Below are 129,182 nucleotides of genomic sequence, written 5' to 3'. Positions count from 1 at the left end.
GGTGGCATACAAAGTAAGAGTTGAAAAATATGTATTAGAAGATATTTCTGGTGTGTCTTTTTGCTGGACAACAGCCATTCAATAGGATGAGTTTTATTTTCTAAGATTGTCAATAACAAAGTGCCTGCTGTAGCCAAGGCTGCAAAGAGCAAACAAGGCATTAAAATGCATCAGAAAAGGGAAAATAAATGTAAAAATATTGTAGTGCCATTGTACTAATCACCCTAAATAAGAAACTAAGTGGAAGCTCACCTCCATATGATCTCTTTCATGATACAAGACTGAAAATAAAAAGCAATACACTTAAATACTCATGCAGGCACACATCCATCATAATGAATTTTGGGAATGCATTACCATTAGCAGTTTGCTGAGGCTGACAAGAAAAAGACTATAAATTCTTACTACTCAAAACCTTAGAAGCCTCTGAGTAAATAATTGGGAAAAACTGATGCAAACAGTGGGTTAAGGCATCCATCACCTATTTTGAAAAGGAAGACCAATTTCAAGTGTCAGGTGCTTCAAATTCTCACAGATGTCACTGAACCCAACATACCACGCCAAGTTGGCACAGCACACAGCCCTCACAGATGGTGATGCTGATAGTGCACTGTGAACAGCAGAGATATGCATTGGTCTAGTGCACAGATTAACCTGGAAGCCCCACAGCGCAACGCAGTCGCTTTTTTCTTGGTCATACTCTGTGATCCCTCTAGTCAGTAAGAATAAATGGGTCCTTTTGAGAAGCCTTTTGAGAAGCCTTGCTTTCCAGACCAGGGAAAGGGCTGCCTGTACTGGCCTGGCAAATAGGATGGTCAACAAGGAAAAAGCAAGCTGTAGGCTCTCTTGAAAATCACGATGTAAGAGAGGTCCGGGGCTAAGAGTGGTGTCAAGGGATGGCTCGCAGGCTGGTCTGAGTCTGGGCACAACCTGTGGTGAGGGAGGATGCCAAATCTGCTCATGTGTGGAACTAACAGGCTGCACCCAGTGGCTGTGCAGCATTGCCATAAACTGAGCTAGTGTGTAAAGCTCCTTTTCCACACAAAACTCAAATGTGCTTCACATTGCTGCTCAGCTTTGTGCCCCACAGCCTGTGCACGTTTGCCTTTGGTGCAGAGGGTCCTGCTGCAGTCAGAGCTCCCCACAGGTGAATGTTGTCCTTGTTTATCTCTGCCAAATAACCTCTTCCAGTTCTCTCAGTAATGCTCACAGTTACTCATTGTGTGTGCTGAATGAGCAGCTGAGCTGACAGCTGTGCTCTGAGCAGGCTTGCTGAATTGGGTGTAAAGAGGGGCTCACCTCTAAGTGATGGGCTCAAGAGTCCAGGTCCTGGGGCTGAAGCTCATCAAACCTGGGGGGCTTCCTACTCTGTCACTTGGAACAAACCCTCCACACCATGCACCAAGCTGCAGTCAATAATGCCACTCCTCTTTTGAGAGAGGGCTTTGAAATATCTCCTGATGAGAAAGAACAAGATAATGGAATTAATACAGACAAAAATAAAGCAGGGATTTTCAAAATGTCAGTTGACAAAGATGTCATTTTAGCTGAACAAGAGTTTCCAGCAATGAATGATGTATGTACAGACTCACTGAACCATGAAAGAGAATGGACAGACATTTAAGTGAAGCAAAGATGACTCATTCTTAAACCCACATTTTTACATCAAGGTTCCTCAGAAGGCCAGCCTGCATCGTCTCTTCAGTTCTGCTAAGCAGCCGTAGAAAGGTAGATGAAGGGGAAAATCAGCTAATTATACTAAAAACAAATAATGATGAAAAGGTGAAAACAAGTTGATTGTTTGGTTTTCATACAGTGCTTAGGCCACAACAACCACTCCCTAAACATGAAGCTGAATTACACATTTATCTTTTACTCTGGAGCTTCATCCCTTTTAATTGTGCTGAAGCAGCATTGCGGTCAGCAGTCTCCTCCCAGTCTGCTCCTCTCAGTCTGAGAGCCAGCAAGGAGTTGCTCTTCTCCTCCCTATATAATTGCTTGCCACTGTCCCAGCATCAGCTCTGCACACCTGCTCTGAAAGGGAGTACAATTCAACAGACATTACAGTGCTCCTCTGTTATTAGGATTCTTCCAGTCTCACACTGCCAGCAGGGATCTACATCACACATTTTCCTTCAGGAGCTCTTAATTGTTTGCAGTTTTATCCAACATCTCTCTCTTAATGCAGCCAGAGACCAGCCTCTTTGACTCCCATCTCTTATGCCAGCATCTCCATTTGACTTGATTTACAGTTAGAAATCACAGGCCATTTAGTAATGTCAATCAAAATGATCATTAAAATGGTGCTTAAGGCAGTGCCTACGGAGAGCTCAACAGGACTTTGCCACTCCAGTCATGAAAGAAGCATTTAGGTAGGAGACTGGAAATTATATAATTGTGGTGAGATTTCTAGCATTTGTATAACTGATAAGACCATTAAAAGGTGATGTAGTGGTGGTCGTATCTACAATCATCGTATGTAACACAGCAGTGACGTATGTAGGTGCCACTGGTAATCACGTGAATTAGAGGAAATCACTCCTAATGCAGCAAGCACTATCACTGAGAACATAAGTTAGAAGCTACCAGGATGATTTTCTTTTTCACGGTCATTCAGCAGCAACACCCACCAAAAAACCTAATAAAATCCCATCTTATAGGACAGTCATTGAATGAAAGCCACTTCTCACAGAAACGAAGCTCGAAAATGAAGAAGTCCTTTATTTTTTCCAGACCATCAAAATCAAGTCCTCTGCCAACTCCTTGATGGAGCATGGGCATGATTGACCAATGCTGCTGTTCTCTTTCCCTTGACAGTGCATATCCCTCCACGTATCCCTTGTATGCTTGCTGCAAAATAAGACTTCACAGGCCATCCTCAGGCTTTTGTGTCAATTTATTTCTGATCCTCCTTTGAACTCTCAGAAATGATGGCATGCTTACGATACTTCTACTGAAGAGAATAATGTCGTCTGCATCCTTCAAGACTTGACTGTTGGATCCCAAAACATAATATCTGCAGAGAGAGATTTGAGTGGTCTTTGCAAAAAGTCATGGGCTACAGAAGCTCGGAAAACCCCTTTTTCATTGACCTCATCCTTGTGGATTCTTCCTGCCTTCTCCAGCAGAATGTGAAGAGACTCCTTGCATGATGTTATCACATGCCCTGCCCAAGCCAGAGAGTCCACACCCTGATCTCATCAAGCCAGTGCAGAAGACTTATTGTGTTTTATCTCTCCCTTTGTGTTCCCTGGATCCTGTGCATTCTGCAAACCTGAATACCTCTTTCCCCCATGTAATTCCCCTAGGATAAGATGGGTTTTCCCCTATGATGTATAAGACCCCAAATTTGTTAACCTGGGTTTTTCCCTTATGTCATCCCCTGAAACCCCCTGTTAGTAATAAATTGTAATAGTTACAACCCCCTGTTGAATATGTAGACCCTAAACCCTTTAAATATGAACTTGTAAGTCCAATAAAGCATTCTAGTTTTTCTGCCCCCGCTGGGATCGTTGTAGTTATTGACTCACTACACTTCACCTTATTTTTAATACCGGCTGTCTTATAGCTAGGGGAGCTGAGGCACAGAGCAAGAGCTCAGACATTATGTGCACAACGCACATTTTTGACAGAATCTCAATGCCCTCCTACCTCTCCCTGGAGAGAATTCACACTTCAGCTTGGTGAGGGGGACTTCAGGTAAGAGTCTCCCACACCACGCCCTTTCTGATATCCAAATCTGAGATGGCCTAGCCAGGAAACTCCCCACTTGGATCCAAGTTCTGCAAGGAGGACCATGGGTTGACATGAAGAGTATCTGGAGGTAAGAAGATGACCAGCTAATGTCAACTTCCGATAAAGGATGTTCTTTGCTGGCACAGGTGTTGTCTGTACTAATACACCAGAAAGCAATGATTCCTGTTTGAAGGCGATCAAAAAAGAAGAAATATTCATTCTCTGTGTAAGTGCAGCCCAAATACATGACTGGTCAATGCATCATACTAATCCTTTAGGTTTTGTGCTGGTTTTTCTATTTTTTATTTCAAGTCATCTTCGAAGAGTTGAAGTTTCTCTGGATTTTAGTTTCAAAACGAGTAACAGCATGCATTCAGTTTAACTAGCTCTGTAACTGCATACTGCAAGATTTTTGTGAATTCAGGTGTTGCAAAATAAAACTACTAAGGCCAAAATGTTTATTTCCTTGCTTTTGCTTTTAACAATGATAGCAAGTAATCAAGAATCTATCTGAAAGAATCTGATTTTTTTCCACAGATATAAAACCCTTGTAAAAAGTACTCTCAATGCTGCTAGCAGCCTGTAAGACAACACAGACTGAGTGAAGATTGACATTACTAGATGCACTCTTCTGCTCAAGAAGAGACCAGTGGCATTTAATCAGCATTTTCCGAGAAGGTCCAAGCAGTCACGTTGAGGAAGAAACTTTTGTGGCTGGGACAGTGACTGGAACAAGGAGTGGACATCCCTGCATGAAAAGCATGTTTGTCTTTTTTGCATAGGAACTTTGCACTCCTTAAAATATCTCCATAGAAGTATTGTGGTTTGGGTAGGTAGATGGAAGAGAGAGGCCCTCCCTAACATTTAACCTGTCACCATCACTCCCAAATAGAAAGAGCAGTAGTAACACAGCTAGTAGTAACACGAAAGTATCTTAATAAAAGTGAAGAAAGACCACAACACATCGCTGTACTTGCTCATAGACCAGTAAACTGAAATTTGCCACAAGTAAGACCACGACAACAGACTGACTTGCCTTTTCTGCTATCAAAGCATGTGGGAAAGCTGTAAAAAGCACACATAGAAGGGAAAGAAGGACGGATTTTGCTGTTGCTTATGCCCTTTTTGCTCACTCACAAGCACCAGGAATGGAAAGAAAACAAGGCTGGCTGATTGCAAGGAGCAATGACATTGTCTGCAGGCCCTGCACACAAACAGTGCTGAGAAGCTGCGGAGAACAGGTTTGACTTTGCTATCAAGAAACTTGTTTATGCTTTCTAGAAGAGTGAAACCCATAGCATGAGGTGTCACACAAAACCCTGCAACACTACAGAGAAGGGGCTGAAGAGTTTACAAAAGGAAATAAAAGGGAAGTTTGGATTTTGGCTGTTTTCTCTTCAGTTCTGCTTCACAAGCCCATCCTTGCATAATGCAGGCCAGTACTTGCTTCCTTTCCTCAGAAATATTAGGGAACCTCCAAAATCCCCTATGGGGAGGCTGCTCCTGTCTGCTCCTGCTCTGATTTTTTGCATAAATGCGTATGCCACAACCTCCTCTCCACAGTCACATGGAGTCAATCCATTCATTTCCTCACTACCTTAAGCTCACATCCTCCACACCCAGAGGTCACCCAAGTAGGGTGCCTGTTTTGTGACTACACTGGCAGAATGTTTTGCATTTGACAAGGCAGTTCTATGAAGATGTCCCTGCTCATTGCAGAGGAGTTTGATTAGATGACCTTTCAACATTCCTTCCAACCCAAATACTTCTATAGTTCAATGAAAATCCAAACACCAAAAAGAGCATATTTTTGGTGGCAGCTGCACTGGCTAATGATCAACACCTTTTAACCCCAGACTTTGATATGCATTTTGTTTCAGCTTTAGACTAAAACTATTTTAGAGTAAGCACAGCCTATTTGTCAACATTACCGAAATAAAATATTTCATCATTTCTGCTCTGAATTCTTGTTATAATTTTATTCTGATGGGGGAAATAATTTCAGAAGTCCTCATGTAACCAAAAATGGTAGAAAAACCTCAAGGATTTGTCTTCTTTAACACACTTAAACAGCTTTGATAGAATAAATTCACCACATTGTTCAGTCAGTAGCTCATTCCACAAACCCATAGGAATGTGCTAGATTTTAGGAAAAAAGATAGCATGAGAAGAGAAATTTCAGTAAAGTGATGACCGCTTTTGCTGAAAACTACTGGTCAAAAGCAGGATTTTTTTGCTGTTGGTTTTTTTTGTTTTGTTTTGTTTTTTTTTTAAATCTGCCCTTTGTTCATGACAATTTGCCCAGCAAATAACTTTTGTTGCTTCTATAGCGTAAAAGACTGCAGTATTTTATAGACTATCACAAGAGACTATGTGAACAAAATTTAAGCGATCAAACATCACATCAACATTTATGAAAGGTCAATCTTTAAGTGATAACTATTTAGCAATTTGCATCAGAGACTGAGAAAGCAACGTCAGTACTAGATACCAAAGATTCTGCTGAATTTTAATTTGCATGATTTTTTTTTTTTTAATTCCAGGAATGGGTGTGTACAGAGGCAGAGCAACTATTACTTGTGTCATAAGCAGAAAAAAAAAAGCCCACCTTTTCTCTAAGGTGATTCACAATGAAGACCTCAATCACAATATGATATGACTGAATGCAGCCTGAATTTTCAGGAGGGCACATGCCCAGTTCTTGAAGTTCACACCAGCATAATTCACTGCATATGTAGCGTATGATGTATACGCCTCCAGGTTCCTGGAAAAATGTAAAAAGAGCTCTAGAAATGTCAAAAACTTGTACAGAAATAGCTGCAGAAAAGCTGATACTGCCCAACAACGGAGCAAATAGGTAGCGAGTATCAATGTTAATTTAAGTGACACCTAAAAAAATCTGCCATGTTTTCTAGACCAGAGACCAAAAGATTCCATAAAGTTACTGCTTTGGCAAAAGCAAAACGAAACACAGTGAAAAAAAAAAAGAAATAATATTAATAAAAATCAGTGAGATCCATCACAGCAGAAGCCACACCTGCCTGGTCAGTGAATGGCACACCTATAGGTGAGCGTACTCCAACAAGAGCAGCAGCTGCTGAGGACTCTGTAGGGGAGACCTCATGCAGACCCACAGCCAGACGTGATGTTTGAAGGAAAGTGTTTCTCCTTTGTGACTGCAAATGCTGACAGTCCCACTCAGACAGACCGTGGCTGGGGAGCAGAACATAACTGGCCCCAGCTGTGTTCATGCAGACAGTGGTTGTTTAAGAAAAAAGACATGCTTTATTACCCGCAGCTTAGTAGACGGCCTCCACTGTCTGCACTGGCTTCCTTATCATATTGGGCTGCAGACTTACACCAGGCAGAAGTAGCTCAACCATGTCCCAGCCTATTGACTAGAGCTGATATTCCCAAAAGAGACGGTAGCACCTTTGTCCTTTACTTCTCCCTAATTAAAAAAAAAAAAAAAAAAAAAAAAAAAGCTGTTTTTAAGGTTCTGGTTTCAGCCTTGCCAGGGATCTCAGTCAATTCCACTCTTGCATTTGCTACATAGAAATCAAAACTCTGTCTTCCTTTGTAAAACAAGTAATTTTGCAGATGAAAGCACTACAATGGAAGTTAATATTATTATAGAGACAAAAATCTGAGTATTCATTACTAGATTTCTTGCCTTGTCTCAAGACACCAAGAACCATGCACTGTCTTACTCACAGCACAGAAAGTTTCATCTCCTTCCACAGAAGATGAAAACAACTTCATAATGCATTATTCTAAACACAAGTCTTTGGTTTCGAGCAATTTCTTCCTAACATTTCTCAGTCAATGGGTGATTGTCCTGAATCATGAAGGTTTGCAGATTAAGCCCCTACCCCTTTTCGACTTGCCTGCCTCATTTACTCGAGGTTTTGACATTTGTAATCAGCAGGGAGTTTCACCAATTTGCATGCACGCACTAAAACAGGTAACAGGAAAAAACAGGGTACTTTGCAAGACAGAACAGGAACATTCTTTCCAAGCCAAACCAGCAACACAATTTTGCATCAAAAGGCACACAAGCAATCTCCCAAATTAGAATACACTATAGAGCACTGCCCAAGGCTATTGAACAGAGCTGATGCTTTTAAGTTATTTCATTTGCTGTATTCCAGTTTGCATTGCAGAGTGTGAACTTCAGAATTTTTTTTCGGCGTTATTTTTGCAAACTGAGTCATGGCAAGCAAGCAGCTGAGTCAGCAGTCAAAGCTGAGTCTCTTCTAAAAGAGTTTAAATGCACTGAATTTCAGTTCAACTTTGTACAAAGATAAAGATTTCACCTTAAAGTTTCAGGTGCTGAAGCTCAAAAAGAGATGATTAGATATGCTTTACTTCAAAAGAGGATACAGGGCTAGATGGACCTTAGTCAAACTCAGTGCCATTATTCTTTTATGAAAAAACAGAACTCTGTTAAATGAGAAAACGAAAACAAATACAACAAAAAACGTGAGCTGAGCTCTGTGTCTTTTTAAAGCCCTCAGCCTCTGAGACAAAAGCATCCTTGTGTGCTGCACCAAACCCTTGACAAACTCAGAGAGAGGAGAAAAGTTGGGAACCCCTGAATGTTCTTTCCCCCACCTTGCAGGACAAGTATAACAGCATGGTTGGATTTCCAAAAAAGGTATTCGCTCACCAGAAACCACAGTGAAACCAAACTAGGCATCATCTAACCTTATTATTTTGTGAACAACTGAAAACAGATGATGCATATCAAGGACTGACAGAAACAGCATGGTTTCTACCTTGCATTGCAAGGATAAAATGGAAGACAAGATTATGATAAGCAGCCGGGGAGCAAGTACCAGCAGAACTATGGACATTCCCAGTCTTGTGGTCAGGCAGACTTTTTGTTAGGATTTGGATGTATTTTCCCTGCTTTGCACATCCAGCCAGGGAAGCTGAATCTTTACTCCAGTTCCCCTCCTTTCTTTCATGTAAAAATTCTCCACTTGTAACTAAGAAATCTGAAAACTATAGATCTCAGCATCATTCAGTTTTGCCAGTTTAGTCAGATGCAAGGCCACAGCCTGTAGCTGGAGGTAGCAGAAGGGAAATTATTTTCCTTCCCCTCCCTGCTGCCAACCTGCTTGGGTTTGAAAAAAAAAAGAGAAAAAAAAAAAAAGAGAAAAAACCCAAACCCAAACCAAACCCAACAAACAACCCACTCTTTACCAGACATATTATGCTTTCCCTTCTGTCTTCACTAGACTTTGCATCCAGGTAATGTTTTGTAACACTGAATATTCTTTTTCTGCTTATATCTCCATAGTGCTTAAACATCCCCTGTCTCAGCACTTTGTACGGTACCTAGAGGAATGGAGAAACAATGTTCACACAAATCAGGTCTGCTACTGTAATCTCTTTTCAGTATCTTTGCACAGACTGGGTTTTTCAGAACTAAAAACACCTAAAAAGCCTTCTGGCTGATTTCAGCATAGCTGTCCAAGTTATCTTTATTTCCTAGGATAGGCAAATGAGCTTAATTTTGGGGTAGTAGGGGTATGTGGTCTGTCCCTCTTTTCCCATTAAAAGACATTAAGGGGTGTCAAAAATTTGGCTAACAATAAAACATCAACTGTCTCGGCATCATATAGTTTGAAAATTAGAAATGATCCATAGAAGCAGTAAGTTGGGGTTTTTTTCACCATCTCTGAAGCCTTTGAATCAAAGTCAACAGACCTGAGAGGTTAGATTTGAAAAACTTAAAAAAGGGCTGCTTGTTGCTAGTTGTTTCTGCTGAACTTTCTTCTATTTCAACAGAGCTAGACAGACTCAGTGCTTTAAAGTCAGGTCTGAAAGTGTCTATATTTGGCTACAGTCAAAGACTTGCATTGTTTTAATTTGAGCTTTTGAAGTAGATACTGCTCTGGATCAAAGGACCAAAAGAGCAGCATAGGAAGACACGACAGCAGAAGGCACTGCTCAGACCAAGTTTTGCAGGAAATCATTGTGAGTTCATTATCAGGTTCTTGTGTTCTTCAGCACACCAGATCTACCTATTCATGATTAGTGCAAACCACATCCTAAAATAGAGAGGAAAAAAAGTAAAAAAGCTTGAAAGAAGATATGTGTATGCAGGATTCAGACCCATCTCTCAGAGCCTTAAGTCTTTCAGAAAGCCTTGATGGTACATCAGAGTGTTACAACACCCAGAAATAGAATTTAACATGGAGAAGAAAAGAAAGGAGTGCAAATTTTTCCTCTGTGCTCTTTCTGTCTTATCCCATACATATCTGCTGTGAAAACAGCAACCAACATTTGCAGCAAACAGGAGAAAGGTTACAGTCTGAAGCTCAGCAACAGGCAGGACATGAGGAAGGTTAAGAGTAAGCCATCCATTTCTCTTTCCTCCTCCTCAGTAATTCTGCCTATGATTCAGATGGCCCCTTCACCCATAGCACAGGAACATATCCAGATCCTGAAGCCATGAGAAACAACACACAGCAGTTGACATTCTCCCAAGGCAAGCGCTTTCACAGATTATTCACAGATTTCACAGAAAGTGCTACTGCACAAGTCCACAACCAGGGGAGACTTCTGCCTAAATTTGGAGTAGAGATCCATAAAGAGTGTTCATTCTGTACACCTGATGAAGACTGGTGGAACTTGCAAAACCGAACCTCTGAATGGGATTTGGAAGAAAAGAGACAGCTGGAAGCACAGGCAGGCATTTTTATCCAGTTTGCAAACTAGCAGTGGATTGGAGATTAACTCCATCTCAGACAAACAAAAACACATTGAAGGAAATTTTTTGAATTTCTCTACACATAAAACTTTCCTACTACAAGAGGAAGAATCAGCAAGAGTTAAGAAAAAAACAGGAAACAGAGAAGAAAAATTTCTTAGCTACAGCATCAGAGGCATGACCCTCAATTGTGAGGCATTTGCCCACACTGTGCCCAGATCCATCCTCTGGTCCACAACCACAGAAAAGACTGAACATGCTCAGTTAATATTAGTATAGAAGCATGAGCTCTACAGAAGCACCAAGTTTAATAAAACTAGTGTATATACTTACAATGAAGAAGGAAACTTAACAGGAAAATCCTTTCAGACCGTAGATATTGGCTGCATTTTTCTACTGGATTTGCATTGGTATTCAACAGGTCCGCTCTACTTAACAAAGGCCCATTCTGCTATAGGTTCAAACTCAAATCCCATGTCCATTAAGGGGTCTTTTTTTCCCCCTCTTCTTTCCCCCCACAATTTTTAAAGGCTAAATTTTAGGCATGCAGCTGTAGGCACACCAATCTTATTGCGATGCTTGCACAGCGTCTGCTGTGAACGTGTGCTGGGGAGTCTCACGAGCCAGATTGTGCTTGCCATTACACCTCTGCAGAGTTAGAAGTGGGACCTTCCTAAGACCCTGGCTTGGGAGTTCTATATATATACTTGCCTCCTGAGGGACAGGTGTATGTGCTAAAGCCCAAAACAGGAATTAGTAAATACTTTCCCAATTTCTTGGCCATCAAGACCATATATCCTACTGAAAGGGGACTGCATGACCAAGGGCTTGAAAGAAGATATGTGTATGGTTCTGTGAAACTTCTTGAGGTAACACACAATTTCAAGACTTCCCCCAGAACTGGGGAAGTTCATTACTCCCGTATTTAATAACATAACAAGCAAAAGGGAATATCTTCTGAAAAGGGATTTTTAAACACACATACTTTATTCAGCAAAAGCATAACAAAGATCCCTGTGACATACGTTTCCAACATTTTTCCATTCAGCCCTTGGCATCGAGTTCCAGGATAATCTCTTCCTGCCCAGTTTTGCCTTCTCATTGAAGAACCTTTAAAAGAGACTGTATTCTTTTGTAGCTTCCAGTTCCTTTTGTCACCTGATCTGCCATCTGATTATATCAAAGGGACAAAGTCCATCCAAACAGAGCAGATTCCTTCTCCTTGCCATCCAAACTTAGGGTTTAGTTAAGAGGATGCTTTCTCAGCCTGTAAAATACAGTATCACCTCCTTCAGAGCACACTGCAAACCACAGTATTGTTCTTCTGTAATTGCTATTTTTGAACACCTGACATAGCAACATTATGAACGTAAGGGATAGAGTAGCCTTGCACATAGGTTAAGAAATACAATTCAACTATATAGTGCACACTATTCACCAGGGCATGTTCTTCTCTTTGCTCATTCATCCCAAATAATCACATTTAAAGGCCTTCATTCATGCACAGGCAGGATTACAGTCTAAGCTTACAAACCCCACTCCAGGGTTGAAAAAAAAAAAACAAACAACGTCTGTGCTGAGCCCCTACAGCTAAACTTCACACGCCCCTACAGAATTGCAAGGATCCACATACCCTCCAGATGGCACCAGTATAAAACCTACTTTTTAGAGACTGATTCTGACTAAATACTGGGTTTGCACTGACCACCAAAATCAGAGAATGCTGTGCTCATTACTCAACTGCTGTGTCAACAAAGCACTTGCACATTCCCAAGGAGATGCAGCAGGGAGGATTTGAGGACCAACAGTTTTAGTATTAGAAACATTCCTTCTTCCCAGGCCTTCAGGAGGCAGCTGGCTCCACCACACAGACCATCCCGCTGAACTTCAGCATATGGAATAGTTCATACAACTACACCACAGATACTAGCCAGGGATCTGACAATGATTTCACACCACGCCTTTCAAAAACAAACTGAAACTAGACGCACCAGTGCCTTGCCCACTGGGTCAAGGTGAACCAGGTAACTCCCCACAGCTCCTATTATGCATTTTCCCTCAGTCAGAAGGTTTCATTCTGATTTCACCTCCATCTCGGACGTGGCTGACAGAACCTATCTGAGGATAGGTTAGAAAAACTGACCTGCCTGAGACTGCAAAGGAGCAAATGCCACGCTGTCCCGTTTTGTGTCACATACTCAGTCCCAGCAGGACTGCATGCCAAGGCTAGGAAACACAGGATAAGTCCCAGCCACGTAGTAGCAGCGGTGTGTGGGCACAGTGACCCTGTGTGCAGCACGGGCAGGGTAGAACACCCTGCTACAGCACATACAGACACACCCTTGGGTAAAGCAGCAGTAACTGGGCAAAGGTTCTTCCTAGTAGTGCTATATACTCTGAGGCTCCTTTGTCACAGGGACCTCTCTTCTGCACAGTCAAATACAATCTCTAGCAGTGTTTCATGTAGGTAGACCGCGATTAGGAATCAGGGCCACAACTCTCAGGTCTTTTCTGTACACAGAAGACCACTTCACTGAAAGCAGTAAATAGGCAGGTGTGTCAATGAAGCAGTCTAGAGCCCTACTTGAAAAACTTTAAAACCATTCTTTCCATGTTGTTATTGTTCTTCTTAGATCTAATCAGAGGTGTGTTTGTAATTATTGATACAAAACCTTTTTACTTGCAATACTACACAGTTATGGCAACAAGTGAAGAAGTTTCATGGATACACTACGTTTTCACAAGTACAATGTAAAGCAAAATGCAGTGAAAACCAAAATTCTGCTCTCCTCACAGCACTAACTGCCAGAAAAATAAAAATACTCCTGGTTGAAAAGCACTGAACTGTTGTAGAAATAATACATAAATGTGTCATTCTGCACACAGTTGGAAATAACTTTTCTAATTTTTAATAACTTTAATTAACCTTTTGATTAGTTGTTTTAATTAATCATAGATGCTGTGTTAGGCCTTAAATCATTTTTACCCAGTGTTTAGCAAAAAATTGTTATGAGTTACTTTTGTGAGAACGTAGCTTGGGAAAAGTACTAAAACTTTAGGTTTTGTTAAACTAACTTTGATATGGTTCAGTGAACAAAGCCTGAGAAAGATGTGCTGTTGAAGCTGGGCATCTGGAATGAACTGTAAGGACATTTTGCAGAAACCAGCAGATAAAGAAAAGAATAAACAAATAATTCAGTACACGTGCCGGAAGGTCCCTACCAGAGAAGAACGATACTAAAAAGACTAAAGATGTGGACTTAATTAGCATAGAAAGTGGGAAATTAACAAGCAATAGAAGGTAGAATACTAACTAATGAAAGAGAATTCTGTAATTAAGAACCAATGAATATTAATTTGTTTGTTAAAAATGTATGAATAGGTGAAAAAGTGGTGTATTGGTGTCTGTGCAGAGGCAGGAGTTTTGTCGGCCACATACACTCCCAGTGCTGCAAATAAAGTAATGCCTTGCTTTCTAACAACACTTCGAGCCACAAAACCCATAACTAATTTGCAACTAATTCTGTTTCATTCCTTACCTTCAAAGCCTGGCTCTGAGGTAATTAATTCTTAATAATTAACTGCACACAGAGCATGTTCCAGGGTCTCCATAGGGATGGTGCCACAAAAGAAAAATTGTGTGCAACTGCCATTTTTTAACACTAAAAAGGCAGTTCTGTAATTGCCATTGAACACCAAAAAAGGTAATACTAGAGTCAGTGCAGACCACTTTATTCCAAGAATGAAGTGTGTTTGGTACTGAACACACAGTTCTCAATCATTAGAATTGGCATTTGAGGTGAGAAATTACAAGTACAAGCTCTGTCTCGGGTGAACCACATCAGTCTGCTCTGAAAACCCATCAAACACGTCAAACACGTAGCAGACCTGAAGCAGATACTGAAGCTCCTTTTCACCGCCTTCTTTGGTGACAGTATTGATCCTTATCAGCTGAGAAGAAATAGTCAGGTTTTTGCATTGGTCATCCAAGAAAACAGTGGCACCTTCAGTGTCCACTCAGCCCATCACAGCTACTTCAGTTTGTTTACTTTGTACACATCTTCATAACACAGAAAATAAATAAGATGTCAACAAGAATAACTCCTCATCCGTAGAGACTTTACAACCTCATTTCTTCCTTAGTACTGCTATTAATTCTTCCTCCTCCCTTTTTTCCTTCTCAAACACACAGAGGAAAAATTTAATCTTTAAAGAACCATTTTAATAATGTCAGACAAAAATCAAAGTAAGAAACCACTGATTATGAAAATACTTGATTCCATCATATTCTGTTGTTTAAATATCACCAAGGAGTTTGCATGACTGACATCAGAACCATAGGAATCAAAAAGAACATTCTGTCTGCTCTAGAAAGTCAGCTGTACTGACAGAGTTTGTGCACCTTTGCAAATATCAGGCACTTACAAAGACCATCAGTTTACTGGAACAAAACAGATAACTAAAGAGAAATAAAATTCTTTAACTCAAAACATTCCACTTCCAAGGTGCTGGCCTATAAAAAGCAGGTACTCCATGTCCATTAGGGAAAAAAAAAAAGGAAAATAAACATAAAAAGGATATATTAGAGGAAAAATGGTTCATTTTAAACTTACAAGTTAGTTAGAGGCCAACCAAAACAGCCTAAATTTTTCATATGTCATTGTACTTCTCAATTTACTTTAAGTTTTCAGGGATAGCAGAATAGAAGCAGTAAACTGGCTTTCTAAGAGGGGACAGATGCAGACTACAAGGTCCCTCTCCATTTTACTGCTGTTTGGACCAGGTCCCGTAAGAAACCAACTAAAATTTTCCCAAAGTCACTTGTATAGACATCATAAAAAAAATGAGGTCCACTCAATGCTGGCAGTGAGCCCAATCAGACTAAAGCAATGTTGATACTAACCAGGTGATAAAAGAAGCTAAAAGTGTCTTGTCTATTGGCAGCTCTGAGCTACCAGTCCCACAAGTGAAACCAGTCAGCCAGCAGGGGCTGTGCACCCCTTTTGTAGGCTCCTCTCTAGTTGCAAAACACGGTAAAAAACCAAAAGTGTAAGAAGGTTACTGTAGTGCAAGCAGTGTACATTTTTACTAGACTGATGCAAACATTACCTTCCAGTTGAGTTCAATTTCACAGTCCAAGACAAATGTTAAAGTTGCAGCTTTTATTTTTAGAAAGAACTTCAATATTTACCTCTGAGAGATTTAAAAAAAAAGTCTTTGAAGAATTTAAAAAGTTGCCTCAGCAAAGCAACTTCCCTTTTTTTAAAGACTTGGTGTCAAATCAGTATGATTTGATGGATAGGGAAGTAAAGTGGGGGAAAGACACAGAAACACTCAAATCATTATAGATGGGTCAGCCACATGTCTCTAACGAAGAGCTGGTGGTCATAACTTTCATATTGTAGGGTTGCATTGATATTAGGTTCATCTACAAATTCTATTTCGCACGCCTGAGTGGTGCAAGGAGAACTCTCCAGCTCCAAGACTGTTATGTTGTTTGGCACCGATGAAACAAGTACATTCCTTGGAACATAAAGGGTCAACTGAGGACCACGGGCTGGCCAGTAGCGACCAAGATTAAAGCCATTGATCCAAATTTGCCCCTGTTAAGAGAGAAAGAAAAAAACAACAACATTTTAATAATTCGTCAGAGATCAAATGACAAAATAGCTTTGAGTATAACGCTCCTCATATAGTAATTGAATTTCCTTCATCTTTCAGTTTGATAGAACACAAGGACAGAAAATCTGTTTGAGAAAATGCTAAAGACAGTCAAAAGAATCTAATTCCAAATATGACAATACTTAGGAAAACAATTGCAGGTTCCTCGCACTGAATTTTGCACCAAGTTTAAGATCAAAACAAACCTGAAAATTGTATTTGCTTGAAGCTGATTGTTAAAAGGAGAAAAAACTCACAGAAGAAAAATGCAGATGCTAATTCTGTTGTGGCTCTCTGTACAAGTGTAAGACTACATTACCTTGGTAGTCCTTTTCTGTTTCTATGATTTCATGGAAAAGCTATAGCTTGTCTAGACACATGAAACTCAGATGTCTCATACTTAAGTCAACAAAAGTACTTGTGAAATCACACTGCAAGAAAGTACTGTATTTTGCTGCGGTTACAGACAATCATTAAAATCTTTGGGGGTCTGCTAGTATTAGGTTAAATGAAATTGTGGTTAACTTGGCATAAAATCTCCTTAAATTGCTTTTTATAGTTGAGGTGGTCAGAAGCCCTAGTTCGAAATATTGTCCTAACGTCATTAATACCTTAAGTTCAAAAGATTTAAAAAAATGGGCAAGGAGAAAAAGAAAAAAGTCAAACCAATCATTTATACGCCACAAAACAGACACACCGAAGTGACACAAATGCAGATTTTTCCAAAAGTCTATAAATTGGTGGGATGCAGAATGTTTAGTAAAACTGTAAACTGACTCCTACTGAGTTCAGCTGAGTTTTGCTTATTAAGCAAGATAGAAGGGAGAACATACAACTGATTTGGATAAATAACTTGCTTTTACTCCTTCAAAGTGTCTTTTCACCGTATGTCAAACAAGATTTCAGCCTCAAGAAAAGGGATGGGAACAGATAACTGCATCTGTGTTTTCTCCTTTTGCTTTGGTCTTTGGTCATCAAAATATAGAGGAAAAACAAACTAACTCATAGCATTGATGTGCATTGATAAAAATAATAAAATTGTCTGAATCAATGGAAAGAAAGGACTTTTACTGAATTCAAGTAATTTCTAAAGTTTTCTGGAATAACTGAAATCAGAAAAATATTGTAAAAGGATTTATAGAGGCACAATTGTAACATGGTGAGTATTGCTGTTCAGGCTGTTTCAGAGGTATCTTTCTTGTGTTTCCTTTTTCAAGTATTTATGAAAACAAATTTTATGAAACATGCAAGAGAAGCTTTTAAGGAGTTAGTACATTTGCAAATGCAGTTCAGTTATTTCAGCTCTGTATCCACTTCCGTGGTATAAGATCCTATCTTGCATCGTTCTGCCAAGGTGTTAATAAACTTTGACCTCAAAATTTTTTTCTTTAATCAAGTTTATTCAAACTCTCTACTTTGCTGCTGTAGTAGTTTTAGAAGACAACATAGCATTAATGCCAACTCCACCCCCCCCAAGATTAATTAGTGTACCCACTAAACAGACAGTAGACCTCCTCCTACAGACACTGACAGTAAACCTGTGGGAAGTAGGTGTTTACTGCAGGAATCAACTGCATTATAGTTCAAATGCTGGTGGTATGATCAGACGGGTCTCTGTTCCTGATCTTTATCAGCCACTGGTTGCAAGGCATTTTTGCAGTAAAGCTATAAACTTAAATTTCTCAATTCCAAATTGTCTTTATTAACACTGAAGTTTCTAAACACTGCGCACACTCAGGAATTTGTGTGCCCCAAACCAGCAAATTATGACACTATATACACTATCAATGAAAATGCCTTAGACAAAATAAAAGAGGGAGAAACTGTATCTTCAGTAGCAAGATTTCCCTTAGCAGGGAAAGCAACTACAGCCCACAATTCCACATAAATCAAGAACAGTCCTGACTCCAAATCCTATTTTCTGTTGAGGAAAAAGAAAGGTCCAATAAATCTAACCATACATTCAGCATGTTTGCTCAAGGGCATTGTGATTCTTCAAGGGAAGGTGGAGGGGGTTTTATTACTAGTTAAGGGCTTAAAAACCACTGAAGACAAGCAAGCTACAACAATAGGGCATGACTCTTAAGGCTGCAACCCTTCCTTCCAGGCCGTCCACCATGCTATATTCCTTGCCTTAGTATGCAAAGGGGGGCCTCTGGTGGTCTAGTGGTTAGAGTGCCTGATTCTCACCTCTGCGACCCGGGTTCGCTTCCCGGCCCCCTGGGCAGGTGGAGCTCGTCAGCCTTGGTAGGCAATCCACCTAAGAGAAGGTCACTCTAAACAAACCTACATCCTGGGGACCTCACTGCCACTGTCCAAGCTTTGCTCGGCCCCGGCAGATGAACCTCAGGACTAAAGGGTGGGCTCAGTTCAGCGCACGCTGTGTCTCACCTAAAAAATCCACTGCGCAGGCTGGAAGGGTTAATGACCTTTCCCAAAAATCTTCGCTCGCGAAGACTGGCCATTACATTACAGTATGCAAAGGCAGAACCATCATTAGGACTATAAGTTTCCTTGATAAGTGTTGCTTCCATGGTTTTCCAACACCTCAAATACGTGAGTTTTAACCCCTATTAAGAATCCCTCTCCGCACTTTGGCATCAGCAATTTATATAGTGCTGCTCAAGGAATTAAGGCCCAGATACAAAAGGACTTGAGTGGAATTTATACCCTCAAGCTCTCTGCCCTAAAGGTATTTGTTCATTGCTAAAGTTACCTGGAAGTCTCAGTTTCCACACTCAGCATCACGTCAATCTTATTACTCCGGGATATCTTATTTAAAACTCTGGACCAATCCATATAAAGCTTGAAGGATCAATTCATCAGCTCGACTTACAGTTCCTCTGGGATCTCTCACCATGACTGCTTTAGAGGGTATACAAACTATGTAAAACAAAGGTTTCTATAGGTCAGAGGAAAAGATTTTCACCAATACATAAGAATTCTTGGACTAATTTGCCATTTTATATATGAATTTGCCAATAGGCAGGTATGGCCACCATGCTTCCTAAAGAAGATTTATGACCGATGGGGTCACAGAATTTACTGAAAAAGTCTCAGATTCCAGTTGCCATGCAAAAAAAGCTATTTTTAAATTCTACTCAGTGACTGAGACATGCATATATATGCAGGAACAGGGACCAAGTCAGACTTCCTCATCCAAGCTCAGTGCCAGCAACACTAAGCGCCTGCAATGAACCACAGTCTTCTGCATATTGTGAAGTGCTTTAACCACTACAATACTGGTAGATAAGACAGATCAACAGCAACTCCTTTTCCTTTTTTTTTTTATTTCCTTTCCTTTATTTAAATAGCAGTAAATTAATTGTTCCAGAGAGGAACAGTTTTGCTACCTAACACTGTCACAGGTACTTCCCTAAACCCTGGATTTAAATGCTTAGGCTTCCAAGAGGAGTGGCACTTCAGTGCACACATTCTGCTCCCTCTGTCCCACCAGCAAGCTGAGCTGGTCCTTACCCATCCTGCATGCTGGTGGTTTCAAGCATGGCACTGTGAAAACACACTCCTTGCTGCTCTAGCTATGCTCCAGCCCTGTGAGAAGTTCCCATTAACAGAGATTTGTCCACAGGTTTCCCACAGCAGTGCTCCCTGATCCATTCAGTCCAGTTACACGTAACCTCCTCCATGTTATCTATGTATCTGTGGGCACAACACCTGCAGTGGAGTCCAACCCTATGCTTTGCAACAGGATGTATAGTTCCTCATACAGCACTTCCAATATGTTCATAGGTACTTTTAACCAATTCATACAACCAGCAAAGTGTCCTGCAGCACGTCACTTTCTCCAGAATAAAAAACTGTTACCTCAAGGCAAGTATTCACTTTCTTCCCTACAAAAAGCTGTTTCTGCTTCACATCTCAAGAAAAAAATACACAAAAAACCCTCTCACCACTAAATGCAGCCTTTCTAAACAGCCTGACACCTGATTTTCCTCACTGTTGAAAAACTAGGGTGGTTTGGTTGTGTTGTTTTGGTTCTTTTTGTGATTGCTCCACTTTTTAGACCAATACCACGTGTCTTTGGAGTGTGTTTCCCTTCTCTTAATATTTTATCTCTAGATTTACCTAAAGCAAAGAATCCATTTCTTAGTCACTTAAATATATTTGAAACACCCCACCACTACAACCAACTTCTACCCCTCCAAGAGAGGTGGACTTTGATTGTCCATAGAAGTTTCGATAGCTTTGAGTTTTTACAGCAAAAAGTTGTACCTTTGTCCAGCCAGGAAAACTGACATAGGTGTCTTGTGGCAAGTCTGGAATCCCTCCAGGAATTGAAAGACTACCAGCGTAAAACGTAGGTACTTCATCATTCAGTGGATTGCCAACAAATCTCTCCGGTTGATCAAAGAGAGAAACAATGCCATAGTTCACTGCTCCATCTATGTCTAGAGGATACATTTCCCATCCAACAAGTATATCCTGAGCAAGAGTTAAATTTGAAACTAGACCCTAAAAGGAAGAAGAAAAAACAACATCAAAATATAAGATAATTAGCTTTTGTTATTGAAGTTATTTGTCTGCAACTATAAATCAGGAATAAAAACTGAATCAAAGTACTTGCAACAGCTGGCTGCCAATCTGTGTATGAAAAAGCCAAGCATCTCGTCTTCACCAAGTTACAAGCTTTGCTTAAGAATAAAGGGCTTCATTTGTTCTCTGTGAGAGATCTGTTACTCCTCAAAGTTTTAAGCTTTCATTGATACCCAAGAGTTTGTTTTCAAACTTTTTTCCTCTAACTGGGAAAATATCTATTTTGCTTTAACATTAACATGATTACAAAACCTAGGGCTTAACCAAAAGCAGAAGCAACATTAAGTATCATTAAGTCTGTGATACCATCATTTGGTAACACTGAGTCACTAACCCAAGACATTAACCTGCACAATACTAGAGAAAGTGGTATTTACTTCCTACAAATCTCTCCAGATAAGATAAAGTATCATAAAAACCAATGCACATGCCCAATTCAGTGAAATACTTTAAGCTTACAGTCAGCTTTAAGCCCACAGAGTCCCATTTCGTTTCCATGGAACCACGTACACATTGGTTCACAGCACACCAGGGTACTTGCACAATGAGTGCAAAGGCAAGATAAGGCCATGATTTAAGAAGAATGAAAGAAAAATTAAGTCACCCCTGCACACATCCTAATTGTGTTACAGTAGTAGTTCCTAAAGTGGTATTTCAGTGTGATGCAAGGGGTTGATTTTAACTGCTTGAATACACCCTGCACAGAAGCTGTTTTTCAGCACGATTGAAGTTCTGTTGCAAACACCACATGTCAAACAGGAACAAGTAAAACCACAGTTTCTATGGCTTTGGAGGGCTGATACTATGTTGTGTGTCTGTTGTGATGTCTAATAAGCACTGCATTGACTCCACAGACCTCCTCACTCTACGAGCACTAACTGGTTTTCTCTTCCTTTACCTAAATGTCCACTTTGCATTTTATTTTTCTTATGTCAAAATAAAATATCTGCAGAGTGTTAAGTGACAAAACCTTTCTATACAATCTAGACTCTATTCTGTCTAGTAATCAACCGAAGTAATGCAATGTCACTTTAGGTCAAACCTTCTAACCTGCCTCCCTAAGCTCATCTGTAGGCACTATGAACAGTGGGATTTTTCAAATTATATGAATTGCCTACTAAACATTATTACTTTGGTCTGCATAAGAATGCACATTCAATGGTCCAGATGTGGATATAAATTTTCGAAGTATAACTGAGACACATGCTGTTTTCACAGCATGTGAAAACATAGAAAAAAACAGAAACCACACTATTCCTTCTTTTGTGTCCTTCAACAACAAGACGTAGGTCAGAAGGACATTTTAAAACCAAAATCCTTTTAAGATTCCTTCACAAAAGCTAAATGCCTATTTTGATTTCAAGCTCAAAAAAGTGATAAAACTCCAGCCAAACAAAACCCTGGAAACCATCCTGTTTGCTTAAAAATGTGAGGCTTCACAAGACAGGAACTTCTTCAACTAACGTAATTTTCAAAAGCACAAAATATCTAAAACCCAAGGTATCATTATTTCCAGTTTTCAAAATCAACATAAACAACAGCGTGATGGAGGAATGTTATGGGAAGAAGCAATGCACACAGTCCAAAACTACCTGAGAAAGGCCACCTTTTCTACACAGAAGGATCCTGGTTTTAGAGTATTATTCTCACCAGGGACACGTCTCCTAAACTTGCTTTCACTCTTAAATCTTTAAACGGTTGAAACCCTGGTATAAGTGTGAATCTCAGCTCAACCACAGCAACACTGAGCACCTCCCTAATCCAACCTCTAACCCTCTGTTTTGTTACCTTAATTTAGCATTAGGCACATAAGTTGCCTTATCACCTGCCTGTTATTAAATACACAAAAATATTGCTGCTGCTTCAGCATGAAAGCAAAACAGTGGGATACTAGCTTCCCTCTCCTACCACTCAGATAACGGTGAAGTGCCTTGAAGAGACAGCATGGACAGAGTTGGCACTACTGCTACCCACTTGTGTCCTAATAATATCAACAAAAAAAAAAAAAAAGGAATGCTGTGAACTCTACACAGCACAAACACAACACAAGGCTGGCCTCTACAGCACTCCTCTCTTTTATCAACTATCACACAGCACTGGGGATCCCATTAAGTCTAAAACCAAAAAAGTTTACTTTTTGCCCCGCCCTTCCTAGTGCTACGTTAGTGGCACCTCCATGGTATTGGGTTTACATGGCAAGGTTTTGGTAGCAAGGGGGGCTGCAGGTGGGGCTTTTCTGAGAAGATGCCAGAAGCTGCCCCATGTTGAACAAAGACAGTTCCAGCTGACTCCAGGACAGACCCACTGCTGAGCCCATCAGTGACAGTGGGAGTGCCTCTGTGATGACATCTTTAAGAAAGGCTAAAAACCCCAAAACCGTGTAGCAGCCGTGAGAGAGGAGTGAAGAAAAATGAAAACAAAGAGCCCCAGGTAGTAGAGATAGTAGAGGAGGAGGGGGAGAAGGTCCTTTAGGTGCAGGAGCGGAGATTCCCCTGCAGACAACAGTGACATAGCCTGTCCCATCACAGCCCATGGAGGTCCACGGTGGAGCAGATATCCACCTGCAGCATGAGGAGGATCCCAGGCCAGAGCACTTGGATGCCCCCAAAGGAGGGTGTGACCCTGCAGAAGTCTGTGCTGGAGCAGGCTCCTGGCAGGACCTGTGGACCCGTGGAGAGTAGCCCATGCTGGAGCAGGTTTGCTGGCAGGACTTGTAACCCGGTGGGGACCCACGCTTGAACAGTCTGTTCCTGAGGAACTGCACCCTGTGGAAGGGGCCCATGCTGGAGAAGTTCATGAAGAACTGCAGTCCGTAGTAAGGACACACACTGGAGAAATTTGTGAAGGACTGTCTCTCATAGGTAGGGCCCCATGCTGGAGCAGGGAAGAGTATGAGGAGAAAGGAGCAACAGAGACAGCATGTAATGAACTAACTGCAACTCCCATTCCTTGTCCCCTTTCCTTGCTCAAGGAGAGGAGTTAGAAGAATCACGAGTGAGGTTGAGACTGGGAAGAAAGGGTGTTTTTAAGATTTGTTCTTATTTCTCATTATCCTACTCTGTTTAATTGGCAATAAATTGATTTCCCCGAGTCAAGCCTGTTTTGCCCATGACGGTAATTGCTGAGTGATCTCCGTCTTATCTTGAACCACAGATTTGTCATTGTATTTTCTCCCCCTCTCCTGTTGATAAAGGAGAGACAGAGTGGCTTTGTGGCACATGGTTCAGCCAAGGTCAACCCACCACAGCCACTCATGCATGGAGTTGACAGTCCCAAAGTGCAGCACAGACCCAGAAGCACTTGGAAGCTTTCTAAAAATTATCTCTAACCTCTGACCAACCCAAATTTGAACTGGCACTTTTGCATGGTAAAGTGCTTGTGAGACAGCCTTTCCCAGCCACACTGAAATTATTGCAAGGGCACACTGCTGACAAATGAAATGGGACAGGGAGAGAGATACAAAAGTGTATATTTGTACATATACAAACCCCAAACCCACCAACCTCCCAAATGCAATCCCAGGATTCACAAACCTCCAAGGACAATCAAGTTCTAGACCGATTTCCAACCCATTTATGGAGTTTATACAAGCAGGTTTTGCACATTTTAAAATGTTAGGTACAGGCTCAACTCAATCTGAAAGTCTTGTGGGCGACAATGTAAGTGAACCAACAAAAAAAGTCTAAAATATGTCTGGCAGTTTTTAATTTCACATTGATTTCAGTGACTGGAAAAACTCAAATGAAAACTAGTGAGTAGTCATATTTTGAGGTAAAGTTCCAGCTGTGTAATCCTGACCTTTTTGCTCTTTCTATCCCACTACTTTTTTTTTAACTTGTGGAAAAGAATAAAAGCCATTACGATACCATAACTCAATTGATTTTACTTACCTTAAAGTCATTATTGTATCTACCAAAGTTGACTCGGCCCATATTCTCTACCAAGAGGTCCAGATTTGCTCCAGCCCTTCCAGTTATATTTATCGTAAGTGATTTGTCCCTTTCGAGGACACCCTGAGGAACCTAGAAAACAACAAAAATACCCTGTTATTTGTTTTTTCAACTCGCATGAAGAAAACAAAAATGACAAAGGAAAAAAAAAATGAGTAAAAAAAAAAAATTTCCCGAACTGCTACGTCAACGTTCACATTTCGGTACACATCAAATAGATGTGCTAGTGAGTTTTGATGCACCTGATTCAAAAAAAGCAGGTTCCTAAATTTAGTCTACTGACTGAAAAGATTTTGGCAATATCAGTGATTTAAACGGGCTTCATCTTCCAATTAAGCATGTGTCAATATTTAGTTTTACTTGTTCCTATTCCCATAACATAAGGAAAAAAGAGCTTGACTTGGACATAAAGGTGATGAGAGTTCAGCGTAGGTCAAATATTAATTAAAAAATAGATGATAAAAGTCTATGAATTTATATTAATTCTCATTAAGCAGGAATAAAACCCTGCTTATGGGGAGAAAGACAAATTTCACATTCGGTACAATAAACTTTTTTTGTCCTGAAACTGTGATCAGAAGCCAGTTTCATAAGTTAAAACATAGGCTCAGGCTTTCTCTTCCTCCCACCCTCAAAGGAAAAAATAAGAGAATAATAATAATAAAAAAAAATCTATGGAAATACTGCAGAAAGCCACCAAGCATATATATCATTAACACATCTCATGAACCTGCAAGTAAACCCTTTCTCTAGGTCTTTTGCTCACTTAAGTCATGAATCTGTGTCAACATTCAAATTTCAAAAATGGCAAGATAATAGTCATGTTTTCTCAAATACAAACTTGAACATTTGGTATGAATTAACTATATATACTTCCTTATTTCCTTTGTACGATTAAATAAGATCAGGGTTGTCTTGGTAATCTAGAGAAAGGAGGAAAAGAAACCCATAGACTGCATCCATGACTTCCACGAAGGCCACTCATGGCAGAAATGAACACCAGCAAACAATGCTTTTACCCCATCGACAGAGACATAGGCACGATCATGGACTCCGTTTAAAGGTGAAGACAGTTCCGTTGGCTCCGTACAGTTTTTTGGAAGTGTAGTTCTGTACAGTACAAACCCAAAATACTAGGAAAAGAAAAGAAAGAAAGAAAAACCCAAGCAGATTCATGAACCAAGTAATTCTGTAGTTTCAATTCAGGTCAGAATTAGAAATATCCCATATTTCTGCCTACGTAGTTGGATTCAAATGTTAACTTTCATTCACTTCAGATAGTGTGTATCACAGACACCATTTCAGATTAAAATTCACTTTGACCTTTAGGCAAAGGGTGTAAGTCCCACAGAGTTTCCACTTTTAAATTTCATCAGAAGATTTACGTAACTTTACAAGATAGGGCACTCTCTAAGAGGTATTTCCTCAATAAAAACAAAGCAGTTAATGACCAGCAGTATTATTTCTTCATTAAAATCAATGAAAAGATAGCTGGAAAATCCCTTCATAACTGACTTCACCGTCACCCATTGCCCATAAAGTGACATATTCATCAAGTCAATATTATCTAATTATCTATTATCTTTATCTATCTAATTATCTATTATCTTTAAATACTGCATGGTTTACATGAGGAACATTTAGGAATATTTTTCACTAAGTTCCTCATCAGGAACAGAAAAAAATGTCATAGCCATTACTGAGATCTGGACAGGTTGGAGAGTTGGGTGGAGAGGAAACTAATGAAGTTCAAAAAAGGTTAAGTGCACGGTCGTGCACCTGGGGAAGAATAACCCCATGCAGCTGTACATGTTGTGGGCTGACCTGCTGGGAAGCAGTTCTGCAGAGAAGGACCTGGGGCCCCTGGTGGACAACAAGCTGTCCTTGAGCCAGCAGTGTGCCCTTGTGGCCAAAAAGGTCAATGGTATCCTGGGGTGTATTAGGAAGACCACTGCCAGCAGGTTGAGGGAGGTGATCCTGCACCTCTACTCAGCCCTGGTGAGGCTGCGTCTGGAACATCGTGTCCAGTTCTGGGCTCCCCAGTTGAAGAAGAACACGGAACTACTGGAGAGGGTCCAGCAGAGGGCTATGAAGATGATTTAAAAAGAAACCCAACAGTCTCTTAAAAATCTGAAAGTCAATACTTCAGAGAGGAGAGAAATAAAGGTGGAAGCCTGGACAGCAGAGATACCTACATTCACAGGAAGAAGAAAACCTCAGGTGCAAAACAGGAGCACTGTAGAATATGGAAAGGCCTGCAATGCAAAAATCCTGGATATCTGTATAATACTATTATACTGTGCTGGGATAAGGTGTAAGATATAAGAAGAGTAATACCACGGAAGGTTGTTCAAATAAACTTTACAAAATTACTGCAGAGTGCCTACTGAAGGAATCCTTACCTGCTTTAGCTGAACAAAGGTCAATGGGTAAGTGCTTTTCACTGGTCCAGAAGGTGACAGCCCATCAAGAACCTCCACCACAGTGCCCACCTGCAGCACAGAAAAAGCAGATACGTGAAGTTCAAATGTAACAGCTTGCATACCACCAAGCCAGCTCGTTGCATCTGTCTAGAAAGTTAATAAATCTTTACATCATCCTTGCAGACACATTAATAATACAATACAGTACAGACAACTGATGAACTCTGAAAAAAAACATGCTACATGTGGAGCAATGTTTTAAAAGAGTAGATGTTCTAAATTTGCTATGCATTCATAAAAATAAAAATGACCCTTTATTATTTAACAAGAACTAACCCAGGACTTTCTCACCAAATTTCTATAAACAAACACAACTGCTCTGGACAATTATTAGAAAACAACTACATTATCTATATTTTGCTCAATTATACTTAGACTCAAGGTAGGGAAAGTGCCACTGATATCTACTGAGTTACTCTGAAATCATTCTGAGCTAAGTAGGGATACAATTTGGTTCCATCAAGAGCTATCCAAGATGAATTTACCCTATTTAGTCTTAAATTATTTTAGAAATTTCAAGGCTGTCATTCAGTTGTCACATGTAAGTAGCTGGACTGATTTTAGTAAGACTGGGAGCAAGGTTTAGAGTAGTCAGATACATAAATACCTTGCTGAACAAGGACTTAGATGTGTACAATTTAATTGCCTTTTGTTGCCATCCCCAAATTCTTTTCATGATTACAAAGTTTTCTACCAATCTACAATTCTGTCTCGAAGTCCACGATCAATTTGAGGTTAGTCAAAATGCCCACAATATGCCTACTGTCTTACAAGCTCAAAAAATCAAATTTTTCCTGCAAGATGTCAATCTGTTTCACCAGAATTATCGTCACTGTTCAGTGGTGTTCAGTTCACATTCAAAATACTTCTCAAACACAGATTTGAGCACAGATCTCAAGCATTCTCAAATGCTTGAGAAAAAAAGAACAGCAAAAAAATTTAGGTTTTTACAGTCTTGTAAAACTGTACTGCAAGAGCATTCACAGCAATTCAAACTTCTGAGGCTACTTCAATAACAGAACTGTTGAATTTTTTGTGTGCATGCACAAAACCAGTGCTGAAATATTAAAATGTACATACAGCATTTTGCAGTGATGTAACAGAAGCCAGCATGTATCATCCATGTACGCATAATTAATTCTGCAGTATAGTAGTGGTTTTGGCTGGGATACAGTTAAATTTCTTCACAGTAGTTAGTATGGGACTGTGTTTTGGATTCTTGCTGGAGACAGCACTGATAACACGAGGATGTTTTTGTCACTGCTGAGTCCAGCTTACACAGAGTCAAGGGCTTTTCTGGTTCTCTTTCCACCCCACCAAAGAGCAGGTTGCAGGTGTACAAGAGGTAGGGAGGGGACACAGCTGGGACAACTGACCCCCAGTGACTAAAGGGATATCCCGTACCATATGGTGTCATGCTTGGCAATAGAAGCTGGGAGAAAAAGGAGGAAGGGGGATATGTTTGGAGTGACAGTGTTTTTATCTTGGCAAGTAACCAATACACATGAACCATTCAAAAGGTGTGTGATGTGGCACTCAGGAGCACAGTTTAGTGGTGAACAGGGTGGTGCTGGGTTAACACTTGGACGTAAGGATCTCTGAGGTCTTTTCCAACCTTAATGATTCTATGACGGAGCCCAGTTTTCCTGGGGATGGCAGGACACTTCCCTGTGGATAGGTAGTAGTAAATGAACTTCTTATCTCACTTATGTGTGCAGTTTTCACTTCACTTATGCCTGCAATTTTTGCTTTATCTACTAAACTATCTTTATCTCAACCCACACGTTTTCACACCTCTACCTTTCCGATTCTCTCCCCCACCTCGCTGGAGGAGAGCGAGTGAGCAGCTGTGTGGTGCTCAGCTGCCTACCAGGATTAAACCACAACAAGCACGTAGACACAGATCTAAACCAACTTTTAAAATGAGCTTATCTTAACTCTAGCTAGGAACAAGAAAGCAGAAGGATGCCATAAGTATACAAAAGGTAATGGTCATCACTACCTGCAGGTTGGGTCACTCTCACTAGCCCACAGCTAAGCATGTTCACTCAGGCAACAAGCCTGATGGTCACACAACGGCTTGCAGAATTTTCATGAAGGTAGTTTGCTCTTACGTTTTCAGTTTAAACACTGTACCTAAAATAAGTGTCACCTTGCATAGAATAAAATTCCCCAAATATCCCATACTGTGTATGTGCTCCATTCCTTATCTTGTGCTCCTTCAAGGGAGCCAGTAATGTTATAGCAATATGCAGGACTTGGCAGGCTACAGTAGAGATTGAGCTACCAGGTCTTCTACAACAGCTGTAAAGCAAGAGGTGCACAGACACTGGCAGAGTTAATTTATAGAACTAAACAACAAACCTATGAGCATTAATAGTCTTAGCCCAGGTAGACAGCGAAACTAGAAATGAATGTAAGCAGCATTAAGACACACACCGTCACTTGAACGAGCTACGAACTGGCAATGAGTGCTGCTCTGTGCCTTGCTGAACTGAGTACCAGCAGCTTGTACATGTGGCTGTTTGACTTTAAGTTCCTGCTACCAAGGGGGCTTCTATTCTATTAATATGGTTCAACCACATATGATTCACTCAGGGACTGGGCAGGTAGAAGCTCGTTTCTTTGAAACATCAATGTATTACTTTTGTTCAGCTTTTCAGTCTTCAGTTGTGCGTACAAAAAAACCCTCAAGATCTGGTCTTGCTGTAAGTTCCTGTTGACTGCTACTTAGTGGACAATCAGCATCACAACAGAAACCTAACAGTAAATTTAAAAATCACAAATATTGTCAGGAGTTTTTAAAAACAACCTGAAAAGCAACAAACGACTACTAATAAAAAATAGCAATACTTTAGAGCCAAGTCTTCAAAACTGAAGTGTAAGACCAAGCATGAAAGAAAAAAGAAACAAAATAGCTCCAGCTGCTGTTTTGCCTTTGCTTGCCCTCATTCATCATCTTCAGCACTTCTCTTTTGCATCTATGCAACAAGACTTTTTCCTTATCACCTGCTTTCCTGTCTTCTGGTCTTATATAACATCAGTGTCTCCAGCATATTTTAATAAATTATATTTTTCCCACCCAGAAGGATTCTTCAAAATAATTAAATAGCTCAAATGAGCTCAAATGAACAACTGCCTGATGAGGGGAGTTGGTACGTAAAGACTGAATTGCCACAGAATATCTTGTGGGGAAAAGCAGCCACAGTGGTGGATGTACTGATAAGAGCATATAATTAGTCACAACTGCCAGTCGTTGCTGAACATAATATAGATCTGTTTCAACGTCACTGGTGAACCACTTCTTGCATTTAAGTATTTCTGCCCACTACTTGAGCAGAATGACTTGAAAATGCCTGCAAAGCCTTATCACTACCAAGTTTTGCAATGCTTCGGTTGCAGTACATAACAGATCAGATTTATTGCTAACTGGAAAAATGGCTGCCAAACTAAATTACAAAGTATAAAATCAGAGCATTAGGAGTTACCGTATCCAGCACATCAACTGCAGTAATCCTCCACCTCAAAATTCGTCTGTGCCCAGCAGAAGGAATATAGCCAAGTTCATACCTGCCCTCTCTTCTTCCCCTTAAACCACCCACCCTCTTCACTCACTGCAGGAACCTACTTCTCAACCATATCTCACAAAAAAATTGTCCTTGGTCCTAAAACAATGGTGCCATGGACAAACTCCAGATACCTGCAAGCTGACCACTGTTGTGGTCAACACCACTGTTGTTGTACAGGATACAGCAAGGTTGGGTTCAGCATGCTAGGTTCTGTGTGCTTCTCCCTCAGCAAGAAACCAATTTAATTTCTCTCGTCAGCTAGAGATTTGCACAAATCTTGTAAGAAACTTCATAAGACTCCAAAATTTATCAAAAATATTCCATGTTCAAAATTTAAACATATAGAAGTACTTAAAAGATACGTATATCCTACCTGCTGCCTCTACTTCAGAGGCATCACCAGCTACAGAAACAATCTTTGCTCATAGCTCTTATGGTAACATTCCCCCAGCTACATTACTCATACATGAGTTATCTTCGATAACTGTGATTCTATTGTGTTAATAGTATATTAATTTCAGTAAGTAAATCTTCAGGTACATACTGAATATTGTAAAAATCACCTTTTTATGTCCAGATAAGATGCATTTTCTCATTTTCAAACATGGGCATGATTCCTAACTTTGAAGTTCTGTTCCCTCCTTCCTGAAAGTTTGCTTTCAAGGTTTTCCTCTTTATTCTGTAGTATATCTAGAGCTTGCCATAACACCCTTATAAACAGTTTTTTGTAAAAAGCAAACACAGAGCATTACAAAAGATATATATTACAGATGTTAATTTACCTTCTGCAAGCGAACCTTCCCGTATGCAAATTTGGGTGTTGTTGGAGGGATAAGACCTTCTGGTAACTGCTTATACTGGAAAGAGAAGAAGTAAAAAAAAAAACACACTCAAAACTTAAATACAAACACACTTAAACTGAATTCTCACTTTATACTTTACAACTTACAAACTTTGTAAACAGAACTTTGGCTAAAAGTAAATGATCTCACTAAAGGTTACAGATGCATCTAGTCTTAAGATGGAGGAACTTTTTTTAAAGAAAAAATCTGATTTGATCACATATGGTAAAAATTTTTTAATAACTATTCAACTCGAGGTAACGGTAAAAGGCATAACAAATAAACTGAGCTGCCAAAGAATCACAGTGCCCTTGGAGCCCTCCTGTGGCTTCAGCCTGAGTTACTTCTACAACTCTTCTGCAGTCATCTCCCCAGTCCATAGGGGCTTGAGTGAACATTTCAAAAAGTCTGTAAAATAGTATTTCCACCTGACCCTTCCTTAGCAGCACTTCCATATTGGAATTTTTAGACTCTTGTGCCTTTCCTGCTAATCCATTACTTCCTAGGCTGGGGTCTTCGAGAAGCACAGCTTTGAGACCACAGTTCCACAAACCTCTGAGGTCCCATCTTTACCTTCCTCTAGTCCTGGTCTAGACAACTGTCCAATTAATCACAGGGAAACATGACAAGGAAACACTGACCATGGATCTACTTCTGTATACTTCTTGCCTTATATTTCTAGGAATAACCACCTGACATCAGCAGAGAGAAGGGATAAAGGGCATCCACTACTCTGAGGAAAGGCAGACCAGACCAGGCTTTCTGCCCCATAACCTAGCCTTCTCTTTTGTGAGCCCACAACCTTTTCTCCTTGCAATCATCCTCTTCTCCCTTTCCTGCCATTACTTGTCTTATGTAATGTCCACTCTTCTCACCTGTTCTTTCATTTACTAAACATTGTCCTGTCTGCACATTAGAGAGAAAAACCTTCTGCAGACAAGATACCCATGTAAGCAAGCAGTCTAAGCCTACGTTTTAATACATATCACAAATGACTGCCCTTGTGAAGGCTGCACATCTGCACATTCTGAGTGCTCAGTTTGGCAGATTTTGTTTTAAAAATTAATTTGGTGAGAGGCTGAAAGGGATTTTTTTCTAAAGAGATTTTACTTTGATTTCAGCTTGGAAGTTTTAGGACAAGGCATGATTTTCTAGGTTTACACATGGTATAAGTGAAATAAGTTACACAACCAGCATAAAACTCAGGCTCAAAAGCTTGCCTTGGCACCAAGACAAGGAGTCTTTTTAATTGGCCTTTTTTTTTTTTTTTAACAGATCACAGCAGTGTAATTCTCAATGCTGTCCTGTCAAGTGTCAGTTATGGATGGATGAAAGCCTGATTTATATTTCCGGTAACAAGTTCATTCCTTCTTCTCTGTATTTGGAAATAATCAAGATATCCAGACTTAAAGAAAACAAAAACTGTATTCACCCAAGAGAAGAAGTCAAAAGCAGGAAATTTCAGTTCAAATAGTAAAACTTAGAGAATGCTGTAAGCAATTGAAAGGAGCTGTAAACTGAAACTCTTCTTCATTACATTTTTAACCAAAGGAAACTGTAAAGGAAGATTATAATGTTAGCCTTGTAGCACAGCTAACATGTTGAACTCAGTCATCAGTTACAGGCAACTTTAATTTTTTTCATCAGATTCACCTGAAACTGCAACTAAGTAGATAGACTGTTACAGGTTTAGAACCCACAGCAGAGACAGAATAACTTCATGAGAACCTATGGATATGGAAAGTAAGAAACTAACAAACCAAACCAAAAAATGACCCAACACACCTGAGGTTATACTGAACATTTCAGATCTTATCAAGGCTCTCTCACTGCACTAGCATACTACTTACATCTCAGACAGGGACCTTGTCTTGAAGAAAACAACTGTAAATCAGGAAGTTTGGAGATGTCTCTGGTGAAAAGGGCTGTATCAAGACAGGAGGTTCCCCTTGGAAAGGCCATCAAAATTATCCCACCAATTTAACCCGTCAAGCTTGGGGAAAATTGAGAAACTGAAGGAAACAATCCACAGCAGGCCTTCCACATTTACAGAGATACAGGCATGCTCAACCCTAGAGAAAGGGTAGTACTATTTTGGGAGATCTACTCCCAGCATAAAAATGTCTTCTAGTGAATAGGAATGTTGCTGGCATGCAACAGGACGAGTACAAGCCTCAGCCTTGGAATTCATGTGGAATCTGTTTTTAAGCCTCATCTAAACAGCCTCCAATGCAAAGCTATTCAAAATCTGGACACAGGTTCCATGTTTCAGTTCAGTCTCCAGTTTGTAGAGACACTGCATTTTTACAGCAATGCAAAGCTGGTCCCACCCACTAGCTACAGTTTGTGAAATCACAAAACCAAGCTGGATAAGCATGCTTCTTCTCACAGAGGCCCAAAACCACAGCATGAAGCTTGGGATACAGGCAGCCAAAATACTAAGCTGTAGCACACATCAGGCTGATACTGAGTCATGACCCTAAACTGACTGAATGGCTGATTGATGCTGCAAGGAAAAAGCTCTATGCACTCCTCCCCCATCTCTACTCCCAGCCAAATCCTTCCTGGCTCTCTCTGCCCCCCTTGTGGCAGCACTGGCTCTCAGCCGACTGAGGGAGCGGATTCAGCTTACTGACCTTCAGCTGAAAGAAAGCAAATACATTAAGAAAGGACAGCTCAACGATTTTGGTGTCAGAGCTACATCTGTATCCTCTCCTCTAAAAGAAAGGAGGGATCCATCAGGACAGAAGGGATAGCAAGAGAGGTGCAAGATCTTTTCCCTTTTCTAACAACAAGTAGTTAGGTTGGACTCATTGTCTTGTTCTACTTCATTTCCACCACTTGCAGAAAACAGTAAATTCAGAAGTGACTTATACCGACGCAAGAGCAAGAGAGTTTGCAGTACACCAGGCATGTTTCAAAGAACCATTCTAAAAATGTCCTGGGGCACTCACCATACCAATGACTTCTCTCAAGGCAAAATATTTTTCTGTCAGATCTCCTGCTTCGCTCAGTGGAGCATCGTAGTCATAACTAGTGGGCTGTGACATATAGGGCATATTAGCACCTAAGGCAAAAGGAAAAAAAAGAAGCCATAGAAGCAGTGGAAGAGCTGGTTTTTTTCCAAAGGCATCAACTTTGAGAATTCTTTCCGATCACAGTCAGACTCAGCTACATTTTCAGATTCAATGCAGGCCTTGATATGTGGGATTTGACACAGAGAAACTGTTCCTGACGGAGGACAATGTCCTTGCGAGCTCGCACTGCTCTGCTACAGAGTCTTCAGAAATACTCTGAAGAGAAACACTGTTTCACAGCACTGAGTGAGGCAGAAGTAGCCTTGGCAAAGACAAATACTACCTGGGTTTAGTACAATATGCGGACAACAGACAGAAAATAGCTAGTGCAGTAATCTTTTCTCATGTGAAAGTAGGCATAGCTTATTCTTTCACAGAATACATTACTACCTCATTCATAAACAGTTCTCCTACATCATTAGTATCTTCTAAATAATTTCTTACCGTTCCAATAGGCAAAATTAGTCCCACCTATAAACATGTACCTAAAAAGGAAAAAAAAAAAAAAGCCATCCACTTAAATCAGGTTTTGCTGAACTGGGAAAAAAAATCCCCCCAAAATTAACCTCTACCGAACACACACTTACAGGTTAACGTTAGCACCACGTGCCAGGATTTCATTAAGTGTTTTAGCTATAGTTTGTGCGGGCACAACAGAATGACGGTGCCCCCAGTGATCCAACCATCCAGTATAAAACTCAGAATTAACCTGAAAGGAGGAAGGGCAAAAGAGGAAGGGAAAACATGAAGAGGGAACAAGAACAGAATGCAATGTGATTTAAGGTTACTAAGTGTGAGAGGGAAGGAAAAAAAGCCACCTTGACTCATCTGAGCCATTTTTAAACTACTACAAATACAGCAAAATATATACTAAATCAGTCCTTTTCAGCAGACTGGTCAAACTTTCAGACTACTGAGTCAAAGAAATTAAAGGATCGTTTCAATAACTTTATAGGGACACTTAGAAAACAAATGCTTAAGTATCAATGAACATGGATTTCCTGGGAACTGGTCAACATGAATGTTTCAGACGCTTGGCATTCAAATAATGATGAATCCAACATATTCTGTGCAGAATAGCATACATAGACCAGATGTAATGAAAAATCAATATTACAAACAATTTCATAGCACAGAGATAATCTTGTACCCTCAGTGGGCTTTTTCCCTTTATCAAAAGTGATCTTACATCCCATTATGGCTTGTCTAAAACCTCTAGGGTAGCTGAAAACAGGAAACAACTTCTAACCTGCTGTTTTAACTTTGCTTTTAGCTTCCACCTACACACATATCTCACTAACTCATCTAATCATACTTAGTGTTTCCGCTGCTTTGTAAACATTTGCCTTAGCAAGGAAAACTACTGAAACAAAATTAATACATTTTGAGACTAAAATAGTATTCGCCGAACAGCAGTTAATGTGGGTTTGACAAACACCCACAGAAGCTCCTCTATTCACTTTTTCTGACTGACTTGGAAATTACGTCTTTGTCAACATGTCCCTAAAACTATTCAATGCACTGCTGTCAACTCTTATTAACTCTTATTAACAACTTCAAGATTAGAAAGTATACAAGAAATTTAAGTGAAAAGACATACCAAAGGGCCCTTAGGTTCACTGCTCCTTTGAGCTAAGAATGCTGCTGTGACATTGCCACCTATGAACAGAAAGAAATAAAATTGAGTTGCTACATCTGTGACTTTCTGGGTCATTCATTTTACTGAGATAGGTGTCTTATCTCCCTTTCAACCTAGCAAAAATCATGAGAAGTTACTCCAGCAAACACACAAATCAATACTTTTGACTCCAGTGTTTCATTTGCAGAACTTATTTAAAGTATATACATACATGTATGCATGCATATGTATAGGCCTTTGCTTTTGAGATACATCTTTTGAAAACCCAGCTTTTCTCAGCAATGACATTCTGGCACGAAAAAGTCTGAGATGCGTCAGAATTGCTACTTGATCATTGGAAAGTCTAGGTCTGGGGTTACATTACCAAGACTATGGGGAAGAACAGAAGCCAGGCAGTCTCTAAAGAGGCTTTTCACTTCTGATCACTCCTAGTGGCTCAAACCATAGTGAATGGAAACAACCACTTCCATGAGTAGCTCGCCATCTCATAAATGATACACATGAAGGAGTTCACAGTTTCATTCTATTTGTAAGAAAACAGATCCTGCTAAGTACACGTTTGGCTGTAGAGAGAATAATGTACAGAACGGGCCACATATTAAAAAAAAAAGAAAATATCTATCTTGGAGTTTGTTTCTTGTTCCTTAAGCCTATTTTTGCCTTAAGCCTAATTTTGCCAAGTCCATGCAGTATATGAACATTTAAATCCTTTACTTTCCTATTAAAGGGGTACTTTCTGATCCCACTACTGCTGCTAAGCCATTCTTCAGACCGATATCACACCAAACTGTGGCAGTGTGCACATTTTTAATTATGATCTTCAGCAGTACTTCTAATAATCACTGGCTTAAAAAGAAATGTACTTTGACAGCTGGATTCTAGGACAGACGAGGACATTAAAAAACTCAAAGACCAAAAAGAAATATTAAAAAAATACATGGAACCAACAACAACTATTACTGCTTATTTTTAGGAGATACTTACTATGAGCAGTGTAAATTGTTAATTCATGATTTCAAGATGCAAGACTCTTTAACTGGGTGCTCATGGGTGATTCTCGTAAGTTTAAGAGTACATCAAATACACATAAATGCCTATTACCCCATTTAAACAAAGCGGTCAGGTTTGTCAAGCAGTCAAGTCAGTTTGTCCTGCCACAACCACACACAAAACAGAATTTTTGGTGTCAAACAGCAGTCTCCAACCTGGGGCAAAGTCCACTGTTGCATAGAGACCCTGAAGAGCTCCACATTTCAAGTGAAACTGGCTTGCACCATCAGTTGTGAAAAGCACCACCTCATCACCAAGATGCAGGCGAAAGAGCTTCAGAAGGAAACGCAGATAGTTATAGTCGCAAGCGAAGTAGCTTCCATACTCATTCTCTACCTGTAGAGTAAAAGCAAGTCAGTAAAGCCATAGCCAGTTTCAGTCTGCATCCAATACCGAAACCAGAAAGCCCAAACCCAACCCTCTTCTTCCTTTGACAGCAATGTTGAAAACGTCATTTTATCTCCAGATCTGAGGAGTAAGAGAAGACAAGACTTCTAGGCACTGATTCCCCTCACTTGTATCTTACAGTGGAGCAATCACTGAGCAGAGCTAAGCCATTTTCCTACAAAATCAACCCCCTACCAGAAGTATTTACCCTTGCTACTTGGCTACAGTGATCACAACACAATCTCTATTAAAATTTGAGATCTACAACCACCTTCCCTAGCAGAACAATAAAGCCATAGAACAGGTTGTGATATGACCAAAACTGCAACAAAACTGCACATCTACAAAGGGTTCATGAACTGTAAAGCCCTGCAATGGACTCAGAATGACTTGGGGCAGAAGGACAATGCTGCTGCTGAAAGGTACACATCTTGCCCCTTTCTCAAGGAGATGGACTTTCAAGCTCCAGATCTCCAACACCACGCGGACCCGAAGGTTATTTCTGAAAATCCTGTTATAAGCATCTTATTTCTGCCAAAGAATAATTTTTCCCAGTGCTTCTGCTCAACAGAAAAAACACATTGTTCAGCTAAATGATCTTGGGCATATTACAAGTAGGGCCTCTTATCCCATCCTGTGTCAACCACAGAGTTCAAAAAAAATTGAAATAACGCTTTCATTATGGTCAAATTCTAAGAATATAGAACAATCACCCCTGTGCGTCTAGAAGGAGTTTAAGAGAGAAGCTACTCACCACAAACGTACAAGATTGTGTCTGGAAACATTTACAACTTAAGTTAGGTGCTAAGAACTAAAAAGTCTAAGTTTTCAGGCAGTTTTTGTCATGCGGTTTAGGCTTACTCCATACTGCTTTTTCTTCTATCTGCAGGTTTTCCCTGTCAAATTGTTTCAGGCATTTGTAATGTATTTTGGCTTTATGTGAGAATTGGTATGAATATCAGATCTAAAAAGCTACACAAGTTCCCTCTATTGCTTTCTATGGTTGTGGGAAACAACTTCAACAGAGCAGATGAGCTCTCTCTGAATTCTGGAAACAGTGCATTCGGTTCTTTAGGATAAGGTATTTCATCAGAAACTTTCAGCTACCTGAAACTGCTAAGGAACATCTGTGACACCATCACCCAAGACCCACGGAGTGTCTGAAAGAGTGGTATAAGCATTCATGTTGCTAGGAGTCATCTGATTTACAGAAAGTTACCTGCACCATGATGATTGGACCTCCGTTTTGATAGAGGTAAGGCCTCATCTTTGGCAAAAGGACACTCATCCATTTCTCTACTGCTGCCAGGTAATCTGTGATACACAAAGCATAAACATTTCACCTAAATTTCTGGGGGTTTATTTTTGTTTTATTTATTTTTGTTGACACAGGGATAGTTTTTACCATAGTTCTAATTATACAAACTATGAACGGCATTTAACGAACAGATTGCTCTTATACTTGAATAGATGTGTTCTTATACTTGTTCATAAATGTCAGCATCCAGTACCGTTTACTAAAAAATAAAACACTTAAATACTGATGAACTTGGAAAATCACCAAAGGGACTTCATCATATCTCACACAGGTTGTCCTAACATGTTTCAACAGGAAAAGAATTCAAACATTGCTAAGTGTACTATTTTTTAAATAGATAATTTAACCTGCAATGAGCAAAACTGACATCTATATATTTGTTGCCCAACAAATGCACTCCAATAAACACATTAATCTCTTGTCTCATTTCATCCCTCTGTAACTGGTCCATGACCAGGCAGCACCTGAGAATGCTGTAACTAGTTCTGGAATTACGTGGACAGTGACCAGCCAGAAGGAATCTCCATGATGAGTGGCCAGTTGGCCATGACAAAACCAAGGATCTCAAAGCTGAAGCTACTGTCTTTTCCTCAATGGTGACAATGATTTCCCTCTTGGCATCCACTTGTCAATACCTCGGATACTTTCTACCCTACTTTGTTCATTCTATATACTTCTTGAATGCACACGTCTGAGTAGAAGGACTGAAAAATTTTACTCACAAAAAAACTTAAGCTGAAATATGAATTATCTACTAGTGGCCTCAAACAGCAAGTCGCCTTGCTGCCAAAGTGTATTTTTGATAACCTTTTTCATGTCTCTACCTGCATCAGAAGACCTGAGAACAATAGATTTCTTCTCCAACAACCATGCAGGAAGACCTCCCTGTGAAAAGAAAGGGAAACACTTCAGTAAACATTTTTAGGAAATCTAAGAAGAATTTAGTCTTTTATCAAAATATACAGTGAGACATGAAGACTGATTTTCTACAAGAAAGTAGTAATTCCTAATGAAAAAACAAATACTGAGGAAGCTTGTATTGTAAGAAGTCACTTAGGATGCATAGATTTAATTATACTAAAGCAAGACTCTCGTCCAAGGGATACATCAAGTATGTTTGTCTACTTTAAGACAGAAATACTTGCATTAGATTTACCCTAGAAATGAGCTAACTGTCACAAAAGGCTGTATACCATGTCCCATTCTGCACAGATGTAAGGTCCAGCTCTCAGGATAACAAGCAATCCAATTTCATTAGCAAGCTGCAGGAAATACTCCAGATCTTTGCCACCAAAAAAATCATATACGCCCATCTGGGTTTCATGGTAGTTCCATGGGACATACCTATTAAGAGAGAAAGTCACCTTCCATTAGGAAACTGAGACTAACCAGAATTCAGAGTAACAACTATTTGCACTACCCACCCCAGAGATCTGTAATGCTGAACTGGTCCTTAAGGTCGGTAAAAGACAAGACAACCTTCCTTCTGTGAGCTACTTCATATGGCAGAAGGCATTGAAATTAATACTGAAATTAGGTTTAGTACTTTGCAGTATGTCTCCAGGAGTCCATATCAATGCAAGAACAGGTTTTGGTAGTGCTGTTTTGAAACTATGATGTCTGTTGTAAAATTTAAGTAGTTAATAGTTTTGAAGTTAGCAAGTCAGGTACCAGCTATATTGTGGGGGGAGATTGATGAGGAGATGAATACTGTAAACCCCTCACAAAGGAGGAGGTCAGGAACCAAAACAGCACATGACCCTTCGTGAACGAAACACCCAGATTGCACAAGAAACACCAACTAGGCTGACAGGTCCATGCTGCTGCCACTACAAAGAACCTAAAAAACATCTAAGTCTCAAACAATACTGCATCTTGGTCCTGAAAGTTTTCATTGACCAGGAGCAAAGCAAGTTCTGGAAAACAACAGTGGGAAGAACGGTCAAGTTGGAGTATGTTAAGGTGCCCAAGAGCCTGGACAAAGTAAAATTTCATTTCAACTAAGTAATAAAGCTGCCAAACAAGCAGATCACCATTTGAAAGAACATCTCTCTCCTACTTCCAGGACTTAAGAAACCGCAACCTCGGCACTGAACATCTCACACAAATAAAAAAAAACCACTTGCTTGCAAGAGAACAAAGAAACATGTAATCTACCAACTACTATGCATGGTGTTGTAGCTTAAGGTCCCTGCTGGACAACCTCTTGACAGCCATGAGTGTTTTGGCTTGGCATAGTACTAAGTGGCTATCACAGCACAGACAGACATTAAAATCAGGGATGAGTACAGCCTGAGCAAGGATTCAAGGGAATGGGAAAACTCATTCTTGCGCATGGGTTTGTTTTGCACATTCTCCTTTTAGGAGAATTGTTGCTACTGTTCTAGAAAGAATAAATCTGAGAAAAATTTCTAAAATCAAAACTGTGTTCAGTCAAGCAAAGATCCTCTCACTGTCTTACAGTCTGTATTTGTTTATATGTTGCACAGTTAATTTTGTAAAAACTACCCAAGAGGGAAACAAAGTGCATAAAACAGTGCTTTCAATAGGAAAAATAGGAACCCTCAAATAAGTACACTACTGAAATGGCCATACACACACAAACAAGCACATGAACATCAAATACAAAAAATTATAATCTTTCAACCTCAGTTAATATCATACCCTTTCAAATGCCAAAATTTGAAAGAGTACAGTATTAAGCTTCTGTTTGAGATGATGAAGCTTAAAAGTCATATGCCAGGATGGAGTCAAAGCAGTGCACTCAGGCATCATAATGCAGATTTTCCCCTCTATGTGGTATATTTTATTTCTTTGTCAACATGCTCTAATTGTTTCTGAAGCACACGAATAACTCACTTGTAAAACAAACTAAATGTGCATTTAATGAATACGTGAATCCCGTGAAAATACATGTGATGTTAATGTAGTTTTGTGCACTTTGTCTAATTTTCAAGCAGAGGAGCAAGCTGATTGCTGACATTTAAGGTCAAAGTGGATAAAGTAGGAAACTATTTAAGACAAACCAATTCCCAACCTACCTAAAAAAGACAATACCAGAGTATCGTACTGTACTTACTTTCCGTGTTCCACATACCATCATCCAGGCCACCACTGCAGTATAATTATAGCTTGCTATAAGCTATAACAGCTCTGTTGTTTTCAAAACTATTGCTTAGGAATGCAGAATTCTTTTAAGTTACATATATATGTGACTAAGGATTTGTCAAGGACAAATAAACCTAAATCTATTTGTTCTTTGGAAAATTTGCCTAAAGGATTAAAGGAAAAAAATTCATGTCTCTTGACTTAACAAAGCTTTTGGTACTTTGCTGTACCACATCCCTATAAGCGAGCAAGAAAAAAAAAAGAAGAGCATAACTGGGATAACAACATAGAAAAAAAATTAACAACAAAACAACAACCCACAATATGCTGGGAGTGTAATGGGTTATTTGGAGGAGTATCCCAAGTCTCTTTGGTAGGTCTAACTATATCCAAAGCTTTTATTGACATCTGCATGATTGCAAATGGGGAGCACTTGCAAATTGATGAGTGAACACGACGAGGATTCTAAGTGCTTTTAACTAATGAGCAACATAGTCTGAAATCAACAAGGGATTAAGAGTTATCCCTTTTCAAGTCTCTCTTGCATTGAAACAGTAAAAAAATACAAAATGAGAAAGAAGACATACGGAAGTGGTATTAATAGGAAAAGGGTCTGCAAGTTCCACTGAGAAGTACCATCTGACTATGAATCAGCAACATGACACTGCAGTAAGAGGCAAAGTTTTGTCTGTTCCTGTACATCAGGGAGGTAGATGTAGGAATTCTTTCACTGAAAAATGCTTCTATAAGAGCGCTGCACCTGTTTGAGCTCAATAAAGATGACTAGGTATTAACTTCATAACAGTTTCTCACTGCCTAAAATATGACTATAGAGAGACAGCAACCACTTATACTCTTTTCTTTTTAGTCTACCAAACCAGCTATTTATCACTGGTAAGTAAATTAGAGGTTAATATGAGAAAAGCATTCTAGCTGCAATTTAACTACACCTTGTCATCTGTTAGTTATGAAAATATACTCATTGGAGAGTTTTATGAACTTGTTCTAGAAACAAGTCTCAAGGTTTAAATACGCTTAATAGCATCTGAGGTGAGGACTGGAGGGTTTCTCCAGCTCTTCTTCCAAGATGGAAGAAGATAGAAAAATTCTTCCAGAAACAGTTTTCATTTATGTCCCATGCTTCACCACAAGGCTGGAAATAAAGCAGATTCTAGTGGAGAAGGAGGGAAGAAAATTCAGAAAAAAATTTAGGTGAAGTGTTTTTTTTAAAGAATGAATCATGATATAAATGTATTATAAACACTAGTCTAAAAATTGTTATTAAGACACTTTAATCCCCCAATATTTTCTACAGCTAGCAATGGCCTCAAATCATTTTACTTTGAAACTGTTATCATTAATGAGTATAATTCTTATATGCCATTGTACAAATTTACAGTCAGTGGTTAATGCTGTACTGCTTTACTTACAGAATAATGAATTTATAGAGGAAAGCCACATCCCTTTTTCAAACCTGAAAGGTGGCATTTCTTCTGTATTTGAGTAATAGCATTTACTTTCCGTTTACACACAATTTCTAAGCTTTATCCTATAGTCTTCTCCTTTTCAGAAGTCTCAGTTTTCCTCTCCTAAGACAGAGCTCTCAACAGGCAAACACCCATACTTTAACTACCTTAATGTACCAAATAATTCTCTCTGTAATATCAGGGTGGGGTTTTTTAATAATGTAAAATTAAGTAACTTGTACTACTTTCAGAAATGAGCAGCATATTATACATATACATATTACAGCTAGTTAAATTACACATATATGAGTATTTAAAAACAGTAAATTGTGTTTAAGTAATTTTAAGAGACAAACAGCAGCTCTTTCTTAGAAGGAGTTTCTACAGCTTTACAGTTTTCCACTCATTAGTCAACAAATGGAGCCAACAAAGAAAATGCTCAACATACTTTAACCTTCTATGAGCCCATAAAGGTAACTGTGGATTCTTCCAGGAAGCTTCACAACCAATCTGTAAATCCTGTATATATTTACCTCCATCTAGTGGTTAATTGCTTACCTCCTCCATGCAAAAAAACCCCAAAAAACCAACCAAACAAACCCCTAACTTTCAGTCCTTTCCAGATGTCTTTGACAGCACACATGTACAGTTGACAGACTCTGTTCAGGAACTGAAAACGTGGAGTTACCCTCATGTGACCAGACACTTTTGTGTGCTGCCTGCTGAGGTGGGGAGTAGAGCTCCTCAGTGTCCTTTTCCATCATTTTCTGGGATGTCACACGAACCACAACATTAAATTTCAACCTGCTATTTAGAAGGTGTAGGCCTTGATATTTTAAGCTTTAATGTAAGATCAAGCTTTCTGTCACCTGTTTTCTCATGTTCTGTTATTGCTTAAGATGCTATCAGGTGCAGGCAGTTATATATATGTACTGCCTTCACCTATTCCAGAGTCCAGGATGAGCTGCTGACTCAGTCAGGAGCCGAAAGATGTGTGATATATAAATAATTGTGATTCATGAAACAAATGGGTGATTACATCAAAATAAAACAAACGGATTGTAAAACTTAATTACACCCCCATAAAGAAATAAAACAGACCCTTACAAGGTCAAGAGGCCTAAATCCTCCTTACTATCCTAAGAATAAAATATAGTAGAACTAAATCTTTAGGCGGCGCCTGTTCGTCCAAGAATACATGAATTATGACTGGTTGTAGAGATAACCCTTTTAACTTTAGCTGTAAGAAAACCCATATATTAAATACTTAGCAAAAACCTGTAGAATGTATATGTATATGATATAATTAATATGCATGAAGTAGCTAAGATAAATACTAAATGTACCCTGTAGTAGGGGTGTGCAGATTTGGGAAACTGGTCCCATTTCTGTCACCCAGCCGGCTGCTTGCTTTTACCATATAATAAACTATTATTCGAAACTTATAGAAACTCCAGACTTTGTTTATCACAGATGCATCAAGGTACAGTGAGTCTTTTGGAAAAGAAGCTGCAGAGAATAGGAAGGAGAACAGGTCCGGCTGGCTTCGACCACAAGGTATTTACAAGAACAATCCTATAACAAAAGGATTCTGTGTCCCTTGAAGTGGTAAGCCTTACTGGGAACACCTTGATAAGAACAAGGAAGGCTCCCATATTTTAAATTATAGCAAGACTGTTTCCTATCTCATGGGAAAAACCCCAAGCTGCAAAATCACAATCTTCAGAGGTGGCCTCAAGATTGGGAGTCCAACTACCACATTCTACCAGAAAGTCTAGCAGTGCTGCTGCCCATTCCAGAATGACTTCACAATCCCTTGCTAACAGCATTACTTATCCAGGAAAGAGTAAGTAGAAGAAGAGAAAACAAAAACACAACTAAATAATCATGTACATTGATTTTCATTTTTTAACAAAACCACAAAATCACAGCAGATTTGTTTGGGATATGAACATTTATTGCTTTATCCCAAATAATAAAGAACAGTAAGGCTTGATTATTGGCAAACTTCTAAGAAAAACAAAAGGGGGTTTTGGTGGGTGAGGTGTTTTTTTTAGCATCAAGAGAGAGAGAGAGATTGGTATCAAATAAAAAAATGCATGGATTTCATTCCTGTAGAAAATGCAAGGCACTGGGGTCATTTCTTCTTCTAAGGTACACATTTAGGACTTTATCTTTTACCACAGCAGAAAAAAATCCAAAGGTAAAGCAATAACAGGGGAGAAAGTTCAAGAATCAAAATGTGCTCTTACAAAAAGAAATGGGGGTTGTAATAAAACTGTTATCTGTCATTTGTCATCCAGCAACACCTAAGCCCACAGGTCCCATAACCACTTGCCAGCTGCACAGCACCTTCTGTGCCAAAACAGACACAACTCAGCTCTCCCAAGACCAACAGTTGGCACCAGCAGAACAAGACAATCTCCGCTCCTTCCTGCACAGCGGAAGGATGCTAATGCAAAGCAGTAAAGCAGAGATTTCAACAAGGAAAAAAAAAGGAAAAGAAATAAGAAAAAAACCATGGGTTTAGTGGGAGATTATAAAGGAGGAGGGTGAAAGCAACAGGGAAGAAAACAAACCAGCCCTGCAGCAATTTTGCCATTAAACAACAGTGATAGGGTGAACGGGAAAGAAAATATTTCTATCTCAAAAGGCCTGTGACACAGCAGAGACATGAACAGGCAATTTCAAACAAAAAAAAAAAGGAAGGGACTGTTTTTAAAAGCTGAAAATGGGTGTTGGGAGGAGGAAGAAAATTAATCAGAGACATAAGGGAAGTATGAGACACTATGGATCGCAGGAGTCACAGAGCCACTATCTGGACCCAGGCTGACCTTAAAGCCAAACAACAAAAGGTATTAATTTTCAGGTCCACTTTAGATTACTCTTACTGCAGCAAAAAATAATTATATGGGCAATTCCAGAAACCCTGTCCTGAGCAAGTGTGTTACTTAATCCCATTCTCTTACATAACGTGAGTGAAGACAGAGCTTGCTTGCTTTACTAGAAAACGACAAAAACCACCCAAAACCCACTCACCAGTCACTGCATCATCTCAAGACAGAGAAGATCACACACAAAAATAATAGAGAATCCTAAATTTGGAAAAACACAACTTCTTTTCTTTCCCTGCTGTATTTTCTTCACATACTAACCCTGACTAATCACACCCCCAAGTGTACAAGGCAACTTGCAGGCCTAACAAAAATACCAATTTCAAGGGTAGGGAAGGAGAGGTGGTGCAACACTCCCACAGAGCAAAGTGCCCTGGCCTACAGGCCTACAGAACCAGCACTGTCTGGCAGTCCATAGCACAAAAGCAGGTAGCTTCAAAGAGAAGCTCTAAGCCTTGCAATGATTTAAGAAAGAAAACCAAACCTGTTTGGGAATTACGACCCTCGCTTGAAAAGACTGTGCCTTACACTTTTCCACCGCTCCCCTTGTCAAGAAAGCTTTGGCAAAAATAAGACTAAGCTTCATTTTTTTTTTTATTGGTGCCTCACCTGTTGCAATAAGTAGGAAAGATAAGAAAGATGGACTAAGGGTTTGGTATTCACACAAAAATGAAAGCTTTTAAACTTTTTTTTTTTTTTAAACAAGAACACCTAGTTCCCAACCATTTTTCTAAATTTAAATGCTCCTGGTGAAAGAGTTTTAAATAGGTTATTGTGTCCTCTCACCTGATCCGCCTTTTGACCACAGAATACAACGTCCTTGGCAAAGGCAGAGCACATACAACTGTTTCATAGCTGCCAAAGTTCACAGTCCAACAATTTATTTCAGGTCACATTTGCACCCTGGGTTGTGAAATAGGTGTTGCCTGTTAGTTATAACCTGCCCAATTGCCCCAGTTTACACTCACAGGGGTCACCCTGTACCACCCTTCACTTCTCCAGAGCTTTCTCACCTATTACTTAAAAAATAATAAACCGAGTAAAAATGGCAGCATTCCACTTAACTACTTCTCATACAGCTCCCAGGACTACAAATCTCTTGGAAAGTCATCAGCTACTCACGTTTGAATGGCATCAAGCCCTGCCATCTTCATCTTCAACAAGCGGTCTTTCCAGTAATACCGGGGCACCCGTGAGTAGTGAATGCTGCCAGAGATGTAGCGGAAAGGCTCCCCATCTTTGACAAAGCAGTTGGAATCATAATCAATCCCAAAACTCCTCTGGGGTACATTCTGTGTACAAAACAAACAAACACACGATGTAATTTTTTCCTGCCTTGAAAGACACAGAGAACAGTCTATACAGCACCTGTGGGTTGCCCATAACAGAAGATACAATGGTCCTAAAATAACAGATGGTGAATGACTAGCTACCTATAGCCCACTTGAGCCTTAGCACAACACAAAAGCAAACAGGAACCAGTGCAGTGTGTCACAGGACAAAAGAACAAGAGTACAAACTAGTAGATATAGTTCAAAATAAAATCACACCCTCCTGAAAAACTGAGGATGAAATTACTCAGTAAACATGCCTATCCCTAGACTGTCATTAAATGGAGCAACTGAGTGAGATAACTCTCTACAAACATTTCAAGACTACAAATTTCAATGAGGAAGACTACATTGTGTTGCAGCTGCAACAGAGGCAATTTTTTGCAGAAAACCTAAAAAAAGTTGTGGAAAATGTCCTAAATGCACATAGCAATTCAAAACATTCTGCCAGTAGTGAACGAGTGAAAGTGTGGTCAACATATAACAACAGATATGGGAAGATACAACAGTGAGCTGGCAGGGACACCAGAAATGCAAGGGATTGCCAAGTGTGGCACAGCAGAAGCTTTTCATGCTCTCATTCCATAAACACGGACCCATTCTTAAGATTACTTAACAGAGAGTTCCGTGAAAGTTGAAATAAATCTTGACTCAAAAAAGGCATGGGCATGCCAGACTTCTACAAAATCAGGACCTTACAGAGCTCAGAAATACAAACCAACTGCTATGGAACAATTGTAACTCAAAGGTTGGGATTCTCCATAGGAAATTATTATTCTGTAGTAACTCCAGGCTGTTAGGCCCCAAGTAAACTATCACTGCAAAGGATGATAAGATCACCTGCTTACTTTCTGTTCAATTAAAATATATGTGGCTTTTTGCAGATCTTTCAGTTCAAACCTGCATCTTGATTCCTGGGCATGCTGCACTAGGATGAAATTGTACTGTGTGTACCCCTGAACAAAACCGTTCTCCCCTACAAACACCAAGCAGATGTTTCACATTCTTCAAATGTTTTTTACTGTAGGGTCCTGTGACAAATCACAGCATTAATGCAGAGCTGAGTGTTCCAAATGATCATGACTAAATGGAACTCAGAACCCAGGTGCAGCAATGCAGTTCTGCAATGCCATAAGAGGAAAAAACAAAGGCATCACTAGGGATAAAAGCACATTACACATTAAAAGGCCACTATCCCTAGAAATAAGGAGAGTCAAAATTGCTGTGGTTTCCCTCTGTAAGAGAATTTTAGTCCTCTCATTTAGACTTTAGACCACATCAAGAGGCCTATGGAAAAGACACTTGTTCCATTTGTGGCAGATAACTGTTGAGATGATGAATGTTGAAACAAATGTTTACACGCCCCCAGGGACAGACACCTCTGGTAGAGAACCAAGGCTGCCTTAAAGCAGTAAAACAATTAAAAGAAGGTATTAATTATGAAAGTGGTCATCATTGAACCAGTTGCCATTCAGAAGTCATGCTTCTAAAGCTGTAAGTCACCTTCCCAACACATATGCTTCCTGACACAGTGTTATTACAGGGGTGAAGAGAGGGAGGAAGATTCCAGAGTACTTCCGATTTACCTCATTCATCACCCATTGCAAACAGACTTCCACCCATGATCAATTACTCAACAGTATTTTATTGTCAATTCATGACCCAGAGCTTGCAATGAAAACAAGAGAGCTCTCGTCATGAATTTATGTCTAGCTCTGTCAATATTGCATACTCATGCAATATTGAATATGCAAGGAATTCATTCCCACTCTATCTCCCTAGATGGGGTAGGGGGTCTGCTCATCTGGCAAGCAGATTCAACAGACACACCCTAACAGCACTGTTTGGGATGCCAGCTCATTCATAGCAAATCACTTCAGTGCCAGATGAAAATTCAGACCCTTAGAGGCAATGTTGCATCTTACTTGCTCAGAGCATACTCACACGAAAAAGGGAAGAACTAAAGAATTTGTCCTTTCTTAAATGAAGGAAGAATTTATTTTGCAATCTTAATACTATTTTGTAATTTTATAATGTGTATGTCTCCTGATATTAAAAAAAATACATATCTTCAACAGAAAAATTTATTTAACAGTGGCTAAAATTTCTCATTCTCCAAATTTACAAAGCAGGGGTTTTTTCTTATTTGGAAAGCAAGCAGATGTGGATACAAATCTTCAACAAACCTCTCCACCTGTGAAGGTTTCTGGCCTCTCCTATCTAGACCATTCAAACACAAAACAGCCCTTCCTCTACCCCAAAGCTTAAGTACCAAAATTGAGAACCACAAACCACTTCTGCTCCTTCCAAAAAATTCTCTTAATAACCTTTCTCTTTCCTTGCAGCAGTCCTTTTCTCTGCATCACATTCTCATCTCTTCAGCCTGCACCTTTTTCTCCTAATATGCTTCAGGAAAATTTAATAGTGGCCTTACCTTTCCCACTTTTCACCACGGCTTGCTTAGCAGTGTGGGTGCAAGATTTTCCAAAACTAGTCAGGTTTATTGTCGGTAGCTTTTTGTTAGTAAATACGAGTGTGTTAAAACTATTCAACATGAACTGCTCAATATATACTGGTACAAAATAAGAGGTCATTAGAGGCATATTTCTTGATATAAGAATAAAATTTTATTAAATCCCAACATTTAAAGCATTTGTTATATCACATTTTACATATTTTTAATCCATTCTATAGTAATTATATAATAAATATAACTTTCACAAAGTGATGATACTAATCTATTCTGCTATTAATTCTGACAGTAATTAACTGCCCTCCCACCCCTCAGTGAACTGGCCTTTTATAGAAAGAAATACATATTCATTTAGTTAAGTTCTCCAGATCAAATACATTTCACACACACACACACAAAATGTAAAAAAAAAAAAAAATCAAAAAAAATTACAAAATAAGCAGCACAGCAATTTTTCTTCATCTGGAATACTGAACATGGGTCTACATTGTGGACATTCAAGTCAAATCGGAAAATGTATAGGAAGAACCTTGAAGGACAGTTAGTTAGATATTTCTCTATTAGATTTTAGAAACAGCTAATTCCTTTTAACAAGAAGAAAGTTGATCTAAGATACTTTCCACTCATATTTAAGAAGCAAAATAAGAAAAGGCTTTGAAATGTTTTGGCACAGAAAGAAAACATGTTAAGTAATAAGTAATCATCAAGCAAACAAGCTTTCAGAAGGAGAGACTTACAGAAAACAAATTGAACAAGAACTAAATTACAGTGGGAGAACTCAATAAAGTTATGAAATGACAATATGACCACTCCTAAAAGGATGCATATTGGCTTCTGAAAGGACATATTATAATCTTCCAAGTGAGGCACATAAAAAGTAATTAAGAAATCCTGGAATGGAAAGACCTATTCAGCTAGGTTTCTGCACACATTTGGACAGAATGAAGAGAAGAATAAAAAGGGCAAGGAAAAAAAATAAAAGTAATACTAGCAACTCACTGAGAAACTGACACCATCTAAAATCAGTCCGACAAATGCCTCCTGTTAAGGAAACTTGTTTAGCAATTAGTCTTCTTTACATGGTAAAGCACTCAGTGCAACAAGTGAAAAGCTTTTAACTGAAGGCATGTCGGTAAGTAAACAGAGAGTCACAGGCTATCAAAATTCTCACTGCCTAAGACCATTTGACACTATGCCACCGACTGCAAAGTGGTGGCACTCACTGCCCACACAGACAGTGGGCAGCGTTAAATATACATGCAAACTTCAGGATACTTAAGCAGGTATCATCTCATGAGCACAAAAAAAAAAGTTCACAAAATTATAGGTGTCAGGAAACAGAAATTATCTAGTCTGGCAAGTAGAGAGCCTGAGCGGTCAGGTGTTCAGTTTTCAGATTAAAAGAGCACTGACTTCTCCAACAATTCCACTGACCTTCATGACACATTTACAGTATTTCTCAATATTCCTGAGTAAAAAGGCAAGATGTCTGTACATAGGAACAGGATACAAAACCAGCCTAGCATTTAGAAACTCTGCCTGGGGGAGGGCTGAAGGAAGCGGATGAAGCGAAACTTCAAAATTTATTAACTCAGAGAAAAACTCGACTTTACAAAGCTTATAGCACTTTTCAAATACACCTCCTTCAAAACGAGAATGGAAGCTGAAGAACAAAACAGAAGTGTGTATGGTCGTGTGCTTCAGGTTCACACAGGAAAAGACTGAACACCTCAGTTCTGGTCTTGCCATCCTCAGTCTCCCACATAAAAACTGCTCTCTTCTGCCCCATGCTACATGGGTCTGCCTGAGAGGAACCCAGGTGCTGGTGGGCAGAAAGGCAGAGCAAGGGAAGCCCTGTGGCTACAGACACCCAGGACAATGATATGCAAGTGCTCTTAAGGAAAGTCACCCACTGCAGAGTTTAGTCTCCTTGAAAAAGGGCACAATTTACTTGAGATATTAAAGCCTTTAAACAGAGTTCAAGCATTAACCTATTTGCATTGTTTTCAAATAGCATCTCCTTACTCTTGCAAGAGAAAAATGACAGAGCAGAAATCAGGTAGAAAGAAAAAAAAACATAGAATGAAAAGACACTTAGTATTTCAGCTTCAGATTTTGTGCTCTACATCAGGAGGTACTGCATGCTTAGACAGCAACAGAAATTAATTTTGAAATTTCTTTCTCATTTTCAGTAAGTAATTAGTAGATGCTCAGCTATTCTGGGGAAATGCCTGAGAATGACTGCTACTTTCATCCTTTGATGTCAGTCTCACCAACTTTTTAACTGGAAAAAATTGGATTTCAGGAACTGATGGCTGGCAACTTACTGTACTAGTAAGCACAGACTGGAAGCCCTCGTGCATGTTGCAGACAGCTAGAAGGATACGGATTCCAGCCTCAATTAAAAAAAAATCCTCAACTATTCCCTTCCCCTAACGTTTCTAGCATAAGACTTCTAGATTTTGCATACTCAGTGGGCACTCTGCAGTCCCTTCTGCAAAACGTGCACGAGTGATTTCACTGCACGAGATCAGAACTTTGCCTGCCTGAGACTGGATAAGGCAGCTGCCTGATAGATAGCAAACATTGGAAAATCAAGTAGGTGCAGGAAACAGATATTACTAAGCATGCACAGGACACACATTATCTGCATGACATCAGCATTAGCTTTCAATGCAGAATCTCAATGATAGTGAACTCAAAGAACTAACTTCTTCAGTATTTTAACATGCCCCAAATTTCTTTCATAGGCCCAAGATACAGTTTAGTGTTTTCTGCTCAAACTTAATAGAACCTGCTGAAGTTCAGCCCAGTACATCTTCTCTGGCTTCCCTGAAAAAGGATTTGCTTTCACAGCAGAAGAGCCAATATACTGACCAAAAAAAGAACGGCAGAAGTCTGTCAAATGGAAAACTCAAGCAGAACGTAGGATTATCTCCGTTATTTCAGCTCTGCTGCCCAGCCTCATGGGTATTCCAAAGTACATCGTCCCTGGGCTGACATAGACAAAGGTGTTCTGCCCAACTTTGTACAAGCCAACAAAGAATGGATTCAGAAGATAAGCTCCAGCATTTAGAGGGAAAATCTGCCCTCCGTGAGTATGGCCAGAGAGAATTAAATTTATGTCTGGTCTCTCCTGAAGGGCCCACTTTGCAGCAACTGGCTGATGAGCTAAAAGCACTATTGCATGCTCACTGCTACAACCTCTGAGAGCTTTTTTCAAATCCATGCCATGTCCCGAGTAGCGTAATGCATCTGCTTCAATATCATCCACACCAGCCAGGCAGAACCAGTCATCAGTGCTCTTTGGCGAAACAATCTTCACATTCTCATTGTGCAGTGGCTGAATGTTAAATGATTTTAACAGCTCAAACCAGTTGCTAACATCTGACGTGTAGTACTCATGGTTTCCTGTGACAAAGTACGTCCCCAAAGGGGAATCAAGTTCTCCAAGAGGCTCAACAGCAGGTCGTATGATCTCTGCCTCAGCGTCAGTCAGGTCCCCAACGATCACCGTGATATCTGGTTTTAAAGCCTTAACCATTCTCACTATCATGGCAAGCTTGGTCTTTCCAACAGTAGGCCCCAGATGGATATCTGAAAGCAACACCACTTTCAGGTTAGTCATGGTTGAGGGCAGCTTGTGAACTGGAATCTCCACTGAATTCACAGCAGGAGGCTGGGAAGCATTTAACAGCCCAACAACAGTCAGCACAAGAGTCAGCATGACTGCCAAAACTGGTTTCATTGCTGTTCTGTTCTTGTTGCCAGTGCCTGCCTTAGTGCCTCTCCCCACCAAGAACTTGTAAGCCTGCTCTACAGAGCCTAGAGTGAAGAGGAAGAAGATGAGAATGATATAGGCCCCAAGGCAAGTGTAGGCAGCTAAAGAAAAGAAATAGGGTTCTTCTGCAACAAGAAATAGCAACGTAAAGAAGCTTGAATGAGCCAAAGCCAGAAACATGAACACAGCTATTTTCCACAGCCTGAAACAGAGGGAGCTGGCAGCTGAAGACCTGGTGAACATGGTGACTGTGCTTTTCCAAACATGAAGAGATCCCATCAGCATGAGTGTATTGGTAAATAGTGCCATCTGCAGCCTTAGAACCCAGTGTCGCATCCTGAGATCGAGTTTTTCTGCCAGATAACTCCGCGACAGCATCATAGAGAAGAAAACCATTCCTGCAGCCACTGCAGCCTTTGCTTCAAGGGGTAGTTGCTTGAAGGAGATCATCTTTGCTTCCTGACTGTTCCCTTCTGTTCTGCAGAAGTCTCCAGTAGGCAATAATGTGGTTATGAAGGGGTGCCTTGGGTCAACAAAGCCTGCAACCAGGAACCAGTATCAGCCGTTTTAAAATATTACACATATTCCCTTTTTCCCAGACTGCAATAAAGGATTGTTACTCTACGTACTACCCAAGATGCTGGGTCATGCAGAATCACTGTTATAAAGACACAGAGGAGATGTCCTGATGTGGAATAAATCAGACAACAGAAAAGACTGGATTCTGGCAGTCCCCTTCCAAGCTCCCTACCTGCAGCCCTCTATGATTCCTCCCCCACCCTTTTTTTTTTTTAATATGCTCTTTTCTCATTAAGACTTCCTTATAGCAGATGGCAATAGATCGCAACAGGGATGCAATGAGTGCTGGAAACAATCATTATAGTATTTGGAAATTTCATACATGTTCTGGGACTAAGTTGTTTCTGATACTAATTTAACATGTGTTTTCTGTTCTTCTTCCCAAGCAGTTGGCTCCATCCGAAAAGCAGGCATCACCCTACCTCATTCTTACCGAATGCAAGAGGTTCTACTAACACATGCTACAGCAGCAGTGAAATCCCCACTGGAACAGCTACCAGATGCAACTGTGGTCCCAGAAACTGCAGATGATGTATCAGCAGATATCCTTGCCTGCAGTTGCGAATCAGACTTCTCCAAAGCCCTGAAAATCAGTAGGATCAGTGAAACTCACATTGTGTTTTGCTACTCGCTTCCAGACCACTTCCACTACATGTAGTTTCCAAGTTTCAATGCCTATTTCAGCATATCCTATTTTAACAGGGATTACTTGAAAAGGGATCAAAACGTCACATACTCTGCTCCTTTAGAAGGGAGCAGAGTCTACCACATATCTGCTCACAGACTGAAAACAAACAAGGATCAATTATGTTTGAATTGCACCGGAATTCCCTGCTTTGCTCTGTATTTTGGTCAGTCACAGTGTTTCTACTAATGCATATTTCTATTTAAAACAAACCTACTGTTTCATTTTGATTGTAGATGAAAAAAGTTTGGATGGTCTTTTATAATACACAATAGAGATCGTGTCTGACATAACAGTCATGCAGTGCCATATGCTTATTTTCAACACACTTCCTGTCTCTCAGTCCACACTTAACTAGAGAAAAAGCAATCATTACAGCCAAAAATATCTCAGAACTAGGACACAAAAGCAGCCTTGGAGGGCTCAGCAGTGAGCCTGAGCACAGAAGTCTCAAAACTGCAGTTTGCCAGGTTGCTTATTTGTAGCATATACCTTCCCAAGCTAATTTAAAAGAACATTAGCAGCTCCCTGATAACAGGACCCTGCTCTAGTTTGAAGACTAGACCAAGTTTTAAAAGGATCCCTTCCCTCATTGCTTGTGTCAGGGAAATGTGGGCTGATAAGAAAAACCGTGTCTGCCACCCTCAGTTCCTCAAGCTCTCATATTAAAAAACTGCTATTTTACACAAACAAAGCTAGGAAGGATAAGAGCATAAAAAATGCCCTGCTAATCTACTGATCCAAGTCCATAGGTCCTCTAGACACCAGGCAATATTCTGTCTGGACAACAGCAACAAGAAATGCTGTTTAAAGAAATTACATGACCCTGTCCACTGTCTGTGGTCTGCTCCCTCATATTCCTCCAGCTGATAAAGCTGCTACACTAGGGATGTTCGAAAGCGAATCCTTGCCTAGTCATTTCCGGATGTTGTTTATGAACCTGATATATTTAAATTTGGCAAATCCAATTTTTTGAATCCAGTAAACACTGTCTGCTTCTACAACCTCACATGGCAGGAAATTCTTGAAACTCACTATATATTTTTACAGTATTTAATCTGTTTTAAACTAATCTATTAAATCCCCTAGGAGTGTTAATACCACCAAATTTGGTGAGTATTGGTTCTCCATTCCTCTTACCCACCAACCTTCAGAATTTTGGAAGGCTCAGCCATAACTTCCCCCACATTTACTATCACCCATTCCATAGAGGTCTCACTTGAGGTTGTGCTGCTTTTCATACAACTTTAACCACCCGCGCACGATTCAACTGCACCACCTACCAAGGTAATAGCGACACACTGCCTCAAACTCAAGGCATGAGCCACAAGACTGTCAAGACCAAGGATCTGTCCTTAGGCAGTGGTATGGGACAAAGTGCCTACTACAGAGTCGATGCAGAACAGGAAAAACTCCTTTCCCTCCTCTCACACACCACAGGACGAGCGAGTTTTCCCATGGGATCGGCACCGGTTCCCGCACCGCCCTTGGCTGCTCGGCGAGGCCCTGCACTCCACGACTCCCGGGATCGTAGGGAGCCCCTGCGCCGGCCGGAGGACAGCTGGCACCACCATTCCGGGCCGGACACGACCCCGGCCATCGCCCCCCGGAGGGTGCCACCGCCAGCCCTTCCCCAGCTCCACACGGCCTGCTCGGGAGAAGGGCACGGACCCTTCCTTGTCCCTGCCGAGGGACCTCCCCCTCGGCGCAGCACAATCCCGGCACCCGCGCCCTGCTCGCCGCCCACGAGCCCCAAATCGCTCATGGTTTAATTAAAAACGGACCAAGGGCGGAGCGCCTTCCTCCAGCGGCGGGAGGAGGCCCCTGCCAGCCCTCAGCCACGCCGGCCCCCCGCGCCCCTCGGAGCCGCCCCCCACGGCCCCAGGTGCGCTTGGAGGAGGGAGAGGCGAGGAGGGACTCACCGCCGCCCGGAGGAGCGCGATCAGGGCGGCCAGCGGGAGCAGCAGCCGCAGCATGGCGGGCACGGCCAGGAAACGGCGGCGTCAGCTGACGGCTCCGCCGGGAAACGGGCATCCCTCCTCCCGCCCCAGCGGCACCCACGGCACCGCCCTCAGCGCCCTGGCTCCTCCTGCCCGTGCCTCCCACCACCTCCCAGGAGACTTCCCCCTGTGCAGACCATCGTCTGCCCCTGATGCATTGGGGCTGGGTGCTCTCCGTCCCGTGTTAAAGCAGTCATGCCCTTTCAGGAGCTCACAGCAGACTTTTTGGATATAATCTCCAGTATTGTATAAGTCCAAGGATTGCTCCCACACAAAAGTTTCCAAGACAGAAAGGTCTTTCTGGCCTTTACCTCTCCCGGGCAGCCCATCATTCACACTGGGGCTAGGTGCTTTCCTTCCCATGTAAAAGCACTGTCATCCTCTTTCAGGAGCCCAGCACCGAAATAAAGATACAACCTCCAATGTTGAATACATCTCCAAAGATTGCTCCCACAGAAAAGGTGCCCAGACAGAAGGCTGGTTCTGGCCTTTATCTCCCGTGGGCAGACGATTGCCTGCAGCACCACACAGGCTCCAGGCCCCGGAACTTGTCCCAGCTCCCCAGAGGGGATGACAGAACACCCGCCCCCACCACCTTGGCTGGGCAGAAATGCCTCGCACACCCGTGCCAAGGAAATGCAAGAGCAATCTCCCAGTCTACAGGACAGCGACAGGGGCATGGATGCCAAAGGGACAAAAAGAGGATGGGGAGATGGCCGTACTCTCACTTCCATCCATGTGACTGATTTCCACCTTGCGGGTGAGGATGCTTTGGAAGGAGGATGACAAAATCCAGGGCCAGGGAGGGGAAGAAGGGAAGGAATGGAAAAGAAAAAACAAAATGGAAAGGGACAGAAGGAAAAGGCAGAAGCAAGAAGGCAGTCCTCCCTGGCACTCTCCTATCCTGCTACGAGTTGGGGCCACCTCTGCTTAGCTTCCCAGCAAAGCAGTGGCCACATGATTGGCAGTTTGGCTGTCCACTACTCCAGCATCTCTGAAGTCCTCCCATGTCCCCTGGCCTTGCTTCCACTGGCCATACACTTTCCGTTTTTCGCCTTAGCTCCAGAAGAAGATCCCGGCTCAGCCAAACCAGCCTTCTACTTCAGCTGCTTGACTTCCAGAATTTTGGAATTGCCCACTCTGGTGCTCTTCAGAGATGGCACTTGAAAACTGACCATCACTGATGGACCCTAGCACCTTCAAAAGGGGACCTCACTAATTAGTTCCCTGAACAGCTTGAATTCTGCTCACTACATATCCAGAGTTGAAGTTTTGCTGTCACTTTTCTTTCTGTCAGCGGAGATTTTAAACTTGATTGTTTCATGGTCACTGTGGCCAAGATGGTCCCAAATCACCACTTCATCCACGAGACCCTGTCTGTTAACAAGTAACAAATCAAGGAAGGCACCTTTCCTAGTCAGTTCCCATAGTACCTGTACCAATAAGTACAGGTGTTTTAGGAATCTTCTGGACCTGTTTGTATCAGCTGTGTTGATCTACAGGTACTTCTTGGTTGCTTAAAGACTAATTTGTTGGTGTCATCATCCTGGCTGGGTGGCCCATAGTAGACACCGGCAATGACATCTGCTTTATTTGTTTGTCCCTTAATCCTTACCTGAAGGCTCACAACCCCGCCATCACGCTCTGGAAGCTCTGTACATTCCAGCCCTTTTGTTACATACAACGCCACTCCCCCGCCTTGTCTGCCCTGCCTATCTCTCCTACAGAGCCTGTAACCATCCATTACAGCACATCAGCCACAGGATTCATCCCCCCAGGTTCTGCCTATGCCAATGCTGGTGCATCTCTGGGACTGAGCCAAGGCTTCTAAGCTCCTCTTGCTTTTTCCTTGTGCTGTGTGCATTGGTGTAGCGACATTTCAGATGCAGTTCCTTGTACCCAGCACCTTGTGTAGCCGACTGAGGATCTCACTGGCACACAATCCCTCAAACTTTGGTGTGCCACCCCATTGCTCGTTGCTGGCGAGTCTGGTTTTTTCCCTTTACCCTGCACATTTATGCAGGCAAACATTCAAGAGTTAAAAGCCACTGTATGAACCAGCCTACAACGTGAGTAACAAAGCCAATGATTCTCCTAAAATAGTAATTGGACCTGTCAAGTTTTTATATCCCTTGAGGACAAATGCAGCCAACAGAACATTTACTCTAAATGGGTACTCCAAACTAGCCAAGCAGGCACAGACAGCTCCCAAATTAATTAAGAATACACAGCATAGGAGTGTGAATACCTGACAGGAATGAGAACATTCAACACCAGCCCTTGGGTTTTTTACCCCCTGAACATGAGCTAGGTCTGGTCTGTCTGTCCTTGCTTGCCAAGTGCCAAAGGCACCATTAGTGTCTTTACTATAAGAAAGTATCTCTACCAAGCAAAAGAAGGCCAAGAGAGCTGAACCTCAAGGCCAGTGGAGGAAACGCAGCTGAGCATCAAACAGATGTACACACTCGGAAGAGCTTTCAGAATTCCACAGCACTCAGCCATTTCTGATTTCTCACTGATTTCTGGTGACACAGCCTGAAGCAGCAGGCTCCAAAGAATAGCCATCTCTTGGCTCATGACTTGTGTTTGATATGGACTTGGGCCATCAACAAGTGCAACAGATGAGGAAAAACTGAAGAATGACAACAACTGAAACTAACCGTTATTTTTCCACGCCATTAACTGGTTATAAAACTATCTAACTTGTCAGCTTGTAGAACAGAACACAGTAACTAACAAAAAGAAAGCCTTTTAGTCAGAACAGATTATCACGTTGTTATAAGAAAGTCATGATTTGGGCTTACAAAGTCAGCATTATCATTAGTACCTTTTCTGAAGAGGAAATCCTTGTCTTTTATCAAGTGTTAAGTGCAAGAGTGGGTAAATGAAACAAAAAAACCCAACCTACACACCAAAACACACCCACACCCAAAAAACTCTATTCAGATTTTATATCTTTATGTGTATCTACAGTGTGTTTTTTCATGGGGAATGCCTCGTTCTTGTGTCTCAGCCCTACCCTGCAGTGACACCCAACAGGAAAAGCACACCAAAATGTGCCACTACTAAAATACTTCTTGCTGTCCACTCTTCCTTCCAGTTATGCCCATGCTTTACAGCCCAGAGGGCTTTTCTGCTGTCAGTAATTGCTGCTATTGCTAATGAATTTACTGGTGGGTTTGGTTAATTTCTTTTCAGAGGCAAATAGATGAATAATAAATTGTGCTTATTTCTCTTCAGCTGTGTATGATCTAATAATTTGCCTGTTATTTCCAGGTTCAGATCCTCAGATGCCTCTTAACAAACAGTCCTTTAAAGCCTGTTTAAAAAGGCTTTTCATGAACACAAGATGGATTTTTACCTGATTTAGAAGAAAGTAAAGCCAGGCTGAGATGGGTCACCTAGGGCTATTGGTATTGGCAGTTTTAACCCAGAACGTTGTATTTTGAATTGTGGGGTACAATCCTGTTCTTTGAAACTTACTGTTTGCTGCTTAATGCTAAAAGGACACCAGTAAAAGCCATTATTTGTCCTACTGTGTCATTACAATGGAATGTTTAGTATCTCTTGGTACCAAATTCCAGCAATATTAAAATAATAACAAAACACTATATTGATCATCTGTGTGAAAAATACAATCTGCCCTTCAAGCCCTTCCTTAGAACCTTTTTGGAAGAGAAAAGTTTATTTTCTGTCCAGTCTCGCCCAAATGTGTGCCAGAGCCTACATGGCACATTGTGGTGTGATACGCAGAGAGAATGGGGGAAAGAAAAACTGCTAGATGGATTTGCTGCATATCTGTGCCTTAAATGTTTTACTATATCACATGGTACGTATTTTACTACATGCTATAATTTTACTATGATACATAATACGGTAGTGCCATTACAGATTCCTTCTGTTTTTCTCACAATAGCTTCAGGCTAAGACTATGTCATGGCTTGTTGACTATTACTGTATCTGAAAAAAAACCCGAAACAAGAATTGAGCTCAAATAATAAGAAAAAAAAGTCAAGAAATATGAAGATGAGGGGGAAAAGACTGAAAAAGTGGTAGAAAAACTGCTGGTAGTTTGTGCAAGATGCCGCTCCACTATAAAAACATCATCCTGTTCACTATGAAAGGTGCAGTAGGTGCTGCACACAATTTTATTTGCTGTTTTGAAAAACTTACTCTGTAGAATAACTTTGAAACAACAAAGCAGTCAACACCATCACCAAAATGTGCTTTTACTCATTACAGAATTTGTTTTAAAGTGCTGTGACCCTTGCTGATTTAAATAAGATAATTAATTCCCAACTGCTTACTAACATTAGGAACCCTGTTCACATTAAACTTGATGCTGCTGATTTTCAGGGATATTCTGTAACATCTCAGTGCTCTGTAAAAGCAGCTGCTGATTATATGGCTCTGCACAGGGATTGCTGAAGCATACCTTGGCAGCAAACAGGAATTGGGTTCACAGAAATATAGATATATATATTTGTGGTAGAAAATGGGTAACTGTGTATCTTCAGTACTTAGTAATTCTACACTTTAAACCTGTCCTATTTTTGTGGAAGAAAAGTAATACTACACTTAGGGTAGTGTAAATAATATTTTTTTCTTCCAAGCTCCGTGTCTGCAACCCATCCTCACTGCCAAAACTAAGTGGGTTTTTGGCTACTGTTAGAAGTTCACTTGGGCAGGCTTAGGCTGGTGCATTTTTGGGCTGGATGTTCTAATTACCTGGGCCATTCAGAGAGTTTTCAGGACAGTTTTTTACTTTAGCTCTCCACCTTTCTAAAGAGAAGGAAAAATTTAATGACTTTGTACTCACACTGGAAATGGGAATAAGAGCACTCTTTTGTTTGCTTGGCATGGAAATCCCCAGGAATCCCTGTGTGTAGTTTACCTAAGCAGGCACTCAGAGACACTGATCTCACTGATTTAGCTCAGTTGGTTAGAGCATGGTGCTAATAATGCCATGGTTGTTGGTTCAATCCCTATACAGGCCATTCACTTAAGAGCTGGACTCAATGATTCTTGTAGGTCCCTTCCAACTCAGAATATTCTGTGATCCTGTGGTCTGTAAAATATCCTGCTCATAGAGGACAGTGAATTGCTCTCCTAAACAGACCATCTGAGGGGTTGTTGAACCTCTAAAATAGCCTGCTTGGAAAGAAGCAGGTTAATGTCCTCTTAACTGAGGAGTGGAAAACAGATATATTAAAAGTCAGATTTAATGTAAACACAGTGCAGTTTTCACTGTGGCAAAAGGAAACTTCTTGATCAGCCTCAGCAGAGGGTATAATCCCAAGTTTTGTTCTATTTCTGCAAAATCTTTCCAGAACCTGATCAGCACATCAAGCTGGGTACATCTCTGCCATTAGTACAGAGGAGCAATAAATGAGGAGCTTTAAAAATCATCTCAAGTTGTGCTTAGTATTAAGCACTGTGAATTTAAAAAGAAGACATATAGGAAATGCTGGTGGTTTTAATTTTCCTGTTTACTTTAAACTAACAAACAAAAAAGCATTACACTTGCAAGTCCTCTTGATGAACATGAAAGCAACATATCTGCAAGAAAAAGAGAGATGCTTAGTTTTGTAATGATATAAACTGAAGGGAAATCACAAGTTATCTCATGATGCATGCTGGTATTGCGGGGACTGACCACATTGTCTCAGTTTTTGTTTGAAAGGAACTAACTGTGGATGGCACTGAGCAAAGATAGAAATAAGGAGCAAGTTTTGCAGAAATTTGGCAAATGGACAAACTTTCACACCGTTCTGCTTCTGTTCCCACCCTCGGGGGCAAAAAAGCTGCTGCTGTGAGCAACACTCACTTAACAAATAGCATTTGACAGAAAAGTAATGAACAAGATGAGCAGCTCCCTGTGCTCTGGTCTGGACATTTATCTGCCCCAGGGACTTTTAATACAGCGGAATGGGCTGTGTGAAGTGATGGGATAAGATAAATTTATTACTTTGCCTCTAGGGAGAATTAAATTAACTGATTAAAGTCACTTAAATCCTGAGCACAAGGGCTCAGATTCATGAATGAGAGACCAAAGAATGTGAAGATCCTTTGCATCAGAGGCTTTACCCATGGGCATGCCTTTACCCTACTGAAGTTAATGTAGCTCTCCCAATGCTGAATCAGCTTGCATTACACCAAGGGCCAAACAAGCCTGAATTAGGAATAATTACCATGGATCCCCTGTCAGGCAGCCATTTGCCAGCCCAGAGTAACTTGTGCCAGAGCCCAGAGACTATGCCTGTGCTTTCACACCTGTGCTTTCCTTAGCAGGTACCCTGGAGTTTATCTGAGACTACTCCCTCACTTCTGTTTTCCTACTGGAGTGCCCAGGCTGTGAGAGAGGCCAAGTGTCATACGGAGGTATCATCACATACAAACCTACACCTGTTTCAGGAAGAGTTTCAGGATGACAACTAAGTATTAAGCATATGCAGACACCTTAGTGGTGGAGCGTGGAGCAGCTGGGGCTCCTTCCCTTTGGAAGGGGATGCCACACTGTTGACACTGGAGCATAATGCCAAGTAACAGTGGAGCCCAACCCAAACCCTAGCCAGAATCATTGTTTTCTCCTTAACTGGAACTGAGCCTGAACTGCAATTTGGAAGTTTCCTTGAAGTGTGAGTTGAACGAGCATCAGTCATAGCTGAATGATATCATTTAAGCAAAATACTGTGATGCTTGGACTTTCTGCAGAAACAGGAACTTAAATCAGAATAATTTGCATGTCAGCTTACCAGAAAGAAGACATAAGATGTGCAAATTCATATATTTATTAACCACTTCTCACTGCCTTCCTCTTCAAAATTTTTCCTGTCACTCTTCTGGATGGTTGTCACCAGCAGGAACTTTACATGACTACCTGCAGTCCCGTCCTGGGTCTCTCCACTTTCTGCAGCAGGAATAGCCTGGCCTTTCCTCTTGAAAGTGGTGTACTTTTGTTTTGCTCCATTTTGCTGTTGCTTGCAAAGCACCAGTTTTTGTGAGGCATGATGCAGTTCCTGCTACCCTGGCTCCTCCTTGCTTGCAGCCTTGGTGTGCAACAATGGGAAGCTGTGCTTGTGGGTCAGCCTGAAGTGGGCAGGACCAGACCCTCCTTCCTGTTGCAGCTTCCCCAGCCTGTTGCAGCTTCCCCAGGGTACACTGGCGGCTGCCCAGAGAGACTCAGTTCTTGTTCCAGCATATTTTTTTCCTCCAGTGAAAGCATTTTGGAGCAGGACACAGCCTGGGAGCAGCCTCTGATTTGCCCTGTGCTAGATGATGCACATGAGCAGAAAAATGATGGTATGCGATGTTGTCCTTTTGCTATTGAAAGAGTTTACCAGGAAAAAAGGGGAAAAAAAAAAAAAAAAGAAGATTGCCATCTGTGTTTGAGCCACCTAAACCCTGCAAACCACAGAATAAACAGTCTGTGACAGGTCTAATCAGCCTGGGGTCCCAGGAGCACACACCCAGCTCAGCCTACAAAAAGCCCAAAGGTTGATTAACAGGTTTAAAGAGCAAACATGCAGAGGTGTGGCTGCTGGGCACCAAGTCCAGGCTGCCCCCCTCCCCCTCCCAGCGACTGTGCCAGTGAGTCACACCCATAGAATGTTAAGGGTTGGAAGGAATCTTGGAGATTGCCTAGTCCCACCTCCCCCTGCCATGGGCAGGGACACTTCCTACTAGACCAGGTTTCATGGCCTTTTTCAACCTGGCCTTGAACGCTGCCAGGGTTGGGGCATCCACAACCTCCCTGGGCAACCTCTTCCAGTATCTCACCACCCTAACAGTAAAAAAATTCTTCTAGCCTAAATTTACCCTCTTTTAATTTGTACACATTACTCTTCTTGTTCTGTCACTACCATTCCTGATGAGGAGTCCCCCTCTGGCTTCCCTGTAGGCCCCCTTCAGATACTGGAACATTGCTGTGAGGTCTCCACACAACCTTCTCTTCTCCAGGCCAAACAGCCCCAACTCTCTCAGCCTGTCTCATAAGGGAGTCCCCTGCCTTCTCCACTATTCATATCTGTCTTTCCCACGTTCAACCTCCGTGGAAAGGAAACAGAATTACAATCATCTTTTTTTTTGCCACTCAGCTGGCCCAGTTACAATCATCTTTGTGACTGCAATTTAGGGTAGGTCTGACAGCTAAAAGAAAATGACATTATAAAGCCCCCTGGGGATGCACAGCTCTGCACTCTTCAGCAGATGCTGCAACAACATGTTAGAAATGGGTACGGGGAGAAATCAGTAGCTCGCTGACCGCCTGTGCCAGCCACAGTCACAGGTGCTTTTAGTCAACAGGCAACAAGCAGCCAGAGGGAAGCCAGAGCACGAACATGGGCCATTTGTCCATGGAGAAGGTTCGGCTCTGTCCAGCTTCTGCTGTGGCGAGAGGTTTGGCTCTGCAAGGTGCCCTCTCGGTTGGTTACATGACCTGCTTTTGAAGGGTTCTGGAGGGAAGGTCTGTGCTGTTTGAGGGTTCCCAGTAGCCCCAGGCTTCATCCCCAGGCACTATCACAGACAGGCTAGTGCAGACCATGTTGAATAATACTTGAGTGCATGGGTTTTGCATCAAGCCTGTGAGACTCAGCTACCTTTTGTGATGGTGGACTGACCAGAAAAACAATCTGCAGCATAAAAAACCAGTATTTACTTGTTTACTGGGGCATAGGTTTCACAAGCCAACGGCAATGAGCGCTGTGCCTAAACTCAGAATCACAGAGTGGTCTGAGTTGGAAGGGACACACATGGATCATCGAGTCCAACTCCTAAATGAAAGGCCGATACAGCAGTCAAATCCCAAACCCTGGCATTATTAGTACCATGTTCTAACCAACTGAGGTAATCTCAGGGTCACAGATGAGAAAGAGAAGTTGCAGGCAGAGGTTAATCATTTGCTGCAGAGGATGCAAATATTTAAGATTGCAAACTAACTTAAAGGCAGATGCTTTTCCTTATTGGTTGCTAGATATTTAAGAGACATATTTCATTTTTTCTCCTGAATCTTTTTGAAGATATGGTGCTTTCAGATTACTTCCTTATTACATGTGTATGCTGGGCAGTCTACAGCTTGTTAAAAACGAGATTGCAGTGACTGTAGTACATCAAAGGACTTAAACAGCACAGTGCCATAGAGAAGTTGAAGACCTAAAGTAGGATAAGTGTAAATCTGTAAAATGGAAATAGCTAAATAATTCAAATCAGTAACATCAATTTCTGTGTGGTTTGTTCATCTTCCGGCCAGACTTCTTTCATAGAGTTGAGGTTTTTATTAAAGGTAGAAGAAGAAGAGGAAGAAAGAAAAAAGTCACAGTCCTACTTCAGAGCTGTTTCAAATCAGTTGTTTTCCCTGATCTTTCCTCTCCAGGCTACGGAGCCTCCTTCAATACTGAGTAACAATCTGGCTGAAGATGGCAGCTGCAAGCATAGTGAGTATACAGCTATGTTACTGTTCATCACTGTTTTCCTCTCCCCCCTCTTTTCCTCCATCAGTTTTCTGCCTCTTTCAAGCCAGTGGTGCCATTCCACTGTAGCAGTAAAACGAAGCCTTCTTCCCCACCTCTTTCCAAGTAGGGCATTTTGCGTTTTGTATTGTATTCGAAGCTGCCAATCCAACCATTTTTTGAATGAGCTGACAGAGAAAATGCTTTCACCACCTGCTGTTTTAATAACTGAAGTTGGCTGGAGGTGGTGAACTACTCTTTTGTAAAGAGTGTGTTACTCAGTGGGTCTTTTTTAGAAGTCTCTGCTGTGCTGAACACTTCGAGCAGTCTGAAACGCACTGTTTCCCTGGCAGCCTTTGCACTTTCCCATTTAAATTGAATATGTTAGGCATCTTCAAATGCATCTGGTGGAGAGGGGCAAATGCATGCTTTACTGAGCCTCTCAAAACGAATTTACCACATGTCGTATTGCAGGTCACCCACCCTGACAAGACTAGCCTGGATTACTACAGGAATGACAGCGCAGTGCTGTTCCTGTGTGGAAAACCAGTGAACAACACAGACTTTATGTGCGACAAGAGGCAGGTCAGGCAGTTCTCTCAAGCCTTCCTGCCGGTGTTTTTCTGGCTTATCTTCACTGTGGGCACAGTAGGAAATGCTTTGGTTGTGCTTGTCTATTGCAAATACCACTTCAGGAGAAGTATTATGGATCGGTACCTGCTGCACCTGGCCATCGCAGACCTGCTGCTCCTTTTCACCCTCCCGTTCTGGGCCAAGGCTGCTTCTGATGGCTGGATCTTCAAGGACTTCATGTGTAAAGTCGTCAACAGTCTGTATAAGATCAACTTCTATGGCTGCAGCTTGCTTCTGACCTGCATCAGCTTTGACAGGTACATCACTATTGTCCAGGCAACGAAAGCTAAAACTTCTAAGCGAAGGTGGCTCCTGCGCAGCAACCTCATGTGCTTGGCCGTCTGGCTGACAGCGCTGGGCATGTGCATCCCAGAAATCATATACAGCCAAACCATGCAGGTGGGTGACATAATAGTTTGCAAAATCACGTACCCACCAAATGTCAGCAGGATCTTCGGAGTTACCATGCTGGTCTTGAAAGTCACAATCGGATTCTTCTTCCCGCTCCTCGTCATGGTTATTTGTTATGCTCTTATCATCAAGACCCTCCTACAAGCCAAAAGATCCCAAAAACAGAAGTCGGTGAAGATCATCACCATGATCATCACGGCTTTCCTCCTCTCTCAGTTCCCGTACAATATTGTTTTGCTGGTCAAAGCCATCAACACCTACACTGGGGCAGTGTACAGTTGTCAGGCTGCCAATCGGCTGGACATCGGGCTGCAGGTCAGCCAGACCATCGCCTTCCTCCACAGCTGCCTCAACCCCTTCCTCTATGTTTTTGCTGGTGAGCGCTTCAGGATAGCACTGGGCAGGATGGTGCAAAGCAGTGGCTGCTGCCGAAGCAGGGTCCAAAAGCAGTTCTCTCCTGCCTGCGACAGCCAGGAGCACAGCTCAAACTGGTCCTTTACCATGCTGGGGAGGCAGCAGGTGAGGAACTCCCTGATCCTTAGCACTCACTTGACCTCCTCTGTTATGTCCCCTCCTTGCAAAGTCCTCTTGTAAGTTAGTCCTCACTCTCTCCTCTCCAGAGGAACATGAGACTCTTTGGAAACCACCTGTGTACCCCAAAGACTGTCCCAGAGGAGCAGGAAGGGTTGGCGGCCCTATCCTTGATGTGTGGGACCCAACTGAGGTTTGCTTGCTGAAAAGATAGGAAACCTTTGGCAGAGAGCAGCAAAGTGGAACCATACTTGCTATAAGCAGAACTGACAGAGGACAAAAGCTGTCTTTGTGACAGCTGTAAATAGCAGCTCCGACCACAGCCTGAAATAACAAGTCTTACAGGGAGATGATAAACCCAGTTACAGCAGCAACAGAGGCAGATAAAGCAGGATGAACCACTCCTCCTCCTCATAGGAAGCAGCAGGAGGGAGTTCAGCCTTCATTTGCTGTGATGCCAGGTCTCCCATGCAGGTGGCCAGACTCCAGTGCCCTGCCAGACTCCTGCACCAGATCCCCTCCCCTGTAAAGGAGAATGGCCTTTAGCTCCAACACTGGTTTGTTGAAGGGGGCAAATGCTGCTCTCTGTGCAGGGGCAAATGCAACTCTGTTTGGCTGCTCATGCGGTTCTTATTGCAAAGAAAAGCCAGTCGTCTGTGTTCATAAACTGGTCATTGCAGAATCTGACCTGCCTTTCTCCTATAGTTTAGCTGTGTGGTGTCAGGTGAAATTTGGTACAATTAATGCTATAGCTCCTTCTTTGGTACTGGAAACAAATCACACCTCACAGTAAAAATTCAAGGGTATCAGAGACACTGCACTGTCTGTCCCAGGGATATTTTCTGAATGGTGCAAAACTGTAGTAAACCAGAACACAAAAACCAAACCCATGGTTCAGCTGACTGCCAGTTATGTGCTGGTATCTTTGCTAACAGTGACAAAATATATTTAGCCTGGTGCCAGTAAGACAGATCATTATTAAGCGTCAAACTTAACGACATTTGGAATGAGACTTCAGGTTGGCAGAGGCAGCAGTTCCCAAAATGCTGTGCTGTAATGCACCCCACAACTTCTATAGGACTTTTGGAATGCCGGTGTTGGTGCTGTAACAGTGCCACAGGACATCATGTGTCCATTGCGCCTCGCTCATCCCCTCACAGGGACATGGCATTGCCTGTCCTGCCTGATTGCAAGCCTCCACTTCCCAGTCTTCTATTGCAAGTCATAGTGCTCAGGAGGTTTTGTTTTAAATAATCTCATTTAATGTAGTTTGCTTTCTGGTTAATTATTTCTTCCAGGTAAAAAGTGGTTTCATTGTGCATTTATCATTAAAGAGTGTTGATAAACACAAGCTTTCTGCATCGTTTGGCATTGCTTTTCTAGTGGATAGGGTACATCTAAGCAGATGGGGTTCTAGTTCTATATAAATTTATTGGACTTTAAAATATTTTTTTTAATTTTTCCTTTGGGAAAAAAATGGTCAAAGATGTACATATGTTTTACTGTATGTGCAAGAAGGGTTGGGGGGGGGGTTTGCAATCTGTATTCAGCAAACAGAAGCTGAAATTCTGCTAAACAAAGGCACTGTCACATATCCCAAAAGGATGAACTGGTTGTTTCTTGCCCACACGTCCTTCCCAGTTTGGATCCATACACATGACCTGTTTCCAATGACAGGATTTACCCATCTCAAAAAGGCCAAAGGAAAGCTTTTCTAACAGGGTTTACTTCACATATCTAATCCTTGGGGTGCAGCTGAGAACTCCGCAGGCACCAGCGGGTTTAAGCTCCTGAGACGAGGGGTGGGGTAGAGTTTTGGGAGGGAAGGCAGGTTTCTGAGGGCAGGAGAGGAGGGAGCACACTGGGGGCAGATGCTTTCCCATAGCAGCCCTTCCCATGGCTGAGGGTGCTCCTAGCCAGAGGGTCCTCCTGGCCCCAAAAGAGCCCCCGAGTTATGCAAACAAACAAGTGTGCAAACTTTAGGGGCTGCCAACCTCTGGTCCTGTCTGGGGGCCTCAAGCTCCTCTTCCCTGCATAGCATCTCACCAGTCCCGGGAACTTGAATTTTGTGGCCTTCTCAGAGAAGATAAAAGCTTCTTCACTCTCCAAAATGCCATGGGAAATATTCATGCTTGATCAGCAGGTGAAACTGCTGAGGGTGGTGAAGCGACAACAAAATTGGAGCAGTTTGGGGTGATGGGGTCATCCCTGGGTCATGAACATCCTGCTCTGAGTCAGGCTGCTCCCTGCTGCTTTGCCAGGGCCCAGCCCCTCTGGGATGGGTTTTCCCTCATTGGGCTTGTTCCACCACGGCTGCCTGCAGTCCAGCAGCTGCTGGTGGCTTCCGAGGCTGTTGGTGCCTCATGTATTTGCAGGGAAGCTGCTACCTACAGGCCCTCTGGCTGTAGCCTCATCACTGGTGGGGTTCCTTGTTGCTGGCCACCACAGTCATGGAAATGTTTGCTGTCATTACCCCCTCTTCCATCTGCTGAGGGCCTCCATCTGCCAGCAGCATAGCTCCTTGTGGTCAAGCCCTCCTGGGACTCCTCTGTCCCTCTGCCCTGATGTTTTAGTTGAATTTATCCTACCAAAACTGCTCTCATGCCTCACTAGGCTGTCCCCAGCCTTCAGCTGATGCACTTTCCCAGGAGGGGAGTTTTCCGTGAAGGCAAAGGGTTTGTCTCCCCTACCCCTGTCCCTTCACACCTCCTGTGGGACACTGCTCATGTCTTACCCACAGCTCCAGCAGGATGGTCACTAAGCACTTGTTGGAAGCCCCAGGAGAGGCCTAAGATCTTCCATGGCTTCGTTCCCCTCTGCTCTCTTTGAGGCCATTTTTTCATAGATGTTCCCAGTTTTGGGCTGTAGTCTCCTCTGCTGTCGCTTTTCTTTAAAGGAGCAGCTTGACTTTGTCTGCCCTAAGTGTTGTCACCCAGAGACCAGGGTGCAGGCAGTCACGTAGCACAGCACCACGCTGCTTGTGGTACAGGGAGAGGAAGCTGGGAGAGCCGATAAGAAACTTTCACTCTCCTCAGGCAAACCTGCCTTCCTGATGCCTGCTCCTGCCTGAACAGACATGCTTTATACCAGTGCCTCTTCCAGAGAGCAGGGAAGTGATGGAAGGGTGTGAAAGTACGGCAATTAAAGCTGCAAGCATCACTCAAGTGATGGTAAATAAAGTCCGCCATTGATCTGAGTTCAGTATGTGCAGACCCAAGTATGCTCTGAATCAATTATCCTTTATTTAACTGAACAGATACTGTGGTTCCCAGTGCCTTCGAGTGCTGCCTGATTTTTCCAAGTCTCCTGGGCCATGTTTTTAAACCTTATACTTGGGCTTCAAAGCATCCCCGTGACACTTGAAGGACTAATGCAGAGGGTACTGCTGTCTTGTGGCAGCTTCACACGTTCCTCACAGCAAAATAGAAATATAAGGCAGAAGTCGGGTTGGGAGAGCCTTGCCACTAGCACCAAGGAAGGGAGGTGGTAATCAACATGGGTTAAAATGGATTATTGGAAATGTACACAAAAGTTTTCAATAGCTACAGCCTTCCCTGCAGAGCTGATGTGCAGCAAGGTAAGGTCACTTACACGTGTATTGTGTATTTGTAAAACTCAGTCTTGGCAGATCCCTTGTACTCCAGATTAGGCTTTGCTGGAGACCCTGTCCTAGAGAGAAGCTTCTGAGTGTGGAACTGGGACTATATCACTTCAGCAGTGATAAAGTGACAAGGTGCACTACCAGGCAGCAGCATGAATTTCACTCTCTGATGTTTCTGCAGAGCAAGATAACTCTAGACTTAAGCAAAATCAGGAATATTCATAAGACACATGCAGTATCTAAATTCTTCACATAGGCATTGAAAATAAAAGGCTGCTTTGTGTCATCCTCTGGAGATGCTCCTGGAGATGCTCTGAGACTTCTGTTTGTAATTGTAGCTTTGAAATGAGGGATCGCACAATATGAGGATAACCTTGAATTTCATATTTTAATTTAATAAACAAATAATAAAAACAAAACTTGAGGAAGATGGAAAGAAGAAGGAAGGTTCCACAAACACAGATCAGTCTGAAACACAGACTCATGTCACATATATTCCTGCTGGAGTGTGGGGACAGGCTGCATCGCAGCCTCCACCCCAGGAGCAAACTCCTGTGAGGAAACAGAAATAGCTGACAAAAGAAGCAATGACTGGTGGTGATGTGGCCTGCTGTCCCCCCGACCCATCTGGATGGCCCCAGCAGCTCATGTGTTTACCATGTGTCCTGGGGCTGGGATTACAGATGCAAACACTGAGGTGACACCCAAAGAGTGACTGTGACTCACACAGCACTTCTTGGCCTCTCGCTGCCGTGCCCCATAACCCAGGCGTACAGAGCCAGCTAGGACCTGGGGAAAACCAGATGGGAGTCCTAAGCTGAAGGACCATGCTGCTCACTGTCAGGGACAACAGTGACTTTACTTGCTGTCCTTGAGGCTGCTCTGGTTCTACCTCTGAGGACTGGCTCACTTAAGGATCTCCACTGTTCCTCTGTTGTACTGTACAGATGTGGCCTTTCACCACTATTTGTGAAATAGCTGACAATCTATTTTTCTTATTTTGTAAAAGCTTTTCCCGCTTAGAAGTAGACCATACAATCATCAGATTTATCTTCCACACAAAGCTATCTCGACCATGCAGGAAAGGGACATACATTCACAACGATAAAGAATTTTATTTTTTAATTCCTGAGGTTAAAAAAGGGGGAAAAAAAGCATCAAGAAACATTCCAGTACACAACCGTCTACATCTCTGTAACAGACACTGGTATACATAATTTTTCCCATATCTGGAGCAAGAAGTTTGATGTGAACAGGGTTTGCAATTCTTTGGCAGTTTAGACCAAAAGATGCTTCTGAACAAGTTACAACCTCAGTGATTGAGCATGATTAAAACTATAGTGCAATTTCAATTTTGAGGAAGGAGCAAAGTCAGGCTTTTGTAGCTTTGCTATTTTGTAACACGGTACGTTCTCGTGCAATACATCTCTGTCATTTTTCATTAAGAAACATTGAGTAAGATTGAGTAAAGGAACACTGTCATTTTCTTAAAGAAACTACATTCTTTTCTTCACATAAACCTCTGTATAACAAAAATCTTACCCTCCATACCTCCTAACCCTTTCCAGCACCCAGGAAAATCACCCAATTGCTTATGCTGAACACAGTATATAATCTCTTTGTCCTACGAGTGAGACATCCCCTTCAATTAATTTTATGATCAATTTTAAATATTTCTTTTCTCCTAATTGCATTCCTGCAGGTAATAAAAAGCCCAATTCAACAAATCACCTGAGCACCTGTAAATAAACAGACTTTTCAGCATCACTGGCACAGCTCACACAAACAAGTGCCTTATGAATGGAGGTATAAGGTGCTTGAATGAAATAATCTCTTGCACAAACCTGCACTTGTGCAAAGTCCTTTATTGGGTTTCCATAGCTCCAGTGGCATTCAAACAAAAGGTCAGTACTAATGTCAGGTTCTTTACTAACTTCTCTGCACAGCCTCTTCTAGCTGGTATGATGGGATTCTTGTTGTTGACAAGCTGGTTTTGAACAGCTGCACTCTTGTCCTTACCTGTACCTTAGCACTCCTGTACCTTAGCATCCTGAGTATTTCATCATTTGAAACTTTTTCTCCTTAAATACTCTCCCTGGTTAGGAGCAAACCTTTTGATCTTTAAACTAGAGGTTCTGGCTTCCACTCTTAGTCCTCTTTCAGAGAGGAAAAAAAAAAAAAGCCATAAAACTACTCTCAAGGGGCAGGAAAACCTGAAGAAAAGGTACCATAAAGACTCAAATGCTAAATGAAAACAATCCAGTGGTTTTATTCCCCTCCTTCCAAACATATGCTTTAGCCAGTCTCAGGACTGTCAACATGAAAGACCTTCAGGGAAACATCTAGCTTACTAGATGGAGACAATTAGTTTAGGAGTTACATAAACAGTGGCTTAAAAATATTTGCCACAGTATGAAAAAATGTTAAGAACTGGATGTGGAGAGGAAATGAAGACAATTTTTCAATATTTTTCAAATAACTTTGAATAGAGAGACTTCAAATACTTTTGAACAGAGATGTCATATTTTGGCCCAAGCTACTTGACAGTGTCCCTTTACCTTACTTTTGGCATTTTAAGAAAGATATCCCAGTAAGATTAGTATTCTACCTAAGAACAGCAAAATGCTTTTAAAAACCACACCTAAAAGCTTAAAGGAAAACTGCAGCAGACTTCAGTAACAGCTCAGTGAAATTGCATAGCATATGGTACACAGTGCTCCATTTTTAAGCAATAAATAATCTCTTCTTGCCTAATTAAATATAAAACATAGCTTCAACACTGAAATATGCCATAATTCCTGAACCGATCCGTGTGCTATTTATGGCCTGTTTATTGCCCATGTCCATCTTTGTCCATCTCATGTTCATGCACACAGCCAGGTATGGGTTTAATTGCACTGTAGCCCTCAGGAGGAAGAATAAATCTGCTTGTACTTTGCACTGACCCCTCTGCCTGGCAGAGGCTGGGGAGCACACCACTGGTATGGGCAAGAAGGCAGCTGAAGGGAGGGAAACACTATCCATTAACCAGACACCTAAAATCCAGGTGCTCCATGAAAAGTTGTTATTCTTTCACAGTCTTTTTCAAGATCACTGCATTTATATATTGTTAAGAACTGGAACAAATGATAAGCAACCTTTAGCTTTATCTGCAATTCTTTTCTTTCCTATGATCATAAATTTCCCTCTTACCTCAGCTGCTACTGTGTAAATGTCCAACACTTGTTTGTGATCACCATCTTTTAAACAACCAACCAGTCTTTTGATGTCGGAAATCCCTTGTGGGTAATGGATTGGACCAGCGACACATAAACACCAGCTGGACTCCCCTGACTTTCTTCCCTAGTCAAGTTGATCCTTCCAATTCCCTGCTCTTGCTTTTACATTTACAAGTTTGCCTCCTTACCCTCCCCTAAACCATTTGCTTCAGTTTGTGCTTGCCTCTTTTTCTTCTTTCTCCTTATGTTTTACTTTCTGTCTCTTACAATGACTCCTGTATATCAGCTACAGCTACCACCAGGTCTCTACAGGGTTCCTGACAGGCTGTGCTGGTCTTCTACCAACTGTTGCACTAAAACCTTCCAGGTCTGAGGTTTCCTTGGGAGAACAATGACATGAGAAATCATACACACCTAAAATGATGAGGAGGGCTGGTTGAGAGAAAGAGCTTTTCTCCTTTATCCTGCCAAATGTTTTGCCATTCCACCAGAGGACAGGATTTTAAAACAAAAAAATCTGCTTTCAGATATTTTGACAAAAGGATAAAATTCTATACAGAAAGCAGATGGTTTGTGTAGAAATTCTGTATAAATGAGAACCCAGTCTTCCCTTAAGAGGCAGTGTTTACAGCCAGCTCTTTCTCCAGATCCAAGATGAAAAGTTAGCAGTTGGATAGGGCAACTGCAAGGTTTAGGAAAGGGAGAGAATACACTAACACCGGGTGGAGAGCTCCTCAGGCCTGGATATTCATTCAGTCTGGATGGACATTTTGAGATCGGTTCAAACATTATTGCTGCCTTCCACGTGGTCTAGAGAGAGAGACACTGCTGATGTCCTCAGAAACTGTGCTTTCCTATGACTGTTGATGACTAAGGTGCTAAGGCAGGAAAAAGGAATTTTCTTCCTCATAATATCACACAGTGAGCAGTACTTTACAGAGGATACTCCTTGTTCTGCCACTGCTACTGTAAGAATGGACCAATGTACAGAGTACGGTGAGCGAAAGTAAAAGGAGTTGCTGCTTCATGTTGTATTGTTTTGTAACTGGTAGTGATAAAGCATTTGTAAAGGCCAGTTAAGGCTTACCAAATCTTAGCCCAGAATTTAAAAAACTCCTATGCTTGCTGTTTATAAAACTTGGAAAAGATAAAAAATTCTAGATGGATTACAATATAGGCCTGTGAAGATTGAAATATTGCATAATTGTTGTACTGACTGTAAGAGTAGCAAAACAGAAATGGTTATGTTTACTCCTCAGTGAAGAGGTCAAAAATACACTTTTTTCTTTAAATTTCCTTTTGAAGGATATTTTTGGAAGAAAAATAATGCGATAATTCAGCAGAAAATTTCAGTTTGCATTTAGACACCCACACACTTATTTTTCTCCCCACTGAAAAAAAAAATTGGTTATTATTGACCTGTTAAATCAAACATTGGCTTTTCAGCAATCTGTACACAGTACAGAACCATTAGTGTTCCTGAAAAGGCTTCCATTTTTTAGTGTATCCATCTCTTCTTAAGTGCATTATAACTATTGCATAGTTTCAGAGTCTTCAAACACAGTGGTAATCAGTCTGCTTACATGTACATAAATAATATAATTTCTTAAAAATTTAATTAAAAATAACACAGTATAGTCAAGGCTATGGAAAATCACTTCCATCATAGATGACGGGTCGCTCAACAGCCAAGTGATAAAACACTCTTTTTGAGATAAACCTGTCAAGGAAGAAGAGAGAGCAAAAAGATCATGTTAGCTGAAGTCAACTAGGCAAGAAGCCTTAAAAGTGTATTCAGTCTTTCACCTTATATGTGAGTAAAAAATTGACTGTTGTCAAAAGAAAGTCTGCCTGTGCAAAGGCCTGTTAAGCCTCCTGTTAATAAAATGACAATCCTGACCAAACTGTCTTGCTTACTTCTGTTTACCTTTCCAGAGGTGGAAACAGAAGAGTGGAATTCTGTTCTGGGGGGAGAAAAACCCAAACAAGAACAAGAACCAAAACTCGACCTTGAAGATCTCTTGGCCAATTTCTCATACTTACTTCTGAATGGAAGAATAATGATACATCTGATCAGTTCCACAGTCTCTAAAACTAAGTTTATTTCACCTTTTACACCCAGCTAGGACTTACCTAGAGAATGTGTTATCAAATATCAGTGTGTAGATTCCAGGGTTTCTGACTTTCACCTGTCCTCTGATAGTTTCCTTATGAGAGTTGCAGCGAGTCATAGGGATAAGAACCTGGAATTCAATACAAATCAAAATGAAGCTTGCTATTTGCCCTATAAATTGACATTTGCCTTCAGAAAAGTATTTAGACTTCAGCCATCTTGAAACTCCCAACGTGCATATCTGCCTGCAAAACTAATTATTTTAACTGATGAGCATTAAAACCTCACCCAAGCTAAAATCTCACAGTGAGATACCTGTTTTCCTCTGATAATCTCTTTACAGCAATAACCTATAAATCTCTGCTTTAGAGATAGAATCAAATCCTGATCTTTTAAATGTTAATCTAAGCAACTTTACTAACACTGCCTTAAATCCATATATCGAAGAGCAAGATTTAGCTAAATATGTCTCTTAATATATGTTTTTATACTCCCTGTATTATAAAATAAGCTTTCTCAGCAAATCTTAATTGTTTATCTGAGCTTACAGCAAAAGCATGTGTATCTATGATTCTATGTGTCTTGCTGTAAAACCCTAGCACAGTTGTCAGAAGAGCAGCTGACATAGATCAAGAATGACCCCATAAAACTCAGAAGTTATATCAAATAAATGTATCAAGACAAAAGCAACATTCACACTTCATTCGGCTTTCAGATTAAGAGATATTTTACATGGAGTTGGTAACCATGGAGTGAATTAACACATGCTATATAAATGTCTTATTCCCCAAGTAAATCACAGCTGTAGAGTTCCCTCTACCATGGTGGATTAAACCAACAGCTGCCTTGTCTTCAGTAAAACTTTGCAATTACTTGAGTAAAATAGATTCACTTAATCCATAATCCTCATGAAATATGGACAGCACATATAAAAACTGGTACCTTGGTCACTGGCAAAGCAATTTTGAACACCATCAAGCTTATGCTTCATTGTAAGAAATGTAGATAACCCAAGCAATTTATGTTTTCTTGTGGCTTCTGCTCAAGACCTGGTAAATTTGCCCTAAAGGGCTTGAAATTAAGTAAGTTTGAAAAAGGGGAAAAAAAGAAGAATTTTGCAGGCTTGGAACTTTTGGTTTTGTTTAATAATAGTGGGTGAATTTCAGATGCAACCAGTAGAAGCTACAGTGCTTTTCAACTGAACTTTTGCAGGTGACATTAAATAACTACAGATGTAACCCTGCCTTTAGCAGAACTGCAGCTTAACTGGAGAAACAAATCCTTAATGCAATAGCAACTGGCATTTTGGTGAGACCTCCTAGTGATACTTGCTGATTCCTTTAGGCAGCCGAATGTAGAGTACTACAGTCTCTAAGGTAGTAAGGAAACAAAGGTCTTACTTTGCACTGATCCAGTGGTGTGTCTTCAGATTCTTGGTAGACAACGCTGAAGGATATGCTTTTGGGGTCTGATGAAAAGATCCAGCTAATTGTTAGTCCCATCTCTGTAACAGTGATGGGAATGATACTGTAGGTGCTGGATTTAATGAACAGCTCTTTGTTGCTTTCTCCAAAGTTTATGATCTCTTCCACTGTAAGGGGTAATCTGATCCTGTGAGTGAGAAAAATACAATTACTTGAAGAGATCCAATCGACTTACTCAGACAAAAAAAAATCACTGCTTTTTATTTTGCATCTATTTGAGGAAGACTCCACAGCATATTTTGGACAGGTCCACAAAATGCATGAAAATTCAGCCTTAGAGGAAGGCAAAAACTACAGAAAAGCTGACTGATATTAAGAACTTTCACTGCTCTGGCAAATGTGGATTTTGTTCACTTGTTTATTTCATTTCACCTAGAGAAAACCAGTGCTGGAATAAAGCCTTTTAGAGTCACTACAATTAAGAAAGGAGTCTGCTGCCCTCTACTGTTCTTTTTAAACATAAATTTAAACAAAAAATAAGTTACCTAATTTATTCACCTTTCTCGGTATCATTTGTACAGGAAATGGGGATCAAGAGTACAGAGGGGATGGATGGATGAAATGTGAACAGCAGATCCTTCTAGATCCTATGAAGCACTTAATGCTACATCTTGGTCTATTTTACCCAAACAAGCTGTAAAAAAGCTGCCTCAAAATACTTCCAATTAAAAAGGAAGTTCTTTGCACCTAGATGAAGCATTATCTCGGTGCTAAACTCCTAAAGCATTATATGAGCTGACCTCATTCAGATATCTATTTCAGACTGCAAACAGGTCCAACTAGCAGTGCACTCCCCGACTCGTCCCTGCAGTCTCTTTCAGCGACTGCTAGAACTGCACAGCCCTCTAAGCCCCCTTCCTGTTGACAGTACCTCCTTCTAAGAATAGAAAGGAAGATTTTCTGGTGTGATGTGGACCTACATCTTTCCTTCTCGTTCCCCACTTGCACTAAAGTTTTGTAGGACTGAAGATGGAGGACCTGGCTTATTGCTGCTGCTCTGTGTAGTTGAGTTACACTCTCTCATCCTCCTCAGATCAAATTCTACTGCAGGACACAAGGGATCAGCTCTTCCGGGAGCCTGTAAGACTTGTGCTCACATAGCTGATATCTGATCTCAGCCTTTATTCTTTCAGCCTGGAGGTAATGAAACTGTTCTGCTTACATAATTTCTCCTGACTTCAACAAGCATATCTCAGCATCTTGAGCAAGTTGCCACTCTTCAGATTCATCAAAGGTTGAAGAATTACAGGTACTGTTTCTAGAACAAGGGAAAAAAGGAAAATCATGATTACCTGAGTAGTATGTGGTCAAATACCATCTGCATGCTGATGCCTTCCTAAAATAGAAACACTTTGATAGTTCTAATACCAAATTCTAGGGTTCTTATTTTGCACATTCTAGTGACAAAACTGCCTGGGCAAAACTGCAGCCCTATTTGCTCACCACTGGGCACAAACATAAAACTGTTCCTATCCTGGTTTCATGAGCTAAGAAGAATACATAAGTACATCCAAAACATCTCTTCTGCAATCATAAGATAATACTGAGATGCTCTCAGGTTTTAAAGATTCCCTGGCAGGTGGAAACTTCATGGAGGCCTGACACAAGCAAAACAGTCTGCACTTGTCCCTTAATCAAAGCTGGCAAAGGGATAAGGCATTTCCCCGGATTTAATCTGTGAGGTGTTTGAGCATATTATCCAGTTCCTTACTCTGACAATTGTACACAAAACATATTTTATCACTGTAGAATCACTACCATGTGTCTTCTTTTCATACAAGGAATACGAGACGACAAAGCAGGACCTCTCCTCCACACCATGATGTGTCCAGAAGAGCAGAGGAAGAGGATGGAAGAACCTGCTATCCACTCCTTACCTCCAAAAGGGTGTATGCTCTGGGTGAACAATGGAGTAGCATCAGTTAGATATTACAGGGCTGGACACAGGGAGTAGGATGAGTTTGAGAGTCAGTAAACAAATGCTGATAGTTTCCAAGTAAGTTAGAGCTTCTATAACTAGTTCTTGTTTTGCTTCTCAGCATTTCAGCAGGTTGATAACTGAGACAATAAGACTGTCATTCCCAGAAAAAATGCCAAGGATTCTTATATACAGGAAACCAACTGGTCAGTTCCTTCCAAAAACCAGTGGAATCTAATAAAATGTAATACCATATGCACTTCTGAACCACCAAGTGTAATCACACCCCAAAAGGGCATAATTGCCATACTTGCTGTAGAGCAATTCTCAAAAGCACTGCACAGTTTAGCATTTTCTTTTAAATCCAATGGGACATTTCTCCACAAGAGCGGGAGAAAATATCTCCAGGTAACAACTCCTTCAGCTTGTCACTAGCAGCATCTGAATATACTGTGGCAGCACATGCAACCAGGTGTAAGTCCAGTGTAGTGGTATTATTGGTTAGAAATATGAAGAATTTACTTTTATGACTGCAATATGCAGCAAATGAATGCAGCAAAAAAAAAGCTGCACCCACTGTCTACATATTTCCTGAAGTCAAAGCACTGTTACCTGCAGAATTCAGGTTCTGTTATTCCTGTTTTCTTATTCCTGTAGCCACTTGCATAACTTTTGACTTCTTCAGATTCATGCCACTACTGTTAATACTCTAAAGAGACAGTTGGGATATGTACAGAACACTCACAGCTGTAATTAAGTGCCAGAACTTGAGCTATAATCAAACACTACCTCCCAGTTGAAATGTAGAAATAACATACTACAAGCTAGCCCAAAAAGGTTAATGCAACATCTATGAAAATACTTAGCAAGTGATAAAAATAATTTCATTGTTAATTATCTTTATACAACTAGATAAGAAAACTGATTCTGGAAAAAAAAAAACAACACCTAGAAAACTAAACTGTAGCTTGTAAACCTATATGTATATTTTGCTTGCATAGTGGTAACAGCAACAGATTTCATGCTGTGATCCATATAAGTCTCCCTTCCCACCATGATAGCTACACAGCTTTAATTTCACAGCCTTGAATTAATGTAGACAAAGAGAACTACATGACTACAGGCTTCCAGAAGTGTCAAACTCCATAATTTATTACAAAATACCATTAAAGTTCATTATTTAATTCATTAATTTCACCTTTTGTTTGGAACTCTGAAATGTAAATTAAATCCCAGGACCAATATATTTTCCATGTTCTCCTCTAACATGTGATTTTCCTTATTCCTGCTGCTGCAACCCAGTACATGGTTAGGTGGTTAGCTTTCCACTTGGCTGCTCCAATAAATAAATTCACCACACATCTACTCACTATAGGCTAAGGAAATGCTAAGTCTCTCACTTTGTATATTAAACCAAAGTGCATTATAATCACAAAGCAAACCCTCCTTCTCTTTGTGATATCCCATTCAGTCCAACGGTCTAAACTGAGGTCTGCTAGCCTATGTGGAAAATATAAGAAACAGTCTCAGGATTTAACTGAAGCTCTTGTCCCCCTGACCAGAGAATTTATTCTTGCATGACCCATTCACCCGATGTGGCAGCATTAAGATGTTCCTCCAGCTTGCCAGGTCCCCAGCTTATGAGTACATATCCTCTACTCTATCTATTTAAACAGTCTGGACTTTTTTCTTCTTTTTTTTTTTTTTTTTTTTTTTTTTTTTTTTTTTTTTAAGTGAAATGAAGTGGGGATGAAAAGCAGGAAGAACTGAAGCATGGAAAAGACACTACAGGAGGAAGAGAACAGCTCTGATTCAGCAAATCCTCAAGACACAGGTTGTCACAGGCTGGTGGAGCATTTTGAAGTATCATTCATGCCTGTCCTGTTCTTATGCTCTTCCTCAGGCAGCTGCTATTGGTCACTGTCCCTCAGGTGGATGGTCTTGTCCAGTATGCCTGTTCTTATACATGGAAAGCATTTCTAAGAAATGATACTAAACATGCTGTGGTCAACATCATAAGTGGCTTTGGGAGTTAGAAGTCCCTTTCAGAATTAAATCCTGAAAGAAGCTGGTTCAACTCTGCACTTGGCAATTTTCTGCTTTCATAAACACCTGAGTTCTGACAGCTATAGCTATGTGTCTGAGGTATTGGCTTCACATGGCTAAGCAGTGAAATCCCAGAAGCCTGTTAGCAGCGCAGTGATTTCTGGAGAGAACTTCAGTCATCCAGGGTGAGAATCTTACCGAATTCTGTGAAAGCCAGAAACCTGAAACGGAGAGTGGAGGCTGTACAGAGCCCCTAACAGCTGCTTAGCCCAGCAAACACATCTGAAAATGCAAAGAAACAATCAAAGGCATTATGCTGAAGTGCACCATAGGTTCCCTGGGCCTGCTGTTATCTAGCAGGTCAGAACCACCCCAAGCACCCTAACTTAGTTATTAGCCTTCCCCTCCAGCCCAACAAAGAATAAGAAAAAGAAAGAAGATGGTGAAGGATGGGAAGAAAGGATGCCACAGACTGCCCTTGACAAGGGCAGGAAAAGAGGCTGATTTGAGGTGGAGCATGGGGGATACAGAGCTCACTGTTTTTAACAGGGTGCATGACAGTGTCTTGCATGGTGTATGGGTGGGAAAGGGATGGGAAGGTTATGAGCAAACCCTGACATATGTTGGGATGAGAAAGCATCACACAGATAACTGATGGGAAAAAACCATGGATGGACATGAAGATCTACCACCATGTGCTGTGGGTGACCTGCTTATTGGTACATAGGAAATCCCACCTATTTCTCAAAAAAAACCTCTGTATGATTTAACTACACCATATCCTGTATGAAAAAAAACAACAAACCACAAAAAAACCAACAAAAGAAGAAACAATACAAAAGGATTCTCCTGCCTTAAAATTTGTATTAAAATTGGTTACACTCTATCTGTAAGACCAGAGGCAATACAGAGAAAGCAAGCTAGGGGAACAATCACGACAAAGGAATATTTCCATGCTCCAAGGGACAACATGCAAAATCTTATGATGGTTCTTTTTTCAGTATTGTGATAGGGAAGAGGTTTGGCAAAGGCTCTGAGATGCAGACAGCTTTCAAATGCTCATTTGCAAAAGGTACAGAATAAGTGATTAGGGATTACCACCGTACTTTCAAGTCCCCTCCCCAGCAGGAGGCAGCAAACAGATGACTATGAGAATCAACACTACAAACACTGGCAAGCTGCTGCCCAATATCCAAATACTGCAGTCTGTAGATCACCAAGGCTACAGCCACCTCTGTGGGTAACACTAGCTTAGATACTTTGAATTTTTTCTTTGCACAGTTCTTTAGAGGCTATTACAAGGAAGCTGAGGCAGAATTATAGGAAAGGTATAGCAGAGGCTGTTTCTGGCATGGGTTTACATCACTATCCACCCGGATCCCAGGCCCTTTCAGCAGAGCTGCTCCCTAGCCCTCTATGCCCAGCTTGTACCTCCACAGAGGCTGCTCCATCCCAGAGCCTGCAGGTTCCCTGCAGCCGATGTGGTTTCTGCACACAGGGAGCTTCATAGCTACACAATTAAATGTTTTCAGACTGACCTGTACAGAAGTAACAGCTAATCTCTCAGCCCACTACCTGAGGTGAACTCACACAGCCCACCTCTGTTTTTACCATTCCTATGCCAGAGAGGGTTTCTTTGAGCAGTCCATCAAAAAGCTATTATATGGAAACACAGATTATGAAACAAAGGAGGAAACAGATCAAATTACAGGTAGGTTAGCAAGCAGAAATGAAGTATGTATGAGTTTCTTTTGATCCCAAATGCAGGACTAAGGGTTGAATACTGCTGATACTGCAGTCATCTTTGGTAAAGAGTTTATTAAAAGTTACAGAATTGATCCCAAGATTTATTATGTATGGATAAGGGCAAATGGATGTTGGGAGGAAGAGTAGTGATCTCCATGGGAAGGCCATCCCTGCCCATACAGTCTGAGAAAGAAGCATCTCTGGTGACTTGAGGTCACTGTGAACTAGGGTGACCAGAGTAGCTTAGATGAGCTCTCCATAAATGCATGATTAAGACACTTCACAAGTGACATTTTCTGGTTTTAAGGAGTTTAAATGGGCCTCGTTGTTAGAAAGGGCCAATCACTGGCCCTCTGCAACACAGTGGGAACTTTATCTTTTCTCAAGGCAGACATTCACACTGCTTTAGGGTACAGATGCTACCACATAGCTTAGCCACTGCTGTATCATCCTCATACTCTGTTCTGCATCTGAAAATAACTGATAAAAGCAGGTGGTTTTCACAACTCATTTCTACTCTATTTGACAGGAGCAGTTTGTGAATATTTAGCACCTTGCTCAAGTTTCTTTTTCAGAGGCAGAGAAATTGCTACCACATGCAATGAAGCACAAGGAATAACTCAATTTTAAAGGGCATTGCAGAGCTTTGTGTCAGTAGTCTTATTTTAGTAAACGATGCTGCAGGATTAAGTCAAATTTGGAGCTGTTTGGGTTTTTTTTTATATACACATTCACAGGTTCCAAACTCAAGTATTCAGAGGTACAAGCACACTGCTCCAAAACTCAGAGTCCCAGAAGCACTCCAGCAATGGTACCACAGACTGCTGCGAAGATCTAACTGCATGGGCTGCTTTCTCTGAATACTGTTTCCCTCCCTTGCAGAATCAAGAGACATTCAAACTGCTGTACGTTACAACACACCAGTTAAGGCCTTTCAGCCAATGTTAATGATTCAGAGCTGAATTCTGCTAATCTTATGCTGAGTAATATCTTGTAGTAGGATTAGTCTCACAGAAACATTCTCTGTAGCTCAAGAGAGAGGACATTTAACTTTTGGACTAAATCTTTAAAAACCTGTCTTATGAAAGATTTAATTTACCAGGTAAACAACTTGTAAAGATGGCTTTTAGAAATACATTAATGAAAATCCTTCATGTTTCCAGTAAGTCACTTGAGAAGGGGAAAGGAACAAGTGCCACCATCTGATGATGTGACTATCATCTAAAAAACAAGATGAGGCTGAACTGAACCACAGGTGCTCACTTGCTGAGACTCAAACCATGCCTTTCAGGACAAGTCCAACCCAAGACAAATGACTCCAGCACCCAGAGCCTGCAACCTGAGCCCCAAGGCTAGATTTGACAAAATGAATTCTATTTCTCTCATGGGTTTCCCCAGAAGACCTCAATTCAAACACTAAAGCACTGATGTATTTGAAAGCTTAATCCTTACGCTATTTTCAGAAGCTTCTTTGTAATTCTTTTGAGTATGCTTTTGAGTCCCCAACAGTATAAATCTGGTAACAGACGATGTATTCAAATCCACCAGCTGTTGTGTTTGGGTCTTGACTGTCAAGCCAATCCTCTTAAGCAAATAAATAGATTTGCTTTTGTCTGTCATGTATGCTTTATTACAACTCTTATCTGTTAGCACTTAGGATTTTTCCTGTCTCCTGGATGCATTAGGATTTAATTATTTGCTTAGTAAAAAAAATCTCAATGTATCTCCTTACAGGCTGCCTTTAAAAAGAAGGCAACGTGGCAACTACAGAGGCTGCTAACTTCTATTATAACTCCTCCATCACTGGTCCCAGTAAAAACAGAAGTGAGAATTTTCATATTTACAAGAGTCTTCCTGCTCTGTATGTATTCAGTTGTTTTCATCTTTGGCCTAGCAGAAAATGCACTGGTCTTTGCCATACTAGTTTTCCACGTGAAACTGAAGATGCTGACAGACATGTTTTTGGTGAACTTGGCTATAGCTGACAGGTCTTCCTTTGGATGCTGCCACTCTAGGGATATTCTGTTGCTCAGGAGTGGACTTAGGCACCATGGCATGTATACACTTCAATGTTAACTCTAATGTCTATCACCTCTGACTGACTTATTGCTATCACTTTTGCCACTGAAACACATATGTGTCAAACCAAACAACAAATGACATGGGGCAAATTAATCTGTGTCTTGATCTCAGTGATCACGCTAGCATTTGCCACACCATACTTTTTAGTGAGGTGTTTAATATTGATAAGGCATTATGTCAGGAAGAATAGCCAAACCATCACACAGAACTGGCTCTTGAAGTGATCCAAGTGACTCTTGCGTATTGTATTACTATGCTAGCCATGATCATTGGCTACTCACTAATTATTAGAACTTTACTGCATGCCAGAATTCTTCAAAAGAACAAATCTATACAAAATATTTTCTATAGTTGTCCCGTTTATCCCCTCTCAGTTACTCTATACTTTCTTGAGACTGATAATTAACATAGACTGGAGCTTTAACTTGAATAGCAGTTTTGAATATGAAATTATCATAACAGGAACTCTTGCTTATTTCCATGGCTGTCTTAACCCTGTTCTGCATTTCTTCATGGGGATGAAAATCAGAAGGTACTTACAGGAAATTATTAAAATCTCAAGATGTATCAAACAACAAGTTATGGCTAAACAGTGGCAAACCACTGAACAGGAAGACTCTCAACCTACTGCTTCAAATAATGCACATGCCAAAAGCTACAAAAACTGCCTAGAAAATCTGTCAACTATTTCACCGTTTCTGTTTCACATTGTTTTTTTGTAAATGCTGAGATAGGTAGCCTGAATGAAAGAGGAAATACAATGCCATTAATAAACACTGTGATCAACTTTAGACCAACCTATCTTAATCATGATACTTCAGTGTCTCCTGCTTTTCCAGCCAAAGCTGGTACCTGAGTTAGCTATGCAGAGCCCACGCTTCATGACATAAAGCTAACTTGAATTTCCTGACTCCTAAACCTTTGGCATGCTGTTTTTCCATGAAAGGTATTTGTTAATAAAAGTTTTTATGAGTTTTGTTTCAAATATATTACATATTTTAGTTCAGCCTTTCATTTCTCATTTCATGAGAATTCCTGGATTAAAAACATACACATTTCAATCTTCATGCTGGGTTTCCTGTGTGATTAGGGTTTTTTTGGGTGGGTTTTTTTTTCCTATTTGGGAGTTCTCTACACATAATCCTTTAGTATTTGTCTAAAATTTCTGTAATAAAGCAGCATTTTCATCTGCCTTTCATCTAATATCCCCTACACATCTTTGTATCTTACTTCTGATAACAGAGCTCATGGTGCCAGTTGACCAGACCCCTTGTAAACACAAGTGACATCATGTCACATGTGGTCTACAACACTAAGCACTGCTTCCCTAGATCCAAACACTCACATCCCCATTCCCACACATTTTTTGCCCCGTGACATCTTTCCAGTCTGTTTCTCCTGGCACCCCGGTTCCCTTGCCATGAAACTGTGGATTCCTTAGTTGTTTTCCAATCTTGTTCCTCCAGTCCTCCCTTTTCACCTCTGGCCTTTTCACTTCCCAGTGGGAGGCAAAAAGGTGTGCAGGGAGCAGGGCAGATTGGGACCGAAAGTATGCAAAAGCTCTTGCAGAGAGTAGGAGAACAGGCTGGAGAACAGACTGGAATAGAAAAAAGAAGGGATGTTGGAGAGGAGCAGGAGGCTTTATGCAGCTGTGATGAAGGCAGGGTTTGGTCTGGCCCAAAGGCTGACAGTCCTTTGCATTACAGCTTTAAAATACCAGTTTAAACTGTTTCAAACCATTTTTGAAATAATCACACTCACTCTGGATGTTCCTTTTTCTCCCCATTAACTCTCAGTCCTTCTTATCAGAGCAGTGCAGCTCAGTGGTACCTGACCTATTGTTTCCATGTCCCTTTTCCCCCTTAGAAAACAGCTGCTTAGGCAATCCTTTCCTTACTACACAATCTCTCGTTGCACCTACAGTGAAATATCCTTGAAGTAAAACCAGGAAGGAACATGTTGTGCTTTTACATGTGTGTGGCAAGTAAAACTGCTATCCCCATAGACAGCAAGGCAGGCTTTGCCAGCAAGAGGATGGCAAGAGGTTCTGCCCCCGTTCCTTCCTGGCTGGTTCTGCACAGTGAATGCTTTGCCACATTCAGTTCCCCCTTTTGGCTACACCGGCACTTGGCCATGTTAGTAGTAATTAGGTTAGCAAAGAGTGTTATGAGTCTTTTTTAAGAAAAAAAAGAATGCAAACCAAAGCAACCACAGTGCAGTAGGCTGAGATGTTCTTTCTACCGCTACCAACGTGTGAATAAACTCTTTGCTTCTGTACCAGGGTGGTGGCAAGGGGTTATTTTTGTTGTTTTTTCTTGTTGGTGTTTTTTTTGGGTTTTTTTGGTTTTTTTTATTCTTCTGCTGTCTATGATCTTGGTTCTGCTGCTGCAACATGTATAGCAGGCATGTAATGTCTATGATATGTAAAAATGGAAACACAGTGCACTGGTTTACCCTGAGGACTTAGATCCAGTGCTATACACTATCCTGACCTCTGTTTTAGAATACAATCTGCAAATGTGAATGCTTTAGAAATAAAAGAGTTTAAAAATACAACACTTCAAAAGAAAACCCATGAGCCTTGAAGTAGCGGGATCTACCACAATTACACAACTTAGCTTCTCACATTAAGATTTTTATCAAGTTGCTCCAAACACACACAACAGACTTGAAAGAGTGAAGCAACTGCTGCTTAATCCTAACCTGTAGGAAAGAGTTGCTTCAAGGTCAGCCAGAGTTATGCTGGTACCTCAACTATCTTATCACACATCTGTGCAGTTCATGACCAAGTTGAGTTTTAATTGATTCTCAACTGACCTATACCAGTAAAGGCAGACTCTCAAAATTTGCTGTTATGAAATATTTTTGTTGTAATTGCTTCATGTCACTTCAAGGAAAGAACTACAGTGGTAGGCTAGGTGAAGAAAACAAGTGAAAAATAGAGTAACAGTACAGTAGGCACCAAAAGGATGACAAATAGAAACAGGAATGTCCTTTAAGATAATTCACTTCTTTGAGCAGAAACTCCCATTGCCAACTCAGAAAGGACTCACACCTAGAATAGATATGGTCAGTGTGACTGCCAGTCAGCCAGAGTAAGGTCATAAGAAACTATGTCAACAGAGCATGTCTATCGCAGATCTTCTATTTGGACACCAGCTTCCCTTCTCTTCCCTCTCTTGGCTGCTTATCTCCCTCATTTACAGAGCCACACCAATTAGTTCACATCTCTGGCAAAACCCAACTAGGCTGGATTATTTTCAGGAGATCTCAACAAAGAAGTCTGGCCTGAAAACTTACTTATTTGTATGTATTCCTCAGACCTGCATCTAGCAAGCACAATATTGGATCCTTCGTGTCTTCCCCAGGCACAATATCAAAGTAAATTCTGCTCAAAGTATTCAATTTCATGCAAAGAGAACATTATTGGAATGCCAGTGGAGACTATCGAACGTTTCCATCAGGCCACATTTAGCTGGACACTTTCAAAAAACAATAAAAGGACTAGAGGTCTATATGAATTTCAGGGTGTTCAGTCCAGTACAGTCAAGAAATCTGCAGCAAAGAAATTCAGAAAGTAACTGAACTGCAGATCCTTGAAATGTGGGAAATTTTCAGTACATCTGCCATGGGCTGCTGTCAAAGACAGAACAGAGGGTTAGCAGAATCTTTGCTTGTTCTCAGTATAGTGCCTCTGGCACATTTACTCTCAAACCCCCAAAGCATCTCGTGCTGCATTATCTGCTCATGTGCTAAGCGACACTCAAGCTTCAGGTACACGTACGCTCCTCGCCACAGAAACAAGTGAGAAAACTGTGCTGTCACAATCAGCACTGTGCTCTGCTTTTTTCCCCTCAACACGGACCACCGGCACCACACCACCACTTGACTCATTTATCAGTTTCTAGATCTCTCCCATAACACAAAACCACACAATCCACACGAGATGATCAAGTCATCTGCAATGTAAGAAGGCCGTTCTCGCTCCAAGTATGACCATAGTAGACTCTCCCACCTTCTGAGGAAACTGATAACCAAGAGCAGCAGAGAGAAAACACTATTTCCTGGCTCTCCTGCCCATAATATGTGAACAAGGGGAGATGGACAACCTGCAAAAGTTTACATGGTGCAAGTAGGTTGTTGCACGGGCACTCTTCAAGAATAGTATTCCATTGTTAGTGGCAATCCTTCCTTCTAGCTTGAATACTTTGTGGGACAAGATGAACCTAGATCAATCCCAAACTGAAACAAATGGTGACCCACGCTTATTTCTTCTGGTTGTTTTCTCCAGAGCTAATTCACCTGTGATATACCCTCTGCAGACAGCACAAATTCAAATTAGTAGTACATTACACTTTTTCCTTTATAAACCAAACAAACATACAAAACCCCACCACCACAAACTGCCCCTTTGCAAAACAATTCATAAGAGCATTGTGGAGCTCAGTTCATTCATGCATGCTCAGCACATCACAAGCAGAAATATACTGTCAGTGTCAACAGTATACAAAATAGGCAGAATACAGACAAGTTATTTACCAAGAAACAAAAACATAGAATTTTGAAAAGTTTTTTTTACCAAATAAACAAACTGCAAGTCACTGTGGTTTATATCAGAAATGTGTCTCCTGAAGGCAAAAGAGTCTAGAACTGCTTTCTCAGCAACAGACTGGTTACTCTGTGGCTATTTTCAGTTTAGCATTTAGATTTATCAAGTTTATTTTTCTGCTCAAAAGCAAAGCAAGTGCATCATTTAGATGAAATTTGTCTTTCTTTTTTCTTCTCAAAAGATAATATATTTTACAGAAGTTTTGTAAAATACTTGAAATATTTGAACAATAGTAAATCAACATTTTGTATAAACCTCGATATATATTACACTATAATACTACAACATAATTTGCAAACCAAGTATTTAGATATTCAGATGAGATCCTCTTCATTGCTAATTCAGTGTAGAAATAGATGTAAAAAAAAATTACTGAAATCCAGATTCACTCTCCCTTTCTTAAAAAAGAAATAACAAACTTGTGCCAGATTTAGCTACACAATTGTTCTTTTTCTTTTCTGTGAGCTGTCATCTTAAGGTAAAAAGGAATCCTACGGACACAGACAGGTTCTTTCACATTTAGTTCAATGTAGCCTGTCATAAAAAGAGCACATCTTTCCTTAACTTTTCCCCACCCCCTTGTTCTGTTGATACTACGCAGTGGTGAGTCTGACAGTATCACTTAGCTCTTACTACAAGTTGTGTGCATGACCAGTGATCCAGCGTGGCCTGAATGCTGCTTTAAAGGTGACAGCTGGCCTGGTGACAGCACAGAGCTGGGACTACTCCCCTGTGCTGTGGAGAAACAGGTGGAGGGAGAGGATGGAGCTGTTTATATTTACTAGACTTGATGTTGACTATTCAAATAGGTCAAAATTATGTTGTGTTGGTCTAATGAACATGTGGCCTTAGAACAGTGGTGTCTTCTCTTTATGCAGAGGTTCTCAGTGGGAAAAAAAAAGAACATTCTAAAGCAAACCCAAAAGAGTCTCCTCTCCATGAACCGGTGTTTACTCACAAATCTGTCATGCTTTGATCCAGAGACACTCTTTCCATCTGACTTTCATTGTGGAGAGAGTCTGTTTCTTGTACTTGGCACAGCTCCTCATCAGTGATTATATCAAATGCTGCATCATCTGGTGGTTTAGAGGCTTCACTTGCAACTGTGCCATAAAAGGACATGAAAATAAACATAAACAATATTAGCTGGTTGTCTGGAAAATAAACAAGCAAAGCCCTTAAGGGGGAAGACTGGGCCATTCCTTTACCTTTACAGAAGCATTAAGTAACTACCAGAACTAATATAAAACCTTGGGCTGACTGACACTCATTTAATATACATACATGTTTCTGTCAATACCAATCAAATTCAAAGATGGGATCAGTCACACCCTGAAAACACTCCATGACCTACTGCAGGTCCTTGGAGCAGGAGGTGACCATGTGGTTTCTTGGAGACTGTCAAAGTACCCTACTTATTTCTCCACAGCATGCAAAAAATAAACTAACCGAAAGTCCTCTCAGATGGTGACACAGGCGATTCCAATGAACCTGGTGATCCTTCCTGGTTGGCACTGGATCCAGAGTCATCTGTACTGTCCACGATGACTCTAGGCTTATTAAAGCAAGCTCTGCAGCAACGCTCCTTTTTTCCACCAGGTTTTGTCACCATGTAGTTGTTGCAGCAGTAGTAGCAGAAAATGCGACCACACATTCTAGAAATGATTCAAAACCAAAGATGTTAGAAAAGCACCACATACAGCTGGAACATATCTACGTGACAGAGTTTGGGGCTTTGTCATAACAGTCTTGTTTTCTGCAAAAGAGTGAAAACTATGTCCGTGGCAGAACTCATTAAACAGACTGTGCTCTTTTCTGAAGTGAAACAAGTCTTCTTGACAAGCACAGGGAAGAAATTCACATTCACATTTTGCTACCTTAGTAAACAGAGAAAACAGAAAAAAATAAAAGCACTAAAAAAGAAATAAAATTACATTTAAATATAAAGACATAAAACAACCAAATGCACATAAATATGCAATACAAATAAATAATATTTATACTAAGTACATAGAAAGGAAATGTGCTTAATAATATTGCACAGGTCAAATCTCATACTAAGGTACAGCAAAACTCTACTTGATTGTAAGGACTGTTAGAACACATCTATATGTCTCTGCTTCATAATGACCCCTCTCCCCTTCAGACAAGAAAGAAAAAACAGTATTGGATTCATACATGTACATTCATCCCTCCTGCCCTCTTCACTCTGAAGTCTCTCAGTATTAAACTGTCAACTATTTTTTAATGAGCATTTAAAGATTTTCATGAAGAAAAGCACCCAGCAGGGATGACTGCTACTCATGAAGTTTTAATGGTTTTGTTTTTCATAACCATTTAAATCACCAACACGAATACCTTTCACAGACTTTAGTAGAAATGAGTAATTTGGAAGTTTTTACCTAAAATGACTTCATTATTCACTAATCCCCATGGAAAGCTGTTTACATTTATATGCAGTTGAAACAGTCCCAGTATTTCTTTCCTTACATGACAAATCAGGGCATGAGAATAAGGAACAGTGAAGAGCCAAACCAAACTTATCACTGGGACCCTGAAATGTATCCACTTAAAAATATTTTAATAAATCTAGATCAGATAAATAATACTAACTGTAGGGGAAATAATTTAATATCAACTTGTAAAAAAAAGATTACTCTGCAATTGGTAATTATCTCTCAAAATATCTAGTGTAAGTAAAAAAATTTACATTTGCACAGCAGGTTGGAATTTGTTCTGGAATACTTACATCACAATACAAAAACCATCCTAGTGAATATTGTTTAGAGCATGAAGAGAGAAGTGCACAGTCCTTCAAAGAAACACACCAGGTAGGGTGTGATCATCTTTATTTCCAGAAATGAGATACTAACAGACTCCCCAGATCAGAGTTGCATCCAGATCTTTGCCTTAATACATGTCAAGGGACCTCTCCATTAACGTCTCTTACTCCCTTCCAAGCTTGTGTGTTCTTTCAGCCTCTATAATGTCATATATCAATGATTTTGATCATTGAACTGCAAACATTAAGAAATCTTTCATCCATGTAGATGATCATACTGAATTTTGCTTTTGAACAGTGCAATACAGTTCAACAAACTGACCTGCAGTGGTGTCGGCGCACCATCCATGAGAACACTCTCTGGCAGTCCAGACAGTGATTAACTTCTGTGTCCCCCTGCCACCTCTGCTCTGCACTAAGCTTCTGCTGGAACTCCAGAGCATCGGACTTTTGCCACAAAGCATCCTTATCTCTGCAGAGACACAGTTAAAGGAAAGAAAAACACACAGAAGTTATCAGTGATGGTTTACCGTTAACTAATCTCAAATGGAATGCTGGTGAAAGTTTCACAGTAAAAATTCCTTAGCTCTACATTTCTGAGGAGCTTTCAGAAATAAAGATAGATAAAAAAACCTCCTGAAGCTCCTGGGAAGACAAGGAGAAGAACACATGCCATGTGGAGAACTACATATTTTTGCAAAAAAGGCAGCAAATTAAGGAGATAACATTCGGTGTTCCATTTTTTTACTGTATTATGGAAATGCAAAATTTCAGCTGCTGATGAATTTGACTATTACTTGTATCTTTAATTCAGGAATACAAGACTGGACCACCTAGGCAGTATCCCTCAATATCCTAAGCTAGGATTTTAATTTCTGCTTGCTGTTTGTTTTGATGCCAACCTGATAAGTTCTATCAAACGCTCTTCAAGGAAGTGTTTTGTTCTTGTCAGGTCATCCAGTTCAGCAAATAATTTCTGGTCACTGCTATCTTTGTCTGCTGCCACCTTGCTGAGCTTCTCAGTGTAATCCAGGATCTTCTCTTTTGCTTCATCAGCTTCTTTTTGGATCCTGATCAAATATAAAGGCAATTAAGAATCATTTTTAGCACATGTGCATTTAAGTCTTCCCCATGGAAGAACGGGCTACTCCACTCTGATAAACAGGTAGTTTCAGTGAAATTGTTCTCAATTTTGCAAATTTTTTAGAGTTAGACAGAATCTCTCCACTTTTCTGCATCACTGAAAATGCATATAGTCCACCATCTAGTGAACACAGTCAGCAACCAGCAATTTCTTGGATGGCCTGCTTATAGTAAAGCTTATGATGGCTACCACACTGGGAATAAAACAGATGATATCAGCAAAAACCATAAAAATACATAGGCTTTGGTTAACCCATTAGACTCTGTGTGAGTCCACATCTCAGAGTTCTATTTCTGATTTGCAGATTATCCACACCACACAGGCCCACATTACAGACCTTGAAAACACAGCCTGAGTTAGATAATTAAAGCTGATAAGAAACCTGGTAAAGACAAGCAGTATGTGGTCCCATTCAAATAATTCTTGCTGATTCCCTGAAGCTCATGGAGAGGAGAGAAAAAACAAACAGCCCAAAACCTTAAATTTTCTATTCCTTACAACCCTCCCCAATATTGTTTTAATTTTGTGCTTAACCTATAGGGTAAAAGAAGGTTATAAGAACATCTTTAAGTTTCATGAAGGAAGACATACAATGAATTTATGTCCTCAGCTAACAATACAGTAAAATCTAAACCGCTCATTCATGTGTGCTGTGTAATTTATCTATTTCTTATCTGAAGTGTCAATCTGATATTCCTCATCAGTGCCCATCATTTGCCCTATATAAACCCTGTGGCACACGGTACTTCATAAACCCCAGCGATTTTCATTACGTTTTGGTTATTGTTCCCTTGCTGAGCTTACAATTAACGGCTCGTGTAAAGAACCTAAACTCTCACCTTTCCAAGAGTTCTCTAAGAGATGTCACCTCCTCTTCCCTCTGCAGCCGAGCAGATTCTGATTCAGACAGCTGCTCTCTTGCTTCATCCAGCTTTCTGGACAAACTCGTGTTTGCAGCCTAGTAAAATAAATGACCGTATTTCCTTACACATAAAAATAACACTTTACCATGCATAGGACAATTACCAGGACAGCTAACAATGTTTCAGAAGAATCAGTTACACCCACACAACCAATTAAGATATTATTGTATAAGCAGGCAGTAATTAGTTGTGTACTAGTGACTGATTACTTCTGTCACACTGAATAAGGGATAAACTCTAAACTAAGAGAGCATTAAGCCTGTAATTCTTGTTAGTTCATGTCAGTTGAGCTTTTGCCTCTTTATCAAGGAAGATCTCTCAAAGATAATGGCAAAAGAATACACCCTGAAAGCTTTTTCACCACCTAAAAAATTCAAAACAAAAAATTAAGTAGGAGAAAAATGTTGTTTATTAAAGCCATATGGAATATGAAGAACAATGGACAACAAAACCAACTCCTTTCACAGCTAGCCTCTCCAGAGTATGCCAGGTATGCCAAACTTGGAGTCCTCAGGGAACATATCCAACTGCATCTAAAGGTGTGTGTATTTCTGTTAACAGGCAGGGTCACATTCAGTAACCTTAACTTCCTTGTTTCTGGATTCCTTACAACTCAGTATGACCCTCCTAACTCAACTGTTCAATAAATTTATTGCAAAAATTCTGTTTTTTTTCTGGCTGGGTTATTTCTCAGACAGATTAAGTGCCCTTTGAAGCCTGAAAACAGAAGGATCCAGACATGTAACTGTGTACAGTGGGAGGGCCTAAGGCATGCAGGGCCTAAGACAGACACATTTTGAACCTGCACTCCCATTCAAGAAGAGAACACATAGCCAGGTCTTACAGAAAACCTGGCTAGCTTTCAAAAGAGAACAAATCCTAAGTGAAGCTGTGCCTTTCATAATCTCTGCTTTGGTGGCTGTCAGCTGCTGAGTATTTTGTCTGCAGCATGGTGTATTTATTCAAGGGCATTCTCAGACTCACAGCCAGTCATCAGAAATGCTGCTTGCCTTCTCAGCTATAACACTAATGCCTGCTGACACAAACGCCTCTGGTTTTAAATCAGATCAAGCACCTACTTGTAACTCGGTAATCTCTTCCTCCGCAGCATGCTGTTGTCGCTTCTGCTCCTCAAGTTGCTCTCTTGCTTTCCCACACTCCTCACTGACTGCCTAGCAGAGAGATTGAGCCAGGAGTTAGAAACCTTCTAGCGGCCACCCCTTCATTTACAAAATTCCCAGTTGTGAATCATGAGTGCTCTTAGTGCCATGCGTGTGATAAATGCAGCACCACTGTCAGGCTTATGAAAGACAGCTAAAAAGACACTCAACTCTTGGAATCAAGGAAACTCCCTCTGTGGTGGCACTAGCTGTGTTTTACTGCTACTTTCCATAGGTTATTACAATTCTGAACAAAAAGAAGGTCAAACTCATGCAATGGCATAAGCCTCTGATCAACCACCAGTCTTAGATGTTATCTCAGAATGGCAAAAAATCCACAATAAAATCTTCAGCCTTTAGGTGTGCTGTTTCACATATACAGGGCTGATTCAGGTTTTTCTGGAAGCCAAACTTTGATCTTCTCAGCTGCTACCTTGAGCAGCTGAAAGCAAAAATACATTAGGGAATTAACTGCAAAAGCATATGGTTTCAGTTTAAGTTTGCTTTCATCAGAGTCAGTTCTAAGGAGAAGCAGTGTTAGAGGTGTGGGGAACAGGTCTTGCAATGTTCCTACCAAAAAAGAGAACAACCACAGCTGTAACCAGAGGGAATAGTTACAGCAGATGCCACCTTCAGTGCCAGCATAAGAAATCATCACCCTCTCAAGGAGTGGGTGGCTTCTCCACTGGGCTTGGACGGCCACACTGTACAGGTCCATAACACTCTGAAGAGTGATTTTATCTCAGATAGGCCTAGATCATGAGTGTAGAGACATTTTCAGATTCCCAGGCTAAGGTTAGTTGCATGCTAGTCTCAGAGCCTGACCTACACAAAACTTAGGATTTCATGCAGTAATTGTTGCAGCAGATGGTAAAGCGGCTCCCTCAGCTATAATAATTACATTAATTTACCTTGAATTTTGTCTGATAATTTAGAATCTCTGTGCTCATTTGAAATTTTATTGCAGACAGCTCTTCTTGGCTGGTCTCTTGGAAACTCTGTGCCTGTTTCTTTACTGTCTCCAGCTGCAATTGCAGATTTGGGACAGCTGCGGCACATATTTGAGCCTCCTCTAATTTCTCTTGCAAGCTCTTGTTCTCTTCTTTGAGATTAGAGATGTCAAGCTTCAGCTTCTTCTGTTGCTCTGACGCCTGTTCTTCCAGTTCTTTGAGCCTTTCTCTGGCCTGGGCTAACTGCTCTTCTGCATCCATCTTTTCAGAGGACAAGCCACAAATCTGAATACCAAGTTCAGCCATATCTGTGTTGGTCCTGTGGAGGAGATCTTTGTTTTCTTCGTTTTCCATTCTAGCATTTTCCAAGTACTGCTTAACCTTGGATAGCTCTTCCTTCAAGTTCAGCAAATTGTTTTCCAGCTCAGCTTTTTGATGGGCTGTTGTCTCCTGCTCTTTTTTCAGCACTTCTTCCCTTTCTTTACATTGTAGCAGTTCTTGCACATGGTTTCTGTTGAGACACTCACTGTGCTCTTTCAGCTGCTGAACAAGCACCTTCTGCTCACTCAAGGCAGTCACAGCGACTGCCAGCTCACCTCTCATCCTCTCTCTCTCATCAGTGGTCTGCTGAAGCTTGACTCGCAGGTCTAGGACTTCTGCTTGCAGCCTTGACACTTCACCTCGGTTGACCTCCAACTGCTCTTCGCTCATGGTCAGTCTGAAGGCCAGCTCTTTTGCCTCCTTCTCCAGGGAAGCTGCCTGCTGTAGTTGCTGTTTTTCCACTGATTCTTTTTCTGATGTGAGGGATTCTATAAGCTTTGTCTGATGAAGGCATGTCTTTTCAACACTGAGCTTTTCTGCCTCAAGAGTCTCTGCTCTCTTTCTGTGTCTTTCAGCTTCTGCTCTCAGCTGCTCACACTGGCTCTCCAAGCCTTGCAGTTCTACTTCCTTCTCTGCGACCTGTGACTGGAGACACTCTTTGCTTTCCTTCAAGGTGCCCAAGCTTTTTTCCATTTCTAAACTATGCTGTTTGGCACTCTTTAGCTGTCCTTCAAGTGAGGCATAAGACTCCTTGGTGGTCTCCTCTCTTTGCCTTAGTTCTTCATATTCTGAGTGCAGAGCCTCCAACCTCTCCTCCAGAATTTGGCTTTGCCTCCTAGCATTCTGCAAGTCTTCATCCAGCTGTTTGTTCTCGCCCCGGAGCTTTCTTTCTTTTTCATCAACTGACACCAGGGCATCACCTATCTCACTCTGAAGTTGCTTCTCAGAGGCTCTCAGCCTGGCTACCTCAGCTTCCAGGGAAGCTTTAGAAGCTTCCAGATTTTTCAGCTTCGCTTCCATCTTGTTCTTGGACTGCTGCAAATTCACATTCTCTGCTTTCAGCTTCCTGCTCTCCTCATCCAATTCGGTCACTGCAGAGTTTTGCTGCTCCATCTGCTCCTCCAGCTCCTTGACTTTCTGCCCAAGATGCTCTTTCTCAGACATGAGTTTGCGGTTTTGCTCCTCAAGGCTACACACAGTCTGACTCACCTTTGTTAAGTGACCCTCCTGTAGTGCAAGTTGCTCTGCTTGTGACTGGGATTCCTGCTTCAGTGCTCCTTCCCTCCTACCATATTCCTCCTCAAGTTTCTCTTTTTCTTTCCTGGCTTCCTCAAGACTTTTTTCCAGTGAACCCACCTGAGCCAGCGACCCCATTACCTGGGTCTGGAGCTCAGCCATCTCCTTTCCTTTCAGAGTCAGGGCCTCCTGAAGTGCATCCTTTTCCTTTGTCATAGTTTCCAGGCTCCCAATCAGCTTTTCACTTTCTTCTCTGGAGTCAGCAGTGAGGCGATTGTATCTGGATTCCAGTTCCTTCTGTGCCTGTTCTTTCAGCCGCAGCTCCTCCTTTGCTGCTTTCAGCTGAGACGCACGTTCATCATTGAGTCTTTGCATATCTGCCTTTTCCTTTTCCATCTCCTGAAGCTTCTCTAACAGTGCATGTATTTGTAGGGCAGAGTCACACTGGGCTGTGGCTTGCTGCCCCTTTTCGTCCAAGGCGGCATCAACTTTCGCAAGGAGGCTGAGATTCTTCTGTTCTGCAGAACTCAGCTTGGCTTTGAGCTCATCGATGCAAAGATTATTCACAGCAATCAAAGCCCTCGAGGTCTCCAGCTCCTGATTTGAAACCTGCAATTTTGAGGCACAGTCTTCCTTGCTGGTCAACAGCTGCTCCACTTTTGTTGAATACTCTTTCTGCTGCTCCACTGCATTTAATTCCAATGACTGTAGGCACTTCTGCAGGTCATGGACAGTGCTCTGAGTGGAGTGTGAGACCTCACACTGCTTCTGTAACTCTGTGATCATCTTTGTCAGCCGGGAGTTCTCCTCACTGTAGTTATTGCTCTTCTCCTTTTCTACCTGTACTTGCTCTTTTTGAAGGTTGACAGCTGCCTGGAGCTCCTGGTTTTCCATTTCTAGCTGGTGAATACGATCTTGAAGTTCCCTCTGTCTCAGCTCAGCCTGGTCAAGTTCTAAACGCATCTCTTCATAGCCCTCAAGGTGTTCAACATTTAGTGAGCTATTTACATCAGGGCTGGAGGGAAACTCTTGGGCCTAAATGAACAGAGGGGGAAAACCAGAATGTTTAAGTAGAATTAAACATGTACATAAATGCAAGTTCAGATTCTTAACACGCAGTGACATTCCACGTTGTGTTCACAGTACTACAAGATATCTACTTACAGGAAATGGGACTTGTTTTCCCAAAAGATAGATGAAAGCATACCTATCTGCAGGCAGTCTTCTGAATATATTTTTTTCCTTTACAATATTTGCACATTCAGTTGATTCAGCTACCAGACAATTCCCTTTACTTTTAATTAAGAACCCGTTTTTGTAGTTTAGCATTTTAAGAGTCACAACCATGGTAAAACCACCAAGTTCTCTGGAACTATGCTAACTAAAGATCTACCATGCCACATAAATACTTATTTGCAATCTGCTCACCTGCAAATAGTTGCTCACTAAACTGCTCATGCTGGAACTGCGACTTGGAGGCTTCCATAAATATGCTGAAGATCCAAGCGAGGACAGTGTCCTTCTGTTGATCACACAGAGAAACAATATATAACTCTGAGCACATATATACATGTCTTTCCACTTGTATATGTAAGATTTATCTACTGGTATCTACCACATCCAAAAAGACATAACTGCACCTGCTGCCTTGGCCAACAACCACTGAAGTTGATGAAAAATAAAATAGGGATATCGAAGGCACCTATAAAAGATTATGGGGCTGGTAGCCATGACTTCCCACATCCACAAGAACCAGTGCAGTCTTACTCTAAGGAATTGTATTGCTGTGTGGCAGCAGCTCAACCAGGTGGTGGCAGCAAGTGGCCCTAGTAAATTCTCATTGATACAAATGGATCTGGACCAGATCCAGTAGTTTTTGTTATTCCCCAAGTCTACTGGGATCACCACTGCTGCAAGTGAAGCACACTGCTAGCCTGTCCACCCACTGTATGTCTCAGTTCTTAAAACAGAAGCCAAGAACATTTCTTCTTGTGGCTGTATAGACGAGAATAACTTGGGATTTGGGCCTAAACTGCTGTTACTGAAAGTACTGTATTACGGAGCATCAGCTCTGATTGCTGGGACTAGAAGGAAAAACAGGTCAATTTGTTCATAGAATAATTACATGGAAAAGTATATACCTGCTCTAACACAAGTATTCGTACCTTCAAAAGCATAAACTTTTACAGGTTCTTTAGCAGGCAAGTGGTTTATGGCCCTGTTAATACAAAATGACAAAGTGGTTCTATCTTACCTGGCAAATGCTGGCCAAGCAGCATCTAAATCATAGCCTCTTGATGCCAAGTCAAACTGAACATCAGTGAGCTCATAGAGCTGACCCACAATGTCAGAACTCATTTTGGAATTCAGAAATGGACTTCTTGCATAGTACCAGTCACTTGAAAACAAACAAGCAAAAACCAATTAATACTTATTCATAAGCAAAAGAGAAGAAGCAGTTTCTCTTGCAAAAAACCTCAACAACATCATTATTTACTCCACCCCAGAAAAATTAGGATACACTATTCTAAACACAAACTGAAAGCAACTAGACCCACCAAACTACATCCCATCCCTCTGATGTAAAAAAAATTAAACAACTTTAATTAATTCCACATAAATATCTTCAGAGGAGCCCCTGCACAGAAGACTTTTTCCTCTAGTGCTTGGGCAAATCACTGACAATACAATATATTTGCTATACATGGGAAAATCACACAGTAAATACCTAAAGCACTCACTTACTACATCGAAAATGAGGGACAGAAAGCAGCATCCAGAGCTAAATACACTGTGAAAATAGTTGGCTTATTCTAAATGCCCTAGCGGTGTCCCTCCAAACAACTACAAGCTACCTTTGGTGTTCCCTGGCCAGGGGCAAGTTGTTCCTCTGTATGACAATCCAGAGGCATATGGAAATGCTTTCTAGGGCTTTGTGCAACATATCCAAATTAATCCTCCCTCATGATGTGCAGCTGATCAAACACAGGATCTTCCATACTTATGAAAACATGACCTTTGAGATCGACACACGGAAGCACCAGTACCACCCATTCCACACACATTTAGCTGCAATAACTTTCAATCTTTACAAGCCCAAGATAGATATGAACCAGTGACCTAGGCCAGAAGGTCTATTATCCTTCATATCCTATTACCAGCTCTCTAAGCCACCCATTTGGAAGGGATTCAACTTCTTTCAATAGCTACTAGGTGATGTTGCTAGATCACACTGAGCAAACACCCATTAGTTAACAAGGTACTTTGCTATTCACCTGGTCACCTTGGTGTTCATAAAACATTGCTGCAAGGTGTCTGCTAGCCTTTGGTGAACCAGGGAGTAACGAAGAAATGCTCTTCCTTTTCCAAGAGATGTTCTTAGCTGGAAGGGAGAAACCACAAGAAAATTCTAAATATCATTTGTAATCATGTAGAAACATGGCCAGAACAGTCTACGCAGCGCCATAAAAAAAACCTCACAGTAAGCCACTGTAAAGGAAAAAGCTGTCAAGGAAAGCAGGAAGAACTGCCACTGAGAGACACCTTCTCCCAAGTCTGTCATTGGGTGGAATCTTTTTTGAAGGATAAATTTCTTTCGACAGCTGGCTGTTGTCCACTTTTTAATACTAAAAAAGGCATCACAGGACCAATGAATCATAGAATATATGGAGTACCTGAGTACAGACTATGCTAAGGACAATTCCCAATATAAGCCAAAACCTCAATATGCCCAGCAAAGCCAGAAGTGACTGCTGAACGATGCTTAAGATGTTTATGGTCACAGCTGGAAGAGCTTTAGGAAAGGTCTAGTCACAGAACAAAAATGTACACATATACAAATATACATCCCCATGGACACAGTAACCCCAGATGATGCAAAAAGCCTTTCTTAATACTTATCCGTTAAGTATTCTTAATTCTTACTTCAGACCAAGAGCAGCTGCATGACTGAAACTGATGGATCTCTTTAGGAAGACAGCTGTTAAGTCAACATAAGCAGAATCACAAAACTCAGCACTGAATTTTGTTATAGCTATTGACTTCGGGGGTTGATATTTTGTTTTGTCTTTTACATCTGAACCATTTTCTGTCCTGCAAAATAGTGAAACTCTGAATAGTAGTGTTTCACTTTTTCTTTCCATCAAAATCAGTAATCAATTTAGGAAAGGAAATGGAACGTGTTGAAAGAATTTCTCACCAAACTGCTCATCCAACTAACAAAGCAAATAAATTCATTATCTAAAACAGAAGACAAGACAAATATTAGATGGGTTGAGGCACAAGTTGGTAGGTTACTGTAAACTTTGCTTGAAAAGTTAGTGTAAAAGAAGGCCACACAAGCTTTCTCTCCTGCTGATCAATATTCCACTGTGGTGAAGTAACAGCAATACCTAAAACTCTCAACTTCCATGTTTTTGCTGTTACCGGGCTTATGCTCTGAAGTAAGACACAGGTTCCTCATTTAGCTCAGTAACCCATTACATACAAAAATGTTCTTTATAAAAGGAACATAAATGAAATGTGGAGCAAAGAAAGCAACAGTTTTTACTGTTTTTTGTTTTGGATTCTATAGGACACAAAATGCAAAAAACATGGTCCCCAAACACTAAATACCCCAGAAACAACAAGTTTAATTTATCAACAGGTTTTCACCTTCATTCACCCTGGAGATGTCTGAAGATTTCTTCAGGGAGATGCTATGCCCACCCTGTGCACAGAAGCTTACAAGCGTTTTTCCTAACTAGGCACATTTAGTGAATACGTTAAGAACTGTCCAAAAAAACCCCCACTGGAAGCCACAGAATTAATCCTATCCTTACTCCCACTGGTTTATCAATTTAAATTGCAATGCCTTTTTTAAGCATGGAGATACCAGAACAAATGTACATGATAAGGACTAGAGGAAAATGTATATGCAGCTACAAATAGCCAAAGACTATTTGACTAGGAAGCAAAACCATGCCACCGCCCGCTAGAGCCCTACTAGCAATCAGGGAGGCAGGCAGCGTCTGGCTTTGGAAGTGTTTCCATGTAGACAGCAAACACTGTAGCTAAGGTGCAATGTATGGCTGTCAAGATTTGGAAAGATGTGTATTCAGTGTAATCACTTTTCGAAAGGAACAGGAGAATGATCAGAACTCCCTGCTCACCTACTGCCATAAAGAATAAAGCCCTCTGTAATTAACAGATAACAGTTTCCAGGGTATTCCATTTGCCTCCTTGCTCCACCTCTCTAGCCTATCATGCACCCTAATATTAGAAGTACTAAAGGCAGAGCAGAAGGGGAGGCATTATGCTGTTGAATGTTTGATCATTCTTAAAATTAACTGCCATTGCTTTTTCCTTTCTGTTCACTTCCACCTTTGAAAGTCAAAGTCTTGTTCCATGAGCAAATAAATGACATTTGGAAACCTTTGTGTTCTATCCAGCCAGGTTCAAAGATTGGCTGATGATTTCTACCTGTAATTAAGGGAAATAACAAACATATTTTTGTGTCATGGACCCAAGTCTGCCAGTTCAGTTATCTGAAATGGCTGATTGATTCTTTTTTAAGTGTTCATATTCCTAAAGCACAAGTTAATAAAGTTAAAAGAAGTTTTCCACAAGCTAAATTCTGTAGTTGCACATAATTTGAAATAGAAAGTATCCTACTTCCAAACAATAACTTCTGATACTGTGCTAACAATCAAGCAGCCAGAGGTAGTGAAGGAGGAAAAAGCAAAGTCTTTACGTGTGGTAATATGCAGGTCATACCACAGGCAACAGACTGTTAAAGACTACAGCACAATCACCTTTGCAGAGAAATCGGATTGGCTACTCCTACTGAGATTTTAGGGGTCACTATCTATAGTCAGAGGATCTTTCCTGCTGCAGCAGTTACTGTCCTTACTTTGCCAGTCTTCCTGGAAGTAATGGGAAATTCAAATCAAATTTCCATGTCTCTCCCCTCTTTTCCTTCCCATTGGTAAAACAAACTGGAGCCCTTCCTTGGATTGTTCACCTTGCAACAGCAAAATTTAATACTGTTGAAGTTGCAGGGAGAAGAAAGCAAGGTAGAGAACTCAGGGCCTGCCTCTGCTACAGTATCATGGTTCTTTTTCAGATGGATCAAAACAACATTATCTAGAGCTGCTGTGGAAGAGTTGCTAATAGGGAAATGTGCTGTAAATAGTAACTTGCCAATACAAGTTAGCCCTGCTCACAGATAATGGCACCGAGCATCACGACAATGCTGGCCGGCACCACCACACCACCGCCTCTTCTACCCACAAGGAAAATCTTCAAACGGTTCTAAGGACTCAGACAGGATCAACACAGAAAGCTTCTCACAGTATTTATTCCACCCACTTATTGAGCTGAAGACATAACATGGCTTTTACAAGATTAAGCTTTTATTACTGTATATAACAGAAACAAGGCTTTTTGTGCTGTTCATAACAGCTTAACCCAGGTAATAAAGACAACCATTCCAAGTCATTTCATCATGCTATTTCACACAGAGGAACAAAGCTGAGACAGAAGATGAAATTGCTGCTCTCAGTCAGTCCTCCTCAACTCTACAGACCAGTTGAAAAGGTCTTAAGAAATGTCAAATACGGTGAACCTTTCATCTTAGAGCCAAGTCCTGCTGTAAGCTGTGCTAAAGATGGCAGGCTCTGCCCTTGACTTAATTTTTCACTTCTTTTTAGAGAAAATGGCACTAAGTTTATGAAAAGGCAGGGCACAACCAAACAGGTCCATTCACTTGTTTTAAGTGGCCTTCGAAACAGGAGTCAAGCTATCTAATCCTACCTAATTTAATGCTCTAGTAAAAAAGGTAACCTTGCATTTTTATACTTTACATGAGAATCAACAAATAAAAATCTCCTATTTTTTTTGCTATATGTTAAAAGCAGTGGAGTTTTTTGGTTTGTTTCTAATGCTCTCTAAAAAGACCTACCAAAGCATAAACCACATATTACAATACTTAGCTGATATACTTACTTCTGTAATAGACTTGACAAAGCGGATTCCATCATTAGCTCCTTTGATTTTTGCCAGACACTCACAGAAATAATCCCAGTAGTCTTTTCTGTTGCCCAGCAATGTGCTTTTTTCTTTCTGGTCAAACTTAAATGAGGAAAACAAAATGCAATGAGCAAAACTTAACTATAAATATATTTATATATAGCTACTTGGAATTCTGTTCCTCTCCCAGTAATATGAGCTTTCATGACTCCTCTTAGCTTTAGCCAGTGTATTCACAAAGGAAGGAGACATTGCATTGTGCTGATGCAATCCAGCAGTTACAAAAGCTACTTTACAGACAGTAACAGATAAAAATGTTTTGAGTCTCTTTAAAATACAGACATCCTTTCAAAACTGCCAAAACAAAGATTTACAACAGATTCGGCAGCTGTTCAAGAGTGATGAACTAACAACCAGTTGCAGCTTGGGCCACTCAAATCCCGAAGGATTCTTCAGCTTCTGCTGAAGCCTCTGCAACTCAATTAAAACTCCCTTGCCTAGATTAAAGCTAGATTAGCATGTCTTTGTTGCAATCAGCGACATGATTACAGTACATGTGGACAAGACACTATGCAAACTGAATTTGCCCAGCAATGTTCTCTTTTACTCAAATTTTGAGGATGGGGAAAAAAAATAGCACTCCAGATTAAAAATCAGCATTTTGCATTAAGCCTTCCATACAATAAAAAAGAATTTCTGAAGTGAAATTGCCAAAAATTCTGTAAATTACTCACACTACTATATTTGCACCATGAACAGCTCACTAGTATTTATTTTGCATCAAAATGTTGTCAAGAACTCATTACCACAGTTTTTCCAGGATAACTTAGCAGGATGTATCTCTAAAATCAAGCTCAGATCTTTCAGATCCATGAAGAAATGCCTTACATTCTTCAGTCAAACTGCCAGCTCTTCCTTTTGATTACATTTATTTTCACTTGAAATAAGTACAATAAGCAGCATGCATTTCAGTCCACTTACCAGACACACACAAAAAAAAAATAAAAAGAGACTCAGTTGGACATTTATGATTATTTGAGTTAAACCCCACATATTGAACAGGCAGTAAGAGAAAACAAGGCTGAGCTTTGCTGGTGGATTACAAATGACACACATCATTTTCTACCTGTAGAAGGTACTCAAGCTTGTAGGAGAATTTTTGCAAGTTGCCACTGTCATCTGTGATCGGTTCCCCTCCTTCTTTAAATTCTTTACTTAACTCAGTCACAGCATCTGTGAAACAAGACACCAAAATAGTTAACTAATGCAAATGATATATAGCACTGAATCCATAAACAACTAAATAAACGGTTTCTTCACGGATATTTTGCATGTGTATTCAGTTTCTTTTGGCTGAAATGTCTTAATGACAGGGCAAAAAAATTACTGATATGCTTGCAATTTAAGACCACCTGTAAGAAAACTAGAGCTCAAGTTATGTCAACCTGCTGTGTGGACTATTTCTTCTTCTTAAAAGGACACTTAGCACTTCTGACACATAGCAAAAACTGGTAACAGACAATTGCTAACTGCTACCTCAGCAGAGAAAAGAGAAATAACTTTTTGCTGTTTCATGTGCACATTAAGGTATTGCCACAGAACAAACAGAATTCTGATTAGAAAGGACAAAGCATGTAATCTGCTAAAGGGGATCAGTAACACGAGAACAGTCATTCGGTCAGCACATTTATCTTCTCCATGCTTTATTCAGGAAGGTTCAGCTTGTGCTGGTTACAAACACAAACGGGGAAAATAATTTACATAAAAAAAGCATACAGCAACTTCTCTTCCCTCAAATGTACAGCTGTAGTGGGTGAGGAAAACTCAAGTCAAAACAAACTCTGTTGTCCTCCTGGACACCCTAACCCCCAATGGGTGTACTTCTCAGCATCAGAAATTACTGATTTTGAATTTGCTTTCCACTTGGGTGTTGTACTTAATTCAGGTGACTGAGTGAGCCTCAGCTCCCAGTCCGACTCGATCGCCTTTGCAAATTAAAATCTCTTCTTGTTAGCAGGTACATAGATCTCATTTTTTTATATTGTGGGAAGATCAAGGTTCCCAGTTTTGGTGCATATACTTTATATTTAATAAAAATTTAAAGGAAAAATATCCGGATCTTTGTATAAGCAGCTGGTTTGGACAGAGAGCAGGCAAACTGTTAAGAATCTGCTGCCAATTCTGCCTGCAACAGAACTGTTGAAAATTAGGTTGGCTACTTCTAGTGGAGGATAAGTAAGAAGCAAGAACAGCAGGTTCAATTTGCCAGCACTCTTCCTCTGGATCTCCCTTCCTAGTTTGGTTTGGCCTCCTGGTTTTTTTCCCTTCCCACATTAGCAGCAACTCCACACCAGCTTCCCATCAAGGAAGGGTCTAAAAATCAGGCCTTCTTATCTCAAAGTCCTAGCTCACAATGCACACTCCACAGACACCTTTTTTTAAAATATATTTAAAAATTATTTCTTATCTTGCATGAAAAATATTTCTTATTTCTTATCTTGTATGTTTAAATTTGCAGGATTTAGGAATTTAGGGTCCTGGAGAAGGTACAGCACTTGTTTCACAAAAAAACGTCAGTCACATCACACACCTTGAATTACGTTGCTATAATGGCTGCATGAAAGAGTAACAACTGAAAACACAACTTCTACTCTGTGTTATCTAAAACACAGAGGATGCAGTCCAGCCCACAGAATGCCTCTGCCAGCATGGCACTGTACCTTGCAAGTCTCTGATAATCCGCTGCAGTTGGCTTTCACCACTAGTTGCTGCCATCTCGAAAACAAAAGGAACTCCCCTTCTGGGCTGTTAACCTTTTCATCCATCTAGATAAAAACAGCAGAGTTCATATCCTTGATGACCATTGGGTTGACGCTGGTTATTTTTCTCTGTAACACCTGCAACTGTAAAAAACAAAATTAAATGAAAGTTTTTATCAGCTCAAATGAGCATCAGAGAGGTGCTTTGGCATTTTAGATCCTGTTTAGTGATGAATTCCAAGGCCAACTCTTTTCCAGGAATATCCTTTTTTATTTCCTTCTAGATTTCACTTTCCATTTCAGTTATATCTTTCAAAACTACTGAGCAAACCTCAGAGAGTGATTTTCTCTTACTGTAGATACAACACAGTCAGTTGTACAGCCCAGCTCAGGTTGGCATTTCATGCAATCCATCTTGTGACCCTGATGGAGGTTCCAATGACATGTGATTTTCCCTCTCGAAGCACTCTGCTAGATCTTCCCTACAGGTTGCAGAGTAAAAAGATATGACAACTTTTCCATTTCAGGGAAACTTTCAAGACATGGAGTAGGCAGGGACCAAGGAATCAAAAAATGATACGTTCTTGATTCTCTGGCACTGTAAAGTACTTTTAATGCATAAGAACTACTAAAAGATGTAGTACTGGAGCCTGGTTTTAGCATGAGAAACACCTCTCATCCCGTTCTCAGAACCCACTGTTCCCAACACATGTAAGAGGACACCACTTTATTTTAAGCTCTGTTACAACATCCCTGGCCGGATAAACATACCATGCACCACCTCCCTTGCTTAGGACGACGAGTTATACCTAGCACTCATAGATAATCTTTCTGTAAGTAAAATTAATTAAAAGCCTAAAATGCTTTACTAAAATAACCATGCCTGGGGATCCAAACTTTCAAACACTAATCTGGGAACAATCATTCAGAAAAAAAAAAGGCCACACAGAAACCGCATAGGGAACTTACTAAGCATCCTGTTCAAAGGTTGTTCAGAATTCCATCTGCAGTGGTACAGCCAAATTTTCAAGCAAGTACAACACCCAAAATACTGAATCTTTAGAAAATTTGCTGTTACGTTTCAGTGCTTTTGTTATAATTCAAGATTAACCACGATGAAATTAAGTTTTAATTAAAATCTTACAAATTTTTGAAATGTAATGTGACTAGGTCAAATTATTACATCTCCTTTCTCTTTCCTTTCTTTCACTCCCAAAAGAACTAAATTGGCATGGCTGATGTAGGTGTCTGAATTAATCAAATGGACCATCCTTCCCTATGTATCACGGTATTGTTACAAAATGATCCTGATGTGATCCCCTATTCTTTTCCACTTGAAGCAAAGCAAACCTTAACAAAGCCACAGAGACAGAAACACGATAAAGTATAAAGAGAAGGGTGAAACTAGGCTTACCAGTGTGTTTCTCTGAATACCTGTCTTTCGTTACCTGCTAGTTTCCATTTCCATATTTTGATGGCAGTTGTTATGTTATGACTCAAGTGTCACATGGGCCATGTGCCATCCGGTGAAGGGCCTTGGCCACCACAACTGGGTAGCTTCGGGGAGAGAAGGCCAGATGACCTTCTGTGGTGTCAAACACAATTTTTTACCCTAAATCAACAATATTACATACCCAAGACTCCTACCTTGATTCTACTGAGTGAACCATAGGAACTACCACACTTCCGGGTAACTTGCTGAGCTTGGGTACCAACAAAGAAAAGCAAGAATAACAATCCGACTGAGTCAATGTTTCCTTTTGTAAGCACACACAGTAACATCAGCCATAGCTGTTCAGTTTGGCAACTGCTACAAAAAGATTAAGTGAGAAGATTGTGCCATGTGGGCAATGCAAGCTAAAAAGTGTGACCAAAGCAAATGCTTTTCCTCACACAAAGAAGGAAAAGAGCAAGGACCAAATAAGGGGATCTTGCCTGTCCTTCCCAAAGGCCAGAATAAGCTCCCATTCAAGACTTCAGAGGCACAAAGAGGCATGCCAGGAAAACAATGACCAGGCCAACAGCAGGCACGTACAAAGAGCCTGGAAGATAAGGTAATTGGGAATTGAGCCCTTATTTTGCAATAACTAGCAGGGAGGAGGATATGGGGCATCCTACAGCAGACAGGCACAGCACGGGACCTTGCCAAGTGCTAATTCCCAGCAGGGTGCCCAGTCAGATATTCACTGGAGGAGGACTAAGGCAGTTTAGAGTTTCCCCAGCACCACTAGCACTGCTTAAATGAGTGTGTTTGCCCAGAAGTCACAACAGCTCAGTGGCACAGCGCAGGGGAAGGTTGTGTTCCCAATGGGTTGATTCTCTTGTGTCAAATGTGCCCAAGACATGCATCTTTATTCCCATTGGGATCTCCTAGGCAGAATGTGAAAATCCTGAACAGAGAACACAAGTCAGCTGGAGGGATGTAGCTGCACAGTCCGCTCCTCTGTCTACTCCCTGTCACCCCTTTTCTCAATACCTGGAGCAAGGTCTCACAGCTCCCCCTTCCTTGCATCAGCTCCCAACCCTGAGACATGCATTTAACCCCTTCTCTTCCCAGAGGTGAAGGGGATCTTTTGACCTGGGCTATTACATAAGGCAAATGTGCTGAAGCTTTTTTACTTGCCTTCTCCTCTGCAAAATGGGGAGAAAGGTACTTCTGCCCTCCATGGTCCTTCCAGAGGTGTTCTTAGAAAGCACAGTCCATCCCTCAGAAAGGTGCAGAGCTCCCACTTCCAGTGGCAAAGAAAGCTGGTAACGTACCTTAGCTGGTTTCTCAATGTTTCAAAATAGGAAGAACTTCTGTAAACACCTGATCTAATCCTTCCTGATCACAGAATTCTTTGGAGCACAACCTTGTTCCTCCAGCATTTCCTATCCTATTATGTAAATATCTGCTATGTGAAAACAGCATGATACTTCGTCAGGCACAAATGACCTGCTGCGGGTCAAAAGCTTTTCAGATGATGCATCGTTACCTCTTACATAACAACATAACAGCACTGGACTAAGGCTGATGGCATTAACTTGCACAAGAACTGCAGAGCTGCCATGACATCAGTGCAGCTACACTAAAGATGTGGCACAGAGGAGGCAACACGTCATCAGTCCCTCCTCACGCTCTTGGGCTGTGCCTGCTGATCTCTGAAGGTGGCTTCTGCCTCTCTTGCTGGCATAAGTACTAGTGTGGGGGTGACAATCTTCTTTACAGAGGAGGATATCCTGGAGATTAAAGAAAGAAGCAGAAAGGAAATAGCCCACGTCCAGGAAAAGAAAAGATTTACCTGAAGGGGAGTGAGACACATATAAAACAGGAAACAAAGTTTAATGACTGTAATTAAATTGGTTAGTGGAGTAGTTACAATGACCTACTTTTAATCTGATTGTATAAAATTTTCTACATCATGTCTGCATCTTCAGCAGGTACATTTTTTTTTACTTCATTGGTCAGTTTTGGCCAACTTTGACAGAAGGTAGTTGTCCTCAAAATATTACACTCCCCCATGCGCAATCAGAACAGTAATTTGGGAGGAAGTCCATGAGCAGAGTGTCCCTTCATTGATAAAAAGGCTGCAGTGAGACCTCTGTTATAGCCTGATATCAGAGAATCCACTCCCCACTCGTGCATCTTCAGCGTACTCTAAGAGCAGAGTTCACACTGCAGACTTGGTGTAATTCAACTAAGCAGTAAATCAGATTTACAAGAACTACTCATCGGAAACCAAGATCCACTACTTTGTACTGCTTACAGAAATATTTCCTGTTAACATAACTACTCTGGTCTAGCCATTATAAATAAGGACATTTCATCACATGTCCCTCAACGGTATCATAACACCTTTAAATATTTGGTGCCTGCAGTCCTATGCCTGTTCTAACATTCCATATGAAACGAAACAGACAAGGGAGGATACTGAGATAAAACTTATGTTTGTGAGTCACAACAACCTTAACTGTGTTATTCCCTTGCGTGGTGTGAACATGATTTGTCCTATAAAAGCAGATACTGACTGATAACAGCAAAGCACACTGTGGAAAAAAAACCCCAACCTATCTAGTCATACAGTTGGCTACAAGACACACTAACAAAAGAACACTGAATACAAACCTCACAGCAAAGATGAAGAAAGAACTGGGAAAAGAAAATCCCTAACTCTCAGGACCGCAACACCACTGATTTAGCTAAATAATTTCATTCCAGTAATTGTCTGGAAAAACTACTTGGTACTTTGTTGTTACAGGAAACAGAGCCCCAGTGGAATTCTTGGCAACTGTGCTGCTAGCTTTTCCCATTTTGTACCATGCAGGTACATAAAGCTGCACATTCATGAAGCTGAAGAACTGTTTGCTGGAAGTAAGAGTCTGAAGTGAGTTGTAAAAAGGACAGAGTGACTCTTCTGTCATAACCACACACACGCTTTTACTGGGCAACCCAAACCTTTGTGCTTTAACACTGCATGCAAAGAAATGTGACTGATATAAACACACGCTGGACTACAATACATAGGACAACTAAAAACAAAAGGCAGGCACAGCCTTAATGTCAGCTAGGGTTTCCATTCTGAGAAGTGAAATTTTCTTGCTAAATTAATCTTCCCCCTGCATTTTCTACACCAACAAACCTTCGCATTTCAATGACAAACAAAAACATTTTAAAGGAATGTTTATTTCTTCTAGTACCTCAAGTATAAGACCATGCTGCAAACTCCTGCTGGATTTTCCACATGTTGATACACACAAACCTTGTTTTGAAGTTTATTTTGGCATAGCAGAATAGAGTAACAAGATGAAGTGCATAAAAACAATCATGTATTTCACAAATGCCTCACAGAGAAGAAGCATTTTATAGTTAAGGACTCCTTAGAGTAAAGCTGTTTTTGTGGGAAGGCTCTTGTGCTCTAGGGATATGCATTTTACAGCATAGGTGCACAAACTAACAACATTCATAAAATACTTCTTGTACCCCTAATCTGAAAGAGAGACTGACACAGAAGAATCAGTAAAGTTTTATAAATTTCTTTGTACAATCTTCCCTTTCTATGAACAACTGACCTGCATTCCAGCTCTATTCCTTGTATTTGCAACCTGTTCTTAGAAAAAGATCAAAACTAGGCAACAGACATGACTATACCAGTGGCATGGTAAGAATTCCATGAGACAGAGTTAATTTTTAACCTCATGTGGGCAAAGCTGGCAACCCTAACAATTTTTTTTAATGCTGCACCTACTGAATTGCACCTCCACTCTAAGACCTGGTTTAAAACTCTTTAAAACCTTACACTGAACTTTGCCACACAGGACGAGGGATCAGACTTTGCATCAGAGGAGAGACAGAGACTCCTGTTGAACAACATGAACTCAAACAATCACTTTCTTCAAACAGGCTTGTACATATCTCACAAAGACAACCCTGTCTCAGCCCTATCTCATGACCAGAGAAATTCCCTGTTTGAGGAAGCAGTCAGTTTACAAAGAGAAGAGCACTCTTCTGATAACAGGAATTGCACTAGTATCACTTTTAACAAACTCGTCTGCCCTTTTTCCTTAGAACACACCAGACCTCGCCCCATGTCAGGAGTTCTACCTTGTTTACTAATATCTACCAATTAACCTAACCATAACTCTCCCAAAGACTTGCTTCTTCTCAGCTGCTCCCATCCTATTTCACTCCCCCTCAAGAAGGCATCCCTCTGCCTGTATGGTGAGCTGAAAAGATAAATTTCATTCAGAAGTTAAAAGGTTTTTCCCCATTTGTGCTCTCATACTCCCAAACCATTCTCCCCATGTCACCGTGTGCCCTCCCTGCCACAAAACCTGCTCTTCCACTCCATAACTCGCACAACTATTCACACGTTCTTCAAGCCATACACCTGATGCTCAGGTGCTACTCTGAGGAGCACCCTGTAGACACCTACAGAAATAGAAACAGCAGAGGACTTCCAGCTGCAAAGGAGTGTTGGTGATTCATGACACCCAACTTGCTCATTGTCCAAGCCTGGAGATTTCAAAAACTCTCATGTTTTTCAAGTCTCCAAAGTTGGTCTCTGAGCTTTGTTAACTCCCTCAGCAAGCTCAGCCTGACTAAAGCATTTCAGCCATCTCCGAGACTTTGGGATAGGTTAAAAGCAACAACCATTACATCCTGGCTCTTTGGAATGGGACCTTTCCTTAGCAGGATTTTTTACCTTTGTATCTACCACTCCACACAGGCTTTCCAAGACAAAGTTTCAAAGGCACTTGAAAAGGCTTCCTCCAGTTAATGGTTTTGGGAAGTTTGGCAGGTGGGTGTTGAGACTTGCCCACCAGTAGCACTGCACATGTCCAACAGCAGTGGCAGCTCCCTAGGACAACTCCTGGCCTATATATACTTCCCAGTGAACTAGCAACCTGTAACACTGAAAATTACAGGTTTTGGTCACATGCATGGAGATCAAATAGAGGGCAAGGCAAGTGAAAAGCACGCTGAGACAACTCAAACTGACAGGCCACCAAGTGCTTCATGTTTCCCCAGAGCCAACAGAAAGAACTCTTGTTTTCCTTCCTCTGCAGCAGGAAGAACAGAGTATTTCCTCTCCCTCTTTTCTTGTGGGTTTTCTAGTGTAGGTCACCATTCTGTAGGGAAGGGGAAATTTCAAAGTTTCAAGCCCCAAAGTTTGGAAGAGAGGCCTGTATGAGACTGCAACTGCTGGGCCGGCTGGGAACAGACAGGCTCGCAGATGACGCAGGCGTGGCATGAGCCCAATTATTCAGGGATACCCTGATCCAACCGGTTCACTTTCAAAACCTAAACTGGCTTGTAACAGCAGCAAGAGCTTTCCTGTTCTCATCCTTCTTCCCAGCAAGAAATTAAATGTCATGGTGGACACATTCAGGGGTTAACTGTTTATAAATATCTTTGCTGAGATCACTATACCATGAACAAACACAGAATACTTTGATGGACAAAAATATTAAATCACAGGGAAGGGTATACAAGTCAAGGCCCTGCGCAGCAAGTTTCCCAGCACTGTACCAAGCACTGACATCCAGGCACTCTGCAAAAAGGCTCTGCTCCTTCTACCAGTGTTACAAGTGTGAAACCATCTTCAGAATACATTTGGGCAAAGTACTTTAAATTAGTACTACTACAGAATTTTTGGACACAAACAGCCACCACTCCCTGGACAAAGAGGAATTACTACATGAAAATATGAACTAGACTGGATACAAGCTGCTAAAAAGTTTCCTTGCTTTGGCAAAACCAAACACATAAAAACATAGTAATACAAACAAATAAACAAACCCAGTAATATGTAACAATGAAAGCACTCAGGGCTCTTACAGTTCCCTTCAGTTTAATAATCTCAACAACATCTAAAGAATACTAGAAGAGTTCAGGGTTTATGTGACAAATAGGCAATAGTTAATTTTTAAATGTAATCAACTAAGAAAAACAAATAACAATTTGAGATAAAAAAAAATCAGCATTACTTTTCCTTGAATGCATCGCATAATTTCCACAATTTTACATAGTTTTCTTTACATCTTTAAGAGTTTTCTCTCCCTAGTTGTTTGTTTAGATTTGGATCACTCACAGAACAAGTCTTAGAGGATCCTGGCCTCCAGGACATTAGGACAAATTCCTATTCCTTTTATGTAACCCTCTAGCAGTGGAGAGAGGGACTGCAAATACAATACACTCACTGTTATCAGATGGTGTACATAAGAGACTCTTTTATACGTGAAAATTAGACTCCATAACAAACTAACAGGCTCTTCAGAAGAAGTAGTGAAACCATGTTTACAACAAATGCTGTCAAATATCATGGCTAGGCTTCATGACGAAGATTTAGGAAGGCTCTATCCACATTTGTTACAAGCATGCTGGTGGCTAATGAGGCCAATATGAGATAGACATATCTGATTGCAAAAGGCACAGCAGAAAGACTCCTTAGGTGGTATATTCTGCAGGACACGATTCTTTCTGCGTTGTCTTTACTACAACAAGCAGAGCAAAATAGGCTATCACTTGTTTTGCACCAAAGCATCTAAAATACAACTTTTTAACTGCAGTGCAGTCTTCTGAATGTGAATGTTTGGAGACACTATTTGGATTATCTAGAACATTTTTTAAATTCAAGCACTCCCACGAGGATCATTTAAAGACTACAGGAAACTGCCTTGTACACAATAAAATCTGGAAAACATAAAACACACTACTGCAAGGCAGTCTATCTCCTCTGCCGCATGTTCTGAAGCACCGTGTCAGAAGTGAAAATAAGAATAACATCAAGAAAGAACACGTTGCCTTGTTCCTGACAAGACAGAGAACATGTTTTACCCTCAAAGTTTCATCCTAGCTTGCCTCGTGTGTGCGTGAAGTCTGAGCTAGATAAAATTAAACACCCACTTTCGATCTTCAGCCTTAAAGAGGCAAAGGCCTGGTACTGCTCCCTCTGTTTAAACTTGAAACTTTAAACTTGGTTTCAAGTGAGAAGCAGAACCAGGACTGTGACACCTGCAGCCGACCAACTCTGTATGTGAAACAAACCTTGCAAACATCAGCAGGAGGGTGGGTGCGATGACCCAGGCAGAAAACAGCCGGGTCCTGAGCTCCTGAACAGGCAGCTGCAGCAACAAGGAATTCACCAGCTTCCAAAACACGGCACAGCCCCTCCACAGTCCAACTCACCACCGCAGGACTCACCACCGAGGAGAATCCAGAGCACAAAGGCGGCGGACAACTAGTTCGCTAAAACCTTTCTTTTTTCCCTTTTCCTTGCTCACTCTGGATTACCAGGATCAACATAAGCCGGAGGAGGAGGCTGCAACCCCGGCATCTGCTCTGGAGACAGACCCAGCCGCCCCGTGTGCCAGCAAAACTCTCTCCCTTTCCATCCCCCGGAGATTTGCCGACACAAGGGCAAAGCGGGATTAGGGGCAAGCGGCAAATATTTGCCTGTCAGCACTTTATAGCGGGGTGAGGGCACGGACACGGGAGGGTGTTTGGTTTCCAGCAGGGTGACTCCGCTCCTCCTACAGCCGCAGGAGGGGAGAAAACAGAGGACGGTGTTCATGTCGGTTTAAAGTCATCCCTCACCAGGTGGACACGATGACAGGGGCACTGGCTCTGGCTGGTGGCCGATGTCCGCCTCGGCGGTGCCCCTGAGGGCCGGGGAATCTCCGTTCGAGGGGTATCCCAGGCCAGCAACCAGAGCCCATGCCGGGCTGATGTGCCCCTGCCCTGCCCGCGCTCACCCCGCCACAAGGCCGACCCCGGCACCCCAAAGGCCGCCGGCATCTCTCTCCCCTCCGGGGCTCCACCCCTCGAAACCCAGCTCCGAGCAGCAACAAGTGGAAGCCGCTGAAGTTACTTCCCCCCCGCCCCCGCTCCCTCTGGCAGGCGCTGCCTCTTCCCCCCCGGCCCCGCCGCGCTCCCCCGGCGGCTGTGCGGGAGGTGTCGCTCGGTACCTGCGCGGCCGCCGCCGCCATGTCGCGGAGAGGCGGCCCGGGGTGAGGCTCCGCCGCTCCCCGCCCGACTACAACTCCCGTGAGGCCGCTGGACGGGCCTCCCCACCCCCGGGGCGGTGGCTGGAGCCCCGCCCGGGACTCCCGGAGGCCGTGGGGGGGAAAGGTCTGTGGTGAAAACAGAAGGGGTTTAAGTGGCTGTGGGGGGGAAAATCGCTGCTTTCGGCTACAGCTGCAGGGTTGGGGTGGTTTCCTCTCAGGAGGTGTGTTGCTGGTACCCTCAGAAAAGGTCACTTTTTACAGAATTACAGGATTGTTAGCGATGAAAGGGACTTCTGGAGATCACCCAATCCAACCCCCCTGCCAAGGCAGGGTCACCTCGAGCAGGTGACACAGGAACGCATCCAGATGGTTTGGAATGTCTCCAGAGAGGGAGACTCCACGACCTCCCTGTTTCGGTGCTCTGCCACCCTCAGTGGAAAGAATTTCTTCCTCATGTTGAGGTGAATTTCCTGTGTTTTAGTTTATGACCATTTCACCTCATCCTATTGCTAGGCACCACCGAAAAGATTTTTTTCATATGATAACTTTTGGTTGTTTGTTTTAATACAATAACTTTGTAATATAATACCAACTTTTGCTTGCTTTTAGGACTATTCAATATGGATCGGGTTTTTTTTTTCATTTTTTTTTTCTTTCCTGGTTTGCTAGATGAGTTCATCAAGCTCTTTGCATGGACAACTGAAGCAAATGTGAAAGTCAGGTTCAATAAATCTAGCAGCAGATTTCCCCCTTCTTCCCTTGTTGGCTGGCAGAAGGAAAATCCTCATCCCTAAGATCAAGGGACAAGACGACATACTCTCAAGCTGCGCCAGGAGAGGTTCAGATTGTACATCTGGAAGAATTTCTTCACAGAAAGGGTAATTAGACACTGGAATGGGCTGTCCAGAGAGGTGGTGGAGTCAGCACCCCCAGAAATGTTTAAGAAAAGACTGAATGTGACACTTATTGCCATAGTCTAGTTGTCATGGTGGTGTTTGGTCAAAGATTGGACTCGATGATCTCAGAGGTCTTTTCCAATGTGAATGCATCTGTGATTCTGTGAAAGATGTAGGTAGGGATTAATAAAGGCCATGGAAAGTAAAAGACTGGGAGAAAGCGAGTTTGAAACTGGAACAAGAGGGTGCTTTCTGAGCCAGGGTGTGGGGGGTATGTGGGGCATGGGCTTCCTAACACTCCCAGCACACTATCTCCCAGCACCGAGCTCCTTCTACAAGCAGACTGTTTCCCCTCTTCAGATTTTAACCCTCCCATAAGGCATATGATTCTCTGAAAGGACATTTCTTTCACAGCATCTGAAATAGTCTATGCTGGTTTTATACTTGAAGTGTACTGGAAAACTAAGCTCTTTTGTTTGTTTTTTTTTTCTGCATGGCTTTGGGAAATGAATGATTTTAAATAAAACTTGTGAGCAAGCAGTTTGTCATCAATTCTTGCCACAATGCTTGTGACTTTATTAGTTTCATGAACTTCAGCTTAGGCAGCCATAAGATCAAAGCATCCCATTTTCAAGACTCTTGAGGAAATGCATTTTGTACATAGTCACTGTACACGGTTTCCATTGTCCTCACTTTTTCATCCTCCATGCAGAAGAATGACTAAGTGACCTTAAGTTTTGGTGATTAATCTAATGTATAGTTTTTGAATAGCTCAAAAGCATTTTAATGTCCTCAGAAATACAGGTTATAAGGCTTCACATGTTGCAGGCACATGACTTGTGAAATGCAATGGAATGCCTTACATAGTTTGGAAGGAACTTTCAAGCTGAATTTTCTTGGCATGCTTTGCTGAATCATGCAGCACAGTGCCAGGAGCACCTACTGAAAACAAATGTTTGTTTTCCATTGATCTGTAGACAACTGGCTGTCTTCCAAAAGTAATCTCAGAGTCATCAGATGCAAATAATGGTAAATCAAATCCCATATAATTTCACTGCAATGGATTTTTTTTAACGTATTTTCAAAAAGTCAGTGTGCAATTCTACTTTTCATTTAAAAATAATCAGTTAGAATGAATTGTTCCTCCTTTTAATTATGTCGTGACAAACTACTTTCTGAAATATTTAATTATTGACATTAATTATTGAATCATTGCCTGTTTACATACACATCAATTTCTTCAGTGGAAAATATGCTGTTTCCAACAGCTGACCAACACTTCCTTATAATTTTCTATATTTTCTCATTTCTCAGCAATAAAAGAAGTTCAAGATTTTTCCTTTTTGGAAACTGCATTAGAAAAAAATGCGTTATCTGTTCCAGGTGTGATGCTTTCCTTTATTTTTATTCTGATAAAATTTGTTTAATAACTTCTTCATAAACTGTGGTAAGCTGGATGGAGATTATTATCAATTTTACTTGCTTGGGAAAGGCAATGTCAGTCATCCCAGCAAAAGTAAAGCCTTTGTTGGGAAAAATCTTTTCACTACTCGGTGGAATGTAACACAGGTAGCCACTTCAATCAACTCAAATAACTAAATTGCTGCTTAACATATATTAAGGATCCTTAAAGATCGTGTTTACGTTCTGTTCCATATTGCTGAAATGTAGGCCAAGATAAATATTTCAGGGCTGAAACTGACTTCTGACATCAGAAGTTAAATCTAACATTAGATGCAGTTCTTTGAGAGTGATTCTGAAAATACAATTTCAATGTTGGCTGGTTTGGGTTTGGGTGGGTTTTTTTTTCCCATTTCACTAGATGTCACCATTTCTATACAAAGTTTGCAAATAAGTATAGAATCCTTTAGTTTTAATTGTGATGAAAAAATCATACACTGTCATCAACCATTTAATGCTGGCAACACTTTGGTACCTCATTGACTAGAGCAGGTCTTTACCAAACCTTCTAAATAACTAGGATCTATTAAAAAAAAAAAAGTCAAAACAAAAAACCAACCAAACAAGGAATAACAGAAATGTTATTCAGAAATAACAGGAATAACAGAGTAACAGAATAACAGAAATAACAAGGAATAACAGAAAAAAAAATGTGGTCTCCTGTGGACAGTAGATTCTGGAAATATTTCATCATGGTCTCGGAGTATGTGTCCATAGAATACATTCTTTCCATCTGTCTCACATTATTGTTACATGTGCTACATATTTTCTTTAGAGTTTGTAAAGAGTTAGTTGATGTTATATAATGACTGGAGAGGGTTTTGCTTCCTCTAGGCGCTTGAGGTATTTTATGAGAGTAGAAAACTCCCAGTTTCCCTGGTCACCCTCAGTGGATTAACATACCATTGTAGCTAGACTGAACAACAGGCTGCTGTTCATCATCAGAGACCTTCTTTGACTGTGGGGAGAAAGCTTTGGAAGCACTTTTTGCATTTGATTGCATTCTGTTTTGAATAGGTGGACAAATAATTGTCAGTAAGTATAAAGCTGGAAACAGACAACATAAAAAGAAACAGCAAAGCTCTGGAAAACCTCTAGAAGCAAATATGGCATTTTAGACAAGATGGCTGAGGAGCTTGGAGGAGTATTCTGCTAATATCATGTCAGATTCTGAGACTGACTTCCACCAGAGCACACTGGGCTTAGGAGTTATCACTGCTTAGGGCTGGCTGCATTTCACTCCTGTGCGGACAAAGTAGGTACCAAGATTTTGAGCTGTTGGTGCTGATTCAGCTGAATCAGCAATGATATGGGAGAGCCAGGATGTGGACTCTGAACTGTGCAGTTTAAATGAACCCAAGTCTCCTACGTGCATGTAGATGGATGGCACACGGATAAAGAGCACACTAAGGTTTGGGAGATTAAGAGCTAATTATGGTGACTGGAATGATACCCCCATCAAGAAACAGAACTTGACCTTATAAAGCAGCATTGTTTGGAGGTATGAAACAAACTCAACAAACTCAAAAATATTTTAGTTCTGTCACCTCAGCAGTTCCTGAATATGGAGAGAGTACTCTACTCCCTGCACTTTCCTGTGTTCTTCTTGGTTTCTTGCTTCACTGGATGAGCAAGGGCATTTTGAACTGCTGAGTAACCATAAGGAGAAGATAAAATAGAATTTTATTTATGATTTCAATAAACTCAATGTTTGGAAATTATATATAAATGAAGGTATCCTGACTCTCAATGAAAATATTTCCGGCAGTAAGAAGTGCATGCTGTGCTTTGCCAATGCATTGCACATATTATGAGTCTGATTCTTGCAAAAGCAAAATTATCATTGATTTGAGTAGGATGCTTTCTTAAACATGTGGATTTTAAGTTTGCTTGTTTTGTTTAAGACAGTTTGCATTAGTCATGGAAAGGATTCATTTGGTTACCTGCCTTAACCCTTACCAGTGAGGATTTTCCCTGCTGGCAGATCACTGACTGATACAGGCTCCCATGGCTGCACAGAAGGTGGGAGCTCCAACAGGCTATAGCAGTGAGGGTCAGTTTTGTGTTAACCTGCCAAAAATACAGGTAGGGAAGGGCCTAATCCAGCTAAGCTGCTTGTGAGAGAAGCTGTTGCTCTGCCATTCCCGCTGGGTGGAACTTAATGTGTACTTAACCAGAGCAGCAGGAGCGTATCTATTTAATTGTAACTTGAAATTAAGGTTAGTGGTGCCATCCTGCATAAAGGCACCCCTGACACTATACAGTAATTGTAGTACTGTCGTTGCTCAATGTGACACTGCTCCCCAAATAGGCTTCCAAAAGCAATTAGTTTCTCCTTTTTCACTTCACAAACTTCTCTCTCTCTGTTCTGCATTTACTCAGACCACATAATAGTTGATTGATTGAAATTAAACATTCAAGGTCCCAAGCATGATGTTGTATCCAGAACAGTCTGTTTTTTCCAAGCATCTGGAGTTCCCAGAAGGAGAGAGATGCACAGAACGCCAATCCCCAGACATATCCAGTGGCTTTAGTAATACAAATCTTTAATGGCATATGTGTATGAGCAACAACATATTTCCCAAATCTTCGTTCGCGAAGCCTAGCCATGATTTCCACTTGACAGTGGATATAGCTCCAAGTGCCTTACAGGGAGTTGGCGTACATGACGTATGAGGAGACTAGATTGGTTGGGATATGTTTAGTCCCAGGAAAAAAAAAGGCTTAGCGGAGATCTGTTGGCTCTTTTCCATTACATAATGCGAAGACAGAGAGAAGGCAAGGGAAAATGCAATGTCACCAGGTTGCAGGAAAAGAAATTTTATTCGTGTAGAAGGAAAGAAATCCACCCTAAGAGTTGTTAAGCATTGGAACAAGGACCCAGAGGAATTATGGAGTCCCTGTTCTTAGGGATCTTGAGAATTTGACCAGACAAGGCCCTGAGTAACCTTTGCTGACAGGAAAGACAAAACTTCTGTGAGCAGCATGGAGGAGTGCATGACCTCAAAAAGTCTCTTCCAAGCCAAATTAAGCTATGAAAATTCATAATTACTTCTTCAATTAAAAATAACTTTTTTGTAATAGACAGTTATCAAAGGCTGAGAACGGTACTTACAACGTAGTATTCCATTGAATTTCTGAATGTTTATTAGTACCACTTCATTATATCAGGAGGCAAAATATCCACATTCTGACTTACTTTGGTTATGGCAGCAATACAGTCAGGTAATATTAAGCATCCCCTTTACATGCTCAGATACACTGTAACAAAATATACTCAAGCAACAAATAGATTAAAATAACTTGTTAAAAACTGGGCAGAACAGGATCATTTCAGTCTTCCATGCTTCTGTTATACTTCTCAACTTTTTAAAGATAAATATAAAATGTATTGACAGTAAAGATTTCAGTGTTGTGTGGCTCTTGGTCTATGAGTTGAATGACAGCTTGTTGAAATGATGTAGGTGCACAAGGCCTTCTTATGCTCATGGTCACAGTATTTTCATCTTGTAGAGCTTTGCTGGTGCCTGTGAAGTGGTCCTGGCTTACCAGAACAGAAGAAGAATTTGGACTCTTTTGTCCTTCAATAGGTTATCTCTGCTGTTGAGTCCCCAATCCAAAGTCTCTTGAAGTGCATAGAGGCAAGCACATTAATTTCAAATGTTTCTTATCAAGAGACAAGATCCAAAGGCAAGTCTCTACCATAGCCAGCAAAAATGACAACTTCTACTTTTCTGTGGTTTGTTTGAACATGAGTGAGTTCCCCTGTGGTGTTAATTAGTAACCTCTCTAATTTCTTAAGTTTTAGTCTGTAACTGTAGTAATGGGATACCAGGACTGATCTGTTCACAAAGGCTCATCTGATGATAAGGGACATAATATGATCACTTTGTTCTGGCAAGTAAACTGAAGCACAAACTAGAAACCATGGGCAAGCCCTAGGAAGACTATTTGGGACTATGTCATATATGTTTGCCCCATTCTTAGGCTTTTCCTTAGGTATTATTGCTTCTGGATTTACTCATAAATAGGATATTGTACTATGGGCATACTTGAGTTTTTACTTTTTGTAAACTATAAAACAGCTGTGAAGAATCTGCAGTCTGCTCCAGATGATCTTTAGAGATCAAATGAAATAGTGCAGAAAAAGCATAGACATTTTAAGATGGATGCCCAAAAAGCCAAATTGTTGCTTAGAACCACTGCCAAACCATTGCTTGATACCACAGCAACACTACCTTGGCTTTCTATACAAATGCTAGGAAATGAAATATTCTGGTTTCCAGGGGCTTTGTCATTCAGCTACGCTGGAGTACACACTATATGTTACCCTCCCTGGGGAAAAAAGACCTACTGAGCTAGCAGGAAGAAGAATATTAGTTTCCATTAAAAAAAATAGCCAAACATTAATTTTACAAATAAAGCAAGCTATTTCTATCCTGCTATTTATGAAGCCATTTGTTCTTGCACTATAGAAGTTTAATTCTTTTTCAGTACCATTGCAAAGGAAGAAAAGGAGGGAAAGAGCATTTAGAGGCAAATATGCTCCTGCACTGCTCAGGCTGTCAATCTGCTGCAACCACCTGAAGGGGGTATTCAAAGACTGGAAGAATCCTGCAGCAAGGAGCAGTAACAGGAGGAAAACTAGTACTTTACTGAAGTATCTTCTTAACAGCTTGTGTTCCTTCTAGGACTCTCCCAAACTTTCCGTTTCAGACCCAAAATACTGCCTTTATACTAATCTAGTTTTATATATATATTTGTCTACCAAAAGATTTGCACTGAGAACTTCAGAAATTCAGAGGTCTTGTAGCCATTGTCAGGACAGTTAATCCTCAAAGCCCCCTCCAGAAAGTCCAATGAGTTTAGCACTGATAAGCACTGAAAAGCATTAAAAGCTATTAAAATACTTATATGTCCATTACTATATACAATCCAAGTATTTTAAGTCTGGCAAGAAAGAGATATGCAACAATATTTGTGTTAAAACTTGATGTTTTAGAGCCCAAAAGAATAGGCAATTTTTTTTTCTTTTAAAAACAGAGTATAAGTGAGAGAAAATCCATCTCACTGTGCAAAAAATTTAAAGTTAAGATTTACAGGCCAATGAAGTAATTTCTCAGCATTCTCATTCTCAGCTCTCCATCCCACTGCAAATACATTTTGTTATTTTCCATACACAGAATGTTTACAAAGAGTAAATTTGTGTGTCTTTCTCAGGCAAGTGCCTCTAAGAATTAGAGGTTATCCATATGGCATGCGAAATCCGAAAGTTCCTCCAGGACTAGTCCTAATAGTTAGGTCTTACTTCAGTAGATGGACGCACCTTCATGCTGGAGTTTACCTTGAGAGCAGATCCTGGGGCTGGAGACTTGACCATTGCCACAGTGTGAGCAGTGACTGCATAACTGTGCCAAATGCTTCTTGAACTTGACTCCAATAAATACATAGAGCACAGGGTTGAGGCAGCAGTGGGAGAAAGCAATGTTACGGCTGATGTGAAAGGCAAGAATGGAATCTCTTGCATACTGACACGTAGATGGTGGAAAGGTAATCAGAAAGCTGAGGACATTGTAGGGCGCCCAGCACAGGAAAAAAGCCACCACAATAATGAGAATGAGTTTCACAGTTCTGTGCTTTCTGCGAGATCTTGCTCTGAGCAGGATTATGAGTATCTTGAAGTAACAGAATACGATAACTCCAAAGGAAAACAGGAAGAGTACGTTTCTCAGATAAATGTCCACCTTTTTCCATTTCCAGTCAGCATAATCACAGGTCCTGTTCCCTTCAGAGTTTTCTTGCACTGTGGTGTAAATCACCTCGGGAACCACAGTTAATACGCTAACAGTCCAAACAGCCAAGCACACCAGAAAACTGTAGCACTGTGTCTGGGATCTCAAAGTTGAAAGGGGATTCACTACACATACGTACCGCAGGATAGTCATGAGAGTCAAAAAGAAAACACCGCTGTAGTAGCCAATGGAGAAAACGGCATTCACTGCTTTGCAAAGGAACTCACCAAAAATCCATCCGAAAGACTGGTCCACTATCCAAAAAGGCAGCATGCAGGAGAAGACTAAATCAGAGACACAAAGATTCATGATGAAGGTGTTTGTTAAAGATGTAAGGTTTTCATATTTGAGTAGGATCCATAACACTAAAGTGTTTCCTAGCAGGCTGAGCAAAAATACCAGAGTGTAGAGGACGGTAGTGAGATGGGTGTTAAATATGAAATAGTCACCCATTTCACAGGTATTGCTTTCATTAGTGTATTCATATGAGTAATTATCATCTAAATTGGCTGAATAATATTCTTCATCCATTTGTCCGTGGAAATCTTGCGCTGTTCTCCAGCAGCTACTTCACAGGACCGCAACAATCAAACAAAACCTTTCGTGAAAATGAATCCAATGACTAAACTCCCATTGTGGAGGCTTCTGTTTTAAGATAGAAAAAGAAGCAGTGAAACTACTTTGTTTGTCCTGTTTTTGGGAGAAGAAGGACTCATTTCTTCTTATGACTAGAGCATGACCAGATAGATACAAAAAATTTACCTTCAAAGCAACATCAAGATCTTAATTGCCTAAGAAGTCAGAAACTAAGATGTTTCTGAACCAATATGGTTGGTGACAACTGTCATTTATTAAGTTTCTACCATGTGAAGGATGAGGATGCATTGTTTTTTGATGTAAATATCTGAGGTGCCAAGACTTTCAAATGTGCTACTGTTTTTTCAGTTTTCTGGAAGGGTATCAAACTCCTAAGCACTTCACAGTATATGTGATTCTTTGACATCGAGGTTCAGCACTGCATAAACCTAAAAAGCTGAGCAGTACCAGTATCAACAAGTGTAAGCACTAAGAATGGGAAAAGCCATGTTTCTTACAGTTTTTTGTCCTGAGGTTTGTTGATATCTAAACATCTCCAAGCTTTGGCAGAAGCATCATCGTACTGGGCTCTCTGTGCATCTCTGTGGCCTACTGACTCTCCAGGGTGCAACAGGAGCAAAGATCACATCAAACCCCTTTTCTGGGGGTGCTGCCTTCCTGTTAGAAGATGGCATACAATCAGGTGAATATACGCGGTCACAGTAGCCTCATTTCTTTATGAAATTAAGCTAAAAAATAGGTCCAGAAAAATCAATAATGGCTCCAACCAATGGTTCAAAGTCTAAATTCACTTTATCCCAGATGAAGGCTTACCTGCAGCACCATGTTTGGATCCTGATTTATTTTAATGCCATACATGGGGGTAGGTTGTTCAGTTCAACAAGAACGTAGCACAGGCAGCACAGGTCCAGGGGCCATCTATCCATTGGGATGTGGTCACACACTTTTGGAGGCAAGGGATGTGTGGGACTCAGTACTGTGACAGCAAATGACCCTGGAACATTTGCCACCAGATTCACAGTCCTAACTGGAAAGACGCTTCTGGCCCCATGCTGCAATCTTCAGGCATGCAGGATAAGTCCTTGTCAAGGCAGTCATCCTCTCTGGTTTTACTTGGTAGTATTGATGACACTTAAGTAATAAATAGGTTAGATTGAGGTCCTGACTGTCATCATGTCCTGTTTCAGCTCAGGTTGGGGGGTATGACTCCTCCTTAGCAGCAGTCCTAAGGGAGAAAAGAAACCTCTTTACAAATTGTTAAGGTGCTCCATGGATGAGATGACAGTGCTGACCACTGTCTTCCCCACTTACACTCTCCTCCCATGCTGGCCACTCAGTGACAGTAAGCCCTGGAGCAGGACTGCCACTTGCCAGGAGCTACACAGTTAACAGGGCAGTTGCTGGGCTGCTCCTTGCCTCTGCTGCAGTTCCTGCTGGCCCCTGACACAGGAACTTTCTCACAAAGACCTCAGCCCCTACTCCCTACCTCTGTCTGAGAGTTATTCTGACCTGCACATGTCCTGTCC

At 41.1% G+C, this 129,182-nt stretch overlaps 5 protein-coding genes and 1 long non-coding RNA gene across 11 annotated transcripts; 2 read left to right on the top strand and 4 right to left on the bottom strand.

Annotated features, from left to right (window-relative positions):
- Positions 1–14,171: 14,171 nt before the first annotated feature.
- GLB1 (galactosidase beta 1) lies at positions 14,172–57,324 on the bottom strand. The gene is made up of 16 exons (XM_027748561.2): positions 57,226–57,324; positions 47,577–47,746; positions 40,180–40,330; positions 39,811–39,871; positions 38,888–38,982; positions 37,437–37,617; positions 36,193–36,251; positions 35,180–35,301; positions 35,037–35,077; positions 34,470–34,582; positions 31,456–31,530; positions 27,024–27,113; positions 25,641–25,754; positions 24,562–24,693; positions 20,351–20,590; positions 14,172–16,059 (listed from the first exon to the last, which is right to left on the bottom strand). The coding sequence occupies exons 1-16, from the start codon at positions 57,277–57,279 to the stop codon at positions 15,799–15,801; spliced, it is 1,959 nt and encodes a 652-aa protein (XP_027604362.2). The 5' UTR covers positions 57,280–57,324; the 3' UTR covers positions 14,172–15,798.
- TMPPE (transmembrane protein with metallophosphoesterase domain) lies at positions 50,390–57,286 on the bottom strand. Of its 3 annotated transcripts, none has more exons than XM_027748565.2 (2): positions 57,226–57,286; positions 50,390–54,578 (listed from the first exon to the last, which is right to left on the bottom strand). In XM_027748565.2, the coding sequence occupies exon 2, from the start codon at positions 54,487–54,489 to the stop codon at positions 53,173–53,175; it is 1,317 nt and encodes a 438-aa protein (XP_027604366.1). In that variant the 5' UTR covers positions 54,490–54,578; positions 57,226–57,286; the 3' UTR covers positions 50,390–53,172. The 3 variants fall into 3 exon arrangements, with proteins under 3 accessions (XP_027604366.1, XP_039237492.1, XP_039237491.1); XM_039381558.1 differs by lacking the exon at positions 57,226–57,286 and adding an exon at positions 55,041–56,345; XM_039381557.1 differs by lacking the exon at positions 57,226–57,286 and adding an exon at positions 55,052–56,345.
- A 2,036-nt stretch (positions 57,325–59,360) lies between the features above and the next one.
- On the top strand, positions 59,361–68,700 carry CCR9 (C-C motif chemokine receptor 9). 2 transcript variants are annotated; one of them, XM_039381559.1, is made up of 3 exons: positions 59,361–59,372; positions 66,674–66,734; positions 67,224–68,700. In XM_039381559.1, exons 2-3 carry the CDS (start codon positions 66,717–66,719, stop codon positions 68,385–68,387), a joined length of 1,182 nt encoding a protein of 393 aa, XP_039237493.1. In that variant the 5' UTR covers positions 59,361–59,372; positions 66,674–66,716; the 3' UTR covers positions 68,388–68,700. The 2 variants fall into 2 exon arrangements, with proteins under 2 accessions (XP_039237493.1, XP_039237494.1); XM_039381560.1 differs by lacking the exon at positions 59,361–59,372 and adding an exon at positions 63,613–63,684.
- Positions 68,701–73,020: 4,320 nt separating this feature from the next.
- Positions 73,021–118,940, bottom strand: FYCO1 (FYVE and coiled-coil domain autophagy adaptor 1). Of its 3 annotated transcripts, XM_027748545.2 has the most exons (19): positions 118,872–118,940; positions 109,386–109,568; positions 107,792–107,898; positions 106,642–106,767; positions 102,933–103,039; positions 101,912–102,055; positions 101,086–101,179; positions 98,062–100,692; positions 97,070–97,162; positions 95,907–96,025; positions 94,826–94,993; positions 94,246–94,395; positions 92,591–92,796; positions 92,100–92,244; positions 82,903–82,986; positions 79,903–79,998; positions 78,657–78,867; positions 77,277–77,386; positions 73,021–76,863 (listed from the first exon to the last, which is right to left on the bottom strand). In XM_027748545.2, exons 2-19 carry the CDS (start codon positions 109,438–109,440, stop codon positions 76,788–76,790), a joined length of 4,722 nt encoding a protein of 1,573 aa, XP_027604346.2. In that variant the 5' UTR covers positions 109,441–109,568; positions 118,872–118,940; the 3' UTR covers positions 73,021–76,787. The 3 variants fall into 3 exon arrangements, with proteins under 3 accessions (XP_027604346.2, XP_039237495.1, XP_039237496.1); XM_039381561.1 differs by lacking the exon at positions 82,903–82,986; XM_039381562.1 differs by lacking the exons at positions 73,021–76,863; positions 77,277–77,386; positions 78,657–78,867; positions 79,903–79,998 and adding an exon at positions 81,236–81,367.
- Positions 118,882–120,358, top strand: LOC120323309. Its single transcript, XR_005563638.1, has 2 exons — positions 118,882–119,034; positions 119,580–120,358. It is a non-coding gene; the product is annotated as an uncharacterized LOC120323309 (long non-coding RNA).
- Positions 120,359–126,576: 6,218 nt separating this feature from the next.
- Positions 126,577–127,590, bottom strand: XCR1 (X-C motif chemokine receptor 1). The gene has a single exon (XM_027748593.2). It carries the CDS (start codon positions 127,588–127,590, stop codon positions 126,577–126,579), a length of 1,014 nt encoding a protein of 337 aa, XP_027604394.1.
- Between the last annotated feature and the right edge of the window lie 1,592 nt (positions 127,591–129,182).

The sequence above is a fragment of the Pipra filicauda genome, unplaced genomic scaffold (assembly GCF_003945595.2).
Source record: "Pipra filicauda isolate LSUMZ 115617 unplaced genomic scaffold, ASM394559v2 scaffold231_size1239837_pilon, whole genome shotgun sequence".
Taxonomy (NCBI): domain Eukaryota; kingdom Metazoa; phylum Chordata; class Aves; order Passeriformes; family Pipridae; genus Pipra; species Pipra filicauda.
This window is presented reverse-complemented; position numbering and strand designations above follow the sequence as displayed.

Coding starts and splice junctions, on each gene's coding strand:
- XCR1 (XM_027748593.2), bottom strand. CDS start 127,590: ATGGATGAAGAATATTATTCAGCCAATTTAGATGATAATTACTCATAT.
- FYCO1 (XM_027748545.2), bottom strand. CDS start 109,440: ATGGCAGCAACTAGTGGTGAAAGCCAACTGCAGCGGATTATCAGAGAC. Junction 100,693..101,085: donor TAGTGAGCAACTATTTGCAG/GTGAGCAGATTG, acceptor CTGTTCATTTAG/GCCCAAGAGTTTCCCTCCAG. Junction 78,868..79,902: donor TTGAAGTCAGGAGAAATTAT/GTAAGCAGAACA, acceptor TCTCACTCACAG/GATCAGATTACCCCTTACAG.
- GLB1 (XM_027748561.2), bottom strand. CDS start 57,279: ATGCTGCGGCTGCTGCTCCCGCTGGCCGCCCTGATCGCGCTCCTCCGG. Junction 27,114..31,455: donor GGAAGGTTCGCTTGCAGAAG/GTAAATTAACAT, acceptor TCTGTGCTGCAG/GTGGGCACTGTGGTGGAGGT. Junction 16,060..20,350: donor GTTTTCCTGGCTGGACAAAG/GTACAACTTTTT, acceptor CTCTCTTAACAG/GGGCAAATTTGGATCAATGG.
- TMPPE (XM_027748565.2), bottom strand. CDS start 54,489: ATGATCTCCTTCAAGCAACTACCCCTTGAAGCAAAGGCTGCAGTGGCT.